The following is a 120,465-nucleotide window of genomic DNA, read 5'->3' as shown; positions in this document are numbered from 1 at the left end:
GAGCTGATCATCAAAGCTTCTTCCTCACAAGCAGCACTGTGCGGAACGAACACTCATGTGCCCAGTGTGAGCACACACATATCCAGTGGGAGCACTCATGTGTCCTGTGTGAGCACTCATGTGACCAGTGGGAGCATTCATGTGTCCTGTGTGAGCACTCATGTGCCCAATGGGAGCACTCACATAATCCAGTGGGAGCACTCATGTGTCCTGTATAAACACTCACATGTCTGCCAGGATCCCCCCACCTCCACTCCGATGCACTGGTCACACCCATCTCAGAGAGCCTCCTGACTTTAGTCAGGCTTGACGTCCTGAGGGCTTGACTTGGCAGAGCTACCAGTCACATCCGAGGTCCAGGTTGCTCTCGTCCTCGCCCCTCGTTAGGCACTGTGAACAAAAGGAAGTTAGCGTCTGTACACTTGGTCAGTCATGTGTCCCAGGAACTCAGGCCTGCATCATCTCCTTATCGTAGCTTTACAAAACAATCAGGGGAATGGCCCTGGCCATACTAAATCTGCCACCTCCCTGGTCTTGGACGTCCCAACTCTAGAACTGTGAGGAATAAGGCTGTTGTTTACAAGCCACACCACTGATGGCATTTCGTTGCGGCAGCCCATACAGGGCCGACAGGACAACTCCGCTTCCCTTGGCAGGTTCCCAGCCAGCAGCTGCTCCCACACAGCCAAGGGGAGCATGACTGAGCTGCAATGGAAAGATCACTCCCATTGTGTATGCTGGAAATGTCTTCTGCACACTGGACAGCTTGACTGTGCTCTGCACCTCCCCCACCGGCTTCTCACAGGTCCACCTCTGGCTGGTCCAAGAGCATCAACAGTGTCAAGTGCATTGTTTCCTGGGAAAGTCTCAGCCCCTTTAACATCCAGCTGGTGCATGTGGGGGTGCGTGACATGGTTGATGGGACAGTGACAGGACAGTCTGGGTGAAATGAGCACGTTCCTCTAGCTTATTAGCCCCTTCCCCCTCCCCTCCCCTGCCCTCCCCTCTCCTTCCTCTCCCCTCCTCCTCCTGTTAATCCCTTTGTCTCTTGGCTTTGATTCTACTTTCATGTCATCTGTACATACATGGTTTTATTAATCTGTACAAAATCTAGGATCCACAAATGAGGGAAAACATGGACTTTTATTTTTCTGAGACTGACTTATTCACTTACTACAGTTATCTCTGGTTGTGTGAAAATGGCCCCATGTAACCCAGTATAATAAAATAAGATATGATAAAATGAGGAATGTATGGGGTTTTTTTTGTTTTGTTTTTGTTTTTGTTTTTGTTTTTTGGCTCTTTGCAGGGGCCCACCACTCAGCTCCCAAATAAATCATGCAGGGAGGCTTATTATTACTTATAAATGCCCAGCCTTAGCTTGGCTTAGTTTCTAGCCAGCTTTTCTTTGCTTTAGATTATCCCATCTACCTTTGCTTCTGGCCTTTTCCTTTTCTATTCCTGTATACCTTCTTTGTTTCTTTCTGGTTTTTGTTGTTATTTTGCCGGAGCTGAGGACTGAACCCAGGGCCTTATGCTTGATAGGCAAGCACTCTACCACTGAGCTAAATCCCCAACCCCTTTCTTTGTTTCTTACTCCTTGGCTTGCTGTGTAGCTGAGTAACTGACCTCTGGAGTCCTCCTCCTTCTCTGGCTCCTCTCTTCTTTTTCTTCCCAGATTTCTTCCTCTATTTCTTCTCTCTGCCTGCCAGCCCCACCAATCCTTTCTCCTGTCTCGCCATTGGCCATTCAGTTCTTTAGTAGACCATCAGGTGTTTTAGACAAGCATAGTCACACAGCTTCACAGAATTAAACAAATGCAGCATAACAAAAGTATCACACCTTAAAATATTCTACTACAAATGCAGACTTGCAGTGGTCATTTATCTTTGGCAAAAAAAAAAAATATGGTTTTCCTGAGAGTTGGAAAAAAATTATAAAACATTACCTCTAACATCTTTTACTATCCAGTATCACATTGATGAGTGGGGGTAGAGACACATCCGTTCATGTCTCCTGGAAATGATGCTGACCCAGTAAGTGACTTCCTAACCAAGCTTGTGCAGCTCCCTCTGCCTCCCCAATTAGCATGCCAGCATCCAAAATTCCAGTTCTCCACTAGGGGAGGTCTAGGATCTGCCTAGGATCTGCCAAGGTTGCAGACAAGTATCCTGACTCCATCATTCCAACTCAACAGGAGGTGGAGGAGACACAGATAGATCAGCCATCATTCTCTCAGTCCCTGTTCCTTTACAGCATGAATTCCTGAAAACATGACACTCCAACACAGGCCATGTAGGATACCACAGACACCACAGTTATTCTTAAACATGTATGTAAGACCAGGAAAACATGGCCACAAATATTCACCATGTTCTTGGTGAAAGGCTTCATCATGCTTAAGTCCCATCTTTGTTGTGTGTCCCAGAGAGTGCTGCATCCATAGATGAGCATCCAGGTAAGCCAGGCTAGGGTGCTTGTAAAAAAACGCTGTGGCTAGGGCAGTCACTGACCACGACACCTGAGCTTTCACTTTCTCCAAACTGCCTTCTGTGGTGGGGTGCATTCCCTACAGACAGGTGTCAGAATCCTGAATTTTACAGAGCCAGCAGTGTTGGGAGACGGGGCCTGGTAGGAGGGTTTTGGGTTAGCACAGAGAGCTAGCTAGCTCCAGGAATGGATTGATCTCTTTGTCCTGGGAATAGCTTAGCTGACCAGAGAGTTCAGCGCCCCCTTTCTCTTTCTCATAAATCTGTGCCTCTTATATATATACATCACCAGTCTTTGGGTGGTTTGTTATAGGCACAACAAACAGACTAGCCTGGCCCAGGCAGGTGAGTGGGGCAGCAGGGACTCTGCCTTTCAAGGACTGCTGTCTTAGAGAACAATGCCATGTAGGACTATTCTCTGAGCCAAACAGCCGCCATCTTCATGAGTTCAGCTGTGTCTGTTTGCAAAAGATCATCACAGCTAGGCATGTTGGCCTTCCCTAATATAAGGAGGGAGCAAGCAGAGTCATGGGACCCTCACCTGGGTGTCCAGCCACTCCAACCAACCAGTTGTATGTAATTCTGCCCTAATTGCACATGGCTTCCAGTGTTTCAGGGAGGAGCGAGAGTATGGAGATCCAGAAGGAGGAGGAGGAGGAATTCCCTCTATGCAGCCATGGGAGATTTGTCATCCACGATCTTCCAGTGTGGCTAGTTCAAGGTCACCCAGCCTCCTGCCCATACCTCTCATTGGTGTTCTGTAATTAAGCCTAATAAACTCATTGGTTCCCGAGGCTGAACTTTGGTGGAATCAAACTCAGGTTTGTTGTTGAGACCCGATGAGGAAGGGGTAGACATTTTCTTCCCACAGGAAGAAAATTCTCTAAACAAGAACACAGGACACCTACTGTTGGCACAATTTAACACCCTGATTCTAGAGCAGAAACGAGAAGCTGGGTGCATTCCTCAGCTGCTGTGTGTGGAGGGCACAGAAATGGATGCCCTGGAAAGTGAACCTCTGTAGTGCCAATCGGGAATGTTTCCAAGCCAGGCATAGTGGTGTAAACCTGTGATCCCAGGATTCAGAAGACTAGGGAAGGAGGATTGTGAGTTCCAGGCAAACCTGGGCTACACAGCAAGAGCCCCTCTCAAAAACAAAACAAAACAAAACAAAACCTCTGTATCAGGCCCAGGTGAGGTAGAAGGCAAGAGGCAAGCTGATCCACTACGAGTTCAAGGCCAGCCTGGTTTCATAATGAGTTCTCAGCCAACCAGGGATATATAGTAAGACCCTGCTTGAAAACAAAACAAAACAGAAACAAAAAAACTTTGTATCAGGGTTGGGGATTTAGCTCAGTGGTAGAGTTCGGTCCTCAGCTCTGGCAAAAACAAAAAACAAAAAAACAACTTTGTATCAAAAATGGTTGATATTATCTTGTTTCTTGTCCCCACCTGCAGAATGACTGTAGCAAGACAAACAAGGTAGGCAGCCTTTGCCTTCCCTAACAGTGGGCTCAGAGGACCTAGTGCTCACAGACATGCTCTAGGTGAACCTGAAATGCTAAGCATACAGGGTTGTTCCTTCAAGAGAAGGAATGCAAAACTTGTTGTTTGCCCAGAAGGCTGAGTCGGGTATATTTTCTAGCCTGGTGACATTTGAACTATCTGTGTGGCTAGAGACTTTTCTGGCATTGGGCCCTCCTCTAGAACTTTCAGAATTTTGTTTTTCTCAGTCAATCCATAGAACCTATCTGTATGGACTTGAGTTTTGAGACGGTCATGATCTATATTTAGCTTACATTGTTATTCAAGGAGACTTATGTATGCTTTGCTGTGCATGCAGGATTGAGTTAATCATCACCAGAATAATTTTCACCAAATTGTGCAGTCCTTAAATATGACTCAAACTATTCAGGGTCAGATTCCCGAAGTTTGAATCAACACTGACTACTGAGTCATGTCCCAGAGACACCCTCACCCCTGCACCCCCAATAAATGTCTTATACAATTTACAAGTAAGCAACATGGAAAGACATTGTCTGGAGCTGGGTTTTCTTAGCACACTGCTGGTTAGTCAAGGCAGGAATAAGGAGACATCCCTAGCAGTGGCCTCCCAAAGGCCAAATGCTTCAGAGCAGCCTCCCTAGGATGACAGACCTGTCCAGGTAGTGGACCCAGTGTTTTGAGAGACAATTCCCACCACTCCATGTTGGCACTACCTTTCTTTTCTCAAGCCCTGGCTTGGAAATCAGGGAATGCTAACCACTGGGAGCCCAGCATGAGGAGCAGGCACATCTGAGGCTCTCTACTCACCAGAGCCCTAGACAAGGGGCTCTGCTTCATTTCCGTTTAGTTTAGTTTAAATTTATCACTGTGTAGCCCACTTGTGAACTCTCCGGCTTCCAATTCACCTGACTTCCCAAGTGCTGGCTGGGATTGAAGGAGTCTGCCATCATGTCAGGCTTTAATTTTGTTTTTGAGGGGTGTGTGTGTGTGTGTGTGTGTGTGTGTGTGTGTACATGCTATACCAGCATTCTGCCACGGGGCTTCCCACAGCCTGGGCATTGTTTAAAAAATGCCAGGGTTTTCCATATCTGTCCTCAGCTCTGAGCCAGCCAGGGGAAGTCAGAGCAAAGCAAAGAAAGTACCAAGTTCCTCTGCCACCACTGCCCCCACAGCCCCCGCTGCCACCACAGCCACCACAGCCACCGCTGCTGCCAGAGAGGCTGGGAAGGCCATTCCCTCACCACTACCAGGAACAAAGCTATTTCCAGGAGGAGAAGGGTATTTAAGCTAAAGCGTTCATTAGGAAGGAAGGGAGGGAGGAAAAGCAGGGGGCGGGGGAAGAGAAGCAGCTCCCAAAGAACCTGAGGCTGTCTGAGATACCTGAGGGTGGGGCAGGCTGTGCAGGCTGGTTGTCTAGTACTAGCCTCCATACGGTGCACTGGACTGCAGGGCCAGCCCTTGCTCAGCTGCAGGCTCTTTAGACAGCCGCTTCTCCTGACTCAGTTTCCTCCTTTCCTCCCTTTTCACTGTGGTGCAGGGCCCTTTAAAAGATCCTCGTTGTTTTGCCAGAAACCGTCTTATAAACTAAGGTCATCTGCATGCAGGAGGCATTTTAGGGAGACCCCCACCCTCCCCTGTGTATTTAAGACTTATTTTTGGCATCGTGTGATGGTCTTTGAATTGTACCAATCTTCCAGTTATTTTCTCTAAAATGAATAATTCTCCATCCAAACTCTTGACCAGGGGTTTCCATGCCTGTCCCTTGGCAGCGAGTGCTGTGCTCATCACTGTGGCTATTGTGGTTGCTGAGGATTCCACAGCGGACTAGGACATTTTATGTGGTGTTACTAGAGATTTAAAGTTTTTGACTTTGGAATTTATTGTTGGAGTTAGTATGTCATTAGGGAGGAAAAGGGCTCCAGCAGAAGGCCCCGCTGGCGGGGTTAGCAGTGGAGGCACTGGGCTCATATATAATGCATAAGTCTGGGTAATGGATACTTTTCGTTAGTCATAAAATGTTCCAATGACTCACAGATGTGTGGCCCTCGCAGCTGTTCCTCCCCAGCTAACGGGCGCTGGCTGCCACTCAGAGGAGTTTTGTACCAAAGGCGTCTGGCTGTGGCGGCAGCAGCAGTTCTTGTGATAGTCCCATTGAGAGGATCAGTCACTGTCAGCGGAGGCTACAATGACAAACCACTAAAGGCTGGGGGTAGAGGCTGCCCAAGAGGCCAGGCAGGCTGTGTCTCCTGCTTTCCGAAGGGGATCCTCAGCTGCAGAATGCTCGCCCCTGCTCAATTCAGGCTGTTTTATTCATAAAATCTTTTTTTGCCTCTGCCTCTGCCCCTGCCCCTGGCCCCCGCCCCCGGCCCCTGCCTCCTGTGTGCTGGGATTAAAGATGTGAACCACCATGCTGGCTGGCTAAAGATATTGTTTTATTTATTTATTATTTATTTATTTTTAACTTATTTATTTATTTATATATATATTTATTAGATTTTTCCCAGAGCTGAGGACCGAACCCAGGGCCTTGCGCTTGCCTTAGGCAAGCGCTCTATCATTGAGCTAAATCCCCAACCCCAAGATATTGTTTTATTATTTTTTAAGATTTATTTATTTTATGTATACAAGCGCTCTATCTTCATGTATGCCTGCACGCCAGAAGAAGGCACCATATCTCATTATAGATGGCTGTGAGCCACCATGTGGTTGCGGGGAATTGAACTCAGGACCTCTGGAAGAGCAGAGTCATCTCTCCAGCCCCCTTGCTTTATTTTTGAATTATATATATTGTGAAGGTTGGAAGAAGGTATCATGTCAGATGCCCTGCAGCTGGGGTGACAGGTGGTTGGGAGTTGCCCGACGGAGGAACTGCCCTAGAACCCATCAATTACCAATAGTTTAGCAGCAAAGGGTAGAGCCCCATGAACCCCAAGTAGCTTCAAGCTGGGGAGAGAAGGCTCAACTGGTAAAGTGCCATTCGGCTCTTTATTACACCGATCCCAGCAATACATCTTCACACAGCGTCCAGATAGCCCACAACACCAGCGTGCGTAAGAGCAAAGCTCAAGAGCGGATTGAAACCTGGAAAGCTGGTTTCAATACAAACCAGGGCCCCACCAGCCCTTCTGTGTGCTAGTCACCCTCACACCACTGTGAGGAAACAACACAGGAGGAAGGGCTGGGTCCCTCCCGTGACTGTTTCTGGGCCCGAGGAGAGTAGACCTTCAAGATGGAGATGAGTGGAGCAGAGGGGCTCACCTCATGGAGGACAGAGTTGGGGCGGGGGGCAGGACACGCCTTGGTGACCTCCTTCCTAAACCTGGGACCCATCTTCTTGAACCTCCCACCTTCCAGTGAAGCCACCAATGTGTGGCTCCATCAGTGGCTAACACGTTGATTAGTCAGGGCCTTTAGGATCAAATCACCTCTCAAGGACTGGGCCCACCAGCTGGGAACCATATGAGTACATATGAGTCTCTGGGGGCATTGCATCCCTATCTGCAGTACCTACTAATACAGAAAAAGGTCATTTGAGGTTCAAAAGTTAGCTCTCCCGACACCCTTTGGTCATCCCAGCCTGAGAGGCAGGACAAAGTGGACTGAATATAAGAACCGGCTACGCCAGGCGGTGGCACATACCTTTAGTCCCAGCACTTGGGAGGCAGAGCTTTACTCTGTTAACTAAACCATCTTTCTTCAGGTCTCACTGGCTCCAAGGGGACAGTGGACAATGCTATTTGTTTTTGTTTGGTTTCAGGGTCTCAACCTCCCACGTGGATGGGCCTCTGGGTACGTCCCCCTCCAGCAGGCAGGGGACAGTCTCGCTAAGTGTCCATGAGAAGAAGAACATGGAGTGGAAGGGTCTGGGTCTGGCTTTGTCACAAGTGCACATGGGCAATATATGAATGAGAATGGGTGATGTTCAAAAGTTGGGGGCATCCTCCATTTTCTGGGGCCACAGGGACATGCCACTATTGTCAGTATCAGTGGTCTCCACTGTGGCACTTATCCAGAGACAGGTGGGTGAGCACGACACTTTGAGAAAGTCTCCACGGCAACAGGATGATGCAGGAATGGCCCAGGATGCCTGAGACCCTATCAGTATATCTGAGTCCATGCTGGCAATCACGGGATGACCCTGCATGACTCCGGAATGCATTTCCCTTTTCCATGGAGGAGGGATGGATATGTAAGGTGGACAGCATGAGAGGTAAGGGACTCTGTGCGTTTGGAGAATATACAGTGGTTGAAACAAAGTCACACAGAACAGACAACAATTTGTGAACAATTCTCTTGGGGACCAAAAGAGAAGTCAGTGATATGCGACAGCAGAGCCTGCACAGGTATGTTGACAGACTTCAGCATTTCTTCCTGGATGTGGACTCAACCATTTATCCTTACTTGAGGGAGGTCTGGAGTGGTAGCAGAACCAAGTGACCAGGTAACCATAGAATGTGGCCGCCCGATGTCCAGCCACTGAGGATTGCTGTAGCCTGGAGAGATGGATCGATGAGTCAGAGCCAGGAGAGCCTGGTTCAGTTCTCAGCTTCCAGCAGGTGGCTCACCATCATCCTAGGCATGCCAAGGTTGTATACACACATGGGCAAGCAAAACACATACGCACACAACAAAAGAACAGATTGCAGGCCAGGCGGTGGTGGCATACGCCTGAAATCCCAGCACTCGGGAGGCACAGGCAGGTGGATCTCTGTGAGTTCAAGGCCAGCCTGGTCTACAGAGCTAGTCCAGGACAGGCTCCAAAGCTACAGAGAAACCCTGTCTCGAAAAACCAGAAGAAAAAAAAAAAAAGAACAGATTGCTTGTTGATCTGGAAGCCTGGAATTTGTCTTCAGTACCTTGGCCCTGAACCCCTTGACAGCAATTCTAGGGGTTCTAAAGCCCTTTTCTAGGCTTCAGGCATCTATCCACACAAGGTAGACACATTCCCACAAACATAAATTAAAATTTAATAAACTTTCAAAGACAAAAAAAAAAAAAAGAATGTGGCCACCCACTAGGAAGCTCATCTGTGAGTGGTAGTTTTGATGGAGGTCTGTCCCTAGTGAGATGGACTAGATACCAGTCACCTGACTTAACTCAATCTGCAGCCCTTCTCTCCTCCCAGAGGGTAGCCTAGTGATACCAAAGGGTGGTTTGAGTTGGAACTATCTCCCACAGACTTGTGAATTAGGGGCTTGGTTGCCATTGGATGGTTTAGGGGAGTGTCATTGGATTCTGAAGGTCCTGAACTGATGAGTTAACTATCTCTCGATATATGATGCCACTATTGGGAAATGACAGCTACAGGAAGATATAGGTCACTGGGGGAGGGCCTTGGGAACTATATCTTATTACTGCCTCTTCCTATATGCCCTCTCTCTGCTTCCTGTCCACCATGACATTCCACCTCAGCATGGAACCAGAATCAGCAGAGCCTCTGAAGCTGTGAGCCAAAGCTCTTTTCTCTTATGTTGTTCTCAACCATATTTGATCACAGTGACCCAAGACTGCCCCAGTAAGGTTAAAAACCCCCAACCTTCCAATGTCATGGCTGCTCTTTCCAGCAGGAAGGGTCCCTTCTGAAAGTGGGGATCTACCATGTGTAGTCTGAGGGCCATCATAAACCAGTCAGAGTATCCATGCATTCAGACACTTGTGTGATATTTTGTTTATGTTCTGACAAATAAAGCTTGCCTGGAGATCAGAGGGTGGAACTAGCCACTAGTTAACCATAGAGGTCAGGCAGTGGTGGCACACACCTTTAATCCCAACACTTGGGAGGTGGAGACAGGAATATAAGGTGAGTAGAGACAGGATCTTGGCCCCCATTTGGTCTGAGGATTTGTAGAGGTAAGAAGTCTAGTTGCTGTGGCTCTGCTTCTCTGATCCTTCAGGTTATTACTCCGATATCTGACTCCTGGTTTTAATTGATAACACTAGTTAGTATCACACTTCAGACACTCCCCTCTAGGAGCCAGGGACAGAGACCAACCACATTCTTTGTGGCCCAACAGCTTCCCAATGACAGTGGAGGACCAAAGGCAATTTCCTGTGAGGCTTTTCTGGGACCCATCCTGATAACCACACCTCATGGGAGCCCAAAGTACAGAGAACTGTCAGCAAGGTCCTCAGAACTCAGATACCTGTCAGGGGAAAACTCACAGCTGAGCTCTCTCAGTGGGGCAGTGTTCACTAAAACTTTCCTCGTAGGAGTACAAATTGCAGTGTGCCCTGTGCAACAGCAAAAACAAGACTCACTCTCCGAGTCTCAGGTGACCAGCCGATCACATGCTCACACTAATATTTTCAACAACAACCGTTTACATAAATGTGACTTTTGATTTAGATGTCCTGTTACTCTTTAGAAAACAAAACAAAACAAGGCCTCACTATGTAGCCCTCATAGCCTCAAACTCATAGGAATGCTCCTGCCTCAACCTCCTGAGTGTTGGGATTAAAGATGAACATCACTACACCCAGTCCCTATTTACCCTTTAAAGAACTCTGCTTTGGGGGAGTTTCAGGGAGTAAACTCTTCATGTCTTTAAACACCAGGGACCAGAGTAAATCCATGTAACTAACCTGTTTCAACATTGCCACTATGATTGCATTTTGTAGTAGGGGTCTAGAAGTAGCTTTAACTAGGCAACTAATGTACATACATATAGGGCAGATTTCTTTTCCTTCTGTGAGTGCCTCAGGGAAATACATTTTGGCTATCTTTCCCAAACTCTGTATATCATTTTGGGTGAGATTCTTTTTTGTTTGTTTATTTGTTTTTGTTTTGTTTTTCGAGACAGGGTTTCTCTGTGTAGCTTTGTACCTTTCCTGGAACTCACTCTGTAGCCCAGGCTGGCCTCAAACTCACAGAGATCTGCCTGGCTCTGCCTCCCGAGTGCTGGGATTAAAGGCGTGCACCACCACCACCCGGTCAAAAGATTTTATTTATTTATTTTATGTATATGAGTGCTCTATCTGCATGTGCACCTTTATGGTGGAAGAGGGGCATCAGATCCCACTGTAGACGGTTGTGAGCCACCATGTGGTTGCTGGGAATCGAACTCAAGACCTCTGGAAGAGCAACCAGTGCTCTCAACCGCTGAGCCATCTCTCCAGTTGGGCGAGATTCTTAACTTGTCAATGCCTTTATTTCCCTATAAAATTGAGTTAATAATACTTGCCCATATTGCAGTGAAACAATATAATGTCTAGAGTTTGCTTCTAAGGAGAAAGGGCTAGGGGTATGTGACTTAGTGGCAGAGTACTTGCTTTAGGTGTATGACAAAACAAACAAACAAATAAACAATAAATAAATAAATAAAGCAATTTAAGGAGAAAAGGCAGTGGATAGGAAATAGGATTGACACAATGTTACTAGGTTTGCACTCTGTGTGTGTGTGTGTGTGTGTGTGTGTGTGTGTGTGTGTACATATGTGATGGGGATTGAATGGAGGGCCTCACGGGTGTTAAGCATGTGTTCTGCAGTTAAGCTGTTTCCCCAGACTTTAATTTTGCAGCTGAATGCTCATCACATAAGTTCATTATACACTCCTCCCTACCTTTATGCATACCAAAGTATCCAAAATACTAGGTAAAAATAACTGTAATAACACCTGGCCCTGCCTAACACATCGAACAAAAACCACACTAACTTCTAACAGTCCTCTCAGGGTGTCTTTCATTCCTTGGAGAAGGCTGCATCGTAAATAAGACTTTGCATTATTATTCTGTGGCCCTAACATGATTGCATCACACCTTGAGGCATCGTTGACGAGGAGACAGAAATAGATCAGAACCCTGGGGAAGAATGAATACAAAGGACAAAGATAAAGCTTTCAAACCAAGGCCACTATGCAGGGGATTTGCTTGTACCATGAGGAATGGGAATCCCATCTGGGCTCATTGGTGATGAAGGACATAAACCCAAAATATATCAAAGATATGCTGCCTCCCAGCTGGCAATTTATTTCTGGAGTTCCATGTGTATAGCATTTCTAGCCCAATAAGAGATAAATAATACCTTTTTATTTATAAATCACTGGCTTCCCAGGCAGGTACACACACTGAATACAAAGAGGCTCCTGAGGAAGCTGGCTAATTCCCACCATCTTGAATGAGGGCACAGGTTTGCTGAGTGCAGGGATTCGGGTGCCAGTGAGAAAATCCAGGACTCGTAGGACACTGTGACTGTCAGAATACAGACCCTGTGACAAGGGCAGTGAGTGGTCAAGACTGGGAGAGTATTGCTATGCATTTTGAAACTATGTGTCCACCATTTAAAAATCAAGAACTGGTGCTGGAGAGACGGCTTGCTAGTTAAGAGTGCTTAGTGCTGTTACAGAGGACCTGGGTTCAGTTCCCAGATCCCATGTAGTGGCTCACAACCATTCCTAACTCCAGTTCCAGGAACCCCTCTTTATGACCTTTGAAGGCATCAGGCACGCATGTGGTGCATATACAGACATGCAGGCAAAGCACTCAGACACATAAAAATCTAAAAAGGGAAATTTTCTAAATCAGGAACTGAAACCTGTATGGTGGATCATCAGGTGAAGGCATCTACTACCAAACCTGATGACTTAAGCTGGATCCCCAGAACCCACACGGCATGTGCATCTCAGTACAGGAACCCCCAACACACTAACTAAATAAACACATGTAAAGATGATTAGCAATGACCCCTTGCCTGCACTTTCAGACAGGGTGTGTGATTGTGAATATGTTATTGTTGGTGTCGTTGAAACCCCTGCGCTTTCTAAAACACTGTGAGTGTGTCTTGAGTCTATTACACAGCCCCGAGAAAGGAAAAGACCTTATCCCTCTGCCAGTAGCCTTCTCTCCCTGCAAAACTTGTATGTACAGTGATCCAAAAACACAGAGAACCTTCTAGAAGAGTGGAGACACCAAGTCCAGCACTCTACCATGAGGAACCATAGCACTACTCCACAACACGATGACCATGAAGAAAAGAGGAACAAATCTCTCTGAAACTGGAAAAAAAACACACCAAATTATCCTCCGGTTCTGGGACACAGGCGATGAGTTCACCTCTTGGTGAAGAAAGTCAGCCATTGCCAGAGCCAGGAGGCAGAGGAGTGGAGAGAGGTCAGTGGTGTGTGGCAGATACGAGGGAGCTTGTGTGCATTTGCATAAGGGAGACTCACCAGCCCTTGCAGAGGGGCATACTCCTGTGTATGAGTTCAAGATCATGAGGGTATGTTCAAAAAAGATGGCACCAGAGGTAGAGTTCAGTCCCTACAAGTTCTCCCAAACAGCCTTAGTTAAGGCTGAAACAAAGGCCCAAGGACAGCCTTTAAAGGGGCAGCAGCTTTTCCCTGAGTATATGAGTCTGCCCTAAATGTGCCTGCAGCCCATTTCGTGTTGTTGTTTCCAGGCAACCACTGTGTAGCCCAAGCTAGCCTCCAGTTCTCAATCCTCCTGCCTCAGCCCCCAAAGAGCTGGGGTTCCAAGTGTGCAACATCACAGCCAGCTTTCCAGCGAAAAAGAAAATTATAAAATGCCTCCCTATCACAAAAATAAGCAAGCCAGCCAAAGCTGTAAACTGATACACAGGAGTCTTTGGCCAGTCAGGATAGCCAGTGAGCAGGATGAAGGGTTGGAACTTGTCTTGTTTACAAATCCTTTGTTTTGGGATAATAAGAGCAAGGAGATGCCTTGGGAGAATTTTTGACTAAGTAACAAATGCTACTTGAAGGACTTTGGAAACTTTCACAAATGCTTAACAGGTGCTAAACTAACTGTGTATTAGTTGTATCTAGCTGTTAATGTTAAGTCTTCTAAAGACCTTTATTGCTTAAGACTTCATTGGTCCTAAAGCCAGGGTTGATGGCACATGCCTTTAATCCCAGTACTTGGGAAGCAGAGAGAAGGGGATCTCTGAGTCTGGGGTCAGTGTGGTCTACAAAGCCAGTTCCAGGACAGCCAGGGATAGACAGTGAGACTCTGTCTCCAAACAAACAAACAAACAAACAAACAAACAAAAAAGACTTCATGGTCCTTGTTCATATGGAATGGTGCAAGAAGACAGTCATTTATAGGACACCAGTATATGTCACCCCAAATACACCTCATGAGCATAAGCTGGCCATTCTGAGACTAGGAGATACCAGAGACACTCTGGAGGAGGTGACAGGTGGGGGGCAGTGAGTGTAGAATCATTTTGTACAGGAAGTTTCCTTCTCTGTCTTCATGTCTCTCCAGAAACTTAAATCTGCACAATAATTCTTGAGTTGGACACTTGCTTTAATAAGGGTCACCTTATTATAGCCTGCCTTCCCTTGGCTTTCGAGAACACTTTTAAACCACCTCTGGGTTCCCTCACCCATGAATGCCTTCCTCATACTCTAGGAGCCATACAGATGACACTTTTGCATGCTTTTCTTTTATTAATTTGCCTTTTCTAATAGGGACCCTTGTAAATACCTGAAAAGGAAGAGAGGAGAGACTGCCCTCCCTTCCTGCATAGTAGATCACAAAGAATATTTGTAGGGATGAGGGTGAGGGTGCCTGCAAACTAGTCTTGACCTTGTTCTCTGTAGAGCAGGCTGCATCCCGAGGCTTCTGCTGTAGACTTCCAAGAACATTCTGTCATGTTTACTCCATTCGTTAGGCTTCCACTGATGCTGCCTGATACTTGCATACACACACACACACACACACACACACACACACACACACACACACACACACAAAGGCCTCAATGTGTAGATGGATAATTCATGTGGAAGGGGGCCAAGGATGAGGAGGGCAGCCTACTCTCCTAGGCAGGAAGCCAGAGAAGCAGCACTGTGGGCGCTGAGGGGCCCCACCCACAAGGCCGCCCTCTTTGTCTTCACTGGCTCTGTGCTGGGGAAGCGGAAACCTTGAACTTGGATGCCTCCAGGCATCAGATGGCAAGTCCTCACTTTGGCATGATGAGAAGAGCTAGCTGGGGACAAGCGGCCAACAAAGGAAGGATTTTCTTTGAGCTTGACAATTCTTTCTGTGGATTAGCTCTGCAGGTCCAGGGAACAGGAAGGCCAAGCGTCAGTCTTGTCTTGCTCCACCTGCCCCGGTCTTTCATGTTAAGTCTCTTCAGATAAGCCCAAGTAGGCCACTTGAGTCTTCAAAGGCCTTTGTGACCAGCCAGGTGGCCACTGTCCCTCCCACCTTTGCCTCTCCTGTCACCCTCTTCAAGCCTCAACCAGGCTGAGAGGGACAAGATCCTCTCCTGCTGCCTGTGTGGGCAGAGGAAAGTGCCTTGGAGGCACTGCCGTCAGCAGATGGGAAGCAGGATGTCAGGGATTCAAAAGCACCTTTCCTGTGGCTGGTCCTTCCTACACCTACCTCTAGGAAGAGCCAGCAGTCAGTGGCGAGCCAGGACCACAGCCATCCAGAACTGTCCTTGACTGTCCACAGTGGGGGACAAGACAGTGATGTAGTATGTCGGTGAAGCATAGGAGAGTCCAAACAGAGATAGGAAGGGTTAGAATGGCAGTATTCTTCTGAGAAGCACAATGTGTGGGCTGGAGACATCTATCTACACACACACACACACACACACACACACACACACACTCTCTCTCTCTCTCTCTCTCTCTCTCTCTCTCTCTCTCTCTCTTCTATCCATCCATCCGTCCATCTACTCATTTAAGCACACACTCAGTCATCCATCCAACCAAACATGAATTCATCGGCCCATCCACCCACCCATCTATCCATCCATCCATTCACCCACCCACCACCTGTCCTTCCTTCCTTTTTTCCTTCTCAGGTTCATTTTAAGGAGCTTGGGGCTGTTGAGTGTGAGGTCTGCAGGTGCAGCGCAATTCAAGCTTTCCCTCTGTAGTTTTGCAAACTGGGCTCACCGAGACTGACAGCAGGCCGAACACGGGGAGAAAAGTGGACAGATTGATTGACATGCACATGTGCACAGAAGCCATACAAAATATGAAAGTCAGAGAGGGGCCAGATGGTTGGAGCTTAAGTACCTTTTTCTTACAGGGGCGAGGGAAGAGGGAACGGCTGGAGAGCATTTCAGAAAGGGGGAGGGCAGGCAATGATTTGTAGAGGAATGAATTGGCCTGAAGGACACACTGAGGCTTGGCACAAAGTGCCCTGGGCTCTGGGGAAGGTGGTGACAAGTTATGAAGAAGCAGGTGGCAGGCTACCTGAACAAAGGCATTCTACAATGTGGGTGACACCTTGGCATAGAAGGGCTGCACCGTGTAAATGCATGGCGGAGTCTTTCCCATGTTGCCCCTCATTCCTGGCAGTCCTAATTGTGCTGAGATGAAGATTTACCAACCCGAGATATCAGAGCAACAGTTCCTGCCTCTACAACTCAGCTCCAGCCTCTCGAATTCCTTGCTGTGAGTTCATCTTCCCTGCTGCTAGTGGGGTTCAGGGGGGAGTCCAAGCCAGTTATACTGCTCTTGAGAAAAAAAACATCTCAATCAGACAAGAGACTTCTCAATCAGACAAGAGACTTAAAGGCTTGCACCACCACTGAAATACTCTTTTTATTTGAAAGAACAACTGACTGACTGACACACTTCAGTTATTCAAGACTTGAATATTAGGGACCACGGAAAAAGATGAGTGGATGAAGGCTTGTTGAGGACCTGAGCCTGGATCCCCAGCACCCATGTGAAAGCCAGGCATGGCAGTACACATCTGTCACCCCAGTGCTGGGGAGGTGGACAGAGGCAGACCCTGGAGCTCCCTGGCTAGGCAGCCTATCCAATTCTATAAACTCCAGGGTCAGTGAGAGATCTTGTCCCCACAACTAAGGGGACAGGGACACCTGACATCAAGTTTCCACAGCACAGACACCCAAATTAGAAAAAAAGACTTGACATTGAACAGATGATTTCTCTTTTGTTGTTGTTGTTAATTTATTCATCGTGTGTGTGTGTGTGTGTGTGTGTGTGTGTGTGTGTGTGTGTGTGTCTGTTTGTCTGTCCAGATGCACTCACCCCTGTGGGTGTCTGGAGAGACCAGAGGTTGATGTTGGCTGTTTCCCTCTTTTATTTTCCACTTGGGTTTTGCTTCTTTGTTGAGACAGTGGCTCTCACTTAACCTGGAGCTTCCATTTTGGCCAGGCTGGCTAACCAGCCAGCCCTCAGAATCTCTGTCATCCCCACCACCACACACACACCCAGCGCTGGGGTCACAGCCACTTGCCGCCACACCTGGCTTGGTACACTCATGCTGGGGATTCGAACTCAGCTCCTCATGCTTGTGCAAAAGGCACTCTATACCTAGACCGCTGGGCAGGTGATTTCTTTAAACTAAGCAATAAAATCAGACCTAGTGTACACACTTGGGGTCCCAGCTACTCAGTGAGTCCGAAAGTTCATGGTCAAACTGAAAATATAATGGACCTGTGACTTCAGCCATGGACAGTGCTAGCCCTTTGGTTAAGAGGAATAAAACCTGAAATTTCAAGCAAAAGCTAAAATCCTGGAGAACTTGTATCTGTGACATGAACTCAGTCACTTTCTGGTACTGACTCTTAGGAAGCAAGCAGGGGTACTAACAGCCAGGGTTTGTTTAATGTAGTAAAAATGGCCGACATTTGGTGCATCTGCACAATCCGTGAACTGATGCGTTCCAAATGGCCCATTGCAGAATCCCACATGGGTGATGTGTTTATCAGTCAAGCCCCAAGCAGCAGTGGCTTTTAGTTCATTGATGTGCCATCCCCAACTGTATCTAAGTCTACTGCCAATGGCCCAGCCCTGCCAGAAACAGCCACATGGAGTTTGGCACAGTGTCATGTTATCTGCAAAGGCCACCTAAATCCTCGATTGCATCCTGGCTACAGACCTGTCTGTGAGGCCTCATTCTCCATGCACATCAGCCCGAGTTATAAATCATGACTCGCTGAATGTGGAAGCAGATAGGGGCAATCTGGCTGTCCTCGATTAAGCCAGATGTTGAAGGGATTTGCAAATATGTTGAACAATGTCACCCTCCTCATTGTCCTTTGTTTGGGGAAATCTTTTCTTAAATGTTTAGGTTATCAAAAGTGGCACAGACTAGGTTTTTTTTTAAAATTTTTATTATTATTTTTTTTGTTTTTGTTTTTGTTTTTAGTTCTGTTTCGGTTTTTGGACTGTATGCTTGCCTGAGCCGGAAGCCAGTTAGCTGGGAAGAGAGACAGCTCAGGCTAAAGCCGGGAGTGTTCGGTAGTGTAAACAGACCAGCCGGTCCTATCCCCAACTCGGGGGATTTCAATCTTCTTAACTCTTTGTGTTTAGCAATTCCATGTCATCATCTGGACTTCTCAAAATTCTCAGAAGGTGGAGCGGGGACAGAGAAAGTTTAGCAGCAAAGTAGAATGGAATTGATTTTAGAAACCAGTGATGGTGCTTCATATCCATTGTTGGCATGGTCATATGGAGGGGGAGGAGAGAGAGACAGAGACAGAGAGAGGAGAGAGAAAGAGAGGAGGGGGAGAGACGAAAAAGAGAAAGAAAGAGAGGGAGGGAGGAAAGAGAGAAGGGAGAGGAAGGAGAGAAGAGAGAGAGGAGAGGAAGAGAGAAAGAGAAGAGAAGAGAAGAGAGAGAGAGAGAGAGAGAGAGAGAGAGAGAGAGAGAGACTGGTGTGCAGAGGGAGAAATGCCGGGAGGAAGTGCAGAGACTAGAGCCCTCATGCAGCTGGTGGGGACACAGAACTGCACAGCTGCTGTGGAAAACAGGGCGGTGGCTGCTCCAGAGATTAAACATGGATTGATGAGACAGGGTGTGGTGACACACACCTGTCACCCCAATGTCCTGGAGCTGGGTGCAGGGCCAATCTCAGCTACAAGAGCAGTTCAAGACCAGCCTGGGAAACACGAGACCTTGTTCAAAAGGCAAACAGACAGCGTAAAAGGGCTAGAGAGCTAGCGTGTACTGCTGTTCCACAAGACCCATACCAAGTGGCTCACAGCCTCCAGTCACTCCAGCTCCGGGGAGAACTTCCTTGGATCCCTGTGATCTTGTACACCACCCCCACCCCCATACACATATACATACTTCAAAACAAAATCTTTTCTTCTTTGCTTTTTTTTTTTGAGCTGAGGATTGAACCCAGGGCCTTGCACTTGCTAGGCAAGTGCTTTACCAGTGAGCTAAATCCCCAACCCCAAAAATCTTTTTTAAAGGCACTTAAAATGGGACCCAGCAATTCCACACTTCCAGTTTGGGAGTCAGTACCCCCAAAACTGAAAGCAGGATTTCAAAGAGCTCTCTGCACACCCATGTTCAGAGAAGCCCTATTCTCACTTGCAAAAATTTGGAAGCCACCCAAATACCCCAAGGCTGATGGCTGGCCTAACACATTGGGATAGCCTTCAGTCTTCAAAAGGAAGGGAATCCTCCACTTGCTGCATTATGGGAAAGAAGCCAGAGGGCTTTGAGAAACACTTAAAATGAATCAATCTTCATAGCAAACAACAGGAAGAATCTTCTTCACTCAGCATGTTGGCTCCTTTGTCAGACTGAGCTAGGCACAGCTGGGTCTGGAGGGTCACCTCTGTCATCCCAACATTAAGGAGACCGGAGCAGAAAGATTGCCAAGTTGAAGGCTAGCCTGGGCCACATTGCAAGACCCTGACCCAGGACAAAAACCACACTTTACAGAATGTTGGCATCCCTCGAATCTGTGGATCTGCTTTGGAAGCTGGCCCACTCCAAACAGAAGCTGAAGCCACATCTGGCTACATGAGTTGCTGCTGCTTGCAAGGAAGCAGGGTGGGTGGCGGCCTCGGGCACAGTGCAGCATGGACACTTGTGGCCTGGGGGACTGGGTCTGTCTAACCCACGGTGTAACCACCCTGCCTCCACACTGAGCAGCATGGGTATCAGTAGCCAGCTTCTGGCCCTGCATCTAAGGGGCCTGGGTGACCCTAGGGCTGTATGATGCTATGCCATGGGCACAGCTGTTTGGGGGCAGGTAGTGGGACAAAAGTTTTGGATCTGGAAATCATCCAGAGCTTCAAGCTGTCAGAATAAAACCAGGAACCATGGAAGCCAGAACCTTGTAGCTCTGTGTCGATGCAGAACCCTGTAGCTCTGTGTCCATGAAGAGCCCTGTAGCTCTGTGTCCATGCAGAGCCCTGTAGCTCTGTGTCCATGCAGAGCCCTGTAGCTCTGTGTCCATGCAGAGCCCTGTAGCTCTGTGTCCATGCAGAGCCCTGTAGCTCTGTGTCCATGCAGAGCCCTGTAGCTCTGTGTCCATGAAGAGCCCTGTAGCTCTGTGTCCATGAAGAGCCCTGTAGCTCTGTGTCCATGCAAAACCTTATATGCAGAGACTATGGGGGACATCTTATTCAAACCACTACATTTCCTCCTCAGAGGAGGAGGGGGCAGAAAGCCCTAGGCTCCTAATCAGAGTTGGTCTTTTTGGTGGTCTTCCCACATTTATGAGCCACCAAGAGTTGCCTTCTTAAGACAGAAGATGCTCCTATCTCCCAGCAAATCTCAAGGGTGAAGTCAAGGGCTCTGTGTCAGGAACCAGGGCCAGAGGCCAAGGATAAGAACAAGTGGATAGTTTTAAATCAACTTGACACAAGCTAAAGTCATCCGAGGGGAGGGAGCCTCAATTAAGAAAATGCCTCCATAAGACCAGGCTGTAGGTAAGCCTGTAAGGCATTTTTTAGTTGTTGTTGTCCCCTCCCCCCTCCCCCCCCCCCAGGGTTTCTCTGTGTAGTTTTGGTGCCCGTCCTGGATCTCACTCTGTAGACCAGGCTGGCCTTGAACTCAGAAGGCTGCCCCCTCCTCCCCACCCCGCCCCCTGCTGGGATGAAAGGCTTGCGCCATCACTGCCCAGCGCTTTTTCTTAAGTAGTGATTGCTGGGGGAGGGCCCAGCCCATTCTGGGTGGTGCCATAAGAAAGCAGGCTGAGCAACCCATGGAGAGCAAGCCAGTAAGCTCCATGGCCTCTGCATTAGTTCCTGCCTCCAGGTTCCTGCGCTGCTTGAGTTCCTGTCCTGACTTCCTTTGATGATGAACTGTGATATGGAAGTATAAGCCAAATAAACTCTTCCTCCCCATCTTGTTTTCGTCATGGTATTTCATCACAGCAATAGTAACCTTTACTAAGATAACAAGAAACGATTCCCAGTGCCTGTTACCCAGGAAACTACAAAGGTGCTAGGAACCAGGATGAAGCCGAAATGAACACTTTGGGTTACTGTTGATGAGAAACAAGGTGCTAGGAACCAGGACGAAGCCAAACTGTACATTTTGGGTTATTGTTGATGAGAAACGTAGCTGTCATTCTAAAAAGAATTAAGAGGCAGTTCGAGTCAAATCTGAGAACAGTGACCCAGGGACACAGATTCAGACCACAATGAACGGCATGGCCCACTGTGGACGAGGTTACATGAACAGAGGACAGTCATAAGTCAGTGTATTTACCAATGGTTTACACTGGTGGGGCTTGAGGTGAGCAGACAGAGGGATCTCCTCTATAGGTCTCAGATGCACTCTGATAATAATAATTTTAGCTTTAGGGCTGGCATGAGCAGTGGTCTGCTATGTTCAACAATGCATTCCCAAAGCTTCCCCAACAGTCACAATGATTCAGGTCATATATGAAAGTGCCTAGTAAATGGCTCATAGGGGTAAGGAAGACACGGTCAGGGTAATTCTCAATAGTACCCATCACCAAGTTAAAATGAAATCCTTACGTGGGCACTGATCCAGTCTGGCCTGTGTTTTCACAAAGGAGGAGGAGGAGCTTGGATGCTGAACACACAGGAAACGTACAAGCAAAGGTGAGCACAGTTTAAAACACCTGGGGATCTTTACCTCCCACTGCCAAAACCTTGAGGGAAGGTATAGCGCTGTGAGGAGACCTTCCCACAGAGCCTTGTGGGTGTGCATCTGAGTTGGCCCTGCCTGAACCTCAAGGCTCTTCTGGTCTCTTCAGGCAGTAAATCACTTGGTGGTTATGGTGTCCCTAGGAAACTAGTATACCTGTATAAAGGGACTTGGAGCTAAAGAAACACTTTAGGAACCTGAGAGATGGTAAAGCAGTAGCAATACCAGCATGATCCTCGCCACTCATGTGAAAAGTCCCAAGATCCTTTACACACCTATAATCCCAGAACTGGGGAGGTAGAGACAGTGGGTTCCCTGAGACTTGCTGGCCCAGCCTATCTAGCTGAATTGTAGGTTTTTCTATAGGTTCAGGGAGAGACTTTGTCTCACAAAATAAGGTGGAGAGTGACTGGGGAAGAAGACATTCAATGTTGGCCCCTGGTCTACACACACACACACACACACACACACACACACACACACACACACGTACATGCATACATGTGCACACAAACATATACCCTTATATACTACACATTACACACACAAAGATAAAAATAAACAGCTCCAATGGAATGTACAGATCCTAGGTGATTGATTGATTTGAGTTTTGTCTTTTTCATTTTTTGGAATCAGGGACTCATATAGGCCTGGCTGGCTGGCCTGGAACTCACTATACAGCCAAGGATGTTCTTGAACTCTGGTCTTCCTGCTTCCACCTCCACAAGAGCTAGGACTACAGATACCAAACACCAAACCTAGATGGTTGATTTTGAGATGGATGTGTGTGTTGATAAATCACTCAGGCTGGCTCTGAACTCCCAATCCTCCAGACTCAGCCTCCTGAGGAGATCGGATTACAGGTACCCTATACCACAACAATCTCTACACATACATCATAACTCTACTTCCAGATACCCAGACCCCTGAAGGACACTCAAAGTCCACCTCTAGTCCACATGGAACAGCAGGGCTGGCTGTGTGCATGGCTGTTGCTGATTCCATGCACTGGGCTGATAAGCACACAGAAACCTTGTCCGTCAGGGACTGTATCCTCTTTCTGTGAGGTCCCCTGCAAGCCTGAGCCCTGGCTGGGCCAGAGGGAGAGCTCAATCTCAAGCTGCCATCTTTGTCAATTCTGCCCTTCCTTTGCTTTTGCATGGAACACCTGTCTGGCCCCATTCTAGTCAACCCTCTACTGCCCAGTGTGCCTGGTGGCTCTCTGGTCCCTCCTGTCCCCTGTTACACCTGCAGACTTGTGTACACTGCAAGCATCTAAACTCAGACGACTAACATCCTCTTTTCTGTAAATGACAGTTGGGATAAAATCAGAAACAGGATGAATAAAAAGAGAGACACGATGAATTTTTAGGAGAGCAATGATGAAGGTGTGCCAGCCAAAGTGAGGTCACGGCCAGGTGCTTCCGGAGTGGGAAAAGCAGGTTTCAAACTTAAGTCCCAAGATCATTCCCTTAACCCCGCAAGTTGCATCCAGTAATGTAAAAATGGGAAAAAATTCCACTCTTAAATTCCTCAAACAATTATTGTGTGTGTGGTTTTTAATTTCATGCCCTGAAACATGGTCCTCAGGAAAATAGTGACGAAGCTTTTAAAATAATTTATTTTTATTTATGTGTAGGTATACATGTGTTTCTGTATGTACCCACAGATGCCAGAGAGGATGTAGGATTCCCTTGGAGCTGGAGTCACAGGTGATCTGCCTCTGTTTTTAACCATGGAGCCTTCTCTCCAGCCCCTAATAATGAAGCTTTAAAAGGCATTGCAAAGATACAGACTGGATGGTAAAGAGTTAAATGTTTAATATTCTTTTCCTTGGAAGCCACCATGGATCTCAGCTCTAGGAAGAGGTCCCGTGTGGTCTCACAGTTGTGAGAGAAGCCAGGGCCCCCATGTGAGAGTCTCTTCTCCCCTGATGGGTGGGTCACACTTGCAGAGTAAACAAGAGATTTTTCCTTTTCTCACAAGGAAATGAATGGCAGAAAAGGCCAGAAGACTAGATCCCTGAACTCTGAAGCCAGATTGGGGTAAGGGGACTTAGCTGGCTCTGGATTCTGAGACAGCAGTTTGCATTTGGGTGACCACGCACCTAGATCTTCCTGACAAACTCAACTGCTCCAATGGGCTGGATGGAAGAGAACTGAAAATCTCCACCAATGCCAGGATGAGGTGAGGCTGCTATACCTCTTCCTCGGACACCAGCCATGGCCATTCCACAGGACCCTGTTTGTGAGGGCTTGCACCTTCTGTGCTGGTTGGTTTTTGTCATCTTGACAAACTGGAGTCACCTGGGAAGCCAACACCTCAAAGGAAGACCTGCCTTCATCAGATTTGCCTTGGGCATATCTGTGAGACATTTTCTTAATTGCTGATTGATGTGGGAGGGTACAGATCATTGTGGGTGTTGACTGGGCAGGTAGTGCTGGGTTGTATAAGAAAGCAAGCTGAACAAGCAAGAGAGCAAGTCAGCAAGCAGCTGATCCTTTGTGCTCCTGCCTTGACTTCTCTCAGTGACAGGCCATAATGTGGAAATGTAAGCCAAATAAGAGCTTTCCTCTCCTAGGTGTTTCCGTCAGTGTTTTTACCACAGTGACAGAAAGCGAATCAGGACACCTTCTCTTGTTGAACCCTTGAACTTCTTAGTAACTTTTTGTTTTGAGACATGGTCCCATGTATGCTGGCCAGGAATTCAGTATGTAGCCGATGATTTATTTATTTATTTATTTTTGGTTTTTCGAAACATGGTTTCTCTGTGTAGTTTTGGTGCCTGTCCGAGATGGATCTCACTCTGTAGAGGCTGGCCTCGAACTCACAGAAATCTGCCTGGCTCTGCCTCCTGAATGCTGGGATTAAAGGGGAGCACCACCACCACCCCGTCCAAGGATAACTTTGAACTTCTGACCCCCCTGCTTCCACCTGAGCTGGGATGACAAGCATGTCACCTAGGACTTTGTGTATGTGTATTCTGTGTTGTGTATGTATATGGGGATCCAACCTAGGGCTTTGTGTATGCTAGACAAGCACCCTTATCAACTGAGTGATACATCTTCAGTCCCCAAAACTCATTTTTCTCAAATTGTATTATTGTTACTGTGTGTAAATGTGTATGCATAACACACATATGTATTGGTAGTTGGTTCTCTCCTTCCACATGGGTCCCATAAATTGAACTGTAGCTACAAAGAATGCAACACTCCGGCTTCCTAGTGTCTGTGGATTCCTGAAGACACAAGTCCTCTGAGCTGTGCATGCTGAGTCTACCTCAGGTCTCTCCCAGCCACCAGTCCTGGTGTACAAGGTTCCTCCTGAGGAGTGTGGGGCCATCTGAACCACTTTCTTTAAACTGTGCGTGGATGAGAAGCACTGATTACATACACGAGCGGCCACGGCATAAAATGAGTGAACCTAGACAAGCCAGGCAAACTGAGGGCCTCCCTATCTCTGTCTTTACGTCTTTCAGTGAAGCCACGGAACCCGTGGGTACGCTGATGCAGATGGCATTTTCCAGTTCTCCTAGAAAGGGCAAATTATTTGTCTGGAGCTCGGGTCCACTTGAGTCCCCAAGAAGGGAGGCGGAGCGGAACAGAGGCCAGTCTGCAGCCACTTCCCAGACTTCACGGTCGGTGTGTAGCGGAGCGCTCAGGAGACAGCACTGGGTCAGACACCCCAGGCACTCAGACCTCAAAAGTGTACCACCCGCGGATTCCCGCGCCTGTACCCAGCTCCAGAATCTGGACTGCTAGGCGCTGCACGGGGGAGAAGGGCTGGAGCCCGCCCAGAGTCGCAGGTCTTCAGATGGTACAACCCGCACTCCCCGCCAGAGCTGCAGATGGTTCCACCCGGCTCGGCAAAGCTCTCTCCGAAAGCGGAGGCGGGTGCAGAGGGGGCGTGGTCTGTGGCGCTTTGGGCCACGCCTCCTGCATAGTCATGAGATGGTAAGCTCTGCCTCTGGGGCGGGGCAGGCAGCTCCTGGCGGTGGGGCTGGGCCGCTGGGTGGGGCCTGGCTGAAGGAGCGCGGCGGGGCGGGACCGGCTTCTGCCCCGCCCCTCCTGGGCCCGCCCCGCCCCCTGCCTCGCCCCCGCTCGCCGCCGCCCCGCCCTGGGCCCGCCGCCGCGCTGGGCGGGGGCGGGGCCCGGGGCCGGCAGGCCCCGCCCCCGCGGTGAATATTGATGCGGCGCGCGTCGGCGTCGCCCTCCTCCCATTGAGCGAGGCTGTGTCGCGTGGCCCAGCGTCGGCGTGACGGTTGGACGCGGGCGCGGCACTGCGGGTCCCGATTGCTGCAGCCGCTTGTCAGTGTGATGAAGATTGGCACCCAGGTAAGCTGTCACTCAACCGCTCCGCCGCCGCCGCCGCCGCTCTCGCCGCCGCCGTCCCTATCAATCACACCGGCCGAGGCCGCCGCTGCCGCCGCCTCCGCCGCTGCCTCTTCCGCCGCGGGCCGGGCGGGTGGTCGGGCGAGCGGGCGGTGCCCGGGGCCCGCACTTGACCCGCGCCCGGGGCGGGGGCGGGGGCGGGGGCGGGGGGGGGGGAGGGGAGCGCCGAGGACGGGGGGAGGGGGCGCTGCGGCCGCGGCGCGGGGGCGCGCCCGGCTTGTTTTCCTATGTGGGTTCAGGGGCGCGGAAATTTCTGGAAGGCGGCAGGGCCTCTCCGCGCTTGGGCCCGCTCGAGGCGCGCGCCTAACCGTCGCTCACGGAGCGCGGCGCGCGCGCGCGCGCGGGCCGGCGGGGGCGCGCGGGCCGGCGGGGGCGCGCGGGCCGGCGAGGGCCGGGGGGCTGCGAGGCAGGAAGATGGCGGCGGGGTCCGCGGCCCCGAGGGGCGGCCCGAGCCGGCCTGGGGCTTCCCGCGGGAGTCCGCGGGCGGTGACAGCGTGTCGCGCGTGCCCACGGCCCATCGGGAATAGCTTCTTAGGGAGCGCTTGGCCCGCCGTTCCCGCTCCGTGTGTTCCTGGGAAGGGAAGCGGTGCAGGCGAGGACGACGGAGCCCGCCGACCTCGGGGCTCCAGGCTCCTGAGGCCTGCGCCGTCCGTCCCGCCACGCCACCCGGGAGCGCGGGCCGCGGGGGCGCAAGTTTGAGCGCACGCCTGGGATTCTGGATAGCTGAGACCTAGGTGTCAGGCTCGACGCGGAAGGCTTCTTTTTGTTTTGTTTTTCTTTAGATGTGGGTGCTTTCCACTAAAGGATGGGAGAACCCGCCCCTAAGCAGGGCTGCTGTCATGCATTAGGAAAAAAGCCCTCCGGGGAAGGATTTGACTGAGGCGGGGACGCGTTGCTAGCACACTTGGTTGCTCGGGTGGTGTCCGAGTGGTGCAGGAGTCGGCAGGACCCTCTCAGCCTGGGGGCCTGTGCGTGTGGAGCATCCCGCTGCAGTAGCGCGTTGAACAGTCTAGGATGCACCATTGTGCGAGGTCCCGCTGAAGCCCACGGTTTCTCCTGGCAGACTTTTGTCACCAGGGCACCAGGAGTTGAGGCGCTGTAAGAGAACTCCCCGGGCTTTAGACTTGAGGAAGCATGGCTGGAAGGCTAGCTCCTTCCCGCCGCGCAGTCTGATTCAGGTTGCAGCAGGTTTACGTTTAATTCAGTCTCTTTGGTCTTGTAGCCTAACTCACTTTAGGAAAGTCCTAACTGTGAACTGTGGAAACAAAGTCACCACAGGAGTAGTAACATTCAGTTACAAGCTTGATTTGGGTCGGGTGTTGTTAAAACTAGAACTGTTGAGAAGAAAAGAAGTTCGCCAAAGTTCAAAGTGTGGATCCAGGAGCTGTAACTTTCCCAGGGTCAAACAGAGAACCAGGCGTATTGGAATAACGATCAGAAGTATCGGGCCAAAGTGGAGAGTCTCATCTGAGCCCTGGATTAGCTCTCTGTGCAGCCAAGCTGAGCAGGGCTCTCCAAGTCCTTTGGGAATGTGTGAGGTTTCTGTGACAACTCAGATGCTTTGCGGACATACTTCACACTGGCCCTACCAGATCTCCTGATCTTACTGTCTGCCTTCCTCCTCCAAGAGCTGGAGATTTTTGATTTTGGTTTTGTCAGTTTCAGAGCCTTTAGTTTAAAATATTAGAAACCCATGTACATTCAGCTATCTTTGTTAGGAATATGGATGGATGTGCCCTTCCCCCCTTTCCTGACATGACTATTTGGTGGCGGAGGTGACAAGGAATTCAAGTAATTCCACAGTCAGGGGGACTTGAAATCCTGAGGTAATGGTGTGGCCTCATAGTGGTTGATGGTAAGTCTTTGGATTAGGCTGTCCTACAACTGGCCATGTTGAATCCTCCGTGTGTATTAAGTTCTGTTAGATCTTGTATAACGTGAAGTATGCTGTGTATAGAAAAGGTTGATGGTGAAGATTGGTAGGATGAACAAAGCCTGGGCTGGATGGTCATTTGGTGCAAAGCATCCACAGGCCTGGGTACAAAGGCTGCTAAGTCTTATGTTACTCAGAGGATGGGGTAGCCTGCTGAGGCCCCTTGTTCATTTTGTTGGCCCCTGCTGTTGAACTTGTTTCTGGAAATTTTCTGCAGAAGGCAGTCAATGTGGTGGCTGGCCTGTGGTTGAAAACTCCTGTTTCTCTGATGTCCTGTGGTTTTTAGGACATTCCTCAGGAGCATGAGAAGAGGATGGAGCAGCTATTAATTCCAAGTATTTTCAGGGAGGTGTGGGGCTGAGGAAAAACATCTGCAGTGTCTTCATACTCTTGAAAACCACTAGGTAGGGGTGTAGCTCATTGGTAGAACTCTTGCTTTACAAAGCCCTGAAGCTGATTCAAGCATCCCTACCCCAGACAATCTTATTGTCTTGGGCCTTCCTCTGGAATGATAGTGTAGTTATCCCAGTATATGAAGTCACAGACAGACCCGTCTTCCCTAGTGTGGGTTGTCAGTGCTCTGTGTGTGTAAGGTAATTTCTGCTCAGGGTAATCCTGTCATCCTAAAGTCCTGTTTAATTATTTGGCCCATCTTTTAATAGAGTAAAGCCTTCTCAAGTGGCACTGTGTATGTGTGCTCAGTGGGATAGGACAACAGGAGTCTAGTGGGTTCCCTCTGTAACCACCATGCTGTCTGGTCCTCACCCAGCTCCCCTCACATTCTCTCAGTCCCCAGTTCTACCTTTTCACCCTCTTCCCTTTTCTTAGCCATGGACCCGAGACTTCTGAGTTCTCTTCCCCACATCACCATCCAACACTGACCTCTGGGCTGGAGGGAGCAGGGGCTGCCTTTTTAAACAGGAAGCTCTTCCCAGCAACACATTTTACTTTCTGTGTGTATGAAGGTGCCAATTTTAGGTATCCCATATAAGTGGAATCATTTCCCTTTTTGTGATTGGCTTGTTTCACTTAGTACAATTTCATCATACTTCAGCTTGTGCCAGCATTTCCATATTTTGAAGCCTGATAAAGATCCATCCTATACATGCCCTGCATTTGGTCACCCACCCATTCCTGAACACCCGGTTCCTTCCGCCTTTTGGCTATTGTGAATGCTGTGGCCACGAACGTGAGTGTGGACATCTGAGGCTCTGCTCTGAGTGCTTTTGATAGAGTTTCAGAAGTAGATTGTCTGCTATGTTAGTTACAGTTTAAAGCCTTTTTCCACAATGGCAGAGCTCTACTCCAGGTTTCCAGCTTCTCAGCATCCCGGCTTTGGGGGGTTTGGTTGTTTTGTGGCAAGAACCCGGAGCTTGGTGAACAGTGGGCAAGCCCCTACCATGGAGCTACACTTAGCACCAGTTTTCTATGCTGTTGTTTTGTTGGTAGTTATCCTGGGAGATGGGAGATGGCGTTTTAGAGTTTTAATACATTTCTCTAGTGATTGGTGATGCTGAGCATCTTTTCTGGGGTTTATTTGCCATTTGTGTGTTTTCTTTGGAGAAATTTCCTTTTTAAGTTTGCCCACTTTTGAGTCTAGATTATATACATACATTTTATGTATAAATTGTTGAACTACTTCTGTATCTGGCATTATCATGTAATTTTATGCATGTTAACATAAATGTTTCTTATTTTAAAATTTTAAAGTTGGGCCAGAGAGATGGCTCAGCTGGTAAAGAAAGGCCTTTGTCACCAAGCCTGACAACCTGAGTTCAGTCCCAGATCCCACATGCTGGAAGAAGAGAATTGACTTCTACAAGTTACCTTTAACCTCCACATTAGCTGTGGCATTGTACATACAATAAAGAAATAAATTTAATTTTAAAATGTGTCACAACTTTCTTTTCTTTACTTTTAAAAAAATATCTGATGGTTATGCCTAATGTGCCAGGGCCTTTGAGCATTTGACTTTTGACATTGTGTTTTCCATCTGAAAACTGGCTTTCTTTCCTCTGATCTCTCAACATGGTACTAGCTAAGTTGACAAGGACGCTGCTATGGAAAGGCAGCAGCTGCTGGAGGAAGGGCCCTGTGGGGCCTCTTTCTTGGTGCACTGTTGATGTTTCTGAGCAGCACGGGCAGTGCCCGGGGAGAACAATTGTCCTAGGGAAGGGTGCTTAGCTTGGAAGAGTTAAGGTCCCTATTTTCCACTCTTCCTTTGCTTCCCTTGTGCCAGGGATTGAACCTGGGACACTAATGCTAAGCACATACTACCACTGTGCTCTAGCACCTAGCTCTCATAGGACGTTTCACTGATCTAATAACAAGGACATTACGCCAGTGATAGTCATGTAGCCTTAAAGTTTTGATAATGAATTTAATAGCTATGATAGAGCATCTAACTCAGCCTGTCAAAACAGATTCTAAAACCTATAAAATGCCTTTTGTTAGGACCAAGGAGATATCAGGTAAAGTGCTTGCTAAACAAGTGTGACCCAAGAACCCATATAGAGCCTGATGTGGTAGCACATCTGTAATCCCAGCACTCCTGTAAGATGGAAGGCAGAGAGAAACGAGACTCCTGGAAGCGCATGGGCCAGCTTGCCTGGCAAATACAGCAGCAAACAAAAAAAATAGACGGTGAGGACTGTGTCTCAAGATTGTCCCCTGACCTCTACACACTCCGGCTGCAGCCACACACCAGCACTCACACCTTGTACTAACACACACAAATGTCTTTGTTATTGGAAATTTGCTGTTTTTAATTTGATTCTGTGGATTTTTATCTTGTTTCTGCTGTGGAGTGGGGCTTGCTTCAAGCCCTTCATCTTTCCCTTTGAGCCTCCCATGTGCCCAGCTGTCTGAGTGTGGGGGTTGTAAGTGTGCCACTGTGCCTGGCACAGGTTTGTTTTCATAGGATTTAATATCTGATTTTATTTGGATATTAAGTTTTAAATGGCACCTTCTCAAGCTTTGTTTGAAAACTAAAGTGGTTTCTTGGCAGATGTCTTCCTTCAGATGAGTTACTTATTGACTGTCTCTGTGCCGGGGGGAAAAGAACCGGGCTATTTATGATTTTTGAGCCCCAGTCACCCGAGACTTCTTAAACAACGAAACTCCTTGGACTTTATGCTAGGTGGTTAATTCCCTTAAAAGCTCCTGGAGAAGGTGTGCTTTTGAAAGCAGGCCTTGGCCAGTGTTCTTAGAATGCCCTGGCTTTGCAGGTATATTAAAAAGCAGGTTGAACTTGGACAAAGACCATCAGTTCTTAGGAGGGTTAGTAACAGCGGAATGAAGGGCAGCCTGGCACTGCTGGGAACTGCCTTCAGTCTTCTGCTGTCAAGTCTGCCTCTGTAGTGCTGGTTGCTCTTTGCAGATACTAGGACTGAACTTGCCTGGAACACCCGGCTTTTCTGGGTTGGGGTGGTTAAGGCTCTCTTTGACAGTAGGTAGGACTGGGGAAGTTGTCCTGTCTTGGTGTGGCAGCTAGAAAGGAACCCAGGATGATAGATAGGGCCCATCCAATGGCTTGAGATACCACCAACTGAGCTGGTAAACATTTTAAGTGGGTTAAGAGGAGTATTCTGGGACAACCAGGAGTACACAGAGAAACCCTGTTCCAAAAAATAAAAAGGGAAAAAAAAGACGTTTCTCTTTGGTTAGCTATACTTTATTTACACCAGGAGTTAGCAAACTATGAAATCCCACATGTGGTAAAGACGAGGAGTCAAGGTGTTTTTCCCCATTTTTTTTAAACCTTTTCAGAGACAGGGTCTCTCACTTAACCTAGAGTTCATGGATTTAGCTAGAATGGCTGGCCAATAAGCTGTCCACATGCCCGCCCGCCCCCGTCCCCTCTCTCCCCCAGTGCTGGGGTTACAGATGCATGTTACTGTACCTGGTCCTTAGATGGGTGCTGAGGTTCTGAACTTGGGTTCTCAAATTTGAATAGTAGGCATTTTGCCCATCAGACTGTCTACCCAGCCTGATTCAGGCTTTTTCTTTTTTTTCAAATACGTTCTCTTTTTTTCTACATTTTAGTGATTGTTGTTGTTGTTGCTGTTTTTCAAGACAGGGTTTCGCTGTGTGGCTGTCCTGGAACTTACTCTGTAGACCAGGCTGGCTTCAAACTTAAGAGATCTACTTGCCTCTGTCTGTCTCCCGAGTGCATGTGCCACCACCACCTGGTTTTAGAAGATATTTTTAAAGATTTATTTTTATGTGTATGAGTGTTTTTGCCTGCCTGTATGTATGTGCACCACGTGTGTGTCTGGGGTCTATGGAGGTCAAAGAGGGCACTGGATCTCCTGGAAGTGGAGTCTTCCACTTGAATTGCCATGTAGTTCACTGATTGTGAACTGCCATGTAGGTTCTGGGAAGCAAACCTCTGTCCTCTGGAAGAGCACTATGCGCTTCCATATTGCTCAGGCTCATCTTGAACCCCTGGCTGCAAGGAATCCTCCTGAAGCAGCTACTTGGGCAGCTAGACTGTATGTGAGCACCTGCACACCTAGCTTGTAAACATGTTTATGTGTAACTGATAATACAGGTTGTTATGGAAACCAACAAGGATAGAGTGTTAACTGTTGACTTTAGGTATTGTAGTGTTAAAATAACCAGTTGGTGAGGACAGGGAATATACCACAACATACAGGATGACTGAACAGAAAACTTTAAGGAAGGAGAATCGAGAAACATAAAACCAATCAACACAAACCCAAAATATCAGGAACCACAGTTAGTTTGAAAGGGCTCCAGCTTAAGCTAAATGATCAGGCTACATAAGACATCTAAAACTGTCAAGTAGATGGGAAACGTAGAAAACTCAGCCTACCCGGAGCAACTGCCAGGCAAGACAAGTCAAACTCCTGGTCGCAGTACTAGAGAGAAGGGAAAAGCAGTGAAGACCACTGTCACTCAGAGAATCAGTTACTAATGTTAAATTTCATATGCCTTGTATTCTCCTTACCATGATTGATTATAGCAAATAAATTAACAAGTGTGTGCATGCGTGCACACATGCACTCATGCGTGCAGACAGACAGGAACAGAGATCTCCTTGAGAGAGAGCTATCTCCTAGATGTGACTCCCAGCAGCTCAGTTACCAAGAAGTTATCAAGGGAGTGAGAGTGTCGGGCAAGACACGAGCCAGGTCACTGTCAGGATCCCACATGCTTCAATCATCAGAAATGTCTCTGGGCATTGCCAGATGTCCCCTGGGTGCCAAAATTGTCTCTGACGATTTAAACAATATGACAGATGAACCGATAAACAAGGACAGAAATTTGTGGCTAATAGATAAAATGTAGATTGTCTTCATCACATAAACACTTAAAATTAGCTGTGTGTTAGGATAAAAAGAAAATCTCCAGCTTCAGAAAAGTAAATCCTAGCCAGGTGTGGTGCACCACACTTGTAATTCCAGCATTTAAGAGACAGATCAGAGGATTTCTGGGAGTTCAAGGCTAGCCTGGGCCACACAGTGAAATCTTGTCTCAAAAACAGACCCCTCTCCCAAAACTGGAAGGAGAGGTCAAGTATAGTAACATCTGCCTGTAATTCCAGCTGTAGGAAGTAGAGGCTGCATCAGAGGTTCAAGGTTTTCTTCAGCTATGAGACTCATTCTCAAAAACAAGTAAACCTGAACAAGTAATTCCATGAATGAGAATCTGAGACTACAGTAACACAACGTAGTTTGAACTTTGAAAAGGAGGCTAAAGATTCCTGTATGGAAATTTTGAGCCAGGCAGTGGTGGCGCGCACCTTTAATCCCAGCACTCAGGAGGCAGAGGCATGTGGATCTCTTCCTTCTGTATCTGTATATTTCTTGGAATAAAGAGGAGAGTCAAAAACTATCTCAGTGAGATGGGACACACCTTTAATCTTAGCACTCAACAGGCAAAGGCAAGGGGATCTCTGAACTTGAGGCCATTTAGGGTTACACAGTAAGACCCAGTCTCAAAAAACAAAAATGTTTCCTGCCTCTGAACAAATGAATGACTGCAGTTATTCTCTGATTTACCAATGAATAACTGCATTACATATCCTCACCTTCAGGATAAAGTAGGGCTCGTACTCAGGAAACCAACTCCACAAGTGCAATCACTAGAAAATTAAGAAAGGAAGCATGTTTAAGACATAAGAAAATTAACCCAAAGGGGGACAAATCTGATTTTCAGATTGTTAAATTTGATTACAAAGAAATTAGAGAAAAATAGTTATAAAAGGAGATATGAAGATAGATTGAAGGTGATAAAAAGGAACACCATAGTTACTTGATGGCAATGCCTTTGAAGAGCTGTGGGTTGTGGATGAAAGCAGAATCTGAGCTGACCTCTAGAGCATCTTTTTTTTTTTTTTTTTTTTTTTTTTTTTTTGGTTTTTTGAGACAGGGTTTCTCTGTAGCTTTGGAGGCTGTCCTGGAACTCACTTTGTAGACCAGGCTAGCCTCAAACTCACAGAGATCCACCTGCCTCTGTCTCTGCCTCCCGAGTGCTGGGATTACAGGCGTGTGCCGCCACCACCACCCGGCTAGGTAGAGCATCTTGAACGGTTCCAGGCCCAGATGAGTGAGTTCTGTGGCACCTTCGTAGAACAGGTCATTCCTATGTTGTACAGACTTTAGGACTCACTTTCTAAATAATTGAGCTCTGCTGTGTACCCAGCATTGTGATAGTGCCTGGGGGTGTGGGGATGAATGGAAACAACTAAAGCTCCTGTCTGGAATGTCCAGAAGTTTGTGCCTGCAAGGAAGGAAATGCTCATCAGTGCCTCGTCAGAAGAACTATTACAACTGTGGTAAGGACTGGAAGGGAGGGACGGGGTGACTCACGCCATGAGCTGACTGTGGAGGGGTGGGAGTGAAGCCCGTCTCAACACAACACAAGTGGAAGCTGAGCATGTGGAGGCCTGGAGAAAATACTAAGGAGCCTGCAAGAAACCTGAAGGGACTGGTTGGGGCCAGAGAGTGGGGAGGGAGGGAAAACCAAGGTCCAGCCATCATCGGATATGCCCAGAATGATGGTCTTCCTCTCATGGCTGACAGAAAAATCCCTAGAAGGTCTCGACAGGTATGTTGGTGTCAGGCTGAAATTTCAGGAGTCTCTTTAAAGACTTGGGATCAAAACAAAAACAAACCAAACCAAAACCAAAACAAAAGACTTGGGATCAAAGCAGGACTGAAAGCTAGTAGAGCGAACACTAAACTAGATATGTGCCATATCTAGACTCCTGATGTCCTGATGGGCCCTTGAAAGGGCTTAGGCAGCCCCCACACTGTGATCTGGCTGTTTGCATTTCCTCCTCCTCAAGCTGGTTCCACTTATTGTTTGTAGCTTTCCCCTGCAGAAATTCTACATCATCAATTTCTCCCACATCATAGGGTCTCCCTTCCAATGTCAGTTAGTGCTCAGAGTTTCACACTTCCCTCAAGTCTACCTGCAGGGACTCCACCCTGTCACACTTTACCTTCCTTTGAAAACTGGGTATAAGACACAGCAAGACTCTAAACCTTGTATTTGTCAGGTTGCAAAGCTTGATTCATATGGAGAACAGCAAATTCCCAGAAGCACTCTGTTCTTAGTCAAATGAATGTTTGTCTTTACAGCCTTAACCCTAGGGGTTCCTGGGGCCTGGCAAATTCCTGAGATGTCCTCATGGCATCTTTGTTATTGTCCTGATGCAAAGTGCTTGGCTTCTTTTTTAATGTCTCTAGTCATTTCTACAGTTGTGTTCTTGTCTGTAATTTTTTTTTCCCCCCGGTTTTCTGAGACAAGGTTTCTCTATATAACAGTCATGGCTGTCCTGGAACTCACTCTGTAGACCAGGCTGGCCTTGAACTTGCAGAGATCTGCCTGCCTCTGCCTCCAGAGTGCTGGAATTAAAGGTGTGTGCCACCACCACCCAGCTCTTGTCTATAATTCTAAGTGAGCTCCTTTTGTGTCTAACCTGTTTTTTCTAAATCTTTCTCTTTTGCTCTTTACTCACAGTTTTTACTGTAAACTTGTCTAAAAGTACCCACCAATAAGCACATCCATAAGGTTCATTAGGCCATCTGCTTTCAGTTCAGCCCCACACAATTCATTGTAGACAAGATGTAGGCAAGTTCTTTGCCAGAATGTACACAAATGGCCTCTAGTCCAATTCTCAGTGGAATTCTTATTCCTGTCAGAAACCTTGCAAACATACAATATTTACTGTCCACATTCCTGATAACCATTCAGCCTGAAGCAGTTAAGAGCTTTTAACTCTCATCTTGAAACTTTCCCAAAAATCCTCCCACAAACAAGTTCCAGAGGCTTATGAACCACATGATCAGGTAGTCAGAGTAATGCACCAGCTTCTTGGTGCCAGTTCTCTCTGTCAGGGGTTGTCATCACTGCAGCAGACACTATACCCGGCTTATAAGAGGAAGGATGACTTTTGACTCAGACTCAGAGGTTTCAGTCCATGGTTGGCTGTCATAGCTTTTAGGCCAATGGCAAGACAAACATCATGGCAGGTCATGACAGGATGCCTGATCATCTCATGGCAACCAGTAAGCAGAGAGGCAGAAAAGGATAAGGCTAGCTAAATCATTTAAAGGTATGCCTCTAGGCACACTGCAACAACGCCCTGCTCCTCCAACAAGGCCCCACCTTTGTATAGCCTATTCATTATGAATTCAATATGTTAACCATTGATGAACTTAGTGCCCTCATCACCCAGCTGTCTGTCAATAGAGTCACCAGCTAAGGATCAAAACACATGGTCCTTTAGAGAAGGATACTTCATGTCCAAACCCCACGCAGATTCCCAGGGTTTCTTTGCTCAGTCTCTTCCTAACTGTCTAGCTGACTCAGTTTGAAAAACACCATGGTACATGAATTGAATTGTTGAAACTTAACAGGCACCAGAGTTGATCAAGTTACAGAATTCTTTCCTGATTTCCTTGTGAACTCTATATTATTACATAGAAGAAGAAACTGAAGGACCTTAGAGCTGGATAGAGTGACCTCAGGAAGCTGGTTAACCTTAGACCATGAACTTCATCGATTTCTAAAGTATCTGGTTATTTCTGGTATAAATCTAGTGGCATAGAACAACCATTTTATCATATGCATGCTTTCTGTAGGCTAGAGTTAGAAAAGTCATAGGAAACACCCTGCATGTCCATGATGTTTGGGTCCTCAGCTTGGGGGCTAGGGTGACTTGATAATAGATGAAGTCTGTTAGGGACATAATTTCTTCTCCTTCTCCTCCTTCTCTTTCTCCTTCTCCTTCTCCCTCTCCCTCCCTCCCTCCCTCCCTCCCTCTCTCCCTCCCTCCCTCCCTCTCTCCTTCCCTCCCTCCCTCCCTCCCCCCCTCCCTCCCTCCCTCCCTCCTCCCTCCCTCTCCCTTCCCCTTCTCCTCCTCCTCCTTTGTCTTCATCTTCTTTCTTGTTCCAAGGTCTCTCCATGTAGTTCTGACAGTCCTAGTATGTAGACTATGCTGGCCTTACAGAGATCCTCCAGTCTCTGCCTCCTGAGTGCTAGAATTAAAGGTGTACCCACCATACCCGGCTAGGGACATTTTCTTAAGTCTGCCAGGTGTAGCTGTGAGCTGTAGTGTAAGGAGGGATGTTGGCCAGAGCACTTAACCTGTAGAGGTTCCATGTGAGCTGGCACTTCCTTGTAGCCTTGTGGGCTTTCTTATAGACTTGGAGGAAATAGCCCACAGAATTAGTGGGTTATATAGAATCAGGGAAGCTTCCTCACAGTCTTAGGAAGGTTGCTCATAAAATCAAGGGCTCATCCTTAGAGCCTAAGAGGAGTCCTTCTCAGTTTTGTGACATTTGCTCCCAGGCCTAGGGGACTGTCACAGGTTTGATGGCTTCCGCACTTAGGGGCTGCAGGGCTTTCTCACTGCTTCATCAATACTTGACAAGAAGTAATTTAAGGGAGGAGTTTTGACTCACAGTTTAAGGGTACAATCCACCCGTGGTGGGGAAAACATGGAGGCTGCTTGCTCATCTCTGGGAGGATCAGGAAACAGATGAGTGACGGTGGCACAAGCCTTTAATTCCAGCACTCGGGAGACAGGTGGGTCTCTGTGAATTCGAGGCCAGCCTGGTCTACATATTGAGTTCTAGGACAGCCAGGACTACATAGAGAGACCCTGTCTCAAAACACAAACAAATAGGGGGTAGGGGATTTGTGCTCAGCTCCCTTTCTCTTTTTTCCTATTTCGTTCCATCTGAGACCTAGCCCATGAAATGGTGCCCCTGCTGTACAGGGGTGTCCTACCCCTTATTACTTCTCCCTTCCCTCACTGAATTCCTAAGCATTTCTTAATTTAATCCAGTTGATAAAACCCCATTACAAGTTCATCCTTGTCAATCGATACCCAAGCACATCACTTAAAGATTTACTTTTATTGTTTTTCAAATGTGTGTTAGGTATGTGCACATGAGTGCAGGTATCCGTGGAGGCTAGAACAATAGATTATATCCAAGTTTCTTATGTTGAGAACTACTGTAGAGAAAAAAATACTCTGTCGGATGGTGGTGGTGCACACCTTTAATCCCAGCACTCGGAAGGTAGAGGCAGGTGGATCTCTGAGTTCGAGGCCAGCATGGTCTACAGAGCAAGATCCAGGACAGACTCCAAAGCTACACACTGAAACCCTGTCTCAGGGAAGAAAAATGAAAAAAGAAAAAAGGAAAATATTTCATGGGCTGGTGTGGTGGCTCAGTAGTTAAGAACACTTGTTGCGCTGGGCGGTGGTGGCGCACATCTGTAATCCTGGCACTCGGGAGGCAGAGGCAGGGATTGAGGCTAGCCTGGTCTACAAAGCTAGTCCAGGACAGGCTCCAAAGCTACAGAGAAAACCTGTCTCAAAAAACAAAATAAAAAAAACAAAACAACAAAAAAAAACACTTGTTGCTCTTGCAGAGGACCTCGTTTCAATTCCAGTGCCCAGCTGGTGGCTCCCAACCATCTGTAACTCCAGTTCCAGGGGATCCAATGCTATCTTCTGACCTTCACGGGCAGTGCACACACATGGTCCACCTATATACTCATACACATAAAAGAAATATATGTAATAAGAGTAAAATACATTTTTTTGGGGGGGTTGGGTTTTTTGTTTGTTTCTTTGTTTGTTTTTGGTTTTTCGAGACAGGGTTTCTCTGTGTAGCTTTGGAGCCTGTCCTGGAACTTACTCTGTAGACCAGGCTGGCCTCGAACTCACAAAGATCCATCTGCCTCTGCTTCCCGAATGCTGGTATTAAAGGCATATGCCACCACACCTGACTAGATTTATTTATTGTTATTTTATGTGTATAAGTGTCTTAAATATATGCATGTGTACTAAATACCTACAGTGCCCAAGGGGACTAGAAGAAGGCATCAGAATATTGAATTCTGGACCTGGAGTGATAGGTGACTGTGAGCCTCCATATAGGTGCTGGGAGCTAAATGCAGGTCCTTTGGAAGAACATCCAGTGCTCTTAACCACTGAACCATCTCTCCAGCTCCCTAGCATGAGAACTTTTGAAGAACACATTTGAACCATAGCACAGCTTTAATGCCCAGCAGATTATTTTGATGTTCTTTGTAGGTTTTGTTGTTTTGGGTTTGTTTTTTTGAAACGAGGTTTTACTATGTACCTTCTGGCTGGCCTGGAACTCACAGAGCTCCCCATGTGCTACCATTCTGTTTGATCTGGATGTGTCACCGAGTGCAATCACAAGCGCACATGCTGTGTTCTGGGACTGTGGGCATTTGCTTTGGGAGGGTCCCCAGTACTCTGTTCTGGATCACGGGCATGGAGACACTAAGTCTCTGGGTTGTTACACTGACCCTGGCTTCTCAGATGTGTTCATTGGCTATCCCCTTGAGCCAGATTTGCCCAGGAAGGTTCCTCAGGGAGACCTGGAAAACTATCTCCTACAGGACAGCACCTTTGCGGTGTGTCACTTTCCCTCCAGGTGCTGCATGGGAAGAAGTGTCCTGTGAGAGCTGTCTGGAAGCAGTACAGGACCAGCACTGAGTCTCTGGCACAGTCACTTCTAGACTGATCTGATGCTGATGTCGAACCATCAACAGACTGTTGCTACCCTGGAAGATACGCCTTAGTGGCATTCACAGCAGAGTTCCCTTCCACTCAGCAGGGCCAGGGAAGGAGGTTATCAGTGTAAGGGATTCCAGTGGCTCCTTAGTTTAGCTATTGTTTGAATGTAAATTGTTTAAAATACTTGTTTTATAAGAGGCTGGGTGTGGCCTGGCGGGGTGGCACACGCCTGTAATCCCAGCGTTGGGAGGCAGAGGCAGGCGGATCTCTGAGTTTGAGGCCAGCCTGGTGAAGCTGGTGGAGAGCAAGTTCCAGGACAGGCTCCAGAGCTACGCAGAGAAACCCTGTCTTGAAAAACAAACAAACAAACAAACAAACAAACAAAAAAGGGCTGGGTGTGGTGGCATTTAAAATACTTTTATAAGAGGCCTGCCATGGTGGCAAGTACTCAGAGTCAGACAGATCTCTATGAGTTCTAGGCCAGCCTCGTCTACATGATGGGTTCTAGGACAGTCAGGGGTATGTAGAGAGACTCTGTCTAAAACAAAAACAAAACAAAACAAAACAAAACAAACAAAAACCCAAACAACAACTTTTTTTTTGTTTTTTGTTTTTGTTTGTTTGTTTGTTTGTTTTTTGAGACAGGGTTTCTCTGTAGCTTATGGTGCCTGTCCTGGACTAGCTCTGTAGACCAGGCTGGCCTCGAACTCACAGAGATCCACCTGCCTCTGCCTCCTGAGTGTTGGGATTACAGGCGTATGCCACCGCCCGGCTGCAACAACTTTTTATAAGGCTGGAGAGATTGTTCAGTAGTTGAGGGCACTTGACCCAAATTCAGTTCCCTGTCCCTCAGTACTGGCTTCTTACAGCCTCCTGGAACTCCAGTTTCTGGAGATTCAGCATCCTTTGGCCTCTACATGGTGCACATGAACTCACACAGGAATGCATACATACACTAAAATAACTAAATTAATCTTTAAAATTACTTTTATATCTTACGCACCTCACCCCTTTAGAGACTTATTCCTCCAGTTTACTGATGGTTGAAGATCATTGTTTCCCGGGCTCTCTGTGGGCTTCTTGGTCCCTAGGCAAGACCCAGGAGGAAGGTGGTATGGGTGATAAAGGTACTCATAGCTAGCCGGGCCTACAGAAGGGGAAAGAGGGTGGGCAGAGCTTCTAGGGAGGGGGAGGATCTGTGGTGAGTGTGTTGCAGGGGGAGAGAGGTGCTTGGTTTGAGGGTGTGTATATATACTCTTGGTGCTAGGGAGGTGGGCTGGTGCCTAGGATGGGCTTGGGTAGAAGCACCTTATGAGGCTAGTCATATGACCAGATTTGCATTTTAGAAAGCCTGGAGAATGGTTTGGAGCAAGGCCGGATTGGGCTCCGGCAGCTGCAGGAGATGGAAGTCTGAGGAGGCTGCTGGGCCAGCACTGAGGGTGGAGGGGCAGGTAGAAGCAGAACTGAAGAGAAGGCCGGATTTGGAGGAGAACCAGAGTTGAGTCACCAAAAGCCATGAGGAGATGCTCTGGATCGAGTTGGAGATGTGTGGGTCTCTGTCCAGAATGAGGTCCTGGGTGGGGGGAGCACACAGATTTAGAAGATTTAACAGTGTTAAGATTTTTAATTCAGAGGCTGGGCATAGTGGGTGAGGCCTGACTTTAATCCCAGCACTTGGGAGGTAGAGGCAGGTGAATCTCTGTGAGTTCCAAGGCCAGCCTGATCTACAAAGTGAGTTCTAGGACAGCTAGAGCTACATAGTGAGACCCTGTCTCCAAAACCAGAAAAACAAAAGTGCTGAACTTGGTTTTCTCACTGCACTCACTCCTGTCTTCTGAGCGGCGGCCTATAGTGCCACTGCTAGGGAAGTGTTTTCCCACGCTCGCACAGACAGCTCTTAGGAGTGTGCTGTGCCGGTACCGTCACTCCTGGCCAGAGTCTGAGGCCATGGTTCTTGTTTCCCCCACAGACCTTCTGTTCACCAGCCGCTGACCCAGCCCCCCTCTTCCTGATCCTGAGGATGTCCTAACATGGTTGGCACTCACTCCCCATGGCTCCCTCTTTTATGTGTGTAAGCAGTTCTGTTCTGCTTCTCATGTCATGCTGTGTCCCGACATGACCCCCAGGCTATCCCCCAGCACACCATCTTCTCTCTTCCTTTTGGTCTCCTCCAGTCTGTTGGCTTTACATTGTGCATTTATGTGTATTTTTGACTAGGGCTGCTGTGCCAGATTACCTCACACTGGGTATACTAAACAGTAGATTGCTCACCTAGCATGTGTGAGGCCCTGGATTTAATCTCTACCACCCCCAGAAATGAATTCTTTCATGGTTCTGGAAATCCATGATCAAGGTATAGATAGACAGGGCTACACTCTCTGGAGGATCTAAGGATCTGTGGTCTTTCCTTGCCTCTTCTAGCTTCTGGTGACCCTGCTTCGGCTTCCTGGGCTTAAGGGTGTATTACTACAGTGTGTGCCTCTATCTTCCCATGGTTAACCTCTTTGTGTATCTCAGATCTTCCCCTCTCCTCTTAAATAGACAGCCAGTTGCTCCATCCCAAGTCCAGAGTCATTCCATCTGTAAGACCCTGTTTCTACATCTGGTCCATGTTCAGGTGCTGGGTTAGAGTGGGACGTGTCTTGTGGAGGACTCAGCTCATCTCCATGTGTACCTACTGTACCCTGATGATGACCAAGTGATTCCAGCCCAGGCTCCTCTGCTCAGTGTCCAAGAAGGTATCTGAGACTCGCCTGCAGCCTGAGATGTCCTGCCTTATTTCCCTCCCAAGCCGAGGAACTGTTCTTAGCTGTTTGCTCACCTCAGGACCTGCAGCTCTATTCTTCCAGGTGCTCAGGTGGGAAGCTTGGACCCATCCCTGCTCCTTTAGTTCATCTGCAGGTCCCTGGCTTACCTCCTCTGACTCTTGTGCCTGTAGCTCCCCACCTTGGCCCCTGGGCCCCTCAGCCATGCAGTCTGGTCTGTCCATGTGGTCAGAGCATGAGTCAACCACTGCTCACACCTGGTGTGGGTTTCTGTCCACTGACTTGCTGTCCTCACTGTAGCCACAAACTCACCTGATCAATCATAGCCCTACCATCTTGTCCACTCTGTTCAGCCATCTTGTCTCCTGCTTCCTTCTGCACAGGGGTGGTAGGTAGCCTACTACTACTTCACTGGGCAGACCTCTCCTCTAAGGTGCCTTGCTGAGCCTCAGTCATCCTCTACCCCAGCCTTGCTCATGTTCCTCATCACTCCTGACACTGACTTGCCAGTGTTTGTCAGTAGTCTGTGTCTACCCCCAAGCCATTTGTCCTCATATGCCAGGAACTTATGTGTTAGCTCCTTCCTCACGTGCCAGCTCCTGGGCTTATGAAAAGCTCTGGTACTTGGGGACAGCCTCAGTACGATGATGCTGAGGTGAGTCTAGCTCCCCTTTTGGTCAGCTCTGTGGCCTTGGCCCCATTATTCTGACTTGTAAGATATAAAGTGGGTGTCATCTGAGAACCCCTGGGGGCTATCATATGCTCAGGAGGTGGCCCAGCTATTGCTGTCACTACACTGTTGGTAGGATAGATACCATTCTTAAAGCTGTCTCAAAGACATGCGGCTCATTCCTGCCCGTGGCACGCCCTGCTCCAGCTGTATGTGCTTCTGTTTTGTGCAGTCTAGAGTATAGTGTACTTCCCTTGGTGACCCTTAGCTGGTTCTGCTAGTGCAGACCAAGTGATGTACCTGCCCTTGCTCTTGGAGTGACTATCTGGGCAAGCTCCTGCATGCTGGTCTAGGCCAGCTGGGGCTCACCCGTGTTGCCATGCTGCAACATACCCCTCCACCTCCCATGCTTGTCAGGTCCCTGGTCATCATTCCAGCCCAGCAGCATGATTTTGAGAGTTTCTGTCTTCAGTAAGCAAATGCCCATTGCTTACTTATTTGTGCCCCCCCCCCACAGATACGTCAGAGTGCCATCTGCCCTGTGGGGCACGTCATTGTCATTTGGCACCAGCCATTTCTTTTCTCCCCAGTCTCGCAAGTTATCAAGCCTTTCTTAGACGGCCCTTTCCTGGAGAGGCCTGCTCTGCCCACACATTCTGGGAACCCCTCCATACCTCTCCTTTTCTCGTCATGCTCCTGGTGTGGTGTCTCTCCTACTAGTCTCCTATCCTGCCTGCCACTGCCATGTACTCAAGGAAGGCTGGGTCTCTCTAGGTGAACTCCTGTGCTTCTGGTGTCCACCCCCCCCCCCCCATCCTGTATGTGACAGTATTATCTGGCTCCTTGTGAGGGGATGAAGGAGTGTGGTTGGCTATATCATAGCAGGTTGGGGCCCAGCTTAGAAAGATGAGTGACTGCCAAGCAAGTGTGATGCTGCCAGGGTGGATTTGGCCTGGAGTTGAGGGATTGCCCCTCTCTGTATAAAAATACACAGTTTTTAGAAGTTACAGATGCTGTGGGATACAAGACAAGAAGTGCCAAGAAGTGTTAACCAGTGCTCTTCTGCTCCTGTTTTCCTAGACACCACTCACTTCTGACTCAAGATGATCTGATGTCTGGAGTGAACCCTCCTCAACCATGATGGCTACACAGACGTTAAGTATAGACAGCTATCAAGATGGACAGCAAGTAAGGGCCTGACCTTTATTCTGCATCCTGACCATTGCCAGGCACCCCGACACTAAATGTGGACAGTACTCTGTGTGAATGCTTAGTTTCCGTGAGCTCACACATCCACCTCGAAATGTACTAGGCATCCATTACATACCAGAGCTCAGTGCTATCAACTGCTCATGCTTGCTCTATAAGTGACACCGCCTCCTGCCCAGCCACGAATGCAAGTGTGCACGCAAGCATGTGGTGCTGGGGATTAAAAACTGGGCACTTTGAGGGGGGGTGGCGGTGCATGCCTTTAATCCCAGCACTCAGGAGAGGAGGCAGAGGTAGGAGGATCTCAGGGTTTGCTGCCCGCCTGCTCTACAGAGTTCCAGGACAGCCACGGCGACACAGAGAAACAAAACAAACAAAACCCCAAACTGGACACTTGCCTAGCATTGTGAGCATTTGGGTTGATCTCTAGCACAGGGAAGAAAAAAGGAAAGAAAAGATGGGTGGGTGTTTGTCTGTTTGCAACACTGTGGTTGCGTCCAGGGTCTCAAGCTTGACAACCACCTTGCCGTAGCTGGGCCCCTTAAGCTGGGTGTCCTAGAGGTTTGGTTGTTTGGTTTTGAGACGGTCTTTCTGCATAGCCTAGACTGGCCTTGAACTCACAATCCACCTGTTTTGGTGTCCTGAGTGCCAGGACACAAGTGTACACCATGTGCCTAGCTGTGTTTTTTTTATATTTAATGTTTGTTCGTTTGTCGTATGTAGGTGCATCTGTGCCGTAATGCATTGGTGGAGGTCAGAGGCAACTGGCTCAAGTCAGCTCTCCCTCCACTGCGTAGGTGCCAGGGTCTGAACTCAGGTTATCAATCTTGGCAGCAAGTGCCTTTACCTACTGAGCCATCGGGCTAGCCCTGTCTGTGTTTTGTGAGACAGGGTTTCATGCTGTAGGCCAGTCTAGCCTTGAAGTTATGCCAGACCTGCCTCAACCTCCCGAGTGTGAGATCACAAGTAGGAACCCTGGGTCTGGAGAGACAACACAGCATTCGTTACAACTGAATACTCTTACAGAGCATCTGAGTTCAGTTCCCAGGACTCCTGGCAGCCCACAACTGCCTGTAACTCCAGCTCCCGTGTATCCAGTGTCCTCTTTTAGACCTCAAGAGCACCCGTACTCATGCATGTATGTATGTATCCCCCACCCCCACATATCTACATATTTAAAAAATATAAGTAAATCAAGATAAAATGATAGGACTCGTATGATTTTATTTCCCCGTATGGCATAAAGTTGTACATGCAGATAGAACACTCATATATATAAAATAAATAAATCTTTTTTTTAAAGAAGATTATTTTGTAAAATGCCAGACAGTGGCGCATGCCTTTCATCCCAGCACTCAGGAAGTGAGGCAGGTGGATCTTTGTGGGGAGGGGGAGTGGGACACACCTGGTTAGTGCTCCCTCAGGGTGGCTTCTTCTTAAGGACAGTTTGAAGTTATAGCAGTAAGTTTAGGGGAGGGGTAATCAGCATTTCATTAAGGACTTAAATACATTTTACCTGAGTCACAGATACATAGCTTGTTTAACACAGTGGAAATGTTACAACCCCAGTAAACACTTCTGCTCTTTACTTTCTAAATAAAGTAACCTTTTGAAAAATTGTGTATTGGAATCAGAGAGATGGCTTACTGTTTAGGAGCTCATACTGTTCTTGCAGAGGGCTGGAGTTTGCTTCCTAGAACCCACATTGTATGGTTTACAGCCACTTATAACTCTAGCTCCAGGGGGTCTGATGCTCTCTTATGGCCTCCATGGGCCTCTGCACTCATGTGCATACACACACACACACACACACACACACACACACACACACTTAAAAGTCTTACAAAACATTATGTGCATATGAGTGTGTGCTGGGGATCAGATCTAGGAAGGATGTTGCACATGAGCTATGTCCCCAGCCCACGTTCTTATTTGCATAATGGTGTAGGGCAGGTGTGGGAGAACTTGAACCCTGCCACAAAGTTGTAGCATTGCATTTGAGTTGTTTGTGTACGAATTAAGAACACAAACTTCTGTTCACCCTCCTAAGTTACTAATTGGGAGCTGTGTGGCTAGAAAAGTCAGCTTGCACTGTGCACTTGCTATCAGAATTCGTAGTGATGGCTTAAAATACTCAGTTCTTTTTATTGTTGTGTGTGTATATGTGTGTATGTATGTGTGTGTATGTATGTGTCTGTATGTGTGTGTATGTGTGTGTGTATGTGTGTGTGTATGTATGTGTGTGTGTATGTGTGTGTGTATGTATGTGTGTGTATGTGTGTGTGTGTGTGTGTGTTTGTGTGTGTATGTATGTGTATGCATGTGTGTGTGTATGTATGTGTGTGTAGTTTTTTGAGACAGAGTTTCTATTAGTAACAGTCTTAGCTGGCCTGGCATCTGCTCTGTAGACCAGGCTGGCCTTGAACTCACAGAGATCCTTCTGAGTACTGGGTTTAAAGGTGTATGCCACCACTGCCCAGCATCATCTCAAGTCATTTTTGTTTTTTTGTTTTTGTTTTTGTTTTTGTTTTTCGATCATCTCAATTCTTAACGAGTTAGAAATTTGGCCTTTATGTTGTCTACTGATAGAAGGTAAGAGAAAAAGATAAAAAAAAAAAAAAAAAAGGAGTTTTGCTGCTAGAGTTCTTTGTGTTGCTATTGGCAGTTATATAATCCTCCAGCTCTAGGGTAAGTAGACTTTTTGTTTTGTATTTTGTAACCAAGTATCTCCTTTTATAGATGCAGGTGGTAACGGAGTTAAAAACAGAGCAAGATCCCAACTGCTCTGACCCGGATGCAGAAGGAGTGAGTTCTCCTCCCACGGAGTCTCAAACCCCAATGGACGCCGACAAGCAGGCCATTTATAGGTAGTGCCTGGGTGTGGAAGATGTGGTTCTCAGAGAACCAGGGAGAATGCAGACAGTGAGGTGGAGCCCAGTGCTGGGACCTAGTCTGAGCGGGGAGGGACCATTGGGATATTGCAATTGGGATATCCCAATTGGGGAAATCTTTTCAGAGATGCTACTTCTAATAAGCAGAGAAAAGGTTTTTATAATATAAATCTCCATGTTGGGTAACCTTTCAGAAAATCTTCAGGCCAGGCATGGTGGTGCACACTTGGAATGTCAGCACTGAGGATGGAGAATCCAAAGCCAGTCTGGGCCAGTCTGGGCTATATAACAACTCTCAAAGGGAAAGGGGCCTTGAGATGGGTCGGCAAGGAAAGCACTTGTCATGTAAAACATGAGGACCCGAGTTTGATTTCTGGAACCCACAGAAAGTGGAGAGAACTCTACAAAGTAGTCCCCTGACCTCCACATGTGCAGCTCTAGAAATCGTCATTTTTTTTTATTCTGTAGACCTCAGCACCTAGATGTCTCCTGAGTGAGGTCATGTCCTGCTGTCTGGACCTCAGCTACTTAGGTATCTCCTGAATGAGGTCACTCACTTCAGTTACATGATATCTCCTTGGTTTTCTTTTCTTGACTGGCTTCTTCCACATAAAATAATCTGTAATATAGAACCTGCTGGGACTTTTTGAGGCTGAATAGAATTTCGTTGTGTATATACCACAGTTATCTATTTGGGTTGCTGCATCTTTTTTTTTTTTTTTTTTTTTTTTTTTTTTTTTTTTTTTTGAGACAGGTTCTCTCTTTATAGGCTTGGCCTGGCCTGGCACTTCCTTTGTAATTGGAGCTGCCCTTGAACTCATAGAGATCAGCCTGCCTCTGCCTCCCTAGTGCTAGGATCAAAGGTGCGCCACCACCGCCCGCCCGGCTGTTCTTTCTCCTTTGGACTGTTAGTGCACTCTGAACAGGTATGTAGATGCACGTTAGCTGTACACTGTGTTCTAGAAGCTTCAGTCAGGCTTGTCAGACTAGAAACAGCCTATATGTTTCTCATAGAGTAGTGGATTCATGCAGTGTGTGCCACTCAGCATTCAAAGGAAGGAACATGGCTGCATGCTGCGTCTTACGTGAATCCCAGCTGTCTCAGAAGGCTTCTTGCATTTGTATGATTGCTTCTATGTAACACCAAAAGAAAACTTGGTGATGGTGACCCCTGCTGGGCTAGGGATGCCAGCAGGGTGCACCAAAGGGAGAAAAGAGGAGGTTTGGGGTCCTGATGTGACTAGACACACACATAAGGGTCTGAGCACCAAGAATGGTCTATTTTTACTGTTGGATAGTTCCAGATAAAAATTTAAGGCTGGAGAGATGGCTCAGCGGTTAAGAGCACTGGCTGTTCTTCCAGAGGTCATAAGTTCAATTCCCAGCAACCACATGGTGGCTCACAACCGTCTGTAATGTAATGAGATCTGGTGCCCTCTTCTGGCATACAAGCAGAACACTGTATATATAATAAATAAATAAATCTTTAAAAAATTTAAATACAGGTGTGGTGGTACATGCTGTAATCCCACACCTTGGCGGGGCAAGAGGAGTGTGAACGAGGCCAGCAAGGACTGCGGTGAGACCCTCTGTCATAAAAGAAATAGCAAACAAATAAGAAAAAAAATAATGAAAAGATCAGGAGTTTTGAAAAATTATTTTCACATAGCTTAAAATTAATCCAATTAAAAATATTCTGTTGGGTGGTGGTGGCACAAGCCTTTAATTCCAGCACATGGGAGGCAGAGTCAGGCGGATCTCTGTGAGTTCAAGGCCAGCCTGGTCTACAGAGTGAGTTCCAGGACAGCCTCCAAAGCTACACAGGGAAACCCTGTCTCAAAAAACAAGATAAAATAAAATAAATACTTCATGAAACACTTCCACTCAGAGTCGCCATGCAATATAAACAAGTTAAAAACAAGTCACAGACGGATTAAGAGAGATGGCTCAGGGTGGAAATGTGTGACTGCTCTTCCAAAGGACCCAGCTTCAGTTCCCAGGAGATCTGATGCCTTATTCTGACCTCCATGGGCACCGGGCGTGTTCATAGTGCGCATACATGGAATAAATAAATAAAATAAAATATGAAAACAAGTAATGGACTGTTTAAAATCATTCATATAGGCCAGACAACTATAACTTCAGTACTTGGAGGCTGAGGCAGGAGACTCCAATTAGAAGCCAACCTGGCCTGTGTAATGGCTCCCTGTCTAAACTGGGGTGGAGGCTCATTGGTGCACACATCCCAAAGCCTTCCTGGAGAGATGTGGCACACCTTTTCTCTCTTTCCCTGCAGGCACCCGCTATTTCCATTACTAGCTTTGTTGTTTGAGAAATGTGAGCAGTCCACGCAGGGCTCAGAAGGCACGACGTCTGCCAGCTTTGATGTGGACATTGAGAACTTTGTCAGGAAGCAGGAGAAGGATGGGAAGCCCTTCTTCTGTGAAGATCCAGAAACTGACAATTTAGTGAGTAAAGCCCATGCTTTGTTTCTTTGTGTCTTTTTGTGTGTGACTTAAACCCTGCCCGAAGGTTACCTTCCTAGTCTTCTAGTTTCTGACTAGTTCCCCCTTTAACAATCTTACTGATCTGTGCTTCCTCCCGAGGTGGGGGCTCAGTCCTCTCATGGGTGTCTGAAGACTTGGCGGGACAGGCTGCTCCTGCAGGGTGTCTGGCCCACTTGTGTTGTGAGTGCAGATCTAATCTTAGAAGCAGGCTCGGGGCGTCATCAGCAAAGCAGCTCCCTCCCAGTGCTGACACCAGTTGCTGTGCCTTCTTCCTGTCCGACCCAGGAGCAAGGGCTTTGAGGACACAGGCAGTGCCAGCATCCTTTGTCAGGGCACCCATACTGTCTGCCCTTCCAGCCGGAGCCTCTCCCGGATTCACATGAACTCAGAGCCCCACAGCGAGGTGTGTTCTCTGGGTTTTGTGAGTACCTGGAGGACTCCAGCCTTCAGCAGGTCTTCATCATCATGGATAAATTGCATCGGCCTTAGCCCTACTGCTTTTGATTTCTCGTTGTGGGTTCAGTCTTTACCACCTGAGGTTCCACAGATGGCTGTGTTCTACTTGGCCTTGTGGTCTCTCAAATGCCTGTCTTTTGAGTAAGGATCAGAAGCGCTTTTGGTCCTGGCCCATCCCTGGCCTGGCTCAGTCGAGGGGACAGGTGTCCTCTACACCCTGCCAGTACCACCTCATCTAAGCCCAGGATCTAGCAGAGCTCATGCTCCATAGCTCTCGTTCCTGACTGGTTTTTTCTCACAGCATCAAGAATGTAGGTGACTTCATACTCCAGCCTGTGGCTGAGGGTCTGGGCCTTGTTCACAGCAAGGGGTACCAATGACATGGCACTGTCGGCATTAGTGACTCATTGCTAGGGAGTAAGGATGCTCAACACTTGTGACTTCCTATTAAACAACAGAAATAATAGGAACTTGGGGAAGTAGAGCTAGGCAAAGAGTTCTTAGACTTGACACCAGAAGTATGATCAGAAAAAGCAGAGCTGGTGGCTTGAACTTTGAGAACCACCTCTAGGATAGACGTGGATGTTGAGATGGAGTAGAGTGAGGCTGTAACCCTGTCATCTGCAAGCATTGAGCACACTCCCAGCAAGCAGGCCATGCTGAAGGAGGCACCTTGTTCCTGTGTCTGGCACAGGTGCAGCCGGGCTGGGGCTGAGGCACTGGAGTGCTGGAACACTTTGTCTGTTTGTGTAATTGCTAATGCTGCTCCACTTCTGTTCCTGGCACTGACGTCGTTTCCACCTGATAACTAAGCAGTGTGTGTGATAATGGTGACTTCTGATAATGAATGGCACACTATTTCTCACCTAACAGTCTTTCTTGTCTCTACCTCTAGATGGTGAAAGCAATCCAGGTCCTGCGCATTCATCTCCTTGAACTGGAAAAGGTTAATGAACTCTGTAAAGATTTCTGTAGTCGGTACATTGCTTGTCTGAAGACAAAAATGAACAGCGAGACCCTGTTGAGTGGGGAACCTGGGAGCCCATACTCCCCTGTGCAGTCCCAGGTACTTGCCTTTGGGTCCATTGTGCTTCTTGGTCACCGTAGTATTGATCACGAATTGACTCCTGAGACTGTCAGCTCCTTCCGAATTGCTGGCTGTCTTGATGACAAAATATTCTTAAGTCCAGTGGCATTAAGTGCATTGTCACTGTTGTGTGGCCGTCACCACCACTATTCACTTTTCAGTCTTCCCAATTAAATACTGATTCGTCCTGCTCTCCCCCGGCCCTGGCCCTGGCCCTGACCATCTCATTCTGTTTTCCATCTCTGTGAATTGACGAGTCTAGGATCCTCACAGAAGTAGAATCATGCGGTATCTGACTGATTTCACTTCTCAGAACGTCCTTAAACCTAGGCAAGGATGAAGCACCATTATATGTTAGTCATTCTGCTGTGTGGTGGTATTTCATTGAGGACTTTATTTGTATTTCCCTGATAGCAAATGATACTTTTATGTGCTGATCTGCTATCTGTGTGTTGTCTTTGCTAGGAAAGTCTGCCTGTGTCTTTGGCTTGTTTTTTTTTTTTTTTTAACTTTTTTTCTTAAGTTTCTGAGTTTTGAAAGTTCTCGTTGTTTGCAGATGTTCATCTGCTTCAGCGCCTGTTGTTAGCAGCTCCTACTGAACTGCTTTCCCCTTTTGTCAAAAGCCAAATGGGCATGTCTGAGGAGCCTCGATGTCTGGGGTTCTGTTCCATTATCTGTGTGTCTGTACCACCAGGCCTTGAGTACTACAGCTACCTGGCAAGTCTCAGCACTGAAGAGATGCTCTCCTCCATCTCGTCACTTCTTGAGTTGATTTAGCTCTCTTCTAGTTACTGTGACTTTGTGTGTAAACTGTCAACGATGCAGTGTGGATCTACAAAACAAACCTCACTGTGGGAATTGATAGCATTGCATTAACCCTCTACATCAGTTTAGGGGAACTGACATCTTTACTATGTGACTCTTCAATCCAGAAACATGCCACAGCTCTGCCTTTATTTACATCTCTTAGGGCTTTTTCTTCAGGGTTTTGTAGTTTTCAGCATAGTGATCCATGTGCTTTTAGAAGTACATCCAAGTAGCCAGATGTAGTGGCACATGCCTTTAATCTTAGCATTCAGAAGGCAAAAGCAGGCAGATCTCTGTGAGTTCAATGTCAGGTCAGCCTAGTATAGTATACATAGAGAGTTCTAGGACAGCCAGAGCTACACAGTGAGACCCTATCTAAAACAAAATTACACACAAGTATATCTCTGTTTATTTTTATTTTTCATTTTTTTGGAGCTGAGGATCGAGCCCAGGGCCTTGTGCATGCTAGGCCAGTGCTCTACCACTGAGCTAAATCCCCAACCCCACAAGTATATCTTTGAATGACTGTAAATGGATTGTGTTTTTAAAGATTTATTTACTTTTGGATGTTTGAGAGTTTGCATGCATCAGTGTATGTGTACTTTGGTGCCTGAAGTAGCTGGAAGAAGGTATCAGACTCCCTAGAACTGGACTTTCCGACAGTTGTGAGCTGCCATGTAGTTCCTGGGAACCAGACACGGTCCTCTGTAAGAGCCCCTTGTGCCCTTAACTGCTGAGCTGTCTCTCCAACCCCTGGATTGTACTTTTTAGGTTTTGTGTTTATTGCTAGCCTACAGAAAAGCAGTTAATTTTTAATGTGCTGTAGAAAGATCCAGAAGAAAATCAGATAAGCCTGTGTGTTTTTGTGAGCAGACGTCAGTTATAGAAAGCTGTGGTTTGCATTTTGACTCTCTACACGCGTGTGGTACTTTGGTAGCACTCACCCCTTTGTTATTTCCTCAGCCTTCTTCCCTGCCCCTCAGAGCCCCTCTGACATTGGTGTTTGCTCTCATAGCCTATGACCTGACGTTCTAAGTAAGGTGTTTATTTGGTCCATTCCCTAGTTCTTGACTTTCCCTGGTGTCCTGCACCAGTGGGAACAACTCTGTTTGCTCCCTTCCTGACCTCTGTACATTGATTCCCTTCTCTTGCCTCATTGCATTGGCTGAAATACCCCGTGCTGACTACGTGTGAGAGTTGAGTTCCTTCTCTTGTTCCTGGTCTCTTCTGGTGCCTGGTCTCTTCTGGTGTCAGCTTTGCATGTGTTCATTCTGTCCTGAAGGCTCTGATTCTGGAGAACTGTCAGCGTGAGCCAAACCTGGGAGACAGTTGTCTGAAAGCCCCTCCTGGGCTTGGACAGCAAGAGGAAAGCTACACACTGCACATACCACAGTGTGGATCATCACAGCTAGTGTGGCTGCTTTTGCATCTCTCTAGTTCCCATGTAGGACGCTTGCTTTCTGAAGACCTGTCAACTGAGTCTGCTCTGTGTCCGCTCTGTGTCCTTGGTCTCCCTTGCCTTATTGCAACATTGTGATGCTGCTTCCTTTGAGGTTTTGAACATGTTTTTCTGTGTTCTAATAACCCCTGCAATGTGTGTGTTCTGACATTCAGCAGATTCAAAGTGCCATCACAGGCACTCTCGGCCCCCAGGGAATCGTGGTGCCAGCATCAGCCCTCCAACAGGGAAATGTAACCATGGCAACAGTGGCAGGTAGGACCACCTAAAAATGGACACCTTTTCCATGAGCTTTCTAGGAAACAGGTCCATTATATTAGAACAAGCACATATATAAATGCCTTTTAACTTCTGTTTTTTTTCCCCTCCTTGATTTCACTGTATTTTACTCCATGCCAGTTCCTGATACAATAGTGCTAGAGTCTAGAGCAATTTGAATACCTGCTTCTTGTTGATTTTCAGCAAGGATGCTGCACAGATTGTATTTTTCTAGCAAAAGCATTTGGGGAAAAGGTTTTACATATGAATTGACTGTATAAAGCAAGGGGCTGGAGAGGTGGTTGAGCTGTTAAAGCGTTTACTGCTCTTCCAGAAGATCCAGGGCTGATTCCCAGCAGCAGCAGCAGGCTTCTCATTAGCTATAACTCTACCTCCAGGGGATCCCCTTTGGGCACCTGTACATATACCCACCCACACTCAATCACTTTGTCTCTCTGTCTCTTTCTGTCTCTCTCTCCCTCTCATATATAAACACACAAAATTTAAAATAATAAAGTATAAAAAGAAAAGCTAGGTGATGGTAGCACACGCCTTTAATCCCAGCACTCAGGAGGCAGAGGCAGGTGGATGTCTGTGAGTTCGAGGCCAGCCTGGTCTACAGAGCGAGTTCCAGGACAGTCAGGACTACACGGAGAAACCCTGTCTTGAAAAACCAAACCAAACCAACCAAACAAACAAACAAAAAAACAAATCCCCCAAAATAAAAAAAAACAAAAAAGGAAAGAAAGAAAAGATACAGCAAAAGTTAATTAGGATTTCAAATAACATAGTTTTAAAAATACTTGGTGTGCCTGCGTCTGCAGGCGCCCATTCACGTACATGCATCACAGCATGGGTGGGGTCAGAGGACAACTTAGAGTAGTCAGTTCTGTTTCCCCGCATGGGCTCCGGGGTCAAACTCCGGTTAGTCAGCCTTGGTAGCAAGCTCCTTTACCTGCTGCATCATCTTGCTAACTTTTCAAATAATATAGTTTTAATTGTGCTAGTCATGGGACCTGGAAACTACCTAGAATCATGAATTGGTGGTGCCGATCAAGGAAAAATACTGCCTTAGTCTTAGTATTATTTTTATAGCAAAGCCATTACAGGCGGGGTGGGGCAGGTAAAGTACTTTTCTGCTCTGTGTGGAATATTAGAGATATAAAAATCAGTAAATGGAACAGGTATGTAGGGACTGGTAGACATGTACTCTGTGTACCTCCCAGAGCGGTGCAAAGGGGATTTCAGTGGAACAAGACAACTGTTGCTAAGAAACATAACTAAGGCAGGGTGTGGTGATGTACCAGGAGGCAGAGGCAGGCAGAGCCCAGTGAGCTCGAGGACAGCCAAGGCTACTTGGAGAGAGCCTGTTTCCAAACAAACAAGCGAGAAAGAGTAAAGCGAACTAGAGTAAAGGAGTTCATTGTCCAGTTCCTTTAGCCAGATGCTGGGTATGTGTCACTGTAGGGAAGGAGAGCAGACACAGGCAACAGAAAGGACCTGCCGAGTCCCCAGTGACAGGCGCCAGGTGCCATGCAGGTCAGAGTTAGTGTGATAATTTGTCTGACTGCATAGTCTGCACAGTATTGTTGACCGTTTGAAATGGTTAGAAGGCTCACCCGACAGGCTTTTCATTTCTTCCATAAGCATATCGGGAAGAATGGCTTCAAATCATTAAGACGTAAAAGTAGTTTAATATTTCAATCTCTTTTCCTTTTTGAGGTGGCACAGTGTACCAGCCTGTCACCGTCGTCACTCCACAAGGTCAAGTGGTCACACAGGCGTTATCTCCTGGGACAATTAGGATCCAGAACTCCCAGGTGTGTGGTGCCCTCTGGGACTTGTGATGCGTGCTGCCTAGGTGGGGTACCACGGAGCAGGCTAGCCCTCCCTCCCTTCTTCGTGCCTGTCATTTGTTGTCAAGTAGCCTCTAGTCGGTTTGTTTCTTTCCATGCTTCATCTCCCTTATTGTGGAAATTTACAAAGTTCAGAACAGTCAGAGGCACCAGGAAAGTTACTCACAGTCCCAGAAGCAGCCATGGCCATGGCGTCACTGTGTATGCATATCCAGGCTCAAAGTCCTGTAGATGCAGAACAGCCAGGCAGAGTTTTCAGAACCACAAGGCCCAGACTGTATCCCTAGCCTGAAGCTGCACCCCAAGCTCTGGGATCATCCCAGGCCTCTGCTTTGCATTCTTGGCGTGCCTGGGGTACTTTGTGGAGGTGAGGCTCTGGGTGTCTACAGTAGCAATTCTTGGCTCTCACCTTCAGGTGTTTGGCTCCTCAAATAAGAGGTGACTTGTGGCATGTTGTGGCCATAGTCATTCTGTAGTCTTCCCATTCCTCTGTAGTAACATGGGGAAGTTGGATCTTCTGGGCTGGAAAACCACCCCCTAAGTTCTAGAAACATGATTTTTTTACATTGAATAATTAAAGACAACGTTTAAAGTATAGTTTTATTTTGTGGATATTGATTCTCTTTGTGAGGTCTCTGTCCATGCCCTTATCAAGGACTCTCATGCCTAGCCCTGGGGTGTGGCTGCTGTCCTGAAGGAAGAGCAGTCCAAGCGGGCTGCAGTGGCTCCTGGTGGTCTGGGTAGTCTGGGGCTGTCGTCCTGGCCACAAAGGTTTGGTGTCGTCACTAGAGAAAACGATGCAGGTGCTACTGGCATAGGTGGGGGCGCGTCAGAGACTGTCAGCTGTGTGACTGCTCAGGCCCAAGCCTACATAGGGAAGAGCTAGAGCTCACTAATGCTGCTACTTGTCTCCTCACCAACCTGCTTCTCTTGTGGTCTTCCATTTTAGATGTTTGTAACAATAGAGCCATGTCCAGTTACTGCCTAGTTTTCAAGACAGTGTTTCTCTGTGTAACAGACCTGCTGTCCTGGACCTCACTCTGTAGACCAGGCTGGCCTGGAACTCACAGAGATCCACCTGCCTCTGCTCCCAAGTGCTGGGATTAAAAGTGTGCACCACTACCACCCAGTGAATTGTGCTTTTTAAGGGGAAGACATTTTAAGTTAAATAACTTACTAGTACTATAGAAGATACTCCATTTGTTTTGTTGAAAAAGAAAGTTTGTTTGGTTTTTTTGTTTTTTGTTTTTATTTATTTTTATTTATTTTATTTTATTTATTTTTTTTGGGGGGGGAGAATTGGAACAGGGTTTCCCTGGCTGGCCTGGAACTCACTGTAATCTTCTTGCCTCAGCCTCCCAAATGTTAAGAAAGTCTTCTGTGTAACTGAATTTTCTTAGGAATAAAGGTTACCCATTTAAATAGCAAACCTACCAAGTCTGAGGACCTCAGGAGAGTACTTTCTGACCTGTTGTAAAAACCCCATGACCCTGGTCCCCACACTGTTTTCCACTGTAGTACAGGGCTCCCTGCCTAAGGGCACATGGCAGACCCAGGTAGATTGTTGTTGCCATACACGCCTCTGGTCAGAAAGAGCTGCATGCTGCTGCTCCCTGAGGAGGGTGTCAGCCTTGGTCGGGACACTGACCTGGCCATGTATGGCTGGAATTGACTCTGACTTCCTGGGGGATGACCACTGAGAAGTCTTTAATCATCCTGCTAGCACACACCCATGGAAAAATTGTTTTGAGAGTGAGGACTAGGCAGGAGGAGGGTTTTCATGTGCCCCAAGCCGCCCTTAAACTCTGTATCTGACCCAGAATAACCCTGGACTTCTCATCCTCTGCTTCCGCTTTCTGAGTATTAGGACACGGGCTTGTGTCTTTTTATCCCTGTTTATTTGGTGCTGGTGATGGAACCTGAGATGCATGCATAGCTGCAGCCCCACCTGCCTGACCACTGACTTGTACCACTGGTCCTCAACAGAGTACCGAGTGTTCACTTCCTCCCCTCTCACTATTGCTTGGAATTTTTCTGTCAGGTTGGGGTGTGCCACAGTTTAGTCCCCACAGAACACTGTAGTCAGGTCACAGATCTGAACACTTCTCCTTGGCCCCCAGGTCCCCTCCGAGTCTGGGAGCCATTTATTCTACTATTTGCATGTGTTTCTAAAGGCAAGCGTGCATCTGATGAATGTCCTTGAAACATCCTTGCCTGCCTTCCACTGCACCGGGGCTCCACTCTCACACCCAGGCTGTCCTCTCCGGGTGCATCAAGTCAGTACTTACTGGTGACACCCAGCACCAGCTCCCGTTGTGCATTCAGCCATGGTTCCATGATGCTCTGGCTCTCGGTGTGATTGATTGATTGATTGATTGATTGATTCATTTATTTATTTATTTATTTATCTATCTATCTGTTGTTTGTTTGTTTGTTTATTTATCTGTTTATTTATTTTTGCCAGAGCTGAGGACCAAACCCAGGGCCTTGTGCTTGCTAGGCAAGCGTTCTACCACTGAGCTAAATCCCCAACCCGTGCTTTTTTTGTGTGTGTGCCAGGTTTTCATTATGTCGATGTCCGGTGGCCCCTTGGTCTGTGCCCACAGTGCCACGTGACACATCAGTGCTGCTCATCCTGCCAGAGCCGGCTGTTTCAGGGCTGTCTTGGAGGCCTGGGCCATTCTGCTGGACTTTATTATGAAGGCCATTGCAGAGGATGCAGATGGAGGCAGGAACAGAGTGTAGGGTGGGCACAGAGCTCTCAGGTTCCTCCTGGTACGCCACCCTCCAAGAGCTTGGAAGCTTCATGACACAAGTAGCATTGATGACCCCCACACTGACTGTTGGTGATCACCCTAAACTGTAGTCCCTTGGTGCACTGCAGAGGTTAAGGTCTGTGATTCTGCCTCAGTCTAACCGGTGAATAGTCCCTGCCTGAGGACTGCAGTCAACAGTTGACACAGTTCAGCACATGGGAATTGTCCCTTAACAGTTTGGAGAGTCTAAGAATTGTAGGTAGCTACATGTAGTCTAAGACTTGCATGCTGAAAAAGTGGGAATGAAGACCGATCTATGTTGACAGTGTAACGAGTATCCCCAAAAGATTAGTCAGTCCAGGGTTTCGGCACATGCCTCTTGCGTGGTGCCTCCCCCCTCTGAAGTTGTGAGCTGCTGGATGTGCTGTCATCTCAGAGCCTTTGTGACGTTTGTCAATTGTATGAAAGCTTCAGTTGCAGTTGAATCAAGATCTCAGCATCTTGCATCAAGAAGATGGCTCCTCCAAGAACAAGAGGGGTGTCCTTCCGAAGCATGCCACCAATGTGATGCGGTCCTGGCTCTTTCAGCACATCGGGGTAAGAGTGCATCGGATACACCATGGGGGACCCTGAGACACCCTCCTGGCTTGTGTCCTGGGGAAACTGACTTGAGTTTATTCGGCCCAGGTCTAAGTTTGGTATTACGCTGTGTCCATAGTGGGGCTGGAGCACAGGTCCCTAATAATGACTTCGAGAAACTTAAAATGCAGCAGGGGTCCCCCGAATGGTACAAAGAGAGTCAACTAAGCTCCTGCTAATGGTGTGCCTTTGGGTCAGAAAAGCCCTTCCATGGGATGGGGCTGACAGGAGAAGGAGACAAAGACGAGAGCCAGCAGCACTGTGCAGTGGAGCTAAGCGGGAGGCAGTAGGTCACAGGCATGTCGTGAAGTCAGGCACAGTGAGGAGAAGCACACAGGGCTTGTTTAGTTTCAAGTGAGTGGTCCAGGCAGGAAGAGAGGCAGCTGAGGTAATGATGGAGAGGGCTGCCAGCATCGGCGGTGTCAGGTCAAGGACAGGAAGTGATGCCCAGTGCAATGGCTGTGGTGCAGCGGTCACAGTTCCCCACGGAAGTGCTGTGTTGGGTGCGTCTCTTTCCTTTGCGGGTCAGTCTTAGCACACTTCCCTTTAATGAGTTAATGTTTCTCAAACCTAAGCCCTGCTCACAAGGAGCAATGAGGACACATTTCCTTGTTTTCTTCTCCTTCTGGCCCGCATTTCTTTGCAACACCTCGTTTTCCAAGCAGTGGGGCAGCAGTGACTGCTGGCTGATGTTCTGGCTCGGTGCTTGTTTCTGACCTCATTTTTGGTTTATTGCTTAGTGGGTAAGGTCTCTATCCTTGGACTCCACCTCCTAAGTTTCCAGCACCTCACAATAGCAGCAGCCTAAGGACCAAGCCTGCAACACAGACCTTTGAGGGACAGTCAGTCTCTGTACTTTACCACCACCATGTTAATCCAACAGAGGTTCGTCCTAAGGAAGCTGCTAGGGGTAATGTCAGTCTATCCAGTGTCAGTTTAGTCTCACGGTTGAAGTAGGTGCTGGGTGTTGCTCGTGCGTTAAACCTAACAAAGCTGATACAGATGTGCTGTGTCAAGGCTCAGATGGTGCTGGGCAAGGAGGATGCCCCCCTCCCTGCCCCCAGCAGGGCTGCAGCTCCTGCTGCCATTACCTTGGGACACTGGCTGACCACATTCTCGTCACACACCAACAGCTGCTGTAGTGTTGGACATTCTTGGTCAGGGAAGAGAGATGCTTCATTCTTATCTGTTTTTTTTTAATGATGTATTTATTTATTCTTCTTTTATGTGCATTGGTGTTTTGCCTGTATGTATGTCAGTGTGAAGGTTTCAGATCCCCTGGAACTGGAGTTACAGACAGTTGTGAACTGCCATGTGGGTGCTGGAAATTGAACCCGGGGTCTCTGGAAGAGCAGCAAGTGCTCTTAACCGCTGAGCCATCTCTCCAGCCCCCTTCATTCTTATCTGAAGATTTCTAAAACTAAAGTCTAGTTGTGCTGAAAGCTCTACTGTATCAGCCTTTTCTCTTGTTTATTTGTATGTTTCTTATTTGCCTGGATAAGCTTGGGTTTCCCTTTGAAAATCCAAAGCCCACTGTGACAGTAACTCTCTTTATTTTTAGCATCCCTACCCAACAGAGGATGAGAAAAAGCAGATTGCTGCTCAGACAAATCTGACACTGCTTCAAGTCAACAACTGGTAAGATGACCGAGTGCTGACACTCACCTATTAATGTGGCCGAGCCTGGCCACCCATATGCTCTGTGCTGCCATCAGAGTGCTGCGGCCAGAGACGGCATGTGTCAGGGTATATATCGGCACATGTTTCCGCCTGGCGTCTTGGTCTCCTTTAGAAATATACCATGGCCAGGTGTGATGTCACATGCCTTTAACTCAGCACTTAGGAGGCAGAGGCAGGTGGATTGCTGTGGGTTTGAGGCCAGCCTGGTCTACGTAATAGGTTCCAAGATGGCCAGAGCTGTTGAGAGACCCTGTCTCAAAAAAACAAAAACAAACCCATGCCGTCACTTTAGGCCTGCAGCTTGGGGACACAGTCTTGCACGGGTCCCTACAGTCATTCTACTAGCATGATGAGGCTTAGAGCCACTCACCAGAAAGGCCTGCCCGGAGAAGACCACCATGTTTACAAGTGAAACTTTGTCTGCTAGGTTCGGGTCACACTGTTGAAGATAGTGAGCCTGGGCATGTGTTCCTGTTGTGAGAACTGGCATTCTCAGAGAGAGTGGTGCACACATGTAGGGTGCTAGTCTACCCCGGTAGTCAGTCACTTGTCTCCACTTCACTGTCTTCAGATGGAAAACAGTGTCAGCTTCGTAGGATTAGCATGCGAAAAAGGAGGCACACACTTGCACTCAGAAGCATGGCTAGCTTCAAATATAGCTGTGCTGCAGCCAGCACACATGCCTGTTGCAGTTCTAGAGTAAGCCGTGCAGTTGGCCTGCTTATTATTCCACCAGTGAGGCAGGACTGTCCTTCAGGGTTGCATTAAACATGCCTGCTTTCTTGCGTTTGGGCCAGGATTTATTATTTAAGTAGCAATAGTAGACCGTACTGCTTGAGTGATTTCCTGGTAAATCCTTTAAATATAGTGCTGGCAGAAACATAAAGGGTTCAAGCCTGTTGCTATGAGCGCATGAACCATTCTTGGCTGGTGCTCAGTCTCTCGTTCTCTCTCTTTCTTTGGTGGTTGTTGAGATAGTTTCATGCTGTGGCCCAGGCTGGTGCTCCTCCTGTGACAGTCTCCCAAGTGTCTCCATGATTACTCTCACCTGGTCATGGCATAGTCTCACATTTGGTTGACATGTCGCCCCATTGACAGATGTTCTGGGAGGTGACTGGTGGTGGCTGCTCTGGGTCTTCTGTCACTATTGGGCTCCTCCATTCACATCCTTGTGTGTCCCACCATGCTGCCCAGCTCCAGAACGGTCTGATCTAGAAGGCTTAATACCAGCTTTTAATTTTGTAAAAAAGTATTTATTTTAGCCAGGCGGTGGTGGTGCATGCCTTTAATCCCAGCACTTGGGAGGCAGAGGCAGGAGGATCTCTGTGAGTTCAAAGCCAGCCTGGGCTACACAGCTAGTTCTAGGACAGCTACGGCTGTTACACAGAGAAACCCCATCTCAAAAAATAAAAACAAACAAGAGAATATTTATTTTTATTTTATGTGCATTGATGTTTTGCCTGCATATCTGTGAGGGTGTCAGATTCTCTGGAACTGGAGTTACAGACAGTTGTGAGCTGCCATGTGAGTGCTGGGAATCGAACCTGGGCCCTCTGAAAGAGCAGTCAGTGTTCTTAACCACTGAGCCATCTCTCCAGCCCCCAGCTTTTAATTTTGAAAAGTGGTAAGGTGACTCTTGAGTTCTTGAGTTTCTAAACTCCTTTGCTATCTTTAGGAGCTCCTTGTACTTTCCTTGGCTTGCATTCCTCTTGGTGTGTGGAGAGGGGGGCATGCCCAATGTTAGCCCTTGTGTCTGCCTCCTGTCCCTGAGTACCTGTACCTCAGTGAAGCCCTAAAATGGCACCTGGGACATTGGTAGGATGGCCTCAGGGTGTTAGGTAGCTTTCACCTAGGAATTTAAGTGACTGCTTTGGTCTTGAGACTGCACAGATGAGGGTGTTCAGAGAACATGTGTCGCCACCACAGAACCTGCTTTGTCCCTGAATCCAGGACCCTGAGAAGGGTGACCACAGTAAAGCTGGCTTGATCCAGGGTCCTGTTGGGTTGGAGATACTGTGGGACAGGTTCCAATCTGCTGGAGCCTCTGTAGGATGCTTCAGGGCCTTGTCTGTTGCTGTTGACTCTAGCAAGCAGACCAGTGTGGACAGGGCTCCCCAGGGGAGTGCCAGGGCAGCATCTGTATCAGGAAAAGCTGAACCGGTGCTCGGGGCTCCTTCTCGGTCTTCACATGTTCCACTGTCACATTGAAAGTCACCTGCTTTGGTGTCCTGGAGGCCAGAGGTTGAGGCAAGTCTTCTTAGTATGTCCCCAATGAGAAGCCATGTCTAGCCCTGGCCAGCCTGTTCTCTCTGCTGCTCTCTCTCTCTCTCTCTGTCTCTCTCTGTGTGTCTCTCTGTCTCTCTCTCCTCTTCCTTCTCTCTCTTCCTCCCTCCCTCACTCCCTCCCTCCCTCCCTCTCCCCCCCCCTCGGTCATAGCTCAGGTGTGAGCTCTTCATCTCACAGAGCAGCAAGATCTACTGGAGATTTTGTCACTCACATGGGCCGTGCTGCTGCTGAGTGTGTGGGGCAGGCAGAGCTTCTCATTTGAAATGGTCTTCTGAGCCGGGAGGTGGTGGCACACGCCTTGAGTCCCAGTACTCAGGAGGCAGAGGCAGGCGGATCTTTGTGAGTTCGAGGCCAGTCTGGTCTACAGAACAAGATCCAGGAAAGGTGCAAAGCTACACAGAAAACCCTGTCATGAAAAACCAAAAAAAAAAAAAAAAAAAAAGAAATTGTCTTCTGAAAAGACATGTCTCTTTTTAGACATTCTATTACTGTGTGCATGTGCATTAATAGGGTGGAGGGTCAATGTGCCATGACACACATGTGGAGGTCAGAGGAGAACTTAATGGAGTCAGCTGTCTTTCTACCTTTACATGAGTCTGGAGATGGGACTTAGGTCACTAGGTGCCTGTATCGGCTGAGCCATCTCACTGACCCCAAGACACAGTTCTTACCCTAGACCCCAGCTCTGGTGACTCACAGCATCTCACTGATGGCTCAGCCTGAGAATGTTCTGCAGCATAGGTCACATAGGCTCACTATGTTAACATTTTCAGTCCTTAGCGGAAAGAGTCAAACACATGTTGGTATGAACATATAATTCACAGGAGTGGGAGAAAGCAGACAAGATAAATAAACCACAGCAGTGCTGTGGAGACACTGGTCTTTGTTTAAAATTTAAAAAAAAAAAAATCTTTTTCTTTTCTTTTTTGAGACAGGCTCTGCTTGTATAGGGTCTAGAAGTCAATATGTAGACCTGGCTGGCCTTGAACTCACCTGCCTTTGCCTCCCTCCTAAGCGCTAGGACTAAAGGCGTGCGTCACCATGCCCAGCTGTCTGGAGATCTGGGTAGTCCTGAGCTTGTCAGTTGTTCCTCTTGTGAGCATGGTTCCTAAAGGGTGGAACCCCATGCCGGTCTTTACAAGTTCTTCATCCGCACACAGGTTCATCAATGCCCGGAGACGAATTCTCCAGCCAATGTTGGATTCCAGCTGTTCAGAGACTCCGAAAACAAAGAAAAAGCCTGCTCAGAACAGGCCAGTTCAGAGGTTTTGGCCAGATTCCCTTGCATCAGGAGTGACACAAGCCACACCCAGTGAGCTCGCCATGTCAGAAGGTGCGTCGTCACTTCAGATGGGCAACGGTGGGGACAGTGAGCCAGGTCAGCTGCTGGGAGCTGGGAGCTGTGGGCCTGACATGCTGCCCTTTCTCTGTATGTAAGACTCAAGGCTGGCAAGATGGCTTATTGGCTAAAGGGACTTGCCGCCAAGCCTAATGACCTAAGTTTGATTCCCAGGAGAGAAGCACCTCCTGCAAATTGTCCTCTGACCTTTACTCCGTGCCCACGTTACATTACACTCCCACACATACTAAACAAATGTTTGGAAATAATAAAACAGGAGGAGGCTGGGTGGTGGTGGTGCACACCTTGAGTCCCAGCACTCAGGAGGCCGAGGCAGACAGATCTCTGTGAGTTCAAGGCAGCCTGGTCTACAGAGTGAGATCCAGGACAGGCACCAAAACTACACAGAGAAACCCTGTCTCAAAAAAAAAACAACAACAACAACAACAAAAAACCCCAGGAGGAGGCATCTGTGGATGGACGTTAAGGCTCAGCATTGGTGGGGAGTTACGGTGTGCACGCTGCTCGTGGGAATGGTTCCCTGTCTTAAGGTGTCCTTAGCAGGTACTCTCTGTTACTTCCAATTTTGCTTTCTTGCCCTCCAGCCTTCGGCACGGACAGCGGAGTCGGTTCTCCTCACACCACCTGGCCTCTTTCTTTGGTGCCTGTGCCCGTCTCTAGCTTTTGACCCTTTCCTTCTCTCTCTGTCACTAGCCACCATTCTGATATGTGTGTCACATCAGCAACTCTGTGTGTGAGCTCTTTGAAGTCTGGGTTGTTTCGTATGTGATTAGTTTTGTTTTGAGATAAGGCCTCTCTGTGCTGCTCAGGATGACCTTCAGCACTTTCCCTCAGCAGTTCTGACAGAAGTCACTGCCTTCGTGTGTGTGTGTGTGTGTGTGTGTGTGTGTGTGTGTGTGTGTGTGTGTGTGTGTTTGAGTGTACAGGCATAGTGGTGTCTTTTCTTTTTCCCTTGGCAATATTCTACTAAGTGCTTAGGAAGCTTTGGGACAGTTTTTAATTTTTTTTTTCTTCATAATATTTTTATTGATTATTTGGGAATTTCACATCATGAACCTGGTAAACCCCCTCCCCCCAAAAGAAGAAGGAAAAGAAAAAAAAAAAAGTCCAATTTGTGTTGCTCATATACACACTGGAGCATGGTCAGACTCCTGGTGGTCTGTCCTTAAAGAAAACTGAGTCCTTCCTCACCCTACTCCCACCAGACGCCATCAGTTGTGGAGAGCTGCATGCCAGCATCCTTATCACAGTTTTTAAGGTTCTCTTGTCAGTGGCTTTCTGTCTAGGCTGTTACTTTTTTTTTTTGGACAGGGGTATGGTGTGGTGGTGGGGGTAAAGGCTGTGTTCCTCTTTCTCAACTGTGAGTCTGCAGGCATTGATACCACTGCAGAAGTAGCTCCCTTGCCCTTTACAGTCAGCAGGAGCACCATCATGGAGGTTTTAATTTCTTAATGTTGTTTTTAGAGTACTGGATATGGAACCACTAGCCTTACACATGCTGCTCTACCACTGAGCCACATCCCCCCCCAGACCCACCCCTTCCTCTTTCAAGCCTTCAGCTGCCTGTGTTCGAAGTCAGTGAGTGTCTCTGGCAGTTACGTCCTTTGCCATCCACTTCAACTCCGGTTGGCACATCACTGCCCTTCCCTTGCATAATGTTGATTCTGCACAGTGCGATTTGACCTCAGATTAGAGGCTTCACCTCCCAGAAGTGGTATTCCAGTATTTTGTACCCTCCTTTGGTATAGGGACATTTGATGCACACACAGGTGTACCCTCCTTTGGTGCAGGGACATTTGATGCACACACAGGTGTACCCTCCTTTGGTGCAGGGACATTTGATGCACACACAGGTGTACCCTCCTTTGGTGCAGGGACATTTGATGCACACACAGGTGTACCCTCCTTTGGTGCAGGGACATTTGATGCACACACAGGTGTCTTAGATGTCGACTGAGCAAACGAGCAGTACCTGTCTGTGCATGAAGCGCTTTTCTCGGAGTACTAGTGAAGACAGTAACAGTGGTGTGCTCTGCTTCAGGTGCCGTTGTGACCATCACCACACCTGTAAACATGAACGTGGACAGCCTGCAGTCCCTGTCCTCAGACGGAGCCACCTTGGCTGTACAGCAGGTCATGATGGCGGGCCAGAGTGAAGATGAGTCAGTGGACAGCACAGAAGATGACGGAGGTGCCCTGGCGCCCCCGCACATCAGCGGGCTGGTGCTGGAGAACAGCGACGCCCTTCAATAGGGCCGGCGTTGTCAGCAGGGCCAGCGCGGAGCTGGAGCACCTGACTCTTCATTGTTTGCACAGCAAACATTTTACACAGTTTTCTTTGTAATATGTTTTATATGTAGATATAGAAGAGTGCACTTTTGTATTTCACAGCAAGCTTCAAGATGTCTTCGCTGGTGCAGCAACTTCCTTCAGATGTGCGTGTGTGGGTTTTTAATGCCGGAAACGTGAGGAGTGGCCCTGCCCCTGAGTCCCTGATGAGATTAAGGAACAGTGCTGCCATTTTCTAAAAAATTATGCAGTTGCAATTGAGTTCTGTGGTTTACAGCAGGTCTGGGGGCTGCTGCTTGTGTTGCCCACAGGTCTGAAAGAGGATCTGCACTTGGGCTTCAGGGCAAGAGGATGCTGGCCCTGGTGGGCTGTGAGTGCCCGCAACACACTGCGTTCTCTCTGGGCACCATTTGCCTGTTTCATTTGCTATATAGAAAAAGAAACTCGTATTTTTACCTTGCTGGGATTATTGGATAAAAAGCTATTTTTATAAATCAGTTATTAATTGGATTATGACTATATTAAGGATAAATTTCTAGAGAAGGAACAGCACATGCTTGTCTTTCGATTTGGGATGTTCTGAAAGGCAGCTGCCCATGCGTGGTCTCCTCCTCCCCGGGAGGAGGCTCACCATAACTGCTAAAAGGAAACAACCGTCAAGTGAACTTTTGATATCTCCAGTTTGTGTTCCTGTGTGATGCTCAGATTGCATCTTACAGAGTGTACTCAGTAGGATATATGGTGAGTGAGGGCCGCCGCCATGCAGTGCCCTTAGTGTGCCATAGCTCTCTGCCATGCCTAGTCCAGCCTAATTCAACCTGACTGCAGTTACATGGCTACCCAGCCATGGTAACTGGGTGGTAATTTTAGTTGTTCTTTTGTTTGTTTGTTTTTGTTTTTGTTTTTGTTTTTTTAGTTAAAACGTGTTATACATAGAATGTTTATTATAAACTAATATAAATGTGCTCTACCCCACTGGCTCAGAGCTGGGGTAAATATCAAACACCCAAACTGTCTTACATAATGGGCAGCCATCTGGAAGTTAGAGCTGTGGAGGTATCATTTCAGCGGACCCCCTGTTAGCTCTCAGGCGTCTGCGGCTCTCTGGCTGTCACACACTTTTGTTGCATGTTGCTGCTTCCATTTCCAGGGTCCTCCCCTTCCAGTTACCACTCACGATTTAGGACAGTTTGGGGACTTCATTTCTGGGCGACATGACAGAGCAGGCTGTTTGCTTTTGGTTTACTTGGGAGGCTTTTTCTCCGAACACAAGTTCCCAGCTTCGTTTGTTGAGCAGCTGTATTGTCACAGATGGTACCTAGGCCCACCTGCTGATGGACAGCCATGTGGCTGTCAAGGGTGCCATGCCTTGGGACCCAAGGGTGATGATCAGTTATGGACCAAGGTTACCTAGAGGGACATCTTTAGCTAATTCACAATTTTTTTCTGCAACAGTTCACTGCCCTCCTCCCCAGATGTCTTGATTCCGTTTAGTCATGGAGCACACCTGGACAGCCAAGTAGTCAACAAGAAAAACAGGTTGTCCTTTCAAACCATTTAAGGAGCCTGCACAACAAAAAACAAAACAACAAAATAAAATAAACAAAACCAAAAAACTTGCCAGCAACTCTTTTGAGGAGACAGTAATATTTTAAGCAGCTTTTCCATTGCTTATTCACAAATTGTTTTAATGTTTTAAGTCAGGTATATAAAGCCTGAAAGACTGGCTATGTTGGGTTTAGAGTAGAAATGCATCGGCCTGTGAGCTCCTGCAGAGGTCTGCCACTCTCCCCAAAGGAAGCATAGTCCCTGCTGTCCCGATGTGTGCCAGTTGGTGGCTGCTCTAGCTGGGATTTGAACACCATGATGCTGCATGTCCTTTCCAGTTGAAATCAGCTTTCCTAAGCCCTGAACTCTCACCTGCTAAACTCAGAGGGGATAGCATGAAGATCATAAGAGAACCTGGGTGTAGTAGCACACTCCTGTAATCCCAATGCTCAGGAACTTGAGACAGGAGGTAAGCCTGGGCTACATAACCTGACCCTGTCTAAAAAAAAAGATTGTAAGAGAGCTGGCACAGGGCCCTAGCCTGAGTTTCTGTCCCCTCCCATGCACACTCAGATGCTTTTAAGTAGCTCTCATGAGGTGAGCCGTTCTGTTTCTTACAATGACTGCCCAGCATATTTTGTTCTTGTCTCAGCTGCACCTTCAAGACACCTGCTGACTGGGCATTGTGGAATATAAGCACTTAGGAAGCTGAAGCAGGAGAATTGCTGAAAGGTTGGGATCAGTCTCTGGTGCATAGTGAAACCCTGTCTCAAAAACCCAAGCAAAACTCCTGCTCTCCTTTCCTTGGCCTGTGGAGAAAATCTGAAAGCACATCTCCTTTGAGCTTTGTTTAAACGGTCAGATTCCAGCTTTCGTTCCTAAGTAAAGTCCTCCCTAACATTGGAGCCTTCTGAATGTGTTCTAAGACCTACAGGCAACCTGTGTCATTCCTGCTGTTTGGCTGCCTAGCAGAAATCTAGACCGGCTGACCGCCCATCTGGTGGGCTCAGTTTTCTCCTTTTTGAGTCCAGATTGTCAAATCGAAGTGTATATGCAATATGCACTGTGACCCTTCTGGCTAAGGCTGACGGGCCACTGTGCAGCCTGCTGAGTGGCCGGCGCACCTGTTGGAGCAGTCAGAGCCATGCTCCTCTCTGCATAGCCCCCTCAACGCTGGCAGGGAATGCCTACCCATCCTGAAGGCTTCTCCTGCAGGGCGCGACAGAACTCGGCAGTCTGCCTTTTTCAGTTAAGTTTGGTCTTTGAAACTGACAATCTTTAAAATGTGAATACTGTAACAATATGTTTTCTCGGATTGTTGTCTTTAAAAGGATTTTTGTGAAGCAATTGATTTATCAAAGAAAAAAATTAAAAACGAAAACATGCCTTGTGGATGATTGATTCTGTAAAGCTTGTGCCACCAAGCTGCTTTTTCACGGTAAGTGAGATTTTCCCGATTGTCACACATCTTGCAGTGATACCCAAGTTCCTAGAGACAAGCTGGCACTGTACCAACTGTCGAGCCTCATTCACACTTTCAAGGGCCTGGGCTTCGGTTAGTCATTTTTCAGGAAAAAAATTGCAAAACACTTTTCATTGTTTTCATAAATGGAATTGCTTTGACGTAACAAGAAAAGAATGACTCATGGTCCACACTGGAAAACCACCTGTGAGGCGGATCCTGGGCACATCCAAGGTGCACAGGAAATTGTCTAGGTGTTGTAGGTACACAGCTTGTGCTTGGAGCCATGGACCAAAGGGTTTTTTTCTTCGGAAGTATGTGAAAGGCCTGGGGATGGAGCTCGGTAGACGCCTGCCTGACGTGAACAGAGCCCTGAGTTCAATGTCCAGCACCCCATAAATGTGGCACGGACAGACACCCTCCTAATCCTGGCAGTTGGGAATAGAAGGTCAGCAAATCAGAAGTTAAAGCTCAAATTGAACTGCATCATAGGTCTGAATTAGAGACCTTGTCTAAAGACAAAAATAACATCCAAAATTGGGACTCTGGGTGGCCAGTATCTTGGGAAGTATTTGACCAACTTTCAGAAGGTGGAGGTATGTCATTGTTGAGCTCTGCTGTCTAAGGTGGACAGATGACCTCAGGAGGCCACCAACAACCGGGCTCTCAAAAGGACTTCATTGGTGAGACGGGAGAATTTGGTTCATAGGTTTGGTTTATCAAGCTCTGAAATGATGTTTGTGGCTAACAAGATTAAACATACCTATTTAGACAGAGACAAGAAGATTAACAGTGGCCTAGCAAAATAACTGCACATAGGTGGTGTATTTGGATTAAAAGCTTGGGTTTTTTGCGTCTTGTTGATTTATACAAGTCTTTCTGTGGACTCAAAGAGGAAGCCTCGGTGCATAGTTTTTCTTTTTTGTCCTTGTACGATTAGATCTTCAACCTTCACTGGATCCTGTGATCCCCTTCCATTTTTCAGACCTAAACGTTGCCAGGTATGGTGGTTTGTGCTGATAATCCCAGTATTTAGGATGCTGAGGCAGGAGGATTTCAAGTCCAAAGACAGCCTGGGTGACATAGCCTGTCTCCAAACCAGAAACAAACCTAAAGACCTCTGCCGCTGTAATATCTGAGTACATCTGCCTGAGGAGATTTCCATAGGCTAACAGTGTGCTCTCCTCTGCAGAAGGCCCTCTCGTGGGGCATCACCAGAGAAGATTGCTCAGACATGGGCTTAAGCCGGCACAAAGTTTATTAGCTGGCCTGGTGGACTCTACTGGGTGCTCAGGATCCCAGTGTAGCCCCCAGCCTTTCTCAGGGTGAGCTTTTAAACACAAAAACCATGACATGCTTCGGTTAACAAGAATAGTTAGCCAGAAGTAGAACTGCAGAAGCCAAAAAGCAAGGTTAGTGCATTTGTAGACTTTCTTAGAACTACGGACTTCAATGGATGAAGTCTTGGTTTTCATTTTGGTGGGTGGTGCTGCTCCATGTGGTTTTATAGCCTAAATGATACTTCCATCATGGAGTCAGTTGTGCTAAGGGCTCTGTTATACTCTTCCCTCCCAGCCTCTTCCTGCCTGGCCTTCAATGTTCTGGGAGGCCGATGTGGCCTGAGCTCAAGGGATCCTCTGGTGAGTACTTCATAGGCAAGCAGCATTTAGAATCATTGTGCATGCCAGTGATGCCATTCTGTGTTCTGTTGTTGGAACTCAAGACTTGGCCATATAAAAACAGCAATGGTGTTAATATAAATTGGGAATCCTTTCATCTCATCATACTTGGACAGTTTTTAATTATTTTATGTGTATGGGTGTTTTGCCTGCAAGTATGGCCTGATGCCCATGGAGGCCAGAAGAGGGCCTTGAATCCCCTGGAACTGGTTTTACAGGTAGATATATGCAACCATGTAGCTGCTGGTGATGGTCCTGAAGAGCAGCCAGTGCTCTTGACCACTGAGCTATATCTTCAGTCCCTGGAAAGGACAGCTTTAATGGCAGTGATGGCTTTTAGTTTCTTCCTTGCCTTTGGCAGGCCTGGAATGGGGACATAGGAAATAGAGCTTGCCAGCTAGGTCCTGAGACCCAGGTCACCCCTTATGCCATTAGACCCAGGCATACATGGCTGGGACCTGTGTGTGAAGGACCTCCTCCTGTTCCTGCAGGGCTGGCTGTGTGCAGCAGATGACTCCCATCCCTGAGGGTGGCGAGTGTTCTGCTTCTATGGTGCATCCTTTGACTCTCCAGCTGGCCTTGTCACTGTGGTCTTGGTGTCTCTGTGCATGCCCCCTTCTTCATATCCATATACCTGGTTTCCAATTTGCCCTTCCACACTCCATCTTTCACATGCTGATGTGCTCACTCCCTACCAACTCTCAACTCCAACACCATTGACCTTCCTCTGAGGATGGACCTTTAGCGGCATCCCCTTTTGTGGCAACCAGAGGAAAACATTTTGGGAGTCAGTTCTCTTTTGCCATTTGGATTCCAGAAATGGAACTCAGTTCATCAGGCTTAGCAGCGAGTGCCTTCACTTCCTGAAGCAACACGCTGGCCCGGGCACTTTTAAAGATGTCTGTATATATATTCGAAACATGTCTTGCCATGTGGCTCAAGTTAGCCTCAAAACTTGTGGCAGCCCTGCCTCGGCCTCCCGAGTCTGGGATTGTAGGTGTGTGTCACTGTGCATAGCCCATCTCTCTTCTTAAAATGAAGCAGTGGGAACCTTCCTGCGGTGTCCTTGACCCCTTCGGCTCCTACAATCCTTTCTCCTCCTCCTCTGCAGGATTCCCGAACTCTGCCTAATGTTTGGATGTAGGTCTCTGCATCTGCCTCCATCAGTTACTGGATGATGCCTCTCTGATGACAATTGAGCCAGGCACCAATCTGGTCACAGGAGACAGCCAGTTCAGGCTACTTTACTTATCCACTATTGCTAGGAGTCTAACCTGGGGTCCTCCCCACAGACCTGGGAGGTTCCCTTGCACCCTGACCCTGGAATATCTCCCCCCATCCTTCTACTGCCCCCACCTCACCGCCGCCATAGCAGTTGCCCCTGTAGGGCTCACAGAGACTGAACCAACAACCAGGGAGCCTGCACGAGACTGCCCTCTGCATGGATGTCACAGTTGTGTAGCTTGGTCCTCTTAGGGGACTCCTAATAGAGGAACAGGGGCTGGTTGTCTCTGACTCTTTTATTGGCTTTTGGGACCACACTCCTTATATTGGGTCACCTTGCCCAGCCTTAATACATGGGGAGGTGCTTAGTCTTACTGGAACTGGACATGCCATGTTTTATGATACTCATAGGAGACCTGCCCTTTCCTGGATGGAGAGGGAGGGGAGGGGAGAAGGAGAAAGGGCGGGGGAGAGAGGGACTGGGAGGGGAAGATGGGGGGCTGTGGCTGGGATGTACAATAAATAGATGAACAAAAAAAAAATGCAGCAGTGAGCACAACTCCTAGAAGCCAAGATGGGTTTCCATGCCTTACATGTGGCGAGGGAGAGGACCCCAGAAGAGGAGAAACACAGAAGCAAAACTACGTGAAACTCGGGTGGAGCGCATGGGATGTCTGTAGTTGCTGGGCAGCAAATGTAAATCACAAAGAGTAAAAGGTACCCAAGGTTGGGGAGGATGCTGAGAAAGGTGCTCGGGAACACACAGGCGAGGATGTGAAATAGTGCAGCCCACTGCAGCAAATGAACACAGGATTGCAGTGAGCCCAATCTGGGATCTATCCCGGGGTAGGGTGGGGTGGGGGGTGGTTTCAAGCAGACATGCGCACAGAATTTCACAACAGCCAAGAGGTGGAAAACAATACACACCCTTGTGCATGGTCGAACGGAACAAAACCAGGACCATCCACATGCCTGAAAAGGAACAAATCTCTGACAGGCTGAAACATGAAACCATGAGATGGTCATGCCAAAGGAAATAAGGTAGACACAGGGCCATAGGTGTATGTGTGTGATTCCATTTAATATGAAGTGTCCAGAGCAGGGAAACCCATTGAGACAGAAAGTGGGTAAGTGCTTATCAGGGAAGCAAGGGAAGGTGAGGAAGAGCTGCTTGATGGGGGTCGTTGGGGGTGGCGTGGGACATAAATGACGCAAGTGGTGCCACTGAGCAGGCACTCAATTCACAGCCATGGGTCTCAGGTCACAGTAACTGCGCCTTCATTAAAGCCCACATGCTCCCATGCTGGGGACAGCACTGTGCCTGATGATGAGCACAAAGTGGGTCCAGGGTTTGCCTGTCCCCATGCTGGAGTCTTCTCTAGGGAGGACACTTTCTGGGATCCTCAGTCTTGTTGCAATTGTACTCTGTGTCCATCTTCCCTGGCTGACACCCCTCAATTCTCCTGTGACACCAGAGGACACCCATGTAAGCTACTCAGGCTCAGGAGTCATTTAGGAAGCTGAGTGTTAGGAAGAAGGCTGGGCCTCTGCGGCTGGTCTAAATAGCCACCTGTTGGTGCCACCTGCTGGACTTGGGCATGGAAACTGGTAGGTGTCTCTGAAAGCCCCAGCAGGGAGGGTGGAAGCCAGTCCTGACTTCCCGGCTCTATTTCCGGTTCTGCTCACGGGCTGCCACGAAGTTTAGCAGGTCAATGGCAGTGACAACCCCAAACACCATCTGCCGCTCGCTGGACATGCCACTGCTGTGGTCTAAGGAAAGGAAACAGCTGCTGGATTAAAGGTGAAGGGATACAGAGCTGATCTGAGGCCAGGGCCTGTTGGAAGCAAGAGACACCTCCCCCTCCCCCCCACCCCCCACCCCCACTTCCACTGTTGTTCCAGCTGAGCCACATGGGCGGGACCAGAGAGCGGTTTCTCTCGCCAGCCCTAAGGTAGGAAGGATGCTGGGTGCTGTCTGGAACAAAGCCAGAGACCAGCCCAGGCTCCCCAGAATGGCCGAGCTGGCAGGTGCCTCCACTCAGCCCATGGCCACAGGCCATGTGCAGTGTCAGTGCCTGGGCAAGCCTCAGGCCCTCTTTCTGTCCAGAGTCCTGCCTGGCACCCAGGGCCTATGCAGCTCAGCCCACCTGAGTCTGTCTGTAGACAGGTTTCTCAGACTGGAGCTTCCTGTCAGTTTGGGCCTGGCCCTGCACCACATGGCCTACAGGCAGAGAGGGCCATGGCAACAGTTTTCTATCCGTTTGAAAGAGTGATCTAGGTGTAGGTGGAGCTTGCCCACACATGCAAGGGCTTGGGGGACTTCGCACAAGTTGGGGTGTCCTGGCCCAGGACTTTCCCTGGTTCACCGGTTTTAGGGTCTCTAGGCTGATGACTTGGCCTGCAGCCCTTGGCACATACACACCTCCACAGTGGTGGGCTGGGCCTTCATGCCAGACCCTCCCTCCCTCCCCCGCAGATACATGTACTATCAGGTCGGTTCTCAGGACAGCCACCACCACTGGCACAGTCCTTGGGAGGCTCAGAAGGCTACCCAGTGTCTGAAGACAGAGGCCCCTTGGGAGAGACCCATCAGGGACAGGCGTCTCACTGGCCTATCTAGAACCCCAGAAAAGGACAGGGAAACTCGAAAGAATTCTGTTGCTGCATTTTGAAACCACTGAAGCTAAGGGACCACTTGATTGGCTGTGGGACACCCATGGAGCAAGTGACAGCAGGCTCCAGTTAGGCTGGCTGATTCCCATGCAGGGTTTGGTAGGGAATGTTTTATGTTTGTGACAGCACTCTGTCCTGTCACTCCAGCTGTCCCTGTAGTGGGAATTCATGTTTTCTTGTTTTGTGTCTGAGATGTTCAAAGATTGGGAGTCCCCTCCGCCCAACCCAACCTCAGAGGTCCAGGTCCCTAGATACCCTTGGAAGGGTATGATTCTGAACATGAAGGCCACTTCCTAGGGGCCGGGATGGGTGGGGCGTACATACCTGTGGGCCCCCCCACCACTCCTGACCAGGCCTGGTCTCGTGCTGTAGAGCCAAGGACGGGAGAGGGATTAGACATGGGGCCACCCCCACATTTAGGCCAGCCTTGGGACCAGATAGATATCAGGTCCTCCCAGTTCTAATGGATTGAGGAATGAAAATCAGCACCCCTCACCCCACTGGGACGTGAGAGTGTCATCCCCACCCGCAGATGTTGACATTGGGATGACTCTCAGGGAGCAGGAAGGACAGACTGTTGGATATGCACAGAGACAAGTGTGGTTCACAAGCTATCCTTTTAACAGACCCAGAGCTTCCCTTCGGAGTACCCCTGGAGCCCATCGGAACCAGTCAGTATCTCCAGGTCGTGTGTCAAGGGCCCAGAATTCCAGCTGTCACAGGTTTCTCTGAGACAATCCCCAGCATCCTTATAGAATGCCTATTGTCTCAGCCTGTGGGCCTAGGACAATGCTGTGCTATTTAAACAAACGACATGAGGGTTCACTGGAACATGATTTGGCCCTGTGTGTCCCTTGGGTACCTGACTGGATTGACAGGCCCCTAGAGAGAGGTTCAAGATGTCAAAAGCTCTGGTGAGAAGATGAGGACCACAGACTCCCCACCCCCCACTAGGGAGCATGCCTGTCTACTGTACATAGCAGAAATGTGTACCATGAGAGCCTGGGCCAGGCGTGGCCAGTGTCCAGGGCTTAACGCCCTTGCCCCCAAACAAGAACCCAGCACCAAGTGGACCCTACTCACATTGGATCTGCTCATGGATCACCAGGGCAAAGTGGTCCATCTCCAGGATGTGGGAAAGCATGCCCAGTGTGTCAGTCAGGTGGATCTGCAAGAGAAGCTGTGTCCATGCTGGCCCTCAAGGACAGGCCCCCGCCCCAGACTTGATGAGGGCAAGAGGCACGACATTCGCCATAGCTGCTCAGATGAGGTTCAGGTAGAAAAAAGGTGTGGCATGGCCTTAGAGGATTCTGTGTCGTGGCAACCTGCCTGAATAGTGGCCTGCCATTTGATTCCAACCCACGGCCTCTGCTTAGAGGCCAAACTAGTGGATAGACCACAGGTTGTGGGACCTGTGAAGGACAGACGGACCAAGAGTACAGAGTTTTTACTGGAATGCATACAAGATTGATGTGACAGGGGTGACTTTCAACCAAAGTGACCTCGAACCCCTAAGCAAGCTGTATAGTTCCCAAGGGGTGGTACGGGTCGGGGACCCACTTCTGGCACAGCAAACACTAGGCCCTGCCTTGAAGGCCCAGCTTCCGCTCACATTCCCACTTCCCCTCCGGAAAACATGCCTACCGGTTTGAACTGCTTGTAGAGGACTTTGCAGACTTCATCTGATGGCTGAACCTTCCCAGCAAGCAGGGATGACAGCATGTTCCCTAGAGTCACCATCCCCAGGATGGCCCTGGGAAGAGCATGGAATTTGGGGTGTGGAGGGAGGCAAGAGTCAGAGAGGGTCTGGCCAACTCTTAAGGGCTCTAGCAGGTCTGAGTGTGGCAAACGCGGCTCTGGCAGGCCTTGCCAAACAATTCATTACATTCCTAAAGCTAGCCACCAAGGCCCATCCCTTTATTTGGCCACTGACTCATTCCTAAGACAAACCACCAGTCCATCTATCAAAGTATTGAAGCCCAGCAATCAAATGCCCCCTTTTGGCTCACCTAATTAACATGCCCAATCAAAATTAACCAACTCATTCTAACTCAGGGTTTTCCCCTTTCTCTTTAAAAACTGCCATTGGCCTATGGGCCACGTGTGTCTCCTCTCTATCCACAGGCAGTCCTCGGTCCTGTTCTCCCCACCTCCCCTCCCCTTCCCCCTCGTCCTCTGTCTCCTGTCTGTCCCTTATCCCTGCCCTCTGTCCCTTTGGGGCAAATAAATCTCCTTGTGCTGAGAACTTGGTCTTGGGGTGTCTTGTGCTGACTTCAAGGTCCTTTCAAACTTGACCCAGGAGCTGGAGAAATTGCTCAGTGACCAACAGCATTGGCTGCTCTTGCAGAAGGACCTGGGTTTGGTTCCCAGCTCCCACACGGCCGCTCACAAACATCTGTAACTCCAGATCTGATAGCTTCTGACTGCCGTAAGCACTAGGCACACAGGTGGTACACACACACACACACACACACACACACACACACACACACACACACAAATGCACATATATCAAAACTGTTGTAGGCATGCAAATAGAGTTGGAGCGGGTATAACAGAGCGACAAGTAAGCTTACAAGTCCTGTGGTGTTTATGTCCCCTCAGGGGTCCATGGTGACCAGCCATCAGACTTTTGAAGCTAGACATAGGATGCTGGTCAACTGGACCTCCCTACCATGTTCTCTGGGTGCCACCATCCAGGGTGTCTGTCACCTACTCCCTAGGGCAAGGGTGGGCCGGCATACTACCAATGAACTGGGGGGACAGAGCATTAAGACTCCAAGAGTTGGTATGGTCTAGCCTCAGCTGCTCAAGGACAAGGTAGTCAGCAGGCTGTCTGCAGCTCTAGACACTGTATGCAAACTGACCACACTCAGCCTGTTGCTGCCCACCCCATTTTGGTGATGTGGACACAGAGGCCTGGGCAGCAGGATCTAGGATCCTGGCACAGTCTAAAGTCAGAGCCCTGGACTTGGGTGAGGGAGAGACTGACCCTGACTTGTCGACCACGGGTGCCTGGTCGAAGCCTTTCTCCCGGAGGATGGTGATGGTGTGTTCACAGGTGACTGTGGGTAACACAGTCAGTGGTGCTGACAGGCTCAGCTCTTGAACACGCAGATGCCACCACCTGAAGGAGGAGGCAGAACAGGGCGAGAAAAGGCAGCATGAAGCAGGAGATAGGGCCGTGAGAGAACCCCCATGGTGGGAAACTGGAAGGCCACCTTTCCCGCCCATCAAGGGATGACAGAGCCAGGCGGTATCCTTACCAAGGCCTCTTCACTGAGAGCTCCTCCTTCATGAAACCCTTTTGCACCATCCACTTATCACTCAGGAACTTGGACCTGCAGGGTCAGGGTGTCACTGAGGCCTCTCTACCCAGTGGGAGGCACATACATGGTCAGGGTTGAGTTTCTGAGGGCCTTGCAACTACCTTGGGCCTTACTGTTTCAGCATATGATGAAAGAATGGCAGAGCTCCAGGGAAGCAGAGAACTGAGGGTTACTGGGCATCTAGGCTGAAAGTGTCTGTGATCATGACCTCTCTGACAGGTTCCTGAGCATCTTCCTCCTTGGACCCCCATGTCTGCCTCAACAGAGGGAGCCTTCCCCATTCTGAACAAAGCACTGAGCAGGCTGCAGTGCTGTTAGGCTCTGTCCCAAGGAGGCAGGCCGAGAGCAGCAACAGGACAGAGGTGGCCCCTACTCCAGCGCCAATATCAAGTACATACTCGTGTACTTGCATATAAAATGCTCCTGGCCTCTTGAGCACACGCATGCACTCACACAAAACAGAACCGTGCACACACACAAATGTACACACACAACAGGCCAACCATGTGCTGGGGAGATGGCTGGCCTCCTGGATTGCTTGTCAGCCTATCTGGAAGCCAGTGGGATGCCCATGCACCATGCCTGGCCATGCCAAGCTGCCAAGCTCAACACAAACAACACAGGCTGTGGAGGAAGGGCAAGAGATGGGGAACCACTCTTTTTTTTTCTTTTTTCTTGCCAGAGCTGAGGACCGAACCCAGGGCCTTGCGCTTGCTAGGCAAGTGCTCTACCACTGAGCTAAATCCCCAATCCCGGGGAACAACTCTTGTTACCCATGAGGCTGGCGGCGGAGTAGCTCCTAGCTCCTGCTATTTAGCCAGGAACCCAGGCAGTTGACAGGACTTTAAACTTGCCGGTCACAGGTGGCCAGGCAGAGAGCTGGGACTGTCCTGAGGCTACTGAGCAAGCACATAACCACACGTCCTAGAAGAACCCAGCGGGGGGGATACTCACCCTCCCAAATCCAGTTTAGGACATCCGGTGAAACAGCAGAGCTGATGGGCAGGAAGCAAATTAGGATTCCCCCCATGAAAACACCAGTATAGCTTGGCCCATGGCACCCAGAGCCCCAGTGGGATAATGAAGACAAACCCAAGAGACCAGGAGAGAGGGATATATAAGAGACATATATGTCCACCAGAGCTGTCGCCATGGACACACGCGCGCGCACGCGCGCGCGCGCGCGCACACACACACACACACACACACACACACACACACACACACAGGCTCAGGATAGAGCCATACAAAGTGAACACTGGCTCTGAAGACATGGGGGGGGGGGGTCCTGGGGCTAGCAGGCTGACAAGACCCAGCTGTCCGCTACCCTTCCCCAGCATCCCAGGGTCAGCGCCTAAGTGACAGCAGCCAGGAGGGTGACAGGGGCCAGGGGTGTGTCTTACATGTAGTTCCGCACGGAGTCAGGCAGGATAACCACACAGCGCTGTCCTTCCTGCAACTCCTGCGCGGCCTTCACGGCCACAGCCATGGCACTGCCTGAACTTCCACCTGCCAAGAGGACCGTTAGACTCGCCCACATGCGTGTGTGCATCCATACATAAACACGCATGCATGCATAACCCACACACGTATGCCAGCACTCTAGAAGGACCCGAGGGAACCATTCAGGTGTGCATCTCACACATGGCTCTGGAAGGGTTCATCCATGCTCTGAAAGAATCTTTGGAATCTCTGGACAGGGAACAGGTCATAAAGGACTCTATTCCTCTGCATCATCTTCCTCCTCATAGTCAATGGAGCTTGAATTTCATAATTAAATTATCACTGAGGAATTGGGGAGACCCTAGGACAAATGAAGTGAATCATGCTCAGCCAGAAGAAGGGGTCATGGTTCCCCAAGCTAAAGCCTGACCCCAAACCAAGAGCCAACCGAGGACAATATGTGTCTCACTGACTGCTCATAGCCACCATGCAAAGCAAGTAGGTCTCACATAATGAGAGTCCCAGGTTCACTGTGACACTGACCAAAGAGGGCCCTGGCCCTGGGACCTCCAGAGAGAGCCAAAGACACTGTTGCTGCCTCTCCAGTTTGGGCTCCTCCAGACTTAGCCTAAGAAGGTGCAGGTCAGTCAGAAAGGTTACCCTGGTGCCTCTCACAGAGGACCATGGCCATGCCACTCATCTCTCAATGCCCGCGTTTATATCACATACACTGAATGCGGGGTGTAAACTCACTGAGTGAGAGAGTCCAAGCCACAAGTCTCCTCCTAGTGGCCGTGCTGAAAGTTCTTTTCAATCAACATGGCTTGTTCCTGCTCCCCTAATAGCGCTTGGCTGTTGGGGACCTGGCCATGCTGGAGCTGATTGCCTCCCCCTACCCCATTCCAACAAAACTCAGAACAGATGGGGCCATGTTTATAGGGTGAGTTCGGGTACACTTGGTGTTCTCCAAATCTCAGGTCTAACTCAAGCTATTGGGGCCTCTGCTGCCCTGTGGTCAGGCAATGGTGCCCTGTCCACCCTGATCAGGATGACTGAGGAGCCCAGGGTGGGAGGAAGGCTGTGGAGGTTGCTTCTGAATGTGCCTCGGCTGCACAGAAAACTACGAGGCCAAGAAGTACTGTCCCAGCTCCCTCTGGACTCCCTCACCAACCCCTTCAGAGGACTGGCACCCAGCATGCCATAGCCTTGAGCTGCTGCAGTTGAGCCCCCATTCCAGGGACAGGGCTGTTTAAAATAAACGGGGGGTGGGGGTGACACCACAAGAGCTTGCCTCAAACACTAGAAGGGCAGACTGAAGCCTGGGCCCTGGGCCTCATGCTCTCATCGCCACAGGTGACTCCAAGAGGCTGCAAAGGATAAGCAAACAGCTAAGGAAGGAAGAGCCTGGACAGACGGACAAGACGGGAAGTTAATGCAGTCACACAGCCTCAGAATGTCCATGACTTTCATGCATTTGGAGTAGGTAACACATCCTGGGCTATCCCTCTACCCTGCCACCCTGCCGCCCTGCCGAGGGCTTGCCCAGCCACTCACCACACAGCAGTCCTTCCTGTGAGATGAGCATGCGGGCAAAGGCGAAGGACTCCTCATCATTGCTTTTGAACCACTTATCCACCACCTGTGGTGAGACCACGTCATGGGCCTCAGCTCAGGTGGAGGGACCTGGAGGGGGCGGGGCAGGGCAGCCTCACAGAAGACTTCATCCCCCTGGATCTGCAAACCTAGACTGACTTCTTTACCCTTCCCTGCTCCTTTACGCTTTGAGGAGTAACTCAGACAACCCACATCTTTACGGGTCTGGAGGCCTCTGCTAACAGTGGCCGTCCTTGTCCATCCTGTCCATCCATGTCTGTCCTTCCTTTTGCATCTCAGAGCCCGTGTCCAGCAACGTCAGGCATGAATTTGAACATGTCTCAGCCCCTGTAACCGCAGTCCCTATTCTGTCCCCTCAACACTTGGGTCAGCTAGAGTGGCAGAATGCAAAAAGCAAGTCAAGGATCCTGCAGCAGCCTGTGGCTCTGCCTGGGGGAACACTTCGGCCCGACCTACCGCCCTGTCCAGGACTGTTGGGATGAAGTCATAGCCGATCCCTTCCACCTCGTAGGCTGTTTGCTCCGTCTGGTTCAGCTCCTCAGGTTCCGCAAGGATGGACCCTTCAGGATCTACACCAATGATCTGCAGGGTGGGTGGCTTTAGGGCTCCAGGTCAGGGAGAAATCCAACCTATCCCTAGGCAGCCGCCGTTAGAAAGGATATTTCCCGCTAACATATGGCTATGTTACATATATGCTAGTCCCAGATTAGAAGAAGGGAAATCCTCCAGAATCTCAGGCTGGGGCTAATATCCAGCACAGGGTACTTAGAAAGATACTTCCAGTGTGGCTGGGTCCCAGTCATGAACGTTTGGCAACCCTTTGGGGACAAAGGATAGCTCTGGACACTGACATCTTCCTGGACTGTCTCTGGAGGATGGACAGTCTCGTGGGGAGAAAATACCCCTGTTTCTTTGTGCCCCTCATCAAGCCTGGTCCTAACTCAGTGGTTCTCAACCTTCCAGATGCTGAAACCCTTTACTACAGTTCCTCATGTTGTGGTGACCCCAACCATAAAATTATTTTTGTTACTACTTCATAACTGTAATTTTGCTACTGTTATGAATCGTAATGTAAATATCAGATATGCAGGACATATGATATGCAACCCCCAAGACCGGGGAGGTCATAACCTACAGGTTGAGAACTACTGCCCTAATTCAAGACAATCTGAGACTGTCTCTGGTGGCCTCTGGGCTAATCCAAAAGGCTTCACCTCGCTCAGAATAGGAGCCCTCAGGACCCTGTGCTCCCCAAGTTCCTCCTAGGCAATTTGATACAACTATTCGGAAACAGCAGTGAGATGAGACAGGAATATGGGAGGCATAAGGGCCTCCCAGCCTGATGTCAACAGCACTGAACCTCTAAACCCAGCTCAGGCCACAGGCAAGAGAGCAAGTCCAGGCCCACCCTCTCAGCCACCCAGTCTGCAGCAGCCCCACCCATGGGGCCACACTCACTTTACACCCAGGGCACTTCTCCTTCAGCTTCCTGGCAATGCCTGTGATGGTGCCACCTGTGCCTGCTGAAGCCACCAGCATGTCCAGCTTCCCTGGGGGAGGAAGGACATCCTCAGGCCATGGCTCAGCCAGCCCTCCACTCTTTTTTTTTTTTTTTTTTTGGTTTTTCAAGACAGGGTTTCTCTGTGTAGCTTTGCACCTTTCCTGGAACTCACTTTGGAGACCAGGCTGGCCTCAAACTCACAAAGATCCGCCTGCCTCTGCCTCCCGAGTGCTGGGATTAAAGGCATTCGCCACCAACGCCCGGCAGCCCTCCACTCTGAATGACCATTGGTGGAAATACACTCAAGCCAAACCAGGTCCATGGGATAAACATCGCCTGTCACTGTCTCCATCTGTGGACAGCATGCCCAAGGCAGAGGCTGCTGTCTGTACTGTGACTTTGGCCTTTAAACCATCAATGTAGCTGAATCTATAAGGATGGGTCACAGCTGGGCAGCTGACAGTCTGGTAGAAGCAAGCTGTCAATGGTGTACCTTCCTAGGCTGTCTGATTCTTATGTGATTATAGATAAGCAAACTGGGTTTTTAGGATACAGGGGAAATGCCTGAAGGCTGAGAACTGGCCCAGGCTCTCTCATACCACTGAGGGTCAGCTCAGCATCAGGCATGTCTGAGCTGGGCAAACTCAGGAATGAAGCAATGTGCATCAACTCTGCCAAATGAGAATTCTCACTCATAAAACTGGGTTAGCAAACACCTGGGCTTTTATTGGCCAGTTCCTGGGCACCGAACAAGTCTGCACCCAGGCCAATGCCAATACCAGGTTCTAAGAGGGAAGCCAAGGATGGGGCCTTCCAGCGCCTTCTCCCATGAGGCCCTTAAGGGGGTGTCCCACCAGCCCCAGGAGCTAGATACTCAGCGTGTATACATGGTTCCAAGGAGCCTCATGCTGTACTAGAATAAGCTAGCTACAGCTATCACCATATAGCTCCGGAGGTGAGAAAGACTGAATGTCAAATTCAATGCCCCTAGATGGGCATGTGGCTCACACCTTTAATCCCAGCACTCAGGGAAGGCAGGTGGATCTCTGTGAGTTCGAGGCCAGCCCGGTCTACAAAGCCAGTTCCAGGACAGCCAGGGCTTCAGTGTTTCCAAAAACAAAAAGAAGAAGCGGAGGAGGAAGAGGAGGAAGAGGAGGAGGAGGAGGAGGAGGAGGAAGAGGAGGAAGGGGAGGAGGAGGGGGAGGAGGAGGAGGAGGAGGAGGAGGAGGAGGAGGGGGAAAGAAAAACGCTCCAGTTAGATCTTGACCCCTAGCTGTGAGGCCAGTACCAGCATGCACTCAACAGCCCCTACAGTCTGGAGGACGTGGGGGTGAACACAGTCTGAACCACATGTCTGGACACAGGGAGAGGCACAGGCAGAGGCCAAGAGGCCTCAGAGGAAGAATAATGTCTCCAGAAACTACCATGGAGAGGGTAAGTGACTTGTACACTCCTAGGCAACCACATTTGGCTGAGTATGTAGTTTTGTCAACTCAGCACAACCTAGAATCTTGAGGGAAGAGAATCTGAGTGAGGGACTGTCTAGGTCAAGTTGGCCCATGGGTGTGTCTTTGAGGGACTGCCCCCCCCCCTCCCCGGTTTTTGGAGACAGGGTTTCTCTGTGTAGCTTTGGAGCCTGTCCTGGAACTAGCTTTGTAGACCAGGCTGGCCTCAAACTCTCAAAAATCCTCCTGGCTCTGCCTCCCGAGTGCTGGAATTAAAGACTTGTGCTACCATCACCCGGCTTGAGGGACTGTCTTGATTATTTTAACTCATGTGCAAAGACCCAGCCAGTGTAGGTTTCTTGTGCAGGAGGAAACCCTGGACTGTCTAAGAGCAAGGGAAGCGAGCCGAGCACTAGGCATACATGCATGCTCTTCAGTCGGCCCGGGAGTGTGGGTGTCACGTGACCAGCTGCTTCACGTTCCCGCCTCCTTCACTTCCCAGTAAGAACAGAACCTGGAACCGGGAGCTGAAACAAACCTTTCTCCCCTAAGTGGCTTTTTGTCCCCGTGTTTTATCACAGGAACAGAAAGGAAACTAGAATAAGAAATGAAAGGTGGGTGGAGGGGTGGAAAGCACACACCGTCACACTGCTGCAGGATCTCCTCGGCGGTGTCGTCGTAGTGCGCCAAGGGGTTGCTGGCATTGCGGTACTGTGCGGAAGAAGAGAGGCGCCGTGAGCTGGCCGAAGCACGGACACTGGGCAGTCAGCTAGGTGCTGGCCAGCAGGTCCTACAGCGGCCTAGAGAACCTCATCTCGGGAAGCTCCCATACAAGATATGAAAACGGAGTACCACAGTGTGAAATAACCCAGAAGTGAAATGAACGGGGGACTAGGCTTTGGGATGCAGGCTCTTGGACATTCTGCATCTTCAGAGCCGAGAGGGTCCTCTGGAAGGGATAACCCAATCTCACAGCACGGCTGGGTTGTGTCCAGTGGGATAGCCTTCCAATATTGGCACGGGAATAGCAGAAAACAAGGCTCTGCCACTGAGCAGGGCCCTGGAGCACCTCCCCAGAGGGAGTACTGTCACCCGGCTCATGCTGGGCGGAGACCAATCTCCCAGTCTCCCAACAGGGCCCCACAAAAATCCCTGACCACAAATTTGCCTCCTGGAGGAGCAGGGGTGTGTGTAGCGGGGAGACATGACATCTGACCTGGTCCAGAATGTGAGAATTGGGGATTTCATTCTTCAGTCGCCACGCCACTCCCACGTGAGACTCGGGGGAATCGAACCGGGCATTGGTGGGTGTCCTCACGATCTCGGCTCCTAGAGCCCGCAGCACATCCACCTGTGCAGGGAAAACCATGCCTTAATCACTGGAGCTGGTCCCTAGAAGGGAGAACACTCTGGAAGGCAAAGCTGATGCAGCAAAAGCCCATCAAGCCATACCCTCCCGCTGGCCACGCCCCCGCTGGCCACGCCCTCCACTAGCCCCACCCCCAGGCTGCCCTGAGCGTACCTTCTCCATACTCATCTTCTCTGGCATCACGATAATGCAGCGATAGCCCCTCACAGCAGCTGCCAGAGCCAGCCCGATCCCTGAGGGCCACATGCAGAGGGTGAGAGGGGTCAGTGCCCAAAGCCCTGTGCCTTCCTGTCTGTGCCCCTGCCTGGGACACCTGGGACAAGCCCCAGAAGCATGGAAGGACAAAGGGCCTTTGTTCTGGGGAGGAACCCTGCACTCTGGTGGCGATCTTAGGAGATTTATTCTGGCAGCCACCTGGGAAGATGTGCTTCTGGGAGCGAGGCTTCACAGATCAAGCTGGACAAACTTTCCCTCTTGCCCTCCCTGGAAGTCTGCACAGGCCAGGGGCTTTCAGCCTCTGCTCAGCACCAACTGGCCCCACCCTCACCTGTGTTCCCAGAAGTCGGCTCAATGATTGTGTCCCCAGGCTTCAAGGTCCCAGCTCGCTCAGCATCCTCAATCATCCGGAGGCTAATACGGTCCTTCACGCTCCCACCCGCATTGAAGAACTCACACTTGGCCACTGAAAGCCAAACATGAATCAGAGGCGGGAGAGGATTCTTGGGCCCCCACAGATTCCCGCCAACCTCAACGACCCAACACACCTCCAGGATGAGTGCTGGCCTGGGTGTTTGCCGTTCTGGGTATCTCTATACCCATTGCTCACCTCTGTACCTGGACACCCCTGGTCAGAGCTGGCCTGTCTCCCACCTGCCCTGTAGACCCACTAAGTGAGTGAGTGGTAAAGGTAGTCAAGAGCTCGTGGGCGGAAGGTTAGAAAACATGTCCCAGCAGAACCAGTACATGGAGTGAGTGGCTGGATCTGAGCCCACACAACCCTACCAAGGTAGCCAGTTCAAGCAGCCCCAGATAGACCACCTTAGTCCTGATGGCCCTGCCAAAGTTGCCCCTAACTCCTCCACTCTTGACTGCCTCTATCATCCTTGGTCAGTGAGTCCAGCCTTTATGCTCAGCCCCACCCCCGCTGACATCACCTTCCATGCTGGACCCTTCCTTGCTCCTTAGCCTTACCCCCACGCCCACCTCATAGGTGTTCCAGGGCTAGAGAAATGCCCTATTCCAGAACCACCTTCTTGGCTGGTTCTTGGTTCTGAAACCTACCACAAATAGTCTGCCCCCCTAAAGTTAGAGGAGATTCTGTGGGCACAGAGGGGCTTTGTTTGATGTCTGCTCACCTGGCCCCACAACAGCCTCAGATCTGCAACACTACCCCCGCTCCCCAGGCCAAGCCAACTTAGCTCTTATTCCGGATAACAGCCTGGGCTATGATTGCCCACATCTCTGCTTGGGAACAGCTCCCTGTAAGCAACCCCTTCACCAATGACCTTCATTTACCTTGGACCTAATTCCTACTCTTTGTCCCATAATGGGTTGGGTGACCTGCCAGACTCCTTGAAACTGGGAAGACACAGTCAAAGGCTTCCTCTTAGTCATGGCTGTCACTCAGCATAAGCTCTGCCCCCACACAGGACCCTCCACCCCACACAATCTCCTCATTGATGCTCTCTACCTAATATGGTGGCTCACACCCTTAATCCTTGTACTCTGGAGGCAGAGACTGGGCAGTCTCTGTAGTTCAAGGTCAGCCTGGTCTACATAGTGAATTCCAGGCCAGCAAGAACTATATAGTGGGGCTGGAGAAATGGTTCAGTGGTTAAGAGCACTGGCTGCTCTTCCAGAGGTCCTGAGTTCAATTCCCAGCAACCACATGGTGGCTCACAACATCTATAATGAGATCTGATGCCTTCTTCTGGCCTGCAGACATACATGCAGGCAGATCACTGTATACATAATGAATAAATAAATGTCAAAAAAAAAAAAAAGATATGCTCTCTCAGTGCCTCTACCCAAGTGGTCAGGCTGGCTCTTTCACCCCAAGCTAACTGGCCATCAGTTAGAGAGAAGTTATCTCAGTCACCGGCACACATCCTGCATCCCAGAAGACCCCAGTGCCGACACCCCCAGCGCCTCAGCTCCGGGTCATCCCGAGGCCCTGGTCCAGGATGGAGGCAGCCCCAGCAGGGCACACACTCACACAGCTCACACTTGAGTCCTGCATTCTTTGAGATCTTGTTGATTCTGACCATGGGGGTGTTCCCAATTTTCCACAGAATATCTGGCAAAATTTTTGGAGATTCTGTCCTAAAACAGAGAGAGGAGGCCGTTCAGGAAACAAAACAGAATAAATAGCAGTTGGAACCTGGGCATCATGGGCATTTAGGAAATGAAGAATCCAAGAAGTGCCTCAGGGAAGGACCTAGATGGTGGAATGCCTAGCAGAGCCACAGTGGCATAGATCACACACACACACACACACACACACACACACACACACTCACACCTGGAACACCAAAGTGCAGTACACCTTAAGCCCAGTTGGAGGGACTGGATCGCCACATAACTTCCCTTCCCTAGGTCTGAACATGCCCTTGGGTCTCACAGATGGGTTACAGATGGGAAGATAAGTAGGGACGCATGGTCTCTATCATTTTGGCAATGTTCATTTTTATCCCCAATGAAAAAATTAAAATACCTGAACATGGGGTCACATGTGTGTAACCCCAGTACACAAGAGGCTGAGGCAGGAGGTTGTGAGTTCTAGGGTTACCTGAGCAACAAAGTGAGTTCAAGGCCATCCTGGGCTACAGAGTGAATACACAGACCAGAGAGAGAGAGAGAGAGAGAGAGAGAGAGAGAGAGAGAGAGAGAGAGAGAGAGAGAGAGATATTGAGAGAGAGAAAGGTAAAAACAAAATTGTTGGGGTTGGGGATTTAGCTCAGTGGTAGAGTGCTTGCCTAGCAAGCGCAAGGCCCTGGGTTTGATCCTCAGCTCCACACACACAAAAAATAATTGTCATACATTAACACCCAGTCCTGGTAACTACACCATAGATGGTGTGACAGCTTGCCTCTCCCCCCACATATGGACACCACGTGGTTGGCATGGTCTATGAGTTAAGATGAAGTAACATTCCCTAAAGATGTCCTCTCAGATTTGAGGTCCCCTCTCTGAGCATACCCACTGCCTCAATATTATGTATCTCAATAAATTCTGTTCATTTGTCTTTGCCTTTCTGGTAAAATCTTTTACCATTGGCATTACCAGCTTTCCCGGCACCAGCATGTGTGGTGTTTTAGTGGCTGGCACACAGAAAATTACCAAACTCTTCTAGGGGACAAAACAAATGACCATACTCTGTCCTTACTCTGTCTTTAATTTTTTGTTTTGGTGAGACAGAGTTTCTCTGTGTAACTATGGCTGTCTTGGATCTCACTCTGTAGACCAGGCTGGCCTCAAACTCAGATATCTGCCTGCCTCTGTCTCCCGAGCGGTGAGATTAAAGGCAAGAGCCACCACCTACTGGTTTCTGGCTTTTCTTTAATTGCTGCTTCTGGCTCTCTTTTCTGGAAATAGAGCCCACAATTCTCTCTCTCTCTCTCTCTCTCTCTCTCACACACACACACACACACACACACACACACACACACACACACACACCTGAGCCCCTGGCTCTACACAGAGCATTCAGTTGGCTCCAAACCCAATGGCTACCCTTTGGCTAAGGTTTCTCTTTTGGAGAACTTCATCTGGAAGTCTGTGTAGCCCAGCTTTGCTTCCTGACCCTGCCCACCGTATCAGAGAGGCCAGTCTCCAGCCAGTGAATATCCTACAAACAGGAGAGTCACTAGAGGGGTCCCCTCTGTCTCCAAGGTCACATGATCGATGCAACTGACTGAGGAACAATCATGTAAGAGCTCTCCTCTGAAGACCCTGAGAATGTCCCCTAAAGAGCCTCAACTGATCTTTTTTTTTTTTTTTTTAATGATTTATTTATTATGTATACAGTATTCTGTCTGCATGTATCCCTGTAGGCCAGAAGAGGGCACCAGATCTCATTACAGATGGCTGTGAGCCACCATGTGGTTGCTGGGAATCAAACTCAGGACCTCTGGAAGAACAGCCAGTTTTTTTTTTTTTTGTTTTTTGTTTTGTTTTTTTTTTTTAGGTGAGGACTGAACCCAGGGCCTTGCGCTTGCTAGGCAAATGCTCTACCACTGAGCTAAATCCCCAACCCACAGCCAGTGTTCTTAACCTTTGAGCCATCTCTCCAGCTGGCCTCAACTGATCTTAACAGTATTTTTTTTAAAGGTTGATTTTTTGGCTACCCGCATGGTTTTATTTATATTTTAAAACATTTATTTATTTTTATTTTCTGTGCACTTGTATTTTGCCTGCATGTATGTCTGTGTGAGGGTGTCAGATCTTGGAGTTGCAGACAATTGTGAGCTGCCATGTGGGTGTTGGGAATTGAACCTGGGTCCCTTGGAAGAGCAGGAGGTGCTCTTAACCACTGAGTCATCTCTCCAGCCTCTACATAGTTTATACTCCTACTGAGTGAGTAGGAACATAAAACCAAAAATAAATCAGTAAGACTATAAAATAAAGGCTGGAGAGATGGCTCAGAGGTTAAGAGCACTGGCTGCTCTTCCAGAGGTCCTGAGTTCAATTCCCAGCAACCACATGGTGGCTCACAACCATCTGTAATGAGATCTGGTGCCCTCTTCTGGCTTGCAGGCAAACTTGCAGACAAACCACTGTATACATAATAAATAAAATAAATATAATAATTTTTTTAGAAATTAAAAAAAAGAAGAGATGTTACAAAAAAAGATTACAAAACAAAAGTCTACTAGTCACTGAATAGAAGTCTCACTCCAACTCAGTTCATTTGGAGATCTGGCACCCTAAAGACTTTGAAAGGCAGTCACTAGTGACCAGCTCTCAGCCCATGTAAGAGGGACATGATTCCTGCAATGTCAAACTCCAGAGAATGAGTGAGTTCACCTCTCCAGGACAACATACTCTGCTCTCCAGAAAGCTCTCAAAGGGAGAGGCAAAGAGTCTTTAGGAGCATTAAAACCAACTGAGACGTACGCTCTCTATTCAAAAGGGTCTCAAATGATAACTTTGGGTAAATCTATCTGTGGACCCACGATCCAGGGCTCTAGGCTTTGGAATTTAAAAATGGGAAGTGTCTGACTGTACTGGCATTTATCCTTTCTGTGTTGTGCTAGGCAAATCCTTCCTTGACTGCCATAAAAAAAAAAAAAAACAAAAAAAAAACAAAACAAAAAAAAAAAAAAACCTTTCAATGTGTTCTATTCTGTCAAACTTAACTTGTCTAGCTCCGGGGAGATAAAAATCCAGCTCTGGCCAGGTGGTGGCGGCGGTGCACGCCTGTAATCCCAGCACTCAGGAGGCAGAGGCAGGCAGATCTCTGTGAGTTCGAGGCCAGCCTGGTCTACAGAGCTAGTTGAGGACATGCTCCAAAGCTACAGTGAAACCCTGTCTCGAAAAGAAAAAAAAAAAAAAATTCTAGCTCTGGGCCAACGAGACAGTTTAGTGGTTGAAGTGTCTACTGTGCAAGCCTGGACTTGGACCCCTAGAAACCCTCTAAAATCTGGACATAGTAGTGTGTTGCTAAAATCCCTGTACTCAAGCCAGAAAAGACAGCCAGAAACAGCAGTTAAAGAAAAGGCAGAAATCAGTAGGTGATGGCCCTTGTCTTTTAGGATCTCTGAGTTCGAGGCCAGCCTGGTCTCCAGAGTGAGTTCCAGGCTAGGGCTGCTCATGATTGCTCCCAGTGATAGGTCCAAGCTCATGACTGCAGGGCTGCTCTTCAGCATTTCAATGACAGTGTAATGTGACCAAAGCAGTTTCCAGAAAGGTCCCTATTCGACTCTCTATCTACAGGCTCAGGGGTGGCAGCAACTCCACACACTCCCTGCCTATACCCACTTACACTCATTTACCCTGCGCCCCACACCCAGACTTCAAGGCTGCCAGGCTGCTGGGCCCTGGCTTCCTGCCTCCCTGCCCCAGGCTGCTCACACTGGAGCCAAACTGACTAAATAGAAGCCTCAGACACCTTTGGCCTCTAGTCAGGGGTGGAGTAAGGAATCTGGAGTTCCAGGGTGGGAGGAGAGGCTGCCTGGTTGCCAACAGGCAGCCACAGGCTGGACTCCAACCAGGTCTTCCACAGAGAAAGACTCTGCCGAAGAGCTGGACATGCTCTCTTCTTAGGTTGTCTTTGGTTGGGCTCAGAAAAGTGGGGATAGGCTGGGACAAGGCCAAGAGCTCCTCCCCGCCAGCCCCAGGGAGGCCAGGCAGGGGGTAGCATCAGGCTGGGAACTCAGGTGTGCTCACACCGATGTTTGCACAGGTGATGGCTCAGATCTATCACCCATCCCAAGTGCCTGTGCTTTGCCAGCACAGGAGGGCAGCCCCACAGGACCTCAGAAACCTCAATTCACCATCAGGGCTGCCCGCCCCCCTGTCCCTCACTCTGAAGCCCCCACACCAGGAACCTCTGGTACTGGCTGGCTAGTCTCACCCTATTCAGGATGTCCCATCTCTCTCTCTGCCAATATACGGTGCCATACCAGACTCCCTGAGTCAATGCCTCCCTGTAGGGAGCTCAGTCTAGTGCCTGAGGCTTCCCTTGGGAACCCCCTCCCTAGTCCTCCAATGACTGCCAGCAAAGGACGAACCTGCCCTTAGGGCTGATGTGTGCCACACACGTCTTTGAACAAGCAGTTCCCAGGCCCTCAGAAACCCTGGGGAGTCAGCTCTCCTGCAGCCACAGCCTACTGTATTGTCCTAGCAAGGACTCATCTGACCAGCTCCCACTTGTCTCCCGAGCTCCCAGCACTGGAGCCCATTCCACGGGCACAGCTTCTAGTTTGCATTTTCCCCCCCTTTGGCCCCTTGAAAATGCTGCCCTCCCACACCTGCCCAGTGCTTGCTCAGACTTTTGAACCAATAACCATAAACGTCGGTGGCCACACACAGGGAACAGGACTCTTTAAGATTTAAAACACAAATCCTTTCACCCACTTGAAGGCGTTAGACTAAGGGAATGGATCCTAAGGGTTTTATAACAGGGCAGGAGCCTACATGGCTCCATCCTAGGCACTTAGAACAGGGCGTGACACAGGGCATGTTCCTAAGTGGGCTACCAATTGACTGTGTATGGAATGGTTTCTATTGGAGTTATTTCAAATAAAGTCATGGCAGATAGCTCTCAGTGCCATTGACAGTTCCATAAAAGGAACCCACCAGAGCTAAACATTCAGTACACAAAGAAACTTTGGCCACTCTGAGCCTGGCCTACGCTGTTTCTATCTCCCCTCCCCTGGCCCCCCACATGGATCACAGAGCAGGAGATTCCACTTTGAGCTTGGTAGCTGTATGGCCCCACACCCCTGCCCCACCCCTCAAGGAAATAGGCCCACCATCTTGAGATCAAAGGCAGAGACTTACAGTGCTGTGTGGTAATGTGGCGAGTCTGTCACGGGCCTGCCCAGCTGCCAGGTACATTTGCTTGGGGTATCAGGTCGGATCCATAGGCGCTCACTGTCCCCTGAAGGGCTCTTCTCTGGGTGCCCTTTCCCTGCGTGCACGTCCAGGTGCTGGGGGCACATGGCTGAACCATCTTCACACTGGGATGTCCCTGAAGGCATGCTGGGATCTGTAGTGGGAGCAGAGATCTGTTGGTTAAGAAGTTGGCTCACACATCCCCTGTGGGAGTGATGCATGGATGGGAGAAAAGGCACAGGCCCCAGCTGCTGTGGAAAATATTTAGGTTCCTGCCCAGAAAGTTAAACATAAACTACCATATGACCCAGCAATCTGACCCCGAGGCAGAGATCCAAAAAAAAAAAAAAAAAAAAAAGATGAAAATAGATAATAGATATTTAATGTGCTCATTCTCATGGTAGCCTTGAGAGTCAAAAGGTGATCATCACCCAAGGTCATGGATGAATAGATACTCAAAAATGCGTTCCATCCATGCAATGGGATACCATTCAGCCCCCAAAAAGGAATAGACGGGGCTGCAGAGATGGTTCAGCAGTTATAAGTGCTTGCTTTGAGGTCATGAGGAGAAGACTTCAGATCTCAGCACACACATAGGGTGTCCCATGCACACACAGACAGAGACACAAATAAGTACATCTGTTTTTTAAAAAAGAAGGAATGGATGAAATGGATGAAATCTGAGGACATAATGTTAAAGGAAAGAAGCCAATCATAAAAAACTTCATTTCTAGAAATGCTCAGAACAACCAAATGTCCTATGATTTGACATATGTGAGGGACCCAGAACAGGCAAATCCATAGGAACCTATCATAGAGGACATAAAAGGCAGGTGTGTGAGGAAAGATAGTAACTGTTTAATGCACGGCGGCTTTTGAGATGATGAAAAAACATGAGATCGGTCCTATTTTCATCCTGTAACTGTGATAAAACATACCGAGGGGAGCAAGGGTTTATTTCAGTTCCAGTTCCCAGATTACAGTCCATCAGTTCAGGGCAGTCAGGGCAGAACTTCTGCAGCTGGTCACATTATATCCACAGTCAAGAGCCAGGAGAAACAAATGCAACCGTGTTGATTGCTCTCATCTAGCCTTCTCGGGTCTTACACAGTTCAGGACTCCTTGCCTAGAGAACAGTGCAGTCCACTGGACTGGCTCTTCCTATGTCAGGTAATAATCAAGACAATTCCCTACAGATATGCCCCCAAGCCAAACTGTTCTAGGCAGTCCCTCTGTTGAGACCCCTTATCAGGTGACTGTAAACTGTGTCAAGGTGACATTTAACAGTAGCCAGAACGTTGTACAGACGGTGACAGCAGTTGCACAATACTGTGGATAAAGTGGTAAGACTCCGCCTCCATATCGACCATTTCTGCACCTCAGACTAAACTGCAGATAAAAATTATTCAGAGGTCAGATGTGCAGCTTGGTGGGAGAGGATGAAGTGGCTGGCAAGTGCCAGGTCCTGGGTTTTAGTCCCTTGTTTTAAAAAACGAAACAAAACAGCAAAAAGAAAAAAGAAAAAAAAAGTGTGTGTACTTAACATGTACACATTTTCGTATTATTATTCCATGAAGAATGCAGCATCACAATTGCTTTAAAAAATGTTTTTAAAGCTGGTTATGATGGTGCACGCCTTTAATCCCAGCACTCTAGAGGCAGAGGCAGGTGGATCTCTGAGTTCAAGGCCAATATGGACTACATAGTAAGTTCCAGAACATCCAGGGCTATCTATGTAGAGACTCTGTCTCAAAAACAAAAACAAAAACTTCAACTCAAAACAACAACAACAAAAAAAACAAACACAAATAATTTTTTAGATTTACTAATATGTATGGATGTTTTGCCTGAATGTATGTATGTGCACCATGTGTGTGCCTGGTGCTCTTGGAGGCCAGAAGAGAGCCCAAGTGAGATCCCCTGGAACTGGAGTTACAAATGATTGTGAGTCACCAGGGTCCTCTACAAACATCTGTTTGCCTAACGTGGACATCATCCTGGTGTTTTAAGTAATCTAAACCTGACTTGAGGTTCCTCAGAGGGTGTGTAGGGTAATATGGAAGGACAGCCATATGGGACTACTCTCCATGGACCTGGAGAAAAGACCACCGTTCTGTTATATAATTTAACCCACCCCTTACAACAAAGCCAGACACCCCCCACCCCACCCCCACCCCACAGGAGGTGGAAGCAGGAGAGCAGAGGTTCAAGGCCAGCCTAGGGTCTTTGAAATTCTGTCTCAAAAGAGGGTGTGGGGGGAGCGGGAATAAACTTCCTTTTGTAAAACACAGGAGAAAGAAGCTGATAATGGGTACCCACAAGTGTGTTGTGGGCACCAAGACTGGACAGAAAGCCAGAGATTCCACTCCAGCAGACATAGGTGATGTCTAACACTCTAAATCAGATGCAACCATGCCTGTGGGGAGTTCAGTCTTAACCTGGACTGGACAGGCTGTAAAGGAGGAAAAGAACGAGGGGGCGGGGCCAAGCACTCCCAGGTGAAGTCAGGAGCCCCACCCGGCCCTGTCGCACCTCACTAGTGCCTTTGGTGGGCAACTAATCAAAACCTGCGGCCACCTCAGCCCTCCAGGGAGCTTCGCTGAGGGCACAGCAACGTTTCCCGGCGTGAACCCAGGTAGTGGCCTAGGCAGGTGCTTCTTTCCTTTAGCCCTAGACCCCTCTCCAGAGCGCCCTCCTGCTTGCCGGGCTGCAGAACTCTCCAAAAAGCCAAGCAGGCACAGGTCGCCCGGCGCCTTCCCTCAAGGTATCTTCGGAGAAAGAAAGTCACCAGGAAGGGAGACCCGAACCAGAGCTCGTCTTGGAGAGCACATCCCCAGGGCATCCTGCGGGCCATCAAGTTCCCACACGCACATACCGTCTGGCCACTAGATGTTCCGAACGGGTGGTTGGGGACAGTGTATGGCAGTGACGTGGGAAACCCTCTGCAAGAAGCAAGTTGCACAGCCGGATCTGCTCCCCCACTTCACATTCCTGGTCTCGGACGGCCCCCCGCCAGGCTCCTCAGGAGGCACAGAACCTGCACCCTACGGGCCACTACTTCAATATTTACCCCACCCGGTACCAGGGCCCAAAAGAACAATTTGCGAAACACCGGTCTCCATCCAAAACGGGAAATCAATTGGCCGGTACCGGAGCAGCGCGTCACCCTAGAATCTGGCTCCGGGCTCCGAGGCTCCGGTCCAGGGCCACGTGGGTGCTCAGCATAGGGCTGCGGGGAGGTCGATGCTTGCGGGAAGGGGGCTTCAGCGGAGCGGCTGGGGGCCGTAAAGCCCCCCAGCGGGGGGGGGGGTGTCCTGGTGTACCCAGCTCGCAAGCTGGCACTGCTCTGAGCTTCCAGGTGCAGCTGATGCCAAGTCCTGGTGCAGAGGTTAGGAGCGTCCGCGGGGCACTGAACCCTGGCGCGGGACTCCTCTAGTCCAGAGCTTACCTGAACTCAGATGCGGGAAAGCAGCTCCGACTAGGTTGGGCTGGAGAGCGCGCACAGACTAGACCACGGCTCAGTTGGGGACTGGGCGGGTGGCGGGTCTTGAGCAGGCTTGGCGGCTCACAGCAGGCGCACGCGATTGGCCCGGCGACGGGGGCGGAGGGCCGGTACCCACCAATCCTGGGCCGTAGAGCGGCTGCCCACCCACCCCACACCCCTTTTCCCTCCCTCCCCCCCCACCCTAGCTCAACAAGGGGACGGCTGGACGCCCCACCTCCACACTCCCGAGTCTTTCTGTTCTTTGAGAATTCAGGGAGATGCGCTCGAAAGTTTGGGAAGCTCTGCCGTCTGACTCACGTTTGTCGTCCGGCATCAGGCGAAGCCCCGAGTCTGCACCCAAAGGTCTGCACCCTCTGGCACAGCCAGGCTGAGTGGAAAGTGCCCATAGCTTTCCCAAGCCACCGGCCTGTGGGGGCCCGGGTCAATGGTGCCACGTGAAGGGCGCCCCAATATGTCCGTAGGAGATTAAAATGGTGGAGTACGCCTGTAATCCCAGCATTTGGAATAGGGTCAGAGGGAGGAGGATCTGGAGTTTGAGTTCAAGGTCAACCTGGGCTACATAGAGTCCTTCTGAGTGAAAAGAAAAAAAAAAAAGCAAACACATTAAAAAGCTGATTTTTGACGAGTTTCACTCCTGTGGCTAAGTAGACGATCTCAGCTTTGTTTGTTTATGTTTTTTGAGACAGGGTTTCTTTGGGTAGCCCTGGCTGTCTTGGAACTCTATGTAGAATAATAACAGCTGGCTTCGAACTCACAGATCTCCCTGCCTTTGCCACCCGAGTGCTGAGATTAAAAGCTTGCTGCCTTGCCCCGATTCTTTAATGTTTTTGTTTTTTGCTTTTTAAAAAATATTTATTTTGCCTGGTGGTGGTGGTGGTGCACGATTTTAGTCTCAGCACTCAGGAGGCAGAGGTAGGTGATCTCTGTGGGTTCCAGGCCAGCTTGGTCTACAGAGCGAGTTCTGGGACAGCAAAGGCTATACAGAGAAACCCTATCTCAGAAAAAGAAATATATATATATATATATATATATATATATATATATATATATATATATATATATATATATATATAATGTGTATGGGCACTTTTGTAGGTGTGCATGTCTGTGCACCATGGGTGTACAGTGCTCAGAAGAGAATGTCAGATCCCCTGATACTGGAGTTATAGATAGCTGTGAGTCACCATGTTGGTTCTGGGAACTGAACCCTGGGTCCTCCCTGGAAGAGTGGTGGCAGGGCCCTTAACTCTTGAGCCATCTCTCCAGCCCTGTTCTTAGCGACACGGTAGAGAGCTCCAACTCCTGATTTTCCTGCCTCCCCAGACGGAGTTGAGATTGACCATCTAGGCCACCAAGCACATGCACAGGTGACATTTGATCAAAGGGGCCACATCTTGTTCCAGGGAGAAACTTTATGGGCTGAAAACTGCAAGGGCCTGGGGCAAGAGCAAGGGTGGGTCTGAGAACAGGCTTGAAGGAGGCTGGAGGGAAGGCAGAGGGGTGGAGCTCGGGGCTAGAGAGTTAGAGATCAGCACAGCAGAGTGAGGCTTTTTGTTAGCAGGGTTTCAGCATGCTGAGTTGTTCTGCTGCTCAGTCCAACGTATTCTGTCATATCAAAGGCAAGAACACTAACAGGAATTTCCAGGAACCCTTCTCCCGAGTTACTGAGTGTTGGCCCATATTTAGAAATCCAGGTCTTGGAGTTGAAGAGATGGCTCAGTGGTTAAGAGCACTGGCTACTCTTCCAGAGGTCCTGGGTTCAATTCCCAGCTCCTGCATGGCCACTCACAATCTGATGCCCTCTTCTGGTCTGCAGGCATATATGCAGACAAAGTACTCACACACACACACACACACACACACACACACACACACACACACACAATCTAGAAAGAAAGATAGACAGGAAGGAAGGAAGAGTAAATAAATAAGTCAATCCAGGTCTTAGGGGGTGTGATCTGATCACATCCATGCTAATGGCTTAAATCCTCGATGACAGGTGTTCAGAAGAGAAGATGAGAAATTGGAGGGAGAAACAGCCCTGTGAAGATGAAGACGTGCATTGAAGTTATGTGGTGGACAACACACACACACACACACACACACACACACACACACACACACACACACACACACACACACACGGGCAGGGCTGCTTGCCCCTGGCTGGCTGCCATCTCAAACAGCGAGGAAGAGGCCGAGGCTTGTGTGTGTTTGCATTTCTGGCCCATGCAAGTAGGGGACAAAAACATGTGTTTAAGTTTTAAATCAAGTTTCTGATCATTTGTATAGTATTTCATTTTATTTATACTTGACAACCTTGACCTAATTTCTTTCTTCTTTTTTTTTTTTTCCCAGAGCTGAGGACCGAACTCAGGGCCTTGCACTTGCTAGGCAAAAGCTCTACCACTGAGCTAAATACCTAACCACATGACCTAATTTCAGACTGCCAGAAAAGGGGTGGGAAAAGAGTAGGGAGAAGAAATGCCAGGGACCTTTCATGCCTTTCCCATTGTGTCCTCTCCCCCCACCACACACACACTGTCTCTCACATACACTATCACACATACCTCTCTCTCTCTCTCTCTCTCTCTCTCTCACACACACACACACACACACACACACACACACACACACACACATGCATCTGAGCTGTTGAAGCAAGCTGCAGACAGATGAGACACTGTTTTTTGCTCTCCGTTGCTGTGAAAACACCATTCTTGGGGAAGAATGGGTTTCTATGGCTTACAGATTACAGTCGACCTCTGAAGGAAGTCAAGGCAGGAACTCATGGCAGGAACCTGGATGCGGAAACTGACGCAGGGAGAGTGCTCCTTACCACTTGCTCAGTCTGCTTTCTTCTATCACTCAGGACCATCTCCCCACGGGGTAGCACCACTCACAATAGGCTGGGTCCTCCCTGTCATTAATCAAGAAAATTCCCCACAGGCCTACCTAAAGGCCTATCTGATGGGGCATTTTCTCATTTGGGGTTCCTTCTTCTCAGATGTCTCTAGATTGTTTCACATTGGCCAAAACAAAACAAAATTTAAAAAAAAAATGTTGCACAATCCTAAATGGTCTTATATTAAAAACCTGGAGCCAGAAATTGGGGTGAATGCTGAAAGATCAAAGGAAACAAGCCATAGCCACTTCTCACCTCCCCAACTCCTCCAGGAATCCACAGACTGAATGCTTCTTAGTCCTCAGCTGAAGGCTCTCTAGTTCCTGTCTCCTCACACCTTAAATGCCTTTCTCCACCCAGCCACGTCACTTCCTGTCTCCACCTTCCTAGTGCTGGAATTAATGGCATGTGTGCTTCCCAAATACTGGTAGCAAAGGCATGAGATCTCAAGTGCTGGGATTAAAGGTGTGTGCCACCACTGCCTGGCTCTGTTTCTTTTAGACTGAATTAATCTCGTGTAGTCTAGGGTGGCCTTGAATTTACAGAGATCCAGATGGATCTCTACCTTTGTAGTACCTCCAAAGTGCTAGGATTAAAGGTGTGTGCCACCATTGCCTGACTTCTGTTTAACTCTGTGGCTGGCTCTGTCCTCTGGATCTTCAGGAAAGCTTTACTTCTTAGATTACAAATATCACCACAAACAAAAACTAGCCAGCAGAGTCATCTTTTCCCCTCAATAATTGATCATACCTAAAAACAGGACTGTTTTCCACGTCCACAATGCACCTGTCAAATCAGGAACTTAACATGGTCACAAACTGTACTCTAGTTGTTTTGCTATTACTCAGTTTGCCAGTGGCCCTAACATTGCCCTCCGCCAAGTCCCTGAGTTTGGGCCCCCCTTTTTATCTGGAGCAGCTCCAAGGTTTGCCTGTATTTGAAGAACAGGAGTGTTTCTCTTTTTCTTCTTTTCTTTTTTTCCCCCAAGACAGGGTTTCTCTGTGCTGTTTTGGTGCCTGTCCTGGATCTTGCTTGCTCCGTAGACCAGGCTGGCCTCGAACTCAGAGATCCGCCTGGCTCTGCTTCCCAAGTGCTGGGATTAAAGGCATGCACCACCACCGCCCGGCTCAGGAGTGTTTTTGAAGGGCCCAGGACAGACAGTTCTGCGCAACGTCCATTGATTTTGATTTGTGTGCTCTTCCCTCTTGGCCAGACCCAGGGAAAGACACACTCTGCCCAAAGGCCATGACAGGGATACTGAGTTTATGCCCCACTTCTGTGAGGGATTGTATTGTCTCCTGACTGATGCTAACTTTCTGTTTTCTGTTTGACAAGATTTCATGTAGTCCAGACTAACCTAAGAAACCACCATTGTTATATAGCCAATGGTGACCTTGAACTTCTGGTCCCTCTCCACCTCCTGAGTTCCGGGATAACAGTTTATTCGGTACCACAGGCTTCATGCACCCTTGGCCCGCATGCTGTCAACTGGGCTGCATCTCCAGCCCTGATGCCAACTCTGACAGCATGGCCGGGGTAATTTGCCTTTCGATCTCCTCGAGACCTTGCCCTACCACTCGTAATTCTCTGTATCTCGTCTTGACAACCACGGAGATACTTTGGTCTTTCACATTCTAATATCAACATTGAACCAATTTTTATTGACAAGTGTCACCAAATGGCATGTGGAGAAAGCCCTTGTTCACATAATGCCCTGTGAGGTTGTCCCACCATGCCAGAGCAAAATCCCAGTTTTTTTTTCCTCCTACTTGATTTACAATGCACTAGTTTTGGGAGGATACACAGTTGAGCGGTAGCCTAAGGTCCTGACAGGAAAGAAGATATTTTACAGAGAAGATTGTGTCTCCCCATTTGGCTATCAAAAATGGAAAGCAATTGGAATTCCCTCAGGAGTTAAATGCTGAAAGAATAGCAGTAAGAGGGCAGCTTGTCCCCCACAGAGATTTCACTCAGTTCTACTTGTAAGACCACTTTGCAGGAAACCTGAGATGAGACAGGAACACACCTTAATCAGACTGCTTTGCTGTAGAATAGTCCTCTTGTACACTGTAAAGATTTGTTATTCCAATTGGTTTAATAAAATGCTGACTGGCCAGTCGCCAGGCAGGAAGTATAGGCAGGGCAACCAAACTAAGAATGCTGGGAAGAGGAAGGGCAGAGTCAGGAGTTGCCAGCCAGATGCAGAGATGAGACTACCATACTGAGAAAGGATATTAAGCCACGTGGCTATACATAGATAAGAATTATGGGTTAATTTAAATGTAAGAACTAGTCATTAGATGGCTCAGCAGTTAAGAGCACTAGTTGTTCTTCCAGAGGTCCTGAGTTTAATTCCCAGCAACCACATGGTGGCTCACAACCATCTGTAATGAGATCTGGCACCCTCTTCTGGCCTGTAGACATATCTGCAGACAGAACATGGTATACATAATAAATTTTAAAAAATAAAATAAAAATTAAATTAAAAAAAAAAAAGAACTAGTCATTAATAAGCCTGAGCTACTGGCCAAGCATTTATAAGTAATATTAAACCTATGAGTCAATTATTTGGAAAGTGGCTGCCAGGTATTTGGGAATTGCTGGTGGGACAGAAACCTCCATTCAAACCTAAACTTCAGGCTATTGACATGGCTGCCCCAGTAAAGGCACACAAGTCTCCTAGCCTTAAAAAGCTAGGTGTAGCTGTGGGGTGCAGATCTAGTCTTGGGACTGACTCATGGCAAGAAGCTTACAGACCAGCTAGCCTGGGTTGCAGAGAAACAAGGAGACCCCATCTCAGCAAGGCAGGAAGGACCAGAGGAAACCCTGCTACAGAAAGGTAGAAGGCAAGAACCAACTCCTGAAAGTTGTTCTTGACCTCCACATGTGTACCATAGTATGTACACCCACCACATGCAATAATTAAGAGAAACTTCATGTTGGGAGTCCCCTGAAGACGGACTGGCGGGGTGATCATTGGCTTCCTCAGTGAAAGCCACTTTTGCAAAAACAAAACAAAACAAAACGCCAACCTTTCATTTGAACCTACAGACTGCCGCTGTGTGACTAAAAGGGTATAAATGGCTTCAAGTGTCTTGTGCAGTTAGATTCCTACTCACAAGTAAACATTACCCGTGGCCTGATGCCGGGTACTCAGAAGGTTGTAGCTAGATACGGCCCATTGGCTATGAAGAGCAGAGAAAGGCAGAGCGTCCCCAAGGCTCGCCAGAGTGACTGGAGCAGCTTTCCTTATGAAGTTGCCCTTCCTCACCTGCTGTGTCTTTATGCTCTAAAGTCTTGTTTATAACCAGATAGGAACCTACCTCAAGGACATGGGACTAGCATTCTTAGAAAAGAAACTGCAGGGGCTGGAGATGGCTCAGCAGTTATGGGCACTGGCTGTTCTTCCAGGACCAGGGTTCAACTTCTAACACCCACAGGGCAGCTCATGCCTCTAACTCCAGTTCCAGGGGATCTGACGCTGTCACACCAAAGCACATAAAATAAATTTAATTATTAAAAAAAGAAAAGAAACTACAGACAAAAACTTTACAAGAAGTCACACCAATACTGTATCACTACAAATTTTATTCAGAAACCCATCTTTGTTTTTTTTTTGTTGTTTTTTAAAAAAAAAATTCCATTATGAACTGGCTTGTCAACCAACTACAACACTGTCTAGCAGACACACGATAAAAACAGCTCGGCTCAGAATCGCCCAGATCTCTCTCGGTCTCTCGACCGCCTCCTGTCACGCTCTCGTCCTCCACCACCTCCACCTCCTCCGCCGCCACCACGCCCACGGTCTCTGGATCGAGAACGCCGTTCCCGGGATCGGGACCTGGATCTATGCCTGGATCAAGGACAAGAAGACAGCATCAGAGCACAGCACTGATCCCTGACCGCAAAGTGATCGCGCTGACAGATGAGGCCAGCAGCTTCAAGCCAAGTATGAATTTTAGATGCTGTCTTTAGGAAGGATGCACCTCCAAACCGAACATGTGTGATATACTCAGTAACCTACAGCTTTTACAACCAACCCAAATGCTGGAGGAAATCAGCACAAAACAGAGGCAGGATGGGCAGCAGTGAGGCCTGGATGCACACGCAGAAGACATCTACACTGACTTGCTGCTCACAGCCCTTCTCCTTGGGAATTGCTAGGCAGGGTCCATTAAGCTAATTTTTAGGGAGGGAAGAGTTGCTTCTTGCTGACAATCAAAACAATCCCAATAATATCTACTTCCTGAGCTATGTATAACAGGAGAGTGGGAGAGCTATCTAGATTGAACCAGTAAACTAACTCACTTAACTCATACTGACTCTGTGACACAGCAATATAGTGGGATGGCCCCCATGTGTGCAAAACCAGACAAGCTGCACACCATCAGAAATCCCTACAGGCTTGTGCAGTTCTGGAACACAGGTATCCCCTGTACAGAAGGGGCATCCCCTGTACAGTAGGGGGCGAGCTTCTCCCAAGCATTTTATACTTGAAGTACTGCACCAGGATCTGAACGCACATTAGGGAAAAGGCAGTCCCAGGCCTGGTTTTCCTTTGGCAATGGGAAGCCTCCCACTTCCCCTTGCACCCAGAGGACTCACTTCTTGCGCCGGCGCCCATACAGCTCCCGCCGCAGCTCTCTTGAGATTGGTTTCAGATGCATGAAGTTGCAAAAGCCCCCTCTTGTGCACTCCCTGTGGGTCAGATCCAGACATGTTACACCGTGCCCACCCTGACTGAGCTCCACCCACCACAGAGTGGTGCTTATACTCACCCCATTTCATACTGGCGGCAGCAGGCTTCCCTGAAGTCAGTCACTGGGGACAGCTCTGCATGGATTGGCTGCCCATTAAACCAACGGTTATTCAAGTCGATCACAGCTTTCTCTGCATCCTCCTCACGTCGAAACTGAAAAACAACAACAAAGTGCTTGTCACTCCATTCCTGTGCTGTTTAATTCTCCACCCCACCACTTACACACTCTCACTGAGGCAAACACTTATGGGCAGACGCAGAGAAACCTCGCCAATCCTCCTCATGCTAGACCCCAGGACAGCCTAAGAGAGCACCAAGTGGCGCCTACCTTTTCAAAGCCAATCCACGAAGAGCAAATGTCAGATCGCTCCCACAGGGAGTTATTTCAGAAAAAGATACAACGTACACAGACTAATCTGTGCCAGTCCCAAGCAGCTTCAACCCTAGTTAGTACTCTTCACTAAAGCCACAGCCACCAAGATGGCAACTCATGACACCCCACTTGTCTGTACCTTGACATACACGTTCCCCACCAGGTGGTCTCCTAGGTTATCACAGACGTTCATCTCCTCAACCTCTCCGTACTTTTCTTCCATCTCAGTGAAGACCTCCTGAAGGGGAACATGGGTTGAGGAGCATTGTGCACAGCCCGGTATCTCCTGGCACCCTCCCACCTTGCATCCAGGTACTTACCTCAAAGAACTCATCATAGTGCTCCTGCATCTCCACGTCGCTCACAGCACCTGCAGTCAAAGACACCCAGCTGGTGAGAGCCCTGTGGCCGTGCTGTCCTCAAGCTCAACTGCTACAGTGACTGTCTAGAGGACGCCAGGCCAGAGCTGCATGCTACAGGAGCACCAAACTGCTTGTGATTTGGAGTTGCTGAGATCTTAAATGCCCACCAGCCTCAGTCCTGGCTACCAAAACCACAGCCAGCTTTAGTAGGTACCAAAAGGGTCACACAAAGTTCAAGGAAAAAGGTGACTCTTGGATTAAGACCTTTTAAAATAAAAATGTCTTCCTTAAGACTGGAGGCCAGGAAAATAACACTGATTTCCCCTTTATTAGGTCAAAATGGAAGCTGAAACCAGGATGAGTGATATAAGGAGCTCACGTGCCTTTACACACGTGCCAACCACTGAATGCTACAAAATTCTTTCTGATGTGACTGAACCCCAAGCCACCAGAGTTCAGCATTTTGGATGTCTCTCTATACACAGTCAGACCTTGTTAGAGGTGTTCCCAACCTCTGCACCAAGTTTACACTCCATAAGCCATGCGGTAAGTGAAGTCCTGGCTGTTCACGAGCACTTCTGCCCAGTCTCAGTCTATCCCAATGATTACTCCCTCAACCTCACTCCGAGACCCCACAGAATTGGATGTCAATGTAATCACGGTCCAAACACTTGGGTGAGGAGGTGGCAAGGGCCCGACGAGATTTGGGGACCGTGCTGTCCAGGCTGAGTCTTCAACAACACCTTCTGTGAACCACATTCCTGGACAAGAGGAAAGCTCACAGGCCACTTGCCTCTTTTGGTGCATCACACCAAAGGAAATCTGGCTCGGGCAGTATCTTGGAGCTCATTCAAAACTCATGGTATCATCTGAAGCGAAGACTTAACTAACCTATGTTCTGATTCTGACTTCAGCTCCCTTTCTAACCTATCTGGTGTTGCTTTAGTTTTTGAATTTCGAGGAAATGATGTGGCCTGAAAACTCAAATTTTATTGAATGTGCTGGGCTCTCTTGACAAGAGCCTGCCCCATATGTGGTGCCTGACCAAGCCTTTGGAATGCCCCACCCTGCCTGAGAAGGAACAGGTCCCAGGCAACAGTAAATGGCTGAGAAGTCTGCTCCACAGGCAGCTAATGTCAAGGCCTTCTGCATCTGGGAGAATTCAGAAAGGAAAATACTCCCATGCTCAAAGCTCTCAGTTTTAGCAGCTCTGAAATCCATTTGGTAGTGGTTCAGACTGACAACTCATTCCTCTGTTCCATTTCCCAGCACTCAAAACAACCCCAGAGGCCGAGGGCAGCCCACCCAGATACTGACCAGATGACAACAGTGGGCTAGTATATTTTACATACAACCAGAAATTACTACTTTTCTTGAAGAAATGCTATTCTTAAAACTGAACTTTCTATTTAACTTTGTGTATTTGAAGTATATTTTTCTACAAATGTCAAAGTGGTAACTCATTTGCTCTAAAATGAAGGGTTAGTTTCATTTACTTTCTACAACCTGGACTCCAGGAGTGGAAGATTTAATAAGAGCTGAAAATTCAGTATACCCAACACACTGTGAACTGCAAATAGACAGCAAACACAACATCCTGTCAGTAAGCAGAGTCCCCAAGTAAACAAGCAGGCAAAGAACAATCACTGTTAACCAACCACGTTTTCCATTTGCTATACCCCAGGGCAGGGACAAGAACAAACGTTACTTCATAAAGCCACACACAAACACCTCCCTCCTCCTCCTCCAGATCTTACTTCTAAAGATAAAATAAATGAACAAGTATTTGAACCGAGGATCGCCAGGTAAACGCTATCTCAATTAAGAGAGCTCTCCTGTCAGGTCAGCACCTCAGCAGGGAAACCTATGAAAAGCCCGATCCAGACACGTGCACCAGAGGCCTCCCAGCCTGGCCAGTTCCAGCAGGCGGTGGCCCTGGGACCATTTATTACCCAGGGTAAGCCAGCCAACAGATGGAGGTTGCCCTCAGAGGCGTGCTGGGTTTAGCCTGTGGCCATCCAAGGGGAGTCTACCTTGGGTTTGGACACGACTGCACCCCAGTATTCCAATGTAGAACAGTTATCCCTTAAATATAATAATCCCCAGCACATGAAGGCTCTGCAGTGTTGACTGACACCAGTTTAGGCGGTTGCCCCATCAGGTGCCCTTCCTCACCAAATGTAGCACACCACCTCCTGAAGCCTGAGGTGCTACCTGTGCAAAGTGGGTGGCTGGACCCTGAGCATCTCTTCTGCTGAGTGCTCATCTGGTTAGCACACCTGCAGGGGTGCAGCGGGAACACTCAGGTCAGTGCGAGCTGCAGACCCTCACCTGGGAAACACTCAGAAAAAGGCCCTCACGCGAGAGCATGACCTCTGACGTGCAGAGTGTATGCAAATGAGGCTAGTGAGAGATAAAATCTGAAAATTTCTAAGCAATTGGCACTCAAGTTCCAGAAAGTGAGAGCCATTCAGATGCCACTGCTCTTCAGAGGGAAGAGCAGACCTCGAACTCAATCCCAGTGCATCCCAGGGTGACGGTCCAAGTGCGGAGGGAACAAAGAGCAGCAGTCCCAACTACTTCAGGGGTGCCCTCGCCAGTCCTGCCATCCTCTGCCTAAGGGACAGGAGTCCAGCTCTCCAGCAGGTCAGTGGGGACAACAGCTCCTGCCACTCTAGGCAGGCGGTTCTTGACACTAGCACAGCAGACCGGGTGGATGGACACTGAGCTCTGACACGCAAGCCCAGGGGACCAGGGAAGGAACTTGTATGAACTTACAGCGCAAACCGTCAGCAGACTGGGAAGAGTTTTGAGGGTTACGGTAAATGTTCAAGAGGGCAATGGTCTGAAATACAAAACGCAACAACTTTATATTATGGAAATTAAATGTACACACTTAACCGGCTGCCTGTGACGATCCTTCAGTTGAGTCGGTGCTGAAAAGAGAGCAGGTTATTGCCCTAAAGCAGAGGTGTCCCCTTAGTTGGTGGCTGTCTTGAACTACGCTAACACTGCAGTGCTGGGAGATCTCATGAGATGCCAATATCGCACTTCTGCCCACAGCGGACTCTCCACTGCCAAGTGCCAGCCAAGCAAGGACGGCACCGGCTCTTAGCTGACAGACTGAGGAAAAGCTCACACCTGCGACGAACGGAGCGCTGTACCAGAGAAATACAATAATCTCATGTCATGAAATCTCCACTTCCTAGAGGAAAAATAGCGGTGAAATCAAACCCACACTTACTGGGCAACTTACCTTAAGGTTCCTACATTTTTAACTTTACAGAAAGAACTTAAGGAAGGCCAGGGTTCAGTCACTGTAAAGCCGCAATCGGCTACCCGGGTTAAACCCACTTCCTGTGGGTGGACACTCTCGTGACAAATGTTAGTCAACAGGAGAGGCCGGCCAGTGACTTTCCCTAGGAGAAGCGCCTCCTGAGCGCGGCCCCTGTCAAGTTCTGGCTGTGTGCCACGCGGTTCCAGCACCGTGTCCTGTTTGCAACAGCTCTATGTCAGCAGCTCAGAGCCAGCGTTATGTCTCAATTAAGAGTGGGCTCTTGAACACCATCGTTTAAAAAATTTTCTCCAACTGTGGGACTTACAGTGTGAGCCGTCAGCCGTCTGTGCACTGTTTTGGGGATTACGATAGATGTTTTGAATCAAGATGGTCTGCGGGGAAAAAAAAAATAAAAAGGGGAATTCTACTGGCTGCTGTGCATATATTAGACAATTGCAAAGAGACAGTTTGTTTGCAAACGCTTAACGTTTGTTTGTTGTTTTTCTCACAAGTCAGACACTTGTGTCTTGTGCCAAGTACACCAAAACCATCATATTATGAAAACAGAGTTTGAGCAGTGACTTGGGTCAAGTCAGCCAGCAACCAAGAAGGAACTGTATCTGTTGTTTTGAGTGGTCCCCATCACGAGTAATAAGGTGCTTCAATACAAGAGGACACTACTACTTTCTTGTACTTCAAGCCAGCACACACGAACATATTGAAAGGTCACATAATAATCAGATTCCCCACACAGTTATCTCTCTTAAACAAATGCATACTTCAATTGTATGCAGTACTCAAGGTCTCTCTGGTCTCTTAGCAAAACAGCCACACCAGTTGTCATGGATACCTGACTCTTATTTACACTTTCTTGGTGGGTCTCTGTTTACATAATACAATAGTTAAAACATTTGCTCTTTTGCGATCCTTCTTTTAAGGAAAAAATCCTTTTAGCCTTTGTGCTTTAACGGGATCAGGCAGACTTGAAACCTTACACTGTACCGTTCTTCTTAAAATCAAGTTGTCTGAAAAAACAAACCATGTTTAAGTTAGTAAGCTAATATAGTACAGCAATCTCACGTCCACATCACTATGAGCTTACAAAGAAACCCACCCTGCATTACACTACAATTATGCTAGCCAACAGACTGTGACCCAGAGCACAGTCTCAACACTGTGCCAGAAAGAAAGCCGTTCTAAGTGCTCCTCAGCTCCCGCCTGTGCTCAGAGTGTAGGCGAGGAACAGTGTTTGGGACTCGTCTGCTGCTGGAACCCTCCTGGGAGCAAGGCTGAAAACATCAGACCACACATCCTTACCCACTGAGCTAAAGCAGTCCTACCCCGCTGGGTCTACACCTCTAGAGGTTTTCCAGAGCTAACTTTACCAAGCTTCCTACCGGGAGCATGGTGGCGAATGGACGCCTGGTCCCTGCATGTCTCCCCTTTCCCAAGGCATACAAGGGCTGTTCATTGTAGGGAAAGCAGTGTAAAGGGGAAGCTATAGTTCCCTCTGACTAGTCAACCCAACTGAAGTAATCACTGTAATGCTGAGCTCCTTATAGTATACAGGGCCCTGCCTTCCCTGCTTTGTTCTAGGCCACAGTGCTCGGGCCACTGGAGGCAACAGACAGTAAAGGCCTTCTGGCTCACAGTGGGCCGAGAACAGTCTCTTTCTGCCCACCACCTCACATGTCTGTTAACTACCCACAGACACACTGAAGGCATGCTGAGTCAGCAGCCTATAACCATGGTCAGGTGGGAGATTTTGTTACTAGCCTAACACCACACTCATGACACAATAGTTTAAAGCAGGTAGTTTTGCTTTGATAGCATTAAAATTCACAAAACAAAAGGGACATCCTTAGGGTCATTAGGGGACAGGTGCCTCCTACACTAATCATGGTTAACCAGGGACAATTGGGGAGAAAAATGATTGTGCTCTCCCCTCTAAAAACATAAAGGCTGTGGTTCTTGGGGGCTTACATTCTACACCAAGGTTCCTTTCTTCTATCTCCTTGTACCAACTGGCTAATTTCTTCAATTCCCAATACAGTATGCAAGACGGGCAAAGTGTGAGAAAGGAAGACTGTGCTGAAAGACGTGTCTGAAGCTTAGAGGGCTGCGCATGCAGGCCTGGGCTGGAGAACGACCTCAACTGCCCAATTTAGACAGACTCAGCAAGACCTTCCAGTCTCCACCCTCTGAAATCATTTAGCAAGCCTCTTCTGGGACCAATCCTTGCCTCCCCGTCCCAGCCCCACCAAACCAAATAACATGGGACTGAGTCTAACCTGGGCAGACCTAAGTCTAAGATGACAAGCACCTCTCAGTGAACTGGACAGACCCCCAGGGCAATTTATGCCCATCTTTATTGTTAAAATTCTATGACCATGATGTGCCCTGAAACTGTGTCAAAGTGTGGACCTCTCTGGGGCACTAGAGCACACTGGGCCCACTGACAAACACCCATGCCAGCATGCCTTGCTCAGTGACTGCATCCCTCTGCACCCACCAGCATTTATGTGAAGGGAGAACAGGGCAGTGAGCCCAGGCTCTGTAAAGTCTCAACTCTATTTTAAGAAGCTAAAGCTAAGAACAGCAGGACTTCCCACTGGGGTGGGATGGGTCCATCACCCTCTGCAACAAGTGCAAAAGACAACTGGGAAAAAGGACTTGCTACGTCCGAGGAAACATCCATCGCCCCTGAAAGTGCAAGAACTTTTGACAGTTTATGTGGGGGAAAAAAAAAAGCCCAACAACACACAAACCTGGCTAAAGGTCGGTTTATTGTGCAACCGAAAACATCTGTCTCCAAGACAACATGCTCCAATTTTGAAAGAAAATGAACAGTTGACTCTGTAAGGGAAAATAAGAACTGATTATTTCTGGGAAGATATGGTGAAAACATCACTAACACGATCCTATTTCCCAGCTACTTTTCTTCCAATCACAGAAGTTCGGCAGCTCTTGGTGGCTGTGTTTCCTTTTGCAGGTGCAGAATGTTCTAGTTCTAGCCTGCTTCCTGTTGGTCTAAGCCCCACTCTCTGGGTCCTGGCTGTTGAGGACAATGCCAATGAAGCACTCTTCCAAGAACTGAGTGAGATTCTGTATTCTTATCCACAGGCCTAAGTGCTGTCAGTGTCTGAAGAAAACACAAAACAAAGTCCAGGTTCTCTCCAAACTCAGGTTTGGAGGGGAAATTTCTTTGGAAACCTCATTGCAAACATGCTATTTGGAGACCTAGCTTGCCTCGGAAACCATCCAGGAGCACATGCCGGCCACAAAGCCTCGTTAGCACTGCACAGACACTCCATGAACCCACAAGCAACAAAACCCATTAGGTGCTGGGTGGTCTGCAAGATCTGTGACACCGACTTTTACTTGATGCGGCTTCCCTATTGGGTTGTCAGCTGCAGAGGGAGGAATGCTGTTCTACAGATATTGTTAGCATGAGCCACATGCTTAGGTCTTCACCCCGAGGGAAAGACTGAAGGTCTCAACCTCAATGAAATCTGGAACTGTGAAGAGTTATCCTCTAGCTATGAGCAGACAACAACAAATACAGTAGAGTCTGTGAGTTTATCGGGAGAGGATATGATGGCCAATGACCTCCTTACTTTATATAACGTCATTCGATCAGACAGCATCTCTTTAGAAAATCAACTGAGGGCTGGAGAGATGGCTCAGCAGTTAGGAGAACTGGCTGTTTTTCCAGAGAACTGGAGTTGAATTCCCAGCACCCACATGGCAGCTCGTAACTACCTGTAACTCCAGTTCCACAGGGTCTGATGCCCTCACACAGATATACACGCAGGCAAAACAACAATTCACATAAAATAGTTTTTTAAAAAAGGTGTGTGGGTGGAATCAACTGACAATAAAGAGCTTGTTGGACAAACTTCTGGCTGAAAACACACAACAGTTCCACATCAAACAGCTCTCAATCCCGCACTCTTGGTAATCACCTTTGCTTCAGTTAATGAATTATCTAAACTACTGAAATAAAACCACAAGGAAGCCGGGCACACACCTCTAAACCCAGCACTCGGGAGGCAGAGACAGGAAGATCTCTGAGTTTGAGACAAGCCTGGTTTAGAAATCAAGTTCCAGAACAGGCAGAACTACACAGAGAAACCCTATCTTGGCAGTGTGTCGAGGGGGGGGGGGGGCAGTACAAGGAAAAAGGGTGGTGATTTCTACCAGACAAACTGAATCTAGGAAAATATCATAGTTTATAAATATCACAGCTAAATATTTGATTGGAAAAAACCCATACTTTACTACTATTTTTTTTTTCTTCCCCGAGACAGGGTTTTTCTGTGTAGCTTTGCGCCTTTCCTGGAACTCACTTGGTAGCCCAGGCTGGCCTCACAAAGATTCATCTGCCTCTGCCTCCCAAGTGCTGGGATTAAAGGTGTGCACCACCACCGCCCGGCTACTTTACTTCTTAAAAACCCAAAAAGTTGCCGGGTGGTGGCAGCACATGCCTTTAATCCCTGTGAGTCTGAGTCCAGCCTGGTCTATAGAGTGAGTTCCAGGACAGTCAGGACTGTTACACAGAGAAACCCTATCTCAAAAAACTAAAACCAACCAAACAAAAAACCCCTAACAACAAAACAAAACCTGAAAGTAACAGGCACCCCATGTTTCTGTTACAGATGACTGTTCCTCCTGAAATAACCTAGATTAAATTTTTTTAAAAAAAAAATCTGAAATTTTAATTTTCTTCTTCTTTTTTTTTGTTGAAATACCCCTTCACTACACAGACATGAATGCGGGGCCACAACTACTACACCCCTCTTTTAAGCTGCAGCCTTTAGGCACTTCCTAAGGACAGCCTCTCGTGTCAGAACTGTCATACACATTTCACTCCATTCCAGGGCATCTTCTCTGTGACCTTAGGATTTAGAAAACAGACTCTCAGCGGGGCGGTGGTGGCGCGTGCCTTTAATCCCAGCACTCGGGAGGCAGAGCCAGGCAGATCTCTGTGAGTTTGAGGCCAGCCTGGTCTACAGAGAGAAATCCAGGACAGGCACCAAAACAACACAGAGAAACCGTCTCGAAAACCAAAAAGAAAAAAAAAGCACTCTCCTATAGTATTTATTTATTGAGACAAGGTCTCTATGCAGTTCTGGTTGTCCTATAACTTGCTATGTAGACCAGACTAGCCTGAAACTCAAGAGGTCACCTGCCTTCCTCTGCCTCTGGAGTGCTGAGACTAAAGGCATGTGCCACCACATCTGGCTTTGAATGTTTATTTTAAAGTACTTTACAGGTTTTATTTTAAATTATGTACATGTGGCTGGGCAGTGGTGGCACACACCTTTAATCCCAGCACTCAGGTAGCAGAGGCAGGTGGATCTCTGTGAGTTCAAGACCATCCTGGTCTACAGAGTGAGTTCCAGGACAGCCAGAGCTACAAAGAGAAACCCCGTCTGAAAAAAATCAAAAAGCGTATGTGGGGGTGCCCATGGTAGCCAGAGACAATGGATCTCCCCAGATCTGGAGTTACAGGTGGTTTGAGACACCAGATTACATGAAGTAGATTTGGGGAACCAAACCCCTAGCCTCTGCAAGAGCAGTTCACTTTGAACCACTGAGTCATCTGTCTCTTTAATATATTTTAGACTTCCTTAACACAACACATAGAGCCTTCCTCCATGACTTCCTAAGAACCCAAAACTTTATCCCATTTCTCTAAGACTGGCCTAGACCTGACACTCAGTAAAATGTCTCTACAGGGACTGCCAATTTGGGCAGGAGACTTTCAGAATCATTTCCTCTTACAAACACAGTAGATTCTATCTGTATAAAGGTGCCTGGTCCATCCTGGAAAGTAGAACATTTTCAACAGTGAGACCAAGGTGGCACCAAAAATGTTATCTATTGCAAATACAGGCTTTCCATCACAGGTATCTGTATAAACCTTATACGAGATTCAAGAACACCAAAATGGTGACTACTTACTCAGAGTAGATTAAGCCAGACACTTAATCTTTAGGTTTTCAAGGTAGCAATTATCCTTCAAATCGTCTGAAGACGTTTCCTTTAGCCTAAACTTCAGCCAGCACACTGGAAATGAGTATGTGCCATATGGCATACAAATACAACCGGAATTACTGTTTTTTCTTCCCCTCTTAACCCATGCAAACCTTAATTTAAACAGAAAAGCAGGTCCGCCAACGCTTAGGCAGGCAAGGGGTTTATTCGATCGATACCGCTTCCAATGATCAGCCCCAGCGACTGAGTTTTAGCGAGGATGGTGCCACCGCACTTCCGACACGGACACTCAAAGCCCAAAGTTCCAAGAAACGTGTTAACTCGCCGCAGAAGCCAGGGCTGCAGTGGGAGCGCGGCGTGGAGCAGAGTCCCGCGTGGAACCCGGCGCGGAGCCCCGTGGAGCGCGAGGCCCAGCCCGAGCCGCCCGCCAGGTCCCGCCGCCCGGCCCACGAGGCAGCGGCGCCCAGACGCGCGAGGCCACCAGGGCCTCCCCGCCCGCCACGTCTGAACGCCGCCATTGCTTGCCTCGGCTGGCACCCGTTGCCCATCGCCGCCCCGGCCCAAGCCCCGGCAGGCCGCCCCTACTCACTTGTCTTTCTCGGTGCCGAAGATGGAGGCCAAGTATTCCGCCATTTTCCAGCGGACGCCTCCGACACGGCAGCCGACGCTGCCTACTATCCCGACGTCCTCGGAAGACGTCACCGGACGCGACGACGCTCTCCACGCCCGTCGTAGCAGCGCCGTCCAATTGGGAGAGGCGCTGCCTGCGCGGGGGCGGGACGAAGAACGCACGGAGGCACTGCCCCTGCCCCTGGCGCCTGCGCACTCCCTGCCGCCCGGGCGGATCCCGCGCGCTGCTCGCTGACTGTGCAGTGAACTGCTGCTCCGCGCGTGCTCAGCGCCGCGGTTTCCCGCTCCCGCCACTGGGACCGCGCCTTCTCCCTTTGCCGGCCCTCCTGCCCCAGGCCTCTCACTGGTGCAGCTGTAGACAAGGGCCCCTATCCGGCTTCCTGGAGGGATTTAAACCTACAGCATCCCCACAGTCACCAGCAATTTGACCAGTCTTCTGTCCTCCCACCCGTCCGTTCACCCCTCATTCATTAATCCACCCAACTATCTACTCATGTCTCACTCATTAATCCACCTATCCGTGTCACATCTATTTATCTCTTATTTGGAGACATTAAGAGAACAAGCCCTGCCGGGCGGTGGTGACCCACGCCTTTAGTCCCAGCACTCGGGAGGCAGGGAGGCAGAAGGATCTCTGTGAGTTCGAGGCCAGCATGGTCTACAGAACGAGATCCAGAAAAGGCGCAAAGCTACACAGAGAAACCCTGTCTCGAAAAACAAAACAAAACAAAACAAAAAAGAGAGAGAACAAGCCCTGGGACAGGTATATAGACACAGACTACTGTAATGTTTGTTTTATTGTGCGTGTTTTGTTTTTCTCCAGGAGAGATGGTCTCATGTATGCAGTAGGCTATATGGCTACTATGTATACCTACTGATGATCTTGAACTTCTGATCTTTCTGAACTTCTACTTCTTGAATGTTAGGGTTACAGGTGTTCACTACCAATCAGGTTTATGTGGTGCTAGGGATCAAGCCCAGAACTCTCTGTGTGTGTTAAGCAAGCACTCTACAAACCGCTTCATCCCCAGCCTTGGCTGGTGTGGTGTTTAATCTTCAAGTCAACTTCACTAGATTGTGGAGAAGAGACATCTCGGGGGATGTCTGTGAGGACAGGAACAGTCACTTCATACTCCTTCATACATTCCCCACCAAGATGGACTCTATCCCTTCAACTATGAGGTAAAATAAACCTGTAAGCTGATTCTTGTCAGGCACTAGGTTATTGCAACTGTAAAAATAACTAATACACCTGGGATGACAGATGCCCATTTGGATGTCCCAGCAATTGGTCCAGCTGACAGAACCTTCAGAAGAACACAGAAACCTGATGACATCAGTTCCTGCTAGTGGTCCTCCAAGGTTCCCAGGCTCCTGAACACACCTTTCCACTTCTTATCTGTACACTCTTACTTGTATGCCTTTTTTTTTTCCTCCCAAGTGCTGGGATTAAAAGCACTCGAAGCCCCACTGACTGGCTAATGTTACCTGTACACTGTGTTCCATTTGTTCATGGGCTCAGCTGTATCTAGAACTTGATACTCATTAAGTGCTCATGAAACCACAGCTACCATCCTCAGTGAGTGGGACCCTGTGTATATTATATCTGGCACTTCTTCTAAACTGTGACTATAGGGGACAGAGAAAGCATCCGTCCCCTAGAACTGGAGCTACAGATGACTATGAGCCACCATGTGGGTGCTAGGAATTATAGCCAGGTCTTCTGGAAGAGCAGCCAGTGCTCTTAACTGCTGGGCCATCTCTCCAGCCCAAACGTGTGTGTATGCTTTAAAGGGTTTTTTAGAATTAATTTTCCTGAGATAGGATTTCACTATGTTGCTCAGGCTGGCCTTCAAGTCTGGGCTCAAATGATACTCCTGCCTCAGCCTTCAGAGTAGCTGGGATACAGGTGTGAACCACCGCACCTCGCTAGTGTGTTTTAATTTTCAAAATGTATTTGTCTTTTTGTGGCCTGGGGCATAGTTGCACTATGATACAATTTTTAAAAAGCCAAAGGGTGGGGGGAGCCAAGCCGGAAGGGGAGGGCAGCAGTGGCACACGCCTTTAATCCCAGCACTCAGGAGGCAGAACCAGGCAGATCTCTGCGAGTTTGAGATCAGCCTGGTCTACAGAGCAAGATCCAGGACAGGCACTAAAACTACACAGAGAAACCCTGTCTTGAAAAACCAAAACAAACCAACAAAAAAGCCAAATGAACCCCATTGCTCACTGGGAGGACTTGCAGAGATGCTGTCTTTACCAGAAAGCAACAAACATGAATGAAATCACTCTCATTTACCAGGTCAGAAGAAGCAGTCTAAGTTTTATAGCAATGATAATGACCAAGAATCATTGAAAAATGAAAAATTCAAGCTGGCTTTGGTACTAAACCTATAATCTCAGCTACTCTGGAGGCCGAACCAGGAGGTTCAAAAACTCAAGGCCTTCTTGGGCAACTTAGTGACTGATTTCAAGTGCAAAAAGTTTTAAAAGGGGCTGGAAAGCTGCGTGTTAATGCACACATCTAACCTCATGCTCAGGAGGCAGAGACTCCCAAGGGCCAGCCTGGTCTACATGGGCAATTACAGACCAGACAGGGCTACATAGTGAGATCTTCCAAAAAAGAGGGAGGCGTGCTGGGCATGGAACTCAGTGATACAAATGCTTGTTTATCATTCATGAGGCCCCGGGTTCAATCTCCAGTTTGTTTGTTTTAAGATACAGATAAATGAGCTGGGTGGTGGTGGCACATACCTTTGATCTCAGCACTCAGAGGTAGAGGCAGGCAGATTTCTGAATTTGAGGCCAGCCTTGTCTACAGAGCAAGGTCAGCCAGAACTATACAGAGAAACCCTGTCTCCAGAAAGGAAAAAAAAAAAAAAAAGATACAGATAAATGGAATTCATAAGTGCATATGTGGGAATATCTTTGCCAGTATCAGAGCTGGCAATGAGGATGCCACCATATGCCAGGGAGTGGTGTGCTGGTCATGACAAGCTGCAAAACAGCAGAAGCAGTTGAACTTTAAAGGTAAGCATGAATATGCAGAGATGGAAAGCAACCTGCCTGGATGGAAATTCTCCTCCCCAGAAACAGCTGAAAACCACAGCGGCAGGTTTTCTGTGAATCTGCCGCATGAAGACTAGAATTTGAGCAGGTGCCAGGGGCTGAGGAGGCAGCTTGTTGGCTTGCTTTCTAGTCAGGCAGGGTGGGCTAAGAGAGGAACAACAGGTGCCTCGTGGAAGCTGGCAGGTTGGAAAAGGCCACAGGTGTGAACGGAGGCATTTTGCCTCCCAAGCGAAGGAAACCAGGAAACATTTCTTGCCTGGCTCTTGTGTAAGCGCCATGAATTCCTAACAGATAAGCTGGCACGGAAGAAAAAAACCTAGCCTTTGGTATTCTGCACAGCCGCTCGACACATCCATCCCTTCCTGAATGTCTTTTGAATAGTCATGTTTCTGACATTTACTTTCCCTCTCTTTGTGAAAGGGTGTTTTGTCGCCTTTAAGAGGGAAGATAAACACCTCAGGAAGTATTAGGGTGTTCCACCACTGATAGATAGATATTGGCCTACCTTTGCAAGGTCAATATCAATACCACCTCTTTCACAATTGCAAGTGTTTAGACAATCGGTTAGTCCCATCAGCACATGCTTGCATAGTCTCTGGGCCAAAACAATTCTTTTTGTTTTCTTTCTTTCTTTCTTTCTTTCTTTCTTTCTTTCTTTCTTTTCTTCCTTTTTTTCTTTTTAGACAAGGTTTCTCTGTGTAGCCCTGGCTGTCCTGGAACTTGCTGTGTAGACCAGGTTGACTTTGAACTCAGAGATCCATCTGGCCCTGCCTTCCAGGTAGGTGCTGGGATTAAAGGCATGAAGCACTACCACCACACTCTTTCTGTTTTTAAAGACACTACCATATGTCCCAGATTGCCCATGAATTTGCTATATAGCTGAGGATGTCCTAGAACTCCTGATCCTCCCACCTCTGCCTATGTGCTAGGATTGCAAACCTGTACCACCCCTCCTGGGCTTCACACATGATAGGCAAATGAACTACATTTCCCAGTACCAGGGGTGGTAGACAGACTGCCCTCCTTACCTCTGAAGCTCATCACACAAAGACACAGGAACAGAAAACACTGCATTTTTGTTGTTTTTTGTTTTTGTTTGTTTGTTTGTTTTTGAGACAGGATTTTTCTGTGTACCACTCCTGGCTGTCCTGGAACTTGTTTTGTAGACCAGGCTGGCCTCAAACTCATTGAGATCTGCCTGCCTCTGCCTCCTAAGTGCTGGGGTTAAAGGCGTGTGTCACCACTGCCCGTCTGAGAAAACACTAAATTTATACAAAAAGCACCTCACATTGTTCTTGGATGGTGAAGAACCTGCTAGAATGAGTTAATCACAGGTGAGAATGAGGAGGAGTGGAAGGGTGAAAGGTGTGTGGGGATGGGAGCTCCCACAGACTGTACAGTAAGATCATGTGACCTGCTTGTGCAAAGATTCTGGGTAAGCAGGGCACACTGGATTCTTCTATTGTTTTGTTTTGTTTTGCTTTTGGTCTTTTGAGACGGTTTCTCTGTGTAGTTTTGGTCCTGTCCTGGATCTTGCTCTGTAGAACAGGCTGGCCTCAAACTCACAGAGATCCATCTGCCTCTGCCTCCTGAGTGCTGG

General features: G+C 48.5%; 3 protein-coding genes across 9 annotated transcripts; 1 reads left to right on the top strand and 2 right to left on the bottom strand.

Moving 5' to 3' along the window:
* Positions 1 to 26,047: 26,047 nt before the first annotated feature.
* On the top strand, positions 26,048 to 69,165 carry Pknox1 (PBX/knotted 1 homeobox 1). 3 transcript variants are annotated; one of them, XM_036167860.1, is made up of 12 exons: positions 26,049 to 26,142; positions 42,784 to 43,023; positions 44,682 to 44,789; positions 47,550 to 47,677; positions 49,998 to 50,169; positions 51,560 to 51,730; positions 54,173 to 54,272; positions 55,998 to 56,095; positions 59,356 to 59,484; positions 61,088 to 61,164; positions 64,653 to 64,825; positions 66,894 to 69,165. In XM_036167860.1, exons 3-12 carry the CDS (start codon positions 44,739 to 44,741, stop codon positions 67,103 to 67,105), a joined length of 1,311 nt encoding a protein of 436 aa, XP_036023753.1. In that variant the 5' UTR covers positions 26,049 to 26,142; positions 42,784 to 43,023; positions 44,682 to 44,738; the 3' UTR covers positions 67,106 to 69,165. The 3 variants fall into 3 exon arrangements, with proteins under 3 accessions (XP_036023754.1, XP_036023753.1, XP_036023752.1); XM_036167861.1 differs by lacking the exon at positions 42,784 to 43,023 and having other exon boundaries at positions 26,048 to 26,142; positions 54,176 to 54,272; XM_036167859.1 differs by lacking the exon at positions 42,784 to 43,023.
* A 4,949-nt stretch (positions 69,166 to 74,114) lies between these two features.
* Positions 74,115 to 97,524, bottom strand: Cbs (cystathionine beta-synthase). Of its 3 annotated transcripts, none has more exons than XM_036168255.1 (17): positions 97,434 to 97,524; positions 93,932 to 94,139; positions 88,644 to 88,750; positions 86,976 to 87,110; positions 86,582 to 86,661; positions 86,276 to 86,410; positions 85,701 to 85,770; positions 83,572 to 83,663; positions 82,570 to 82,695; positions 82,054 to 82,138; positions 80,460 to 80,565; positions 78,994 to 79,068; positions 78,720 to 78,854; positions 77,372 to 77,480; positions 76,811 to 76,895; positions 76,052 to 76,093; positions 74,115 to 74,824 (listed from the first exon to the last, which is right to left on the bottom strand). In XM_036168255.1, the coding sequence occupies exons 2-17, from the start codon at positions 94,129 to 94,131 to the stop codon at positions 74,721 to 74,723; spliced, it is 1,686 nt and encodes a 561-aa protein (XP_036024148.1). In that variant the 5' UTR covers positions 94,132 to 94,139; positions 97,434 to 97,524; the 3' UTR covers positions 74,115 to 74,720. The 3 variants fall into 3 exon arrangements, with proteins under 3 accessions (XP_036024148.1, XP_036024150.1, XP_036024151.1); XM_036168257.1 differs by having other exon boundaries at positions 88,653 to 88,750; XM_036168258.1 differs by lacking the exon at positions 76,052 to 76,093.
* A 6,439-nt stretch (positions 97,525 to 103,963) lies between these two features.
* Positions 103,964 to 115,867, bottom strand: U2af1 (U2 small nuclear RNA auxiliary factor 1). 3 transcript variants are annotated; one of them, XM_036167891.1, is made up of 9 exons: positions 115,756 to 115,865; positions 111,935 to 112,022; positions 109,492 to 109,558; positions 108,668 to 108,734; positions 105,848 to 105,897; positions 105,667 to 105,765; positions 105,174 to 105,307; positions 105,001 to 105,093; positions 103,964 to 104,248 (listed from the first exon to the last, which is right to left on the bottom strand). In XM_036167891.1, exons 5-9 carry the CDS (start codon positions 105,875 to 105,877, stop codon positions 104,104 to 104,106), a joined length of 501 nt encoding a protein of 166 aa, XP_036023784.1. In that variant the 5' UTR covers positions 105,878 to 105,897; positions 108,668 to 108,734; positions 109,492 to 109,558; positions 111,935 to 112,022; positions 115,756 to 115,865; the 3' UTR covers positions 103,964 to 104,103. The 3 variants fall into 3 exon arrangements, with proteins under 3 accessions (XP_036023784.1, XP_036023783.1, XP_036023782.1); XM_036167890.1 differs by lacking the exon at positions 108,668 to 108,734 and having other exon boundaries at positions 115,756 to 115,867; XM_036167889.1 differs by lacking the exon at positions 109,492 to 109,558.
* Between the last annotated feature and the right edge of the window lie 4,598 nt (positions 115,868 to 120,465).

This window comes from Onychomys torridus, chromosome 18 (genome assembly GCF_903995425.1).
Source record: "Onychomys torridus chromosome 18, mOncTor1.1, whole genome shotgun sequence".
Classification (NCBI taxonomy): Eukaryota; Metazoa; Chordata; class Mammalia; order Rodentia; family Cricetidae; genus Onychomys; species Onychomys torridus.
The sequence above is the reverse complement of the archived record's forward strand: the minus strand, read 5'-3'. Positions and strand labels throughout refer to the sequence as shown.

What these genes read in the sequence shown, in the direction of transcription:
- Pknox1 (XM_036167859.1), top strand. Translation starts at nt 44,739, where the DNA reads ATGATGGCTACACAGACGTTAAGTATAGACAGCTATCAAGATGGACAG. An exon ending in GCTATCAAGATGGACAGCAA is followed by an intron (nt 44,790 to 47,549) that starts GTAAGGGCCTGA and finishes CTCCTTTTATAG; the next exon opens with ATGCAGGTGGTAACGGAGTT. An exon ending in TGAGCTCGCCATGTCAGAAG is followed by an intron (nt 64,826 to 66,893) that starts GTGCGTCGTCAC and finishes GCTCTGCTTCAG; the next exon opens with GTGCCGTTGTGACCATCACC.
- Cbs (XM_036168255.1), bottom strand. Translation starts at nt 94,131, where the DNA reads ATGCCTTCAGGGACATCCCAGTGTGAAGATGGTTCAGCCATGTGCCCC. An exon ending in GATCCTGCAGCAGTGTGACG is followed by an intron (nt 83,664 to 85,700) that starts GTGTGTGCTTTC and finishes TTCCTCCCCCAG; the next exon opens with GGAAGCTGGACATGCTGGTG. An exon ending in AGTGGTGGGGGGGCCCACAG is followed by an intron (nt 74,825 to 76,051) that starts GTATGTACGCCC and finishes TCCTTTCCTTAG; the next exon opens with ACCACAGCAGTGGCATGTCC.
- U2af1 (XM_036167890.1), bottom strand. Translation starts at nt 115,799, where the DNA reads ATGGCGGAATACTTGGCCTCCATCTTCGGCACCGAGAAAGACAA. An exon ending in TGGGGAACGTGTATGTCAAG is followed by an intron (nt 105,308 to 105,666) that starts GTACAGACAAGT and finishes GTTGTTTTTCAG; the next exon opens with TTTCGACGTGAGGAGGATGC. An exon ending in TGCCGCCAGTATGAAATGGG is followed by an intron (nt 105,094 to 105,173) that starts GTGAGTATAAGC and finishes TCTGACCCACAG; the next exon opens with GGAGTGCACAAGAGGGGGCT.